Below are 118,628 nucleotides of genomic sequence, written 5' to 3'. Positions count from 1 at the left end.
ACATGCATATATATGTACATATATATATATATATATATATATATATATATATATATATATATATATATATATATATATATATATATATATATATATATATATATATATATATATATATCAGCTGTTTATTTGGCTATGTTATTGACACTTACAGATAATATGCTTCATAAACACGTCTTTATGTACGCCAACAATGAAAGAAATCGGACAAAAAAAAAATACAAATAAAAAATATGCATATCTGGCCTCCCCTTAAGAGTATTAACGCAATAACAGTTCATTTGGTCACAATATGGGTGTGAAACATGGGTGGTAAATGTTGCAACAAGGAGAAGGCTGGAGGCAGTGGAGATGTCATGGCTGAGAGCAATGTGTGGTGTGAATATAATGCAGAGAATCCGTAATTGGAGATTAGGAGGAGGTGCAGGATTACCAAAACTATTATCCAGAGGGCTGAGGAGGGGTTACTGAGATGGTTCGGACATGTAGAAAGGATGGAACAAAATAGAATGACTTCGAAAGTGTATAAATCTGTAGTGAAGGGAAGGCGGAGTAGAGGTCAGCCTAGGAAAGGTTGGAGGGAAGGGGTAAGAGGTTTTGTGTGCGAGGGGCTTAGACTTCCAGCAAGCATGCGTGAGCATGTTAGATAGGAGCGAATGGAGACAAATGGTTTTTAGGACTTGACGTGCTGTTGGAGTGCGAGCAGGGTAACACTGATGAAGGGATCCAAGGAAACCGGCAGGTTAGACTTGATTCCTGGAGATGAGAAGTACAGTGTTTGCACTCTGAAGGAGGGATGTTAATGTTACAGTTTTATAACTGTTTTGTAAACGCGCCTCTGGCAAGACAGTGATGGAGTGAATGATGAGAGTTTCTCTTTTTCGGGCCACCCTGCCTTGGTGGGAAACGGCCGATGTGTTAATTAAAAAAAATGGTTATTAGATGAGTTACAATGAATACAATCATTAACTGGTGTTAAGATGCTCTCCCTCTAATACTTCCTCACCTTCCTGAAAACCTTTAAGGAAAGAGTCTTGGTGTAGGTGAAGGACTGCATACATTATTATTATAATCAAAAAGATGGACTGCATACAGAAACTAGTGCTGCCCTTCATTTTCTCGGATTAAACCTAATTACCTCTCATTTCAAAGACACTGTATGATCCTTATAAGTTTAGTGTGTGATGTCACTCTAGTTGTAACATGCTTTTACTGGAAAATAATTTCTCTCTCCTACATATCTTAACCTGAGACTTGCTCTCAGCATATAAATTCCTCTGCTTTTAGTAACCTACTGCCTATTATGTGCATACGCAGCATCTGCTACATTGCTCTCCTATCCACTTTATCATGCACATTTTCAAAAATCACAAATGCAACATAAAGTTCCATATCTTTATCTAAGTGCTGTTCACTAATATGTTTCAGTGTAAACATTTGGTCTATACATCACCTACATTTCATAAAGCAGTCGTACTTACCATTTTAGCCGAAAGTCTTTCAGCAATAACTACCTTACTGTGAGGGTGTGTGTGTGGGTGTGTGTGTGGGTGTGTGTGTGGGTGTGTGTGAGGGTGTGTGTGTGTGTGTGTGTGTGGGTGTGTGTGTGGGTGTGTGTGTGTGTGTGGGTGTGTGTGAGGGTGTGTGTGTGTGTGTGTGTGTGTGGGTGTGTGTGAGGGTGTGTGTGTGGGTATGTGTGAGGGTGTGTGTGTGGGTGTGTGTGTGTGTGTGTGTGGGTGTGTGTGTGGGTGTGTGTGTGTGTGTGTGTGTGGGTGTGTGTGAGGGTGTGTGTGTGTGTGTGTGTGGGTGTGTGTGAGGGTGTGTGTGTGGGTATGTGTGAGGGTGTGGTGTGTGGGTGTGTGTGTGGGGGTGTGGTGTGTGTGTGGGTGTGTGTGAGGGTGTGTACTCACCTATTTGTACTCACCTATTTGTGGTTGCAGGGGTCGAGTCCTAGCTCCTGGCCCCGCCTCTTCACCGGTGTGTGTGTGTGTGTGGGTGTGTGTGAGGGTGTGTGTGTGTGGGTGTGTGTGAGGGTGTGTGTGTGTGGGTGTGTGTGTGGGTGTGTGTGAGGGTGTGTGTGGGTATGTGTGAGGGTGTGTGTGAGGGTGTGTGTGTGGGTGTGTGTGTGGGTGTGTGTGTGGGTGTGTGTGAGAGTGGTGTGAGGGTGTGTGTGTGGGTGTGTGTGTGGGTGTGTGTGAGCGTGTGTGTGAGGGTGTGTGTGAGGGTGTGTGTGTGGGTGTGTGTGTGTGGGTATGTGTGAGGGTGTGTGTGTGGGTGTGTGTGTGGGTGTGTGTGTGGGTGTGTGTGAGGGTATGTGTGAGGGTGTGTGTGAGGGTGTGCGTGTGGGTGTGTGTGTGTGGGTATGTGTGAGGGTGTGTGTGAGGGTGTGTGTGTGGGTATGTGTGAGGGTGTGTGTGTGGGTGTGTGTGAGGGTGTGTGTGTGGGTGTGTGTGTGGGTGTGTGTGTGGGTGTGTGTGAGGGTGTGTGTGTGTGTGTGTGTGTGGGTGTGTGTGAGGGTGTGTGTGTGGGTATGTGTGTGGGTATGTGTGAGGGTGTACTCACCTAGTTGTACTCACCTAGTTGAGGTTGCGGGGGTCGAGTCCGAGCTCCTGGCCCCGCCTCTTCACTGATCGCTACTAGGTCACTCTCCCTGAGCCGTGAGCTTTATCATACCTCTGCTTAAAGCTATGTATGGATCCTGCCTCCACTACATCGCTTCCCAAACTATTCCACTTACTGACTACTCTGTGGCTGAAGAAATACTTCCTAACATCCCTGTGATTCATCTGTGTCTTCAGCTTCCAACTGTGTCCCCTTGTTACTGTGTCCAATCTCTGGAACATCCTGTCTTTGTCCACCTTGTCAATTCCTCTCAGTATTTTGTATGTCCTTATCATGTCCCCCCTATCTCTCCTGTCCTCCAGTGTCGTCAGGTTGATTTCCCTTAACCTCTCCTCGTAGGACATACCTCTTAGCTCTGGGACTAGTCTTGTTGCAAACCTTTGCACTTTCTCTAGTTTCTTCACGTGCTTGGCTAGGTGTGGGTTCCAAACTGGTGCCGCATACTCCAATATGGGCCTAACATACACGGTGTACAGGGTCCTGAATGATTCCTTATTAAGATGTCGGAATGCTGTTCTGAGGTTTGCTAGGCGCCCATATGCTGCAGCAGTTATTTGGTTGATGTGCGCTTCAGGAGATGTGCCTGGTGTTATACTCACCCCAAGATCTTTTTCCTTGAGTGAGGTTTGTAGTCTCTGACCCCCTAGACTGTACTCCGTCTGCGGCCTTCTTTGCCCTTCCCCAATCTTCATGACTTTGCACTTGGTGGGATTGAACTCCAGGAGCCAATTGCTGGACCAGGTCTGCAGCCTGTCCAGATCCCTTTGTAGTTCTGCCTGGTCTTCGATCGAGTGTATTCTTCTCATCAACTTCACGTCATCTGCAAACAGGGACACCTCAGAGTCTATTCCTTCCGTCATGTCGTTCACAAATACCAGAAACAGCACTGGTCCTAGGACTGACCCCTGCGGGACCCCGCTGGTCACAGGTGCCCACTCTGACACCTCGCCACGTACCATGACTCGCTGCTGTCTTCCTGACAAGTATTCCCTGATCCATTGTAGTGCCTTCCCTGTTATCCCTGCTTGGTCCTCCAGTTTTTGCACCAATCTCTTGTGTGGAACTGTGTCAAACGCCTTCTTGCAGTCCAAGAAAATGCAATCCACCCACCCCTCTCTCTCTTGTCTTACTGCTGTCACCATGTCATAGAACTCCAGTAGGTTTGTGACACAGGATTTCCCGTCCCTGTGTGTGTGTGTGTGTGTGTGTGTGGGTGTGTGTGAGGGTGTGTGTGTGTGGGTGTGTGTGTGGGTGTGTGTGAGGGTGTGTGTGTGGGTGTGTGTGTGGGTGTGTGTGTGGGTGTGTGTGAGGGTGTGTGTGTGTGTGTTTGTGTGGGTGTGTGTGAGGGTGTGTGTGTGTGGGTGTGTGTGTGGGTGTGTGTGAGGGTGTGTGTGTGGGTATGTGTGAGGGTGTGTGAGGGTGTGTGTGTGGGTGTGTGTGTGGGTGTGTGTGAGGGTGTGTGTGAGGGTGTGTGTGAGGGTGTGCGTGTGGGTGTGTGTGTGTGGGTATGTGTGAGGGTGTGTGTGAGGGTGTGTGTGTGGGTATGTGTGAGGGTGTGTGTGAGGGTGTGTGTGTGGGTGTGTGTACTCACCTATTTGTACTCACCTATTTGTGGTTGCAGGGGTCGAGTCCTAGCTCCTGGCCCCGCCTCTTCACCGGTTGCTACTAGGCCCTCTCTCTCCCCGCTCCATGAGCTTTATCAAACCTCGTCTTAAAACTGTGTGTGTGGGTATGTGTGAGGGTGTGTGTGTGAGGGTGTGTGTGTGGGTATGTGTGAGGGTGTGTGTGTGGGTATGTGTGAGGGTGTGTGTGAGGGTGTGTGTGGGTGTGTGTGAGGGTGCGTGTGTGGGTGTTGGTGTGTGTGTGTGTGTGGGTGTGTGTGTGTGGGTGTGCGTCCTTGTGTGTATGCATATATTTGTACGCTCGTGTGCACATGTCCGTGCGTGCGCCCTTGTGTGTGTATGTGCGCGCGCGCGCTAGTGTGGGTGTATGATCCACTTAATATTTGTATTTATAACTCATTACAATTGTGACCAGGTGTGGACGTATCAGTGGTTCATTACTTTGTAATTTGCTCATGACTGTAACCGTGTATAGGAGTGAAGCTGATTCATTACCTCTGTAACTTGCCATGACTGTGACCAGATCTACCTGGAGTTCATTACCTTTGTAACTAGTTCAGCTATCATAACTTTGGGGTCCAGTCACTGGACCCATTATGTACATTTGTAATCTTTTGACTACCGCCCACAGGATGGGTATGGGGTGCATAATAAAGATATTAAACTAAAGTGTGTGTGTGTGTACTCACCTATTTGTACTCACCTATTTGTGGTTGCAGGGGTCGAGTCTTAGCTCCTGGCCCCGCCTCTTCACCGGTTGCTACTGGGCCCTCTCTCTCCCCGCTCCATGAGCTTTATCAAACCTCGTCTTAAAACTGTGTATGGTTCCTGCCTCCACTACGTCATTTTCTAGGCTATTCCACTGCCTTACAACTCTATGACTGAAGAAATACTTCCTAATGTCTCTCTGACTCATTTGTGTCTTCAACTTCCAATTGTGGCCTCTTGTTTCTGTGTCCCCTCCCTGGAACATCCTGTCTTTGTCCACCTTGTCTATTCCACGCAGTATTTTATATGTCGTTATCATGTCTCCCCTGACCCTCCTGTCCTCCAGTGTCGTCAGGCCGATTTCCCTTAATCTTTCTTCATAGGACATTCCCCTTAGCTCTGGAACTAACCTTGTGGCAAACCTTTGTACTTTCTCTAGTTTCTTGACGTGCTTTATCAAGTGCGGGTTCCAAACAGGTGCTGCATACTCCAGTATGGGCCTGACATACACGGTGTACAGTGTCTTGAACGATTCCTTACTAAGGTATCGGAATGCTGTTCTCAGGTTTGCCAGGCGCCCATATGCTGCAGCAGTTATCTGATTGACGTGTGCTTCCGGAGACATGCTCGGTGTTATACTCACCCCAAGATCTTTCTCCTTGAGTGAGGTTTGCAGTCTTTGGCCACCTAGCCTATACTCTGTCTGTGGTCTTCTGTGCCCTTCCGTGTGTGTGTGTGTGTGTGTGTGTGTGTGTGTGTGTGTGTGTGTGTGTGTGTGTGTGTGTGTGTGTGTGTGTGTGTGTGTGTGTGTGTGTGTGTGTGTGTGTGTGTATGTATGTGACTCAACAATCAATATTTGCACCAATAACTCATTACAGTTGTGACCGGGTGTGGAAGTGTGAATTGCTCATTACTCTATAATTTGTTCATGATTGTAGCCATGTATAAACGTAAGTAACCATTCTTACAGTATTCATTACCTTTGTAACTTGTGAGCTCATTACCTTTGTACCTAGTTCAGCTATCAAAACTTTGGAGGCCCAGTCCCTGGACCCATTACGTACCTCTGTAATCTGTAAATACCTTTGTAACTTGTCATGATTGTGACCAGACCTACCTGGAGTTCATTACCTTTGTAAATTGTGAGTTCATTACCTTTGTAAATTGTGAGTTCATTACCTTTGTAAATTGTGAGTTCATTACCTCTGTAACTTGCTCAGCTATCAAAACTTTGGAGTCCAGTCCCTGGACCAATTATGTACCTCTGTAATCTTTTGACTACCGCCCACAGGATGGGTATGGGGTGCATAATAAACATATTAAACTAAAACACTTTACGCGGTAATCTCAATAGGTATATTGCCTTATAATTCTTACAATCACTCTTGTCCCTTCTTCCTTATACAAAGGAACTATTCATGCTCTTTGCTAAGCTCAAGGTACTTCCCCCTCTTCCATGCATATATTAAACACATACACCAACCACTCCAAAACTATTTTCCCACCTGCCTTTAGCATTTCTTTCTGAATCTCGTTTATCCTAGCGGCTTTGACCCCCTTTTATCCGCTCACTGTTTTATGCAGTGATTTCAATGAATGAAATAAAATGAATGAATGAAATCACTGCCTCTCTTTCTTCATCAATATTTAACAACCCGGAAAGTTCCCTTCTTCAAAAATTTAAACAATGTACATAATATTCATTCATACTACTGTGCATACTATATATACAAGACAATCAATTTTAATATAAATCCAGCTCTGAAACTCTTCCTTGGTCAGTCAGTTCATTTCCACATAATACATCGTTTGTACAAAATTCGATTACACGAAATCTCTCACATGGAAAGTCTATGCCCAGCATTTTCAAGCTTAAACTTAACTTAGGTCTATAAAAACCATTGTATTTTACATATGTGTATACAAGACAATAATGATTTTCACAGTAAAATAGATTACATGAATATTAAACAAATGTATATGAAACAGAAAAAAACATAACGAGTTACATGGGAATAAGAACACTTACATTATACTATATTGCTAGAATTACGGCGGATGATGTGGGCAATTGTTCTCATCACTACTACATGCATACTTGTGCCCTCTCACACGTTGCTTCAAGTTTTTAGATGTTTCTCATATTCACTTAAGACTCAGTGAATATGACAGTTTTCTTTTTGGTAAAGTCTTTAATTGCAGTGAAAGTTGTGGTGGCTACGTTAATGCTTGTAAGCCAGGCTGGTAAAAGGATTAGATTAGATTTTGCCACCGAAGTGGCTAGTTTATTGTGCACCCCATATCCATCCTGTGGACGGTAGCACAAGAGCATATGGATACACAAAAGACCTAGGAACTAGGCCCCAAGAGTTAACAGGTGTACATATGGATTTATATCTACATATCTATAGTTCACTTATCTGGTATCTTATTTTCACTAATAAGATATCTTGACATGTCACATAGGTTATTATACTATCTCTGTAGTCCTCAATAAGTGGACAATTAAGCACATAATGCTCAAGACAATGACTGTATGCCTGATCACATAATTTACATTTAGTTTGATCATCATCTGTGTGTCTCCCAAACTGCCAGAAGTACTTGTAACCAAGCCTAAGCCTGGCTACTACATCAGTCAGTCTATTCACAGTGCAAGTTGCTCCATAAACACACTTATCTACGTTCAGGTTATTATAGTGGGTTATAGATCTACTCAGACTTCTAACTGCATTCCTATAACAATCATTTTCATTATTTACTTCTCTCCTAATATTATTCCTAATGCTAGACACAGATATACCAAAGTTATATTCTACATTCTCCTTCTGGGTACTCTTCTTGGTTAACATATCAACTTTATCATGAAGGAGTAATCCAATGTGTGATGGAACCCATAGAAATTGTACATTAATTCCTTTGTCCCGGAGTTTTGAGTATCTCTACCTGGCTTCTCCAAGGAACATGTTGTTGGAGTTATTATGAGTCAAGAGCCTTCAATGATGACTTAGAATCAGTAATGATGATAGAGTCAAGCTGAGTGTCGTGAAGTTTTTATTGGTACAACGTTTCATTCAAGGCTGGGTTTATTAAGAACGCAGCAATAAGGAAGACATATATGACATATGTAGCCAGTAGTCAAGTGTACACATGATGAAGAATTAGACACACGCAACAGCTGAGTATCTTTATTTGTAGACGTTTCACCATCCAGTGGTTTTATCAGTACAATACAAGGACATAATGTGAAGAATGTAGAACTATACAAAAGATGAGGTAATTAGTCCCTCAGTCTTGGAGTTGGTGAAAAGCACCGTTCAAGACTACGGTGTTCTTCACTATCTCCAAGGCTGAGGGACTGATTACCTCATTTTTGTATATAGTTCTACATTTTTCACATGATGTCCTTGTATTGTACTGATAAAGACACTGGATGGCGAAACGTCTGCAAATAAAGATACTCAGATGTTGCACATGTGTCTAATTCTTCATCTTGTCAGTATTATATACCAGTCATGTATAACAGTTGTACACATGCCACAAGTCTACTCATGGCTGAAAATATGTACCAGTCAAGACTATACTGCACTATCTTTTTACCACTTGCCGATGTTACGCCTTCGCTGAGTGTTAGCCAGGTTACTGGCCACTTCTCCAATTGGTTGAGCAATAAATCACAGCAGAGCGCTCCTGCTTGGTTGTGTGAATGATCCGTAGTGCTTTCCTTCTACAGTCATTTATGGAATGTGAAGGAAACTGGAACTGTGTGAATATTTGACTTTTCGAAGAAAACAGGACTTGATATTCTGTACGCTTTAGCACCAATAACTCATTACAGATGTGACCGGGTGTGGAGGTGTGAATGGCTCGTTACTTTGTCATTTTTTCATGATTGTAACCATGTATAGATGGTTCATTACCTTTGTAACTTGTTCATGATTGTGACCAGATCTACCTGGAGTTCATTACCTTCGTAACTTGTTCAGCTAACAAAACTTTGGGTCCCAGTCCCTGGACCCATTTTGTACCTCTAATCTTTTGACTACCACCCACAGGATGGGTATGGGGTGCATGATAAAGATATTAAACTAGCACTTTAGAAACCCATGATCACCCCTCTTCTGGTTATTGTATGATGGTGTAATGAATAACACAACAAACTGACCTTTCTTAAAGGTTTTCTGTAAACCTTGAATGACAACTAAGTTCATTCCTTCAGAAACGGTAGTACACTAAGGAAGGGAACATTCCTATATTAAATTCTTGTATTAAATTATTAACAGTCAGCTGAATTTATTGTCTCTGGGAAAACATTCGCTAATAATTACATCACCAGTATCCTCGTCATCATCATCGGTATTGTCATTATTAACAATAACAGAACACTCAACCTATGGACTGCTTGCAGAGGCAAAGGCAATGTTCGCGGCTTTCACTGAGACCCACATAAAGGATCACTTGGACAACGAAATATGGATCCCAGGTTACAACCTATACAGATGTGACAGAGTGAACAGGCAAAAGGGGGGGGGGGGGGTTGGCCTGTACATTGCAGAGTCACTTGTTTGCACAGAACTGCTTAATGCCTCAAATGATGTAGTGGAAGTTTTAGCAGTAAAGGTCGAGAACCAAAACCTAGTCATTGTGGTAGTCTACAAGCCTCCGGATGCAACATCCCAGCAATTCCAGGAACAGCTGTTAAAAATTGACCACTGTCTGGAAAATCTTCCAGCTCCTGCACCCAACATCTTGCTCCTGGGGGACTTCAACTTAAGGCACCTAAAATGGAGGAATATAGCAAATAATATTGTTGCAGTAATAACACCAGGAGGCAGCTCTGATGAAAACTCACACTCACACGAGCTTTTAAATCTCTGCACAAAATTCAATTTAAACCAGCAAATAATAGAGCCTACTAGACTGGAGAATACACTAGACCTCATCTTCACTAACAATGATGATCTGATAAGAAATGTCACCATATCAAAAACAATATACTCAGATCACAACATAATTGAGGTTCAGACATGTATGCGTGGAGCCCCAGACCGACAAAATGAGACTAGTCACGAGGGAGCATTCACCAAATTCAACTTCAATAACAAAAACATAAAGTGGGACCAAGTAAACCAAGTCCTAACCGATACAAGCTGGGAAGATATACTAAGCAACACAGACCCAAACTCATGCCTAGAACAGATTAACTCGGTGGCACTCGATGTATGCACAAGGCTTATTCCTCTAAGAAAAAGGAGGAGTAGATGTAAAATAGAAAGAGACAGGCGCTCCCTTTACAGGCGACGGAAAAGAATAACAGAGCGGCTAAAAGAGGTCAATATATCTGAAATGCGCAGGGAGACACTGGTCAGAGAAATAGCAAGCATCGAACTTAAGCTAAAAGAATCCTTTAGGAGTCAGGAATCGCGGGAAGAACTAAAAGCCATAAATGAAATCGAAAGAAACCCAAAGTATTTCTTCTCCTATGCCAAATCAAAATCGAGAACAACGTCCAGTATTGGGCCCCTACTTAAACAAGATGGGTCCTACACAGATGACAGCAAGGAAATGAGTGAGCTACTCAAGTCCCAATATGACTCAGTTTTTAGCAAGCCGCTAACCAGACTGAGAGTCGAAGATCAAAATGAATTTTTTATGAGAGAGCCACAAAATTTGATTAACACAAGCCTATCCGATGTTATCCTGACGCCAAATGACTTCGAACAGGCGATAAATGACATGCCCATGCACTCTGCCCCAGGGCCAGACTCATGGAACTCTGTGTTCATCAAGAACTGCAAGAAGCCCCTATCACGAGCCTTTTCCATCCTATGGAGAGGGAGCATGGACACGGGGGTCGTCCCTCAGTTACTAAAAACAACAGACATAGCCCCACTCCACAAAGGGGGCAGTAAAGCAACAGCAAAGAACTACAGACCAATAGCACTAACATCCCATATCATAAAAATCTTTGAAAGGGTCCTAAGAAGCAAGATCACCACCCATCTAGAAACCCATCAGTTACACAACCCAGGGCAACATGGATTTAGAACAGGTCGCTCCTGTCTGTCTCAACTACTGGATCACTACGACAAGGTCCTAAATGCACTAGAAGACAAAAAGAATGCAGATGTAATATATACAGACTTTGCAAAAGCCTTCGACAAGTGTGACCATGGCGTAATAGCGCACAAAATGCGCGCTAAAGGAATAACAGGAAAAGTCGGTCGATGGATCTATAATTTCCTCACTAACAGAACACAGAGAGTAGTCGTCAACAGAGTAAAGTCCGAGGCAGCTACGGTGAAAAGCTCTGTTCCACAAGGCACAGTACTAGCTCCCATCTTGTTCCTCATCCTCATATCCGACATAGACAAGGATGTCAGCCACAGCACCGTGTCTTCCTTTGCAGATGACACCCGAATCTGCATGACAGTGTCTTCCATTGCAAACACTGCAAGGCTCCAGGCGGACATCAACCAAATCTTTCAGTGGGCTGCAGAAAACAATATGAAGTTCAACGATGAGAAATTTCAATTACTCAGATATGGTAAACATGAGGAAATTAAATCTTCATCAGAGTACAAAACAAATTCTGGCCACAAAATAGAGCGAAACACCAACGTCAAAGACCTGGGAGTGATTATGTCGGAGGATCTCACCTTCAAGGACCATAACATTGTATCAATCGCATCTGCTAGAAAAATGACAGGATGGATAATGAGAACCTTCAAAACTAGGGAGGCCAAGCCCATGATGACACTCTTCAGGTCACTTGTTCTATCTAGGCTGGAATATTGCTGCACTCTAACAGCACCTTTCAAGGCAGGTGAAATTGCCGACCTAGAAAATGTACAGAGAACTTTCACGGCGCGCATAACTGAGATAAAACACCTCAATTACTGGGAGCGCTTGAGGTTTCTAAACCTGTATTCCCTGGAACGCAGGAGGGAGAGATACATGATTATATACACCTGGAAAATCCTAGAGGGACTAGTACCGAACTTGCACACGAAAATCACTCACTACGAAAGCAAAAGACTTGGCAGACGATGCACCATCCCCCCAATGAAAAGCAGGGGTGTCACTAGCACGTTAAGAGACCATACAATAAGTGTCAGGGGCCCGAGACTGTTCAACTGCCTCCCAGCACACATAAGAGGGATTACCAACAGACCCCTGGCAGTCTTCAAGCTGGCACTGGACAAGCACCTAAAGTCAGTTCCTGATCAGCCGGGCTGTGGCTCGTACGTTGGTTTGCGTGCAGCCAGCAGCAACAGCCTGGTTGATCAGGCGCTGATCCACCAGGAGGCCTGGTCACAGACCGGGCCGCGGGGGCGTTGACCCCCGAAACTCTCTCCAGGTAAACTCCAGGTATGCACATACACTGATGACTTCTTCCACTAACCCGTCGAAAGAGATTCTTTGATGCTGATGAAAAGCTCCTGATCTAAGGAACTGGACTCGACTTTTCCAAATTTGGATAGAACCTGATTGCCTCCCATTTCCCTGGGCGCTCTATGACCCCTACGGTTTTAGCGTTCCCCTTTCCTTCGTGAATATAATATTAATTCGTCCTTCAAGACGTCAGTGCCTGGCAGTGCTGTCACCGTGGAACTCAGTGATGGCTCCTAACTAGAGATTGTGGTTCTCATAAATAATTGGGATTCCATCCTTCAAACTGAATTGTTTACAATACCCCTTGCACCTGTATGTGTTCATGCCTCTAATCTTGGCAACTTAGTTATGACTATACAATACAATACAATACAATACAATACTTTATTTGGACATGATACGTAGTTGCACAAGGAATTATAGTTGGGTGTATATGCCAAAAGCCCCTTGTATGCAGAGCATTATGGGTAGCTTAAAATTAACTTAAGATTAACTAAGCAATGATATATTCAGTGGTAAAAATTACAGTAAACAAAACACAACGTGAAGTACAAATGAGTATTTTAAGCAATGAAATTTGAACCTTACAATTAAGAGGCATTATAATTGTACAAATTTGTAGCATAACAATGTATAATATAACAAAATGATCAATATACTATATCAATATACTATTTGTAGTGCAGAAACAGGTCACATGGTCATTAAATGAGTTACTGTGCATTCAAGAGAATGGATTATTCTATTAGGTAATGTAATTAAAAAAAACATAGTTTGATAGGGTCACAGGTTACACTTTTATGAAATACAGTTATTCAATATTTATATAGTTGTAGTGAAATTATAAACACGAAATCAGAATTCAATTTCTGTTGAATCCTTTCAAATGTTTGATAGAAATGCTTAGTTGACAAGAGAATATGTCCTGGAGGACGGAGGCAATTATAAATTTTGATTGCTTACTAGTAGTACGAGGACAATGGTACGGAAATGACCCCATCTAAACATCATAGACCTAAGACAGGCCGATATTGACACCAGCCAATCCACTGATTATGATTCCGACGTGCAAGAAGAATCAAATATTTATGGAGATTTCAACAAAATAAGCTGAATCTAAGATGCAATTATCGGCCAGCTGCGACAGGGCTACAAATACCACTAGTTTAAAACACCTGATATGTAAATCTAACCAAATACAAAAGTTGTCAGCACAACTATTTTTATATCCTACATCACAAAGTGCTTATATACAAGAAGATCACGGAATTTAGAGATAATTTCCTCATTTATGCTCAAGAAATGTGTAAATATTAAATATCTAATAACATTACCAGCAAGGGACTGTAACTTTGCCTACTGTAAATATTTCTTCTGCAACTTGTTCAACAGCTGACCAACTACTTTCGCCTAAGTGTCAGGGGCCCGAGACTGTTCAACTGCCTCCCAGCACACATAAGGGGGATTACCAACAGACCCCTGGCAGTCTTCAAGCTGGCACTGGACAAGCACCTAAAGTCAGTTCCTGATCAGCCGGGCTGTGGCTCGTACGTTGGTTTGCGTGCAGCCAGCAGCAACAGCCTGGTTGATCAGGCGCTGATCCACCAGGAGGCCTGGTCACAGACCGGGCCGCGGGGGCGTTGACCCCCGAAACTCTCTCCAGGTAAACTCCAGGTAATCCCCTGTGTCAGTGACACCAACCGTCAGCGTGCCTCGTTGTGCTCCCGGCTTTCTGGTGTTTTCACGGTCGCTCTTACGTGCTAGAACTTTAATTTGTGTCATCAATCCTATACGATACATCCCTCTAGCGCCTGGAACCAATCTTGGGCGGAAAACATTATATACTGAGTCAAAAAAGGAGAATTAGTGTGCATTACCTAGCAGAGTTTACTGCCAGAGGGGAATCATAGGCCTGTTTCCCGTGTGAAAAAAATAATAATAATTGAACGTTGTGTCAGAGGAAAGAAAGTCTCCCTGAAAGCATTGAGTATACATAGTGTATAGTGTATACTACAGTGGCTCCCTAGTATATTGATGATAAAGGCTAAAGTGTCATTTGAAAACAGGTGAATTTGTAAATGAAGTGATAAGCCTATAGAGGCAGGTGCCAGAAGTCGCCAGAAACTTACCACAGGTCAGCTGTTTTTAATAATCTTCCTGGCCTGCTAGTGTACTCGCATATAATCTAGTGATACCAGTGAATAGCAGAATACAGTGTTGTAGTAGCAACTAACCAGTATTATAATGGTACTTAGTGGAGTGGAGTGACTTTCATTAGTTTCATTTTCTTGAAATACGAGACGTTACTGTGAATTTCATATAACCTGTAGTTACCAGCGGTCGCAATATACACAACGAGAAGCAATTATTACTACAGAAAAAGCGTCCTTCCTCCAAAATTTGCACCAGTCAACTATAGTGATAATATAGCATTTATTGTGGTGGAGACGGAAAAACAAAAATAGAAAAGCCAGATACAGCGATTGATAAACAAAGAGGTCGACTGTACGTCATTGTAGGAGCTGCCAGATATCACCGGCTCTTCAACACGCAAGTTATACTTTTGTATCAGTCAAATCACATATTACTCGGGTAGATAATTTCCAGTAGATCCTTCATGTGTTAGCTCAAATCACCGACCAGTATGTTTTAAATAAGTGACCCACTGATCAGAGCAGATCGACTGGTCCGAACCCTTGACTGGTCCGAACCCTTGACTGGTCCGAACCCGGGACTGGTTTCAAACAGTTTCGTTGGACAATAAAGCAGACTGTAAACGGATGGGTTTGTAGGCGCCCTTATAAACACAAACATTAAAAATCAGGAACGTGACGGTAAGCTGTCCAATATACAAAAAGAGTTAGAAACAGAAATACAAATAGCTAGAGCTTCATTTAAGGTTATTAATATAATATTCAAGAGGTTGCTAGTAGACTTGCAGTAAATCAACCATTCAAATCATTATGAAGCTGTGTGTAGTCTGTGGTCAGTCAAACAAACGGGCTACCACATGGATAAATTGTCATTTTTGTGGAAATTGGTGTCACGCTCCTTGTGCAGATATCCCAGAACTAGCTACAAGCAGTATTAAAACAGAGAAGTGTTTTTGGGTATGCCCAAATGAGGAAAATCTGTGGACTAAAATCACAAGGGTATTAAAAGAGGATAACATCAAAGCTGCTTTCATAGAAAACCTGGAAGCTTTCTACAACAGATGGGAACATAAAAAGTCCGGGCTGAATGGTACTGCCCTTGATACTGGCCATGTAGTCACAAACTGTAAGGCTGGAGGTGATGTCCTGGTAGTCAGTAAATGTGGGGCTGATAGTGCTGTCCTGGGAGACAGTAATGGTGAAGCTGGAGGTGCTGTCCTGGGAGACAGAAATGGTGAAGCTGGAGATACTGTCCTGGTAGACAGTAATGGTGAAGCTGGAGATTTTGTCCAGGTAGTCGGGAATTATACGCAGGAAGGAATACATATAAATGACCTCATAGAGGACAGGAGCCATAGTAGGGAAACAAGTGTAGTCAAAGATAAGATAAAACCAATATTGCAAACCAGAAATACCGCAGGAAATAGCAAACAAGAGGACTCCAATAGCAATAGTGAGGATAAATTACCAAAAACAACTGGTGGGAGCTCCATTGTTGGTGCTAAGGAGGATAGGAATAAGACAGGGAAACATGCACCAACAGGGAATACAGTCACAGAAACCCAAGGCAAACGGAAACCAAGCCTGTGCACATACTATGCACTTGGTATCTGCTGGCATGGGAAATCTGGAAAAACAGATGGGACATGCAACTATGACCACCCTAGAAAATGTCATGCCCATATGACAACAGGAAAATGCAAACTCCCTTCCTGTAAGCTTTTTCACCCTGAAATGTGTACCTCTTCAGTACAGGAAAGACTGTGCTATAACTTAAATTGCCAGGCATACCATCTAAAGGGGACAAAAAGATACAAAACATCCAGGCCATGGGAAAACCTGGGTAGCCACAGCCACTCAAGAGGGAGAGGTTTTTTAGTGCCAGGAAGGAAAAAAAACTGGCAGGAAATGGCAGAAATCGTACACCAAATCCAGTCATTCCTGGAGTGGAACCACAGTCGATGGCCTCCACTCCAAACCAACAGATACAGATACTAATGCCGGAAAAAAAATCCCCCCCCAGTACCAACAATACCACCAGTCCGATAACATTCTTCTTTGCAAATATACAGGGTCTAAAGCCAGCAATAAACAACAAAATACCTTTCATCCGTGGACTGCTTGCAGAGGCAAAGGCAATGTTCGCGGCTTTCACTGAGACCCACATAAAGGATCACTTGGACAACGAAATATGGATCCCAGGTTACAACCTATACAGATGTGACAGAGTGAACAGGCAAAAGGGGGGGGGTTGGCCTGTACATTGCAGAGTCACTTGTTTGCACAGAACTGCTTAATGCCTCAAATGACGTAGTGGAAGTTTTAGCAGTAAAGGTCGAGAACCAAAACCTAGTCATTGTGGTAGTCTACAAGCCTCCGGATGCAACATCCCAGCAATTCCAGGAACAGCTGTTAAAAATTGACCACTGTCTGGAAAATCTTCCAGCTCCTGCACCCAACATCTTGCTCCTGGGGGATTTCAACTTAAGGCACCTAAAATGGAGGAATATAGCAAATAATATTGTTGCAGTAATAACACCAGGAGGCAGCTCTGATGAAAACTCACACTCACACGAGCTTTTAAATCTCTGCACAAAATTCAATTTAAACCAGCAAATAATAGAGCCTACTAGACTGGAGAATACACTAGACCTCATCTTCACTAACAATGATGATCTGATAAGAAATGTCACCATATCAAAAACAATATACTCAGATCACAACATAATTGAGGTTCAGACATGTATGCGTGGAGCCCCAGACCGACAAAATGAGACTAGTCACGAGGGAGCATTCACCAAATTCAACTTCAATAACAAAAACATAAAGTGGGACCAAGTAAACCAAGTCCTAACCGATATAAGCTGGGAAGATATACTAAGCAACACAGACCCAAACTTATGCCTAGAACAGATTAACTCGGTGGCACTCGATGTATGCACAAGGCTTATTCCTCTAAGAAAAAGGAGGAGTAGATGTAAAATAGAAAGAGACAGGCGCTCCCTTTACAGGCGACGGAAAAGAATAACAGAGCGGCTAAAAGAGGTCAATATATCAGAAATGCGCAGGGAGACACTGGTCAGAGAAATAGCAAGCATCGAACTTAAGCTAAAAGAATCCTTTAGGAGTCAGGAATCGCGGGAAGAACTAAAAGCCATAAATGAAATCGAAAGAAACCCAAAGTATTTCTTCTCCTATGCCAAATCAAAATCGAGAACAACGTCCAGTATTGGGCCCCTACTTAAACAAGATGGGTCCTACACAGATGACAGCAAGGAAATGAGTGAGCTACTCAAGTCCCAATATGACTCAGTTTTTAGCAAGCCGCTAACCAGACTGAGAGTCGAAGATCAAAATGAATTTTTTATGAGAGAGCCACAAAATTTGATTAACACAAGCCTATCCGATGTTATCCTGACGCCAAATGACTTCGAACAGGCGATAAATGACATGCCCATGCACTCTGCCCCAGGGCCAGACTCATGGAACTCTGTGTTCATCAAGAACTGCAAGAAGCCCCTATCCCTATGGAGAGGGAGCATGGACACGGGGGTCGTCCCTCAGTTACTAAAAACAACAGACATAGCCCCACTCCACAAAGGGGGCAGTAAAGCAACAGCAAAGAACTACAGACCAATAGCACTAACATCCCATATCATAAAAATCTTTGAAAGGGTCCTAAGAAGCAAGATCACGGGCCAGGCCGTCTGGAGGATCTCGCCTTCATCGACCATAATCATTAGATCATCGTATTCTGCTGAGGTCGACAGGATGGAGACGTAACCTTCTCAGTCCAGGGTTGGTTTCCGCTAGATTACCTTTCAGCCTGTAGGTCCCAGGGCTGGAATTATTGCCGTACCTTCTAACAGTTAGTCTAGGCAGGTGATTGCCGACCCAGTAAATGCGCCAGAAGAATTCACGGCGCAAGAGCATCTGAGATCGGAAACACCTAACTAGCCGGGAGCGCTGAGGTCTTGCTACCTGCATTCCCCTCGGTCGCAGGAGGAGAGATATTGACCTCGGTATCCCAGAGGATAGTATCATTCACGAAAATCGACCCTGACTAACAGCAAGATCACTATTTGATTGCACCATTCTCAATGAGCAGGATATCCCCGTGGTAACATTAGTACGCCAAGAGCACCATCAGGGGATCGAGTGTCTGACTGCTTCTCAGCAAGGGGATTTTCACCAACAGACCCCTTGGTTAGGGTTCAAGGCACTTGGACAAGCACCCTAGGCAGTTTCTGATTGGCTGGGCTGTGGCTCCGTGTTAGGTTTATCAGGTGCAGTCTTAGCAATCAGGCCTGGCTTGAATAGGCGGATTGAGCCCCAGGAGGCCTGGTCCACAGAGTGCCAGGGCCGTTGGACCCCCTGACCCCTGTCTTACTCTCCAGGTAAATACTCCAGGTACCTCCGTCTACAGAACTGAATTTACATCATTGCTAAGTTAATATGACTGCATTTACTGCGTAACCAGCTCATTACTACTGTACCTAATTGCTTAGATACCAGACCTCGGGGGCTCAGTCCCCAAAAGCATTGTGCCGGTAAAACCACTAATATTATAATACTTGTTTTTTGAATTATTATTAATATGTGAAGTATTAACCTGTCGTTTGAGGGGCTTTCATAGGGTATTACCCTGAAATTATTGCAGGCAAAGTACGTGAGTGAGATGCGGTCGACTAAGTTCACAGTCCCTCGATGCCCACTTCACCACTCACACGAAAACTAGACCTGGGAGTTTACTCTGAGAGAGTTCCGGGGTGGAATCGCTCCCCGCGGCCCTGGTCCTGTGAATCAGGCCTCCCTGGTGGATCAAAGCCTGATCAACCAGGCTTGTTACTGCTGGCCTGCACGCGGAATCGAAATGCGTGCGAGCCATTCGTTCGGGCCTGGTCAGGTACCGACTTTAGGTGCCTTGTCCAGTGCCCTGCTTGACAGTCCAGGGGGTCCCTATTGGTAATCCCCCTTGTGTATGCTGGGAGGTGCAGCTTGAACAGTCTCGGGCCCCTGACACTTCTTGTATTGTCTCTTAACGTGCCTAGTGACACCCCTCTGCTTTTCATTGGGGGGCATGTTAAAATTGCCCTGGCCTGAGTTTCCTTTTGCTTTTGCTTGTGGATTTCAGGTGCGAAAGTTCGGGTGCTAGTCCCCTCTAGGATTTTCCAGGTGTATAATCATGTATCTTCCTCCCAAGGGCCTATGTTTCAGGGAGTACAGGTTCAGGAACTCTAAGCGCTCCCAGTAATTGAGGTGTTTTATCTCCGTTATGCGCACCGTATTGTTCTTCTTGTACATTTTCTAGGTCAGCAACTTTCACCTTGCCTTGGAAAGGTGCTGGTTGAGGTGTGGCGGCAATTATTCCAGCCTAGATAGAATAAGGCGACCTGAAGAGGTGATCATCATGGGCCTTAAGGTAATCCCTTAGTTTTGAAGGCTTGGCCCCCTGGCATTATCCATCCCTGGGTCATTTTTTCTAGCAGATGCGATTGATAAGCAATGTTATGGTCCTTGAAGGTGAGATCCTCCGATATGATCACCCCTTGGTGGTCTCTTTGACGTTGGTTTTTCGCCCCATTTTGTGGCTCGAATTTGTTTTTGTACTCTGATGAAGTTTTAATTTCCCCATATTTACCTCATATCTGAGTAATTGAAATTTCTCATCGTTGAACTTCATTGTTTTGTGCAGCCCTATTGAAATATTTGGCTTGATGTCCTCCTGGGAGCCTTGCATTGTCTGGGTAATGGTAAATATACTCGTCATGCAGATCGGTGTCATTCTGCAAAAGGAAGACACTTTATGCTGGTGGCTGACATCCTTGTGCTATGTCTGGGATATGAGGATGAGAAACAAGATGGGAGCTAGTACTGTGCCTTGTGGAACAGAGCTTTTCACCGTAGCTGCCTCAGACTTTACTCTGTTGACTACTACTCTTTTTGTTCTGTTTGTTAGGAAATTATAGATCCATCTACCAACTTTTTCTGTTATTCCTTTAGCACGCATTTTGTGCGCTATTACGCCATGGTCACACTTGTCGACGGCTTTTGCAAAGCCTATATATATTACATCTGCATTCTTTTTGTCTTCTAGTGCATCTAGGACCTTGTCGTAGTGATCCAGTAGTTTGGACAGACAGGAGCGACCTGCTCTAAACTCATGTTGCCCTGGGTTGTGTAATTGATGGGTATCTAGATTAAAGCCGGCTACTCTAGTAAATTAAAGTTGTGTGGACTGTATGATTAGGCTTGCTGGGTACACAGAATATAATTATTGGACATAAATTACAAGTGTTATTTGAAAGGAAATTCGTATTAGCACTTATCCTTTAATTATTGTAGATGGATCACACCACAACACCTGCCTGACACCTAGATCCTACACTGGCCAGTTAGAGATGTAAATTAAAGGACTAATGGTGCACTTCCCTGTGGCTGATGGTCCTCCACCATCCAAACGAAATTCTTGAGGCCCCTCAAATTTACTGTCCCAGTTCTTCAGCAGGGGATATTAACACGGGTTCCTATTAGAAATTCAGGCCGAAAACCCAATTTGGCCACGAAAACGCCGAATTCTTAGCTGAATTTTAAACGACAACCAGTGCCCACAAATTACAAATAGCATATCTCTTTTTGTAAGAGTTTTTCACACTATTTATCCCAATTCTTCAGCAGGAACATATCAGCAATTTCTGAATTACGGATTGAGGCCGGTATACGATATTCGAGAACGCCTGATTACATTGCACAATTCAGTCCAGTGTTCACACAATAAATTCATTATGGCGCCCTCCCTGCAGCGTCCCTCAGTGGCTGTTCTACCCTCCCTTCACTGAAATCCCTCAAAGGGTCAAATCAAGCCAGTCATCAGTTTATTATGCATAATTATTGCATTTGATTCAAATTTTTATACATGCCGGGAATTTGTGGTAGGTATTAAAAATTTTCCCTGTTAAATTGTTTTTCATCCATTAATTTTGTGACAAACCATTACTTTTTAGACAGTTCATTGGGTTGTGATGAATATGAAAAATCCGATTAAGCTGAAGATTGAGACACTTATGCAGCATATGGAAATCTTTATCAGGGAAATGCTCTGCTGTGGTACCATCATGGGATCTTGTTACAAAGAATTCTTCAACACTTGTTCAACCTTTGGACGAAGACCTACTTCGACTAGTGGATGGTACCACTATGACCCCGCCTCCATCTGCTTCACGTCACCTCACTACAGTATATAAGCCACGTCTACGGCCCTATGCTGTACATTCTACAAGATTGATGGACTGAACACATCGACTCCAGGTTGAGGGACTGATTACCTCATTCTCCTCCTCTCCTTACGCCTTCCTCTTTGTATTGGACTGATGAAGCCACTGTGTGGCGAAACGTTTCCTGAATAAAGATTTCCATATGCTGCATAAGTGTCTCAATCTTCAACTTGTCGGTTTTTCAAACCATTCATCACAACTGTCAGACACTGCAGCATCATGGGATCTTGTTACAAAGAATTCTTCAACACTTGTTCAACCTTTGGACGAAGACCTACTTCGACTAGTGGATGGTACCACTATGACCCCGCCTCCATCTGCTTCACGTCACCTCACTACAGTATATAAGCCACGTCTACGGCCCTATGCTGTACATTCTACAAGATTGATGGACTGAACACATCGACTCCAGGTTGAGGGACTGATTACCTCATTCTCCTCCTCTCCTTACGCCTTCCTCTTTGTATTGGACTGATGAAGCCACTGTGTGGCGAAACGTTTCCTGAATAAAGATTTCCATATGCTGCATAAGTGTCTCAATCTTCAACTTGTCGGTTTTTCAAACCATTCATCACAACTGTCAGACACTGCAGCATCATGGGATCTTGTTACAAAGAATTCTTCAACACTTGTTCAACCTTTGGACGAAGACCTACTTCGACTAGTGGATGGTACCACTATGACCCCGCCTCCATCTGCTTCACGTCACCTCACTACAGTATATAAGCCACGTCTACGGCCCTATGCTGTACATTCTACAAGATTGATGGACTGAACACATCGACTCCAGGTTGAGGGACTGATTACCTCATTCTCCTCCTCTCCTTACGCCTTCCTCTTTGTATTGGACTGATGAAGCCACTGTGTGGCGAAACGTTTCCTGAATAAAGATTTCCATATGCTGCATAAGTGTCTCAATCTTCAACTTGTCGGTTTTTCAAACCATTCATCACAACTGTCAGACACTGCAGCATCATGGGATCTTGTTACAAAGAATTCTTCAACACTTGTTCAACCTTTGGACGAAGACCTACTTCGACTAGTGGATGGTACCACTATGACCCCGCCTCCATCTGCTTCACGTCACCTCACTACAGTATATAAGCCACGTCTACGGCCCTATGCTGTACATTCTACAAGATTGATGGACTGAACACATCGACTCCAGGTTGAGGGACTGATTACCTCATTCTCCTCCTCTCCTTACGCCTTCCTCTTTGTATTGGACTGATGAAGCCACTGTGTGGCGAAACGTTTCCTGAATAAAGATTTCCATATGCTGCATAAGTGTCTCAATCTTCAACCAGTTCATTAGTTATTATTGTAACAAAACTAATAATATTGAGCCCTGCTCCCTAGACTTATTATATGCCTCTAATGTTTAGAACACCGCCAGCAAAATGGGAACTAACTAAATAGGGAGGATATTATGTCATGATTTTCCAGACGGGTTTAGCGATAAAATACAAAACTAAATTTTAACAAAATTTCTTCCTAAGGCTAAATAGGACTATATATCCTAAACGTGTAGAGGCAGATGGGTAAGTCATCTCCTTCATGGGGTGGTACCTTAATGCTGGCTCTTGATCAAGGAACTGGGGCTACCCTCCCCTTCCTTGGATCAAACATGGTTATCTCTCACTCCTTTGTAGCTATATGACCCCTATGAACTTAGCAGCTCCCCACGAATGCAATAATAGTTTTAGCTTACGTAAGTAAGTAAGTTTATTGAGGTATACACAAATACACTTACACAAATTATCATACATAGCAGCATATCTGTAAGAAACCTGGGATAACCCAAAAATGTCAGACAGAGTGATATATTTGCACTGGGGCCCTTTTAATACCTTATTATTATACTATAAAGGAGATATACTACGAATGAGGTAAAATGAGTTAATTATATTTACATGTGCGTTAGCAATAAAAATAAAATAAAAAATCATTCTCCTCCCTTTCTGTCACTACATTCATCAGACACCTTTTGGCACTCTTCTTGAACTGGTTCATGCTATGACTGGCTTTGACATGTGCAGGCAGTCTGTTCCATTCCTTTATTGCTGTACAAAAAAAAGGTGATAAATTAGACAGATGTGCAACACTTGGGTATCTTTATTGAGGAAACGTTTCGCCACACAGTGGGTTCATCAGTCCATAGAAAGGAGAATGGTGAAGAACAGGAGGAGTTTGAGGTAATCAGTCCCTCAGCCTTGAGTCGATATAGTCAGTCCATCAATCTTGAAAAGAATACAGCATATTTGCGAAGAAGTGGCTTATATGCTGTAGGCAGGAGAGGTGCAGCAGTCGTAGGTGGTGTCACATTTGACCAATGTGGAAGTAGGTCGTGCCCAATTGTTAGGCAAGTGAAGAATTCCCTGTATTAAGATCCCAAGATGTTGCTGTGTTCTCTGAGCCATTCATCTACGATAAAAGGCGTTTGAAGCCTGGCCACTGACTGTGAGTACTACAAAGTTATGTTCTCTCTCCCTAGTTCTACGATTGCTTTGGTTCCCAACCTTGACAGAATTAACCATACCACGGGTGGGATTAGAACCCGCGATCAGAGACTCTCTGATCGCGGGTTCTAACCCCACCCGTGGTATGGTTTGTTTGCAATCGTGAAATTACGATTTCGTGAGTCATCTTGACAGAATTGGCAGCAAGATATTCTAGACATTATTTGTGAGCAATTTTATTGACTTGATTTAACTTCAGTTGTTTTACTCTGTCTTCAACATTCAGCATGTCCAGTTGTTGTAATTCATCCTGGCCTACATGTTCTCTTGGACCAGGTCCAGGATGAATCTTACCGTTTTGTTTTTGGTGATTTGCAGTCTATCTTTCAGTGTTTTTGTCAAGACAGAGTACCATTAAGAACAAGCGTAGTCCATATGACATTGTATAAGGGCTAGACATGGGTTCCTGGGAGTCTCAGTTGGTAGACACTCTGCTTGTCTGTATAGGAACTTCAGTCTGGCATTCGCTCTCTTAACTACGCTGTTCCTTATCAATTCTCCTGACAAGCATGGGTCAAAGGGGATTCCCAGATATTTTACTGAGGAAACTGAAGTGATGGGTTCCCCATTACACCGGACATTAAAATTACTTGCTCTTCTCAGTTTATGTTTCGTGCCGAAGAGTATGGCTTTCGTTTTCCCGAGGTGTAACGATAGTTTGTTGTCTACTAACTATTTGCTGCAGGACTCCAGTTCTAGTGTTATTACATTAGTTTCATCTTGTGGGGTCTATACCTGACACTAGCAGAGCACTGTTATCCGCATACAGTAAGAATTTGCATTTGACACTGATGGGCATGTCGTTTACATAACATAGGAATAATAAGGGACCCAGAATACTACCCTGGAGAACTTCACATGTTTTCGGCAGGGGTTCTGATTCTGTTTTGTTGATTTTGACAATTTGTTTCCTGTTGTTAAGATAGGATTTAAACCGGTCTACGGAACCTATGCCGATAGCCTGAAGTTTCTTAAATAATATATTGTGGTTGACAGTACCGAAGGCCTTTTGCATGTCTAAGGTTACCATTCCTATGAGGTTCCCTATTGACATTTCAGTTCTCATGTAATCCATCAGATTAATTAAGGAAGTGTCGGTTGAATAAGATCTCCTAAAACCTGATTGGTAACTATAAAGAATGCTGTTGTCATTAAGATACTTAAGAACTTGACAGTACATCGCCCTCTCTTGAATTTTGGATATTATAAGGAGTATACTAACAGGCCTATAGTTGCTAACATTAGACCTACTATTTTTCTTGAAGACAGGAAACAGGTATCGATGAAAGTTAGTCGGATGTTGGGAGTTGCATCCAAGGAAAGAAGGTCTCAAAAGAAATAAGCAACACTGATTTTCTTGATGCTTATTTCTTATCTTATTGCCTTCCTAATCTTAAGTTAATAATAAAGTTTGCCCGAAATGCTCCGCATACAAAGGGGCTTTTGGAATGTACACCCAACTATTATATTCCTCTGTACAATGGCCTGGTGGCTAAAGCTCCCGCTTCACACACGGAGGGCCCGGGTTCGATTCCCGGCGGGTGGAAACATTTCGACACGTTTCCTTACACCTGTTGTCCTGTTCACCTAGCAGCAAATAGGTACCTGGGTGTTAGTCGACTGGTGTGGGTCGCATCCTGGGGGACAAGATTGAGGACCCCAATGGAAATAAGTTAGACAGTCCTCGATGACGCACTGACTTTCTTGGGTTATCCTGGGTGGCTAACCCTCCGGGGTTAAAAATCCGAACGAAATCTTATCTTATCTTATCTTAAAATAAACATCTTAATCTTAACCTTTCCAAAGAAAGTTAGCCTTGACAAAATAAAAAGAAAATGGAGCATAACCAAAGAAAATGGTGATTGGAAATCTAATGGATGACTCATGTTTGAATGCTCTGAGAGACTGTATATATAAATGAGTACGATAACTACAACTTTCTCGTATTATAATTGTTTGCGATTAAGCTGGGCATGACAAAACTTTGTTTATCCCTCTTTAAGTTGTATGTCATATTTGCCCGAGGCTGAATAAAAATTGCTTATATAAGGGGATTTATTTAAGAAGCAGACAGTCCATCAGAATATTCTGTTAGAGTTAGTTTAGCATGTTTATTATGCACCCACCATACCCATCCTGTGGGTATATTGTTAGATAATGTAGATTTTAACAATTAGATTAAGGGGTACTCATCTATTTGTTTTACCCATTTGTTTGTTCTTAATTTCTTGTCAACGTATTATTTACGTATTTTGAAAATTTATTATTCAGCTGGCAGCAATATAGACGTCGTTGCCAAGAAAGCCTGAAAGATGCGATATAAATACATATAAATTCACATTTTTAGAGGAAAACGGTGAATATAATATTAATGGAACTCGATGTGGAAGTTGCTCTAAGGTCAGTAAGGTACGATGACAGGCTAGTAAGGTATATTCACTCCCGACGGATACTTTATTATTATATAGAAGTACATGCATCTGGTACAGTACATGAGATGTTCTACTCAGTGAGTAGAAGAAATAACTGGGTCTGTATGTCCAGTGTGGACTTTATTGCTCAGTTTGGTGTTTAAATTATCTAGTACCTGGAAGCTGCTTGCACGGAGTCACGTGTGCATTATGTGGCATCCTAAGCTACGTCATTCGACCAATGGCTAGGAGTTGCGTCATGCAGCTTTGCAACTATTGGCTCATAATGATGAAATCCTAGGCAGTTCTCTTGAACCTTCTACACTGTTGCATTTCGAAAATATATCACTTAATTTTATAAAAAAAAACACTATAGTAATAACTAACGAACTGATTTTTCGTAATTAGCCACTACTTGCAAAGTAAATTCAGTAGAAGTTAGCAAGGATATTGGAGGAAGACCTAAAATGGTATTGATCTGCGCAAGGCGTGCTGCGGTATTGACTCTATAAGACCAGAGGTGGGTGCAGAGGCGGCATTTACAACCACGTGGTAGCTGTGAGCACACGCGCTGTGATCGAGTTCTTCTCGAGCGCACTTTGCACGTGCCCTTCTGGGGGACTTCACCTCATCCAGCTTTTGGCAATGGTCAAGAAAGTGCCGGCGAAACTAGTGAAGAAGTCCAAGAGACATGGTATTCCTCGCGACGAGCTGGTGAGTACGATGGGTGTGGGCGGGCGGCGGTAGGTGGTCAGTGTCCTGGGAGTAGACTAGTAGAGACTAGGCTGGGGGAATGTGCTCTGTAATGACGCGGCGTCCCGTCCCAGGTCACCGTCAAGTCCGACCTCATTTTGTTGGCGCCAGAGTTCGAGGACATCGAGGAAAAGAGGCTGGAAGGACCCGCATGGACGCGGCGGGGCCAGCGTGACCCGGAGGACTCGCTTAAAGGTCAGTTGTGATATTAGACATGGCTCTGTAGGGGTCGTGACCTGCTCAGTGGTCTTGCTTGCTCGGTGAGAGAGCATGACCCGCTCACTGAGAAGTCTTTACCTGCTTAGGAAGGTAGGCTGAGTGATGTCAGAGGGAAATCCAAGTAATTGAGGCAAGGTAGGTTATGATATGGTAAGGAGAGGGTAGGTATAAGTTAAGAGTTAGGACATAACCTGCAGAGGTAAGGTAGGTTAAGAGGTTTTTCAGGAGGGTGGATACGTGCTAAGTGCTTGGACCATGGCCAGCTGAGGTAAGGTAGGTTGAGAGGTGCTGCTCCCAAACTTCACATGCTTTACAGGTTTGTACTTGGTGATGTGAGCAGCATTATCTCTACCTCCTTCCTTGCTACCAGTCGGTATGTGTGAAAGACGTACAGCATATGTGCAAGTGGTATGATGATCTCAAAAAATGTGGAAAAGGATACTTGTGTACTGATTAAAGCTGAGGAAACCACTCGTGGCGAAACGTTTCTTTTAACATGTGTTTTGAAGTGCGCAAGTCTCAATTTCCATATACGTATACTGGTGGACACCTGTCACACCTGCTGTGTAAACATCTGTCATACCCACTGATGCGTAGATATCTGTCACACCTGGTACGTGGATACCTGTTGGTGAGTAGACACCTGTCTCACTGGTGTGCTTAGGCATCTGTCTCGCCCACTGGTGCATAGACACCTCTTACACATGCTGGTGCGTAGACATTTGTACCACCTGCTAGTGCTCAGACCTGTCACACCTGCTGGTGCATAGATTCTGACCCACATGCCGGTGCACAAACACCTGTCCCACCTGCTGGTTCATAGACACCTGTCACACATGCTGGATCATAGACACTTGTCATACATGCTGGTTCATACACTTGTCACGCCTGCTGGTTCACACACTTATTACACCTGTTGGTTCACAGATACTTGTCACACCTGCTAGTTCATACACTTGTCACACATGATGGTTCATAGATACTTATCATACTTGCTGGTTCATAGACACTTGTCACATCTGCTGGTTCATACACTTGTCACACCTGATGGTTCATACACTTGTCACACCTGATGGTTCATAAACACTTGACACACCTGCTGGTTCATACATTTGTCACACCTGCTGGTGCACAGACACCTGTCACACGTGCTGGTTCATAGACATCTGTCACATTGCTGGTTCATAGACACCTGTCACACCAGCCAGTTCATAGACACCTGTCACACATGCAGGTTCATAGACACCTGTCACACCTGCTGGTTTATAGACACCTGTCACACCTGCTTGTGCACAGACACCTGTCACACTTGCTGGTTCATAGACATCTGTCACACTTGCTGGTTCATAGACACCTGTCACATTGCTGGTTCACAGACACCTGTCACACCTGCTAGTTCATAGACGCCTGTCACACCTGCTGGTTCATAGACACCTGTCACACCTGGTTTATAGACACCTGTCACACCTGCTGGTTTATAGACACCTGTCACACCTGGTTTATAGACACCTGTCACACCTGCTGGTTCATAGACACCTGTCACAGATGTTGGTTCATATACCCTTGTCACACCTGCTGTTGCATAAACCCATGTCACACCTGCTTGTACACAGACAATTGTCACACCTGCTGGTGCACATACACCTGTCACACCTGCTGTTCATATACCCTTGTTACACCTGCTGCTGCTGCATAAACCCTTGTTACAATTGCTGGTTCACAGACACCTGTCACAGCTGCTGGTGCACAGACACCTGTCACAGCTGCTGGTGCACAGACACCTGTCACACCTGCTGCTGCACAGACACCTGTCACACCTGCTGCTGCATAAACCCATGTCACACCTGCTTGTACACAGACAATTGTCACACCTGCTGGTGCACATACACCTGTCACATCTGCTGTTCATATACCCTTGTCACACCTGCTGCTGCTGCATAAACCCTTGTTACAATTGCTGGTTCACAGACACCTGTCACAGCTGCTGGTGCATAGACACCTGTCACACCTGGTGCACAGACACCTGTCACACCTGCTGGTGCACAGACACCTGTCACACCTGCTGATGCACAGACACCTGTCACACCTGCTGGTGCACAGACACCTGTCACACCTACTGGTGCACAGACACCTGTCACACCTGCTGGTGCACAGACACCTGTTACACCTACTGGTGCACAGACACCTGTCACACCTGCTGGTGCACAGACACCTGTCACACCTGCTGGTGCACAGACACCTGTCACACCTGCTGGTGCACAGACACCTGTCACACCTGCTGGTGCACAGACACCTGTCACACCTGCTGGTGCACACACCTGTCACACCTGCTGGTGCACAGACACCTGTCACACCTGCTGGTGCACAGACACCTGTCACACCTGCTGGTGCACACACCTGTCACACCTGCTGGTGCACAGACACCTGTCACACCTACTGGTGCACAGACACCTGTCACACCTGCTGGTGCACAGACACCTGTCACACCTGCTGGTGCACAGACACCTGTCACACCTGCTGGTGCGCAGACACCTGTCACACCTGCTGGTGCACAGACACCTGTCACACCTGCTGCTGCACAGACACCTGTCACACCTGCTGCTGCATAAACCCATGTCACACCTGCTTGTACACAGACAATTGTCACACCTGCTGGTGCACATACACCTGTCACACCTGCTGTTCATATACCCTTGTCACACCTGCTGCTGCTGCATAAACCCTTGTTACAATTGCTGGTTCACAGACACCTGTCACAGCTGCTGGTGCATAGACACCTGTCACACCTGGTGCACAGACACCTGTCACACCTGCTGGTGCACAGACACCTGTCACACCTGCTGATGCACAGACACCTGTCACACCTGCTGGTGCACAGACACCTGTCACACCTACTGGTGCACAGACACCTGTCACACCTGCTGGTGCACAGACACCTGTCACACCTGCTGGTGCACAGACACCTGTCACACCTGCTGGTGCACAGACACCTGTCACACCTGCTGGTGCACACACCTGCTGGTGCACAGACACCTGTCACACCTGCTGGTGCACAGACACCTGTCACACCTTCTGGTGCACAGACACCTGTCACACCTGCTGGTGCACGGACACCTGTCACACCTACTGGTGCACAGACACCTGTCACACCTGCTGGTGCACAGACACCTGTCACACCTGCTGGTGCACAGACACCTGTCACACCTGCTGGTGCACAGACACCTGTCACACCTGCTGGTGCACAGACACCTGTCACACCTGCTGGTGCACAGACACCTGTCACACCTGCTGGTGCACAGACACCTGTCACACCTGCTGGTGCACAGACACCTGTCACACCTGCTGGTACATAAAATAATTTCGCCATTCCCTTGTGACTGGATTTATACATTAATTATTCACACGTTCATTTAATCTTACATTATTCAGTCTGATCCATGATGACCAAAATAAGAAAAGTCAAATAAACTTGAAAGATCATGGCAGATATCGTCTGTGTTGTCTGTTATCTTAAAAACTAGATGTGATTATCGTACTGCCGACGATTATGAAGAAAAGACAGAATATGTTTTTACTGGGACAATGTTTCGCTCCGTTAAATAAAGCTCTGCACAAGGCGAAACGTTGTCTCAATAAAAGCTTATCCTGGAACATATGTTGCAGGAACGAAATTCTTTCGTATCAGAAATCGACAATGAACTGAGTGATGGATTGGTTGTTGCGTGTGCAAACTTAGTTACTGGAGCATTGTTGGTCACGGGTGGGACTTACTGTATTAAGTCTGTATTACTGGACACGACAAGGTAGCCAAGGTTGCTACCACAACTGTGATGAAATAGTTACCAGCAGGGGAGGCTTTGTATGTATGATTATACGTATGTATATATATATATATATATATATATATATATATATATATATATATATATATATATATATATATATATATATATATATATATATATATATATATATATGTATATATTGTATATCGAGTCCTTGGACTGGGTTTCAATATTTTGTTAGCTAGGCAAGTCACAGTAGTGTCATTACATTAATGATATACAGTACGGACACGTGGATGGATAAGGCACGTGCAAAATTTGGTATCTTTATTGACGAGACGTTTCGCCCTCGGCATACTTCTCCAGTTGAAATACAGAGGTGACATAAATACTAGAGACAATATAAGCAGTATAAAGGTAGATACGAGGTAGTCAATTACTCAGCCTTGGTAAGTATTTAGCTCCTTAGCTTCGATCACAGCTTCCTAACTGAACCCTTACAAAGGCTGAGGGACTGATCACCATATATCTACCCTACTATTTTTAACACAACGGCAGTTATCACCGACGTAGGGTGACCCAGAGAGAGGAAACACCGTCACCGTTATTCATTTAATTACTTGCAAGACGCTCCCCAACATTTCAGTTCAGATGTCCCTCTGGTGTCCCCAGTATTTATGTCTTCTCTGTATTTCAGTTGAACAAGCCTAGTGACCAGACGAAATGTCTCGTCAGTAAAGATACTAAACTGTTATACATGTATCTTACTCAAGTTACAATAATAATTAAATGTGTACAATGACGGGTTGAGTTACAAAAGTACTGACTTGGTAACACAATGACTTCATTGAGATGGACATTACCATGAAGCATATTCAGTAGGTTACAGAGAGACACTCGGGTGTTTTTAATGTCCACATTCATTCATACATAGCAGATCACTATTAAAAAAAAAAAGACATGGCGTCAGTGTCATTGTCCCACATTACGTAACTGGTCCAGTTTTTGTTAAATTATTATATGGGGTTTTGTACCCCATGTTTGTGTGCATACTTGTGCGCATACAAAAAAATGTCCGATATAATTTGTGGATATTTGTAATGTTTAACACCTACGGGTTTAGCATTTCCATAATAATAATAATAATAATAATAATAATAATAATAATAATAATAATAATAATAATAATAATAATAATATTAAAAAGAAGAAGAAGAAGAAGAAGAAGAATGTTGGTTCGCTGCTAATCGTTCTGATGAGTACCTATGAATACATTTTGTTAGCACTTCATATAAATATCCGAGGCTCATGATATTTTTGATGTGAGACTTAGCTTCTTTATAAGCAGCAGGATAGGCATGGAGTGCATTTTTATAAGTAGCAAACATCCTGAAACATGGTAAAAAAAAATGCTGCTACGTTTAACGTAAACTCTGGCAGTGATCAGTGACGAGGGTCGCAGTGATTGTAGTAACAATATCAGTGATTAAGTTTACTTAACTCAGGGTTTCAGCGGTTACAGTGTCAAGGTCACTAAGTAACGTCAAGGTCACAATAACTTAAAGTTCAGTCTCGGTCACTAGACAAGCTCAGTCAGTGACTATGATTAAGATCTTAGTACTATACTATGTACATAATAAATTTACATGTTATACAGACAACCGAGGTTTAAATTCCTGGAGTGTATGCACTCGGTATTTGGTTTTTATAGTCTATATGGATCTAAAACATCTCGGTGTATATACACGGACAGTTCATCAGTTTACTAGTCAAAATATTCTTGACCGGTAGTGAACAGGGTACATGTAGCTTGAAGGTCCATTGCATAAGCGATAACCTTAAAGTCTAATAAGCCTAGGTATACACTGGTAAATATTTTGAAGACTTAACCCACGAAATCAAAATGATATTGTGCATTTCCACCTGGTGTTAGTGACTGTGGTCAGGGCGTCACCAGTCATTATGGGTATCAGTAACTGGTCAGGCATTAAGGTACCAGGGACTCCGGCTGGTCAGGTACTCAGAATGATCAGGGTGATCAGGGACTCAGAATGATCAAGGTGATTAGGGGTTTAAAGTGATCAAGGTAATCAGGGATTCAAAATAATACGTTGAGTCTGGGACTCGGGTACCATGGACTCAAGGTGATCAAGGACACAGAATTGTCAGGGGACTCAGGATGATCAATCTCAGAATGGTTAAGATGGTTAGGGACTCGAATAGTCAGTGACTCAAAATGGCCGAAGATTAGGATGGTGAGGGACTCACGAGTGGTCAAGGTGGTCAGGGACTCAGCTAGGCGCCAGCTGGAGTTAGATATCGACTCCGCTGGAGACGAACCGGCTCACCCAGATCTAGTTTGTGCTGGTTGATGGTGAAGCTGGTACCCAGGACGCCGCTCCCATCGCCCCCCCCCCCCCGCCACTGAGATCCCCCCGCCGGCAGTGGTGGGGGCAGTGATATATATATATATATATATATATATATATATATATATATACATATATACAAACACTGATCTCTGGCTGAAGGAGACTCGAACCTACGAGTCTCCTTCAGCCAGAGATCAGTGTTTGTGTATATTTCGCCTGCTCTCGCGAATTAAACGTGCAATTACATTAAGTTTTATAACCTGCATGAACTGTATCACTGTAGGCAACAAGAGCATTTCACCCCTCCGTGGAAGATATGTTCATTTAATATCACATACCTGCAAGTCCCTCCCAAGAAGCTTATTGCTAGTAATCCCTTCCTTAATCTATTGTTAGAGGAACTGCTCAAGAAGAAATTTCTCACCTAGCTGGTAGTAATAAGTTATCACAAGTTATATACACTGATGGATCTAAACAGGAGTCTTCTGGCAGGGCTGCATCTGCTCTTGTTGCCACCTCCCTAGTTAAGAACGTTAATAAATTTGTTGAGTTAGGCATAAGAATTAACAGCTGGGCGTCTACACTGCAAACTGAATTGTTTGCAATCCTAATGGCGCTAAAGCTAACCTATGACACTGAGCTTGACTCTATCATCATTACTGATTCTATGTCACCATTGAAGGTTCTTGACTCATATAATAACTCCAACAACATGCTCGTTGGAGAAGCCAGGTATAGATACTCAAAAATTAGGGACAAAGGAATTAATGTACAATTGCTATGGATCCCATCACACATTGGATTACTCCTTCATGATAAAGTTAATATGTTAGCCAAGAAGAGTACCCAGAATGAGAATGTAGAATATAACTTTGGTATAACTGTGTCTAGCATTAGGAATAATATTAGGAGAGAAGTAAATAATGAAAATGATTGTTATAAGAATGCAGTTAGAAGCCTGAGTAGATCTATAACCCACTATGATAACATGAACGTAGATAAGTATGTTTATGGAGCAACTTGCAATGTGAACAGACTGACTGATGTTGTAGTGGCCAGGCTTAGACTTGGTTACAAGTACTTCTGGCAGTTTGGGAGACACACAGATGATGATCAAACTAAATGTAAATTATGTGATCAGGCATATGGTCACTCTCTTGAACACTATGTGCTTAATTGTCCACTTATTGAGGAATACAGAGACAGACAGTATAATAACCTATGTGACATGTCAAGATATCTTATTAATGAAAATAAGATACCAGATATACTAAGCAAATTTCCTAAATTTGCTTGTAACAGATAAGTGAACTATAGATATGTAGATATAAATCCATATGTATTCCTGTTAACCCTTTGGGGCCTAGTTCCTAGGCCTTTTGTGTATCCATATGCTCTCGCGCTACCGTCCACAGGATGGATATGGGGTGCACAATAAACTAGCCACTTCGGTGGCAAAATCTAATCCCGCGAATTCCTTGCATATATATATATATATATATATATATATATATATATATATATATATATATATATATATATATATATATATATATATATGTATGTATGTATATATATATATATATATTATATATGTATATATATATATATATATATATACATATATATATATATATTTATATATATATATATATATATATATATATATACATATATATATATATATGTATATATATATATATATATATATATATATATATATATATATATATATATATATATATATATATATATATATATATATATATATATATATATGCAAGGAATTCGCGGGAGTTAAAAGATAAAGAATCACACACAAAGTGGGAGTTGTCACAGCTGCTCTTTGCCGATGACACTGTGCTCTTGGGAGATTCTGAAGAGAAGTTGCAGAGATTGGTGGATGAATTTGGTAGGGTGTGCAAAAGAAGAAAATTAAAGGTGAATACAGGAAAGAGTAAGGTTATGAGGATAACAAAAAGATTAGGTGATGAAAGATTGAATATCAGATTGGAGGGAGAGAGTATGGAGGAGGTGAACGTATTCAGATATTTGGGAGTGGACGTGTCAGCGGATGGGTCTATGAAAGATGAGGTGAATCATAGAATTGATGAGGGAAAAAGAGTGAGTGGTGCACTTAGGAGTCTGTGGAGACAAAGAACTTTGTCCTTGGAGGCAAAGAGGGGAATGTATGAGAGTATAGTTTTACCAACGCTCTTATATGGGTGTGAAGCGTGGGTGATGAATGTTGCAGCGAGGAGAAGGCTGGAGGCAGTGGAGATGTCATGTCTGAGGGCAATGTGTGGTGTGAATATAATGCAGAGAATTCGTAGTTTGGAAGTTAGGAGGAGGTGCGGGATTACCAAAACTGTTGTCCAGAGGGCTGAGGAAGGGTTGTTGAGGTGGTTCGGACATGTAGAGAGAATGGAGCGAAACAGAATGACTTCAAGAGTGTATCAGTCTGTAGTGGAAGGAAGGCGGGGTAGGGGTCGGCCTAGGAAGGGTTGGAGGGAGGGGGTAAAGGAGGTTTTGTGTGCGAGGGGCTTGGACTTCCAGCAGGCATGCGTGAGCGTGTTTGATAGGAGTGAATGGAGACAAATGGTTTTTAATACTTGACGTGCTGTTGGAGTGTGAGCAAAGTAACATTTATGAAGGGATTCAGGGAAACCGGCAGGCCGGACTTGAGTCCTGGAGATGGGAAGTACAGTGCCTGCACTCTGAAGGAGGGGTGTTAATGTTGCAGTTTAAAAACTGTAGTGTAAAGCACCCTTCTGGCAAGACAGTGATGGAGTGAATGATGGTGAAAGTTTTTCTTTTTCGGGCCACCCTGCCTTGGTGGGAATCGGCCGGTGTGATAATAAAAAAAAAAAAAATATATATATATATATATATATATATATATGTATATATATATATATCACATATATATCACAGCATATTATATATATATATATATATATATATATATATATATATATATATATATATATATATATATATATATATATATATATATATATCACAGCCCTCTGACTAATACTAAATGTATTAGTCAGAGGGCTGAAGAGGGATTGTTGAGGTAGTTTAGTCATTTAGCGAGGAAGGAACAAAGTAGAATGACTTGGAGACCATATAAATCTCTAGAGGAAGGAAGGCGGGGTAGGGGGTCGTTTTAGGAAAGGATTGAGGAAGGGTTTAAAGAAGGTTTTGTGGGCGAGGGGCTTGGACTTCCAGCAAGCGTGCGTGAGCGTGGGACCTGAAGAACTGATGGAGTGGAGTAGGGTAATATTTTGTGAAGGGATTCAGAGAAACCGGTTAGCCAGACTTGAGTCCTGGAGGTGGGAAGTACAATGCTTGCACTTTCAAGGAGAGGGTTGGGATATTGGCTGTTTGGAGGGAAATCTTAATTATCGTATCTGAGTGCCTCTGCAAAGACAGTGATGGTGAAAGTATTGAACGATGATGAAAGTTTTTTTTTTTTTTCTTTCTTTTTGGGTTACCCTGCCTCGGTGGGATACGGCTGGTACGTTGAAAGAAAGAAATATACATCTAGGTTTTTCTCCTTTTTCTAAATAGCTCTTGTTTTTTTTTATTTCTTCTATTGTCCATGGGGAAGTGGAAAAGAATCTTTCCTCCGTAAGCCATGCGTGTCGTATGAGGCGACTAAAATGCCGGGAGCAATGGGCTAGTAACCCCTTCTCCTGTATACAATTACTAAAAAAGAGAAGAAGAAAAACTTTATAAAACTGGGTTGCTTAAATGTGCGTGGATGTAGTGCGGATGTTTAATACTTGACGTGCTGTTGGAGTGTGAGCAAAGTAACATTTATGAAGGGATTCAGGGAAACCGGCAGGCCGGACTTGAGTCCTGGAGATGGGAAGTACAGTGCCTGCACTCTGAAGGAGGGGTGTTAATGTTGCAGTTTAAAAACTGTAGTGTAAAGCACCCTTCTGGCAAGACAGTGATGGAGTGAATGATGGTGAAAGTTTTTCTTTTTCGGGCCACCCTGCCTTGGTGGGAATCGGCCGGTGTGATAATAATATAAAAATAATATATATATATATATATATATATATATATATATATATATATATATATATATATATATATATATATATATATATCTGTGTGTGTGTGTGTGTGTGTGTACTCACCTATTTGTGGTTGCAGGGGTCGAGTCTTAGCTCCTGGCCCCGTGTGTGTGTGTGTGTGTGTATTAAATGTATACACAATAAAATTGATCCAGTGAGTATATAATATCTGAAGCAGTAACTTATCCTCATTTTACTGCGTTAATTTTCATACACTGTTTCCAGTGGCAACTTCTTAATTAACGTTCCCTGTAAATTTATAAATTTCCCTTTCTTTGTTTTGATTAAGGTACGTTATATACGCATGTAAAAACACATACAAATACAAACGGCCACGATACATGGGGGACACTGTAAGCAGCAGCAACATGTGTGCGAGGATGGGTTGCATACATGGAGGTTGCGTGTATCCTAGACGGTTAAATTTATACACACTTTCTAATTACCTAAATTTATATTTGTATCCAAAGACAAAACTGTAATAAACATTGCTATCCCACCTTCATGTGTAATCAATGGTACAGGTTGCTGCTACATGTACTCTACCAGTTTATCAAGGTAGTTTGACTACCAAATGGTATCCATCTTCATTCTTTGTGTATTGTTGAGGTTACATCACGTATTGTTTGTTGATCCACCTATATTTATTAATTATACTTAAAGTTTTATTAATTTTGGTTGCTGACACTGTTGATGTGTGTATTCAGAGATCATTTACGGTGTGTGTTGAAACCTTCAAATTAATTATTTTATCTGGTCTGTCAGCCTAGTAATTCAACATAAGATAGGTTGACCTTCAGTTTCTAAAATCACAGCCAAAGGCCATCAACTTGCCGATGTTTTACTGTACATTCATATTTTGGTTTATAAATGAATTGATGATGTCACTTAAATATTCATCAAAGTTAACTGACATTTAGAAAAAAATAATTTCTGACAATAGCGTAATGAAGCCTAAGAAGTAGGTATCAAACTTTGCCGTTTAATTAAAAAATGGAAGTACCGTTTTGAAATGCCTCTTGAATCTAATTAGCTTCTCTCATATCCAGATAAAACCTTAAAACACTTGCTAAACATGAAGCTTTCAGTAAATCTTTAACATAAATTTCCATAGTGGTCATTAAGACAGCAGAACGTGTATAAGATCCCACAGTGACTACACCACGAGTTTGTTTCATTAACTTTATAATTATTTATTTTTAGTTACAAGACTAACTTTGTGCTCGTGGTGTCCCGTCTTCAGTAATTTTTATTTTCGTGTGAGTTTCTAAACTTTTCCGATACATTTAACACATGCTATATCTTCTCTGATGTCATATCAACTGTGAGTCAGTTAGGTTAGGTAAGATTCGTCAGGAAATAGGTCATGTGTTTCCTGACGCAGGTCTTAGTCAGATGATGACCCGCCGTTGGAGCTTTTGGTCATCTGACTGAGGCCTTCAGCTGGCTTACCGGTCCACCCTTTTAAAAATTATGGTCATAGTTATAACCATTTAGTAATGGTAAGGGTTATGAGTCAATGGTTGCAACACATACCATCACCTCCTGTATTTCATTATAATATTCTTCCTGTCTGTGAACAAAAACTTTCTAATTCCTCATCCTTTAGCTTCAACACTTCAGCGATGATAACCTGACAATGCAACATCGGACAGACTTCAAACTTAATATCCTGATGTATTGTTGGATATTGGTTTCTGATATAAAAAAAATATATATGTTTAGTCTTTTAGCGCCACTTTTAAAAAGTGTCAGTTTATTAAAGCTGTGACCGCTTTTTCTCCACATTGTGTTTAGAAACTATTATTTTCTCCTACAATACATGTGGTTGTTTACCATATATATTTTTCTTATTAGTCAGTGAGGAAATTTTCAGTATTTCCCTGCTCTGTAATTCATATATTTTTTTTAAATTCTTGAAGTCGTTATGTAGATAAATTAGACACATGTGCAACACTTGGGTATCTTAATGAGGAAACGTTTCAACACACAGTGACTTCATCAGTCCATACAAAGGAGAATGGTGAAGAGCAGGAGGAGTTTGAGGTAATCAATCTCTCAGCCTTGAGTCGATGTAGTCATTCCATCAATCTTGATGGACTGACTTGATGTATGGTGATGCCATTCATATTACACCTACAAGTAGTAATTTTGGTCAAAGATACACTATATTATTATTATTTGGTGGAATTTCAACATTAACATATCATCATATTATATTCAGGTTTGTCATCCGAGCATATGACAGCATCAATGCTGCGGTTGTGATCTCTTAGTGACCATCTCTTGTGCATCATTACTCACAAATACATTCCCCTGTCCTATATTTTCCATATGTATAAGTTAGCATCTTGTGAGCAAGATGACAGCTATCTGCTATCACTCTTACTCTTCTGCTTAACACTATGCTACGAGACAACAGCTATATACTGTCACTTTTACTTAACAGTGTCACCAGAATAACATCCATCAATCGAACAACCACTGCAGCAAATGCGAGACTGACAGATATAAGTAGTTTTCACGAGCCTCAGTAAGGAGGCATTCACGATCCTATACACGTCACATGTTAGGTTCATCTTGGATCATGCAGCGCCAGTGTGCAACCTACATATGATTAAGCATGTAAAACTGGGAAAAGTGCAGAGGTTTGCAACTAATCTAGTCCCAAAGCTGAGGGCTATGACCTATGAGAGGCAAAAGGAGTTAAATCTAACAACATTGGAGGGAGAAGATTTAAATGTAATATGATTGAAACGTACAAAATACTGAGAGGAACTGGCATAGTGGGCAGGAAAAGTCTGTTTGAGTGACTGGTTTTAGATACATTAGCTGGAAGTTAAAATCACGTAGCGTAGCTGGAAGTTAAAATCACATACGAGTCTTACGGATGTTAGGAAATACTTCTTTAGCCTTAATGGTCAGGAAGTGGAACGACCTAGACAGCCAAGTGGTATTAGCAGGATCTATAAATAGCAAACTCTTCTAGCTCACATAGCCAGGAGAGTGCAACGGGTACTGGACAACAGAGGCGAGTACAATTAGGTAAATACACACTATTCTACTTAACACCGTGACACCAAGATGGCAGTCATCTGCTGCCATTCACTATTCTACTTAACATTGTCTACACTTTACACTCCATTTTATTTTTAACTTACTAAAAAAAATATTAATTTTTCCTGTGGACTGTTTTCTCTGCCTTCTATTTCCAGTAACTGGTCACTCAGCAATATTAATTTTTTCGTTCATTTGTGCCTGTACTTAGTGACTAAATCTTCTTGTAGTCTTAACAGTTATTATGATTCTTTATGCTGCGTGAGTTTTGTGTTATTCACAAACACATTTTTATGGTTTACTGTGTGTGTGTGTGTGTGTGTGTGTGTGTGTGTGTGTGTACTCACCTATTTGTGGTTGTAAAGCTCTAGTGATAGCTCCTGGCCCCGCCTCTTTGCTAGTCGCTACTAGGTTCACTCTCTCCCTGCTCTCTTACCTCCTTAAAGCTGTGTATGCATGTGTGTGTGTGTGAGTGTATGCATGTGTGAGTGTGTGTGCACGTGTGTGAGTGGGCGTGCATGTGTTTGTGGGTGTGTGTGTGTGTGTGTGAGGGTGTGTGAGGGTGTGTGAGGGTGTGTGAGGGTGTGTGAGGGTGTGTGAGGGTGTGTGAGGGTGTGTGAGGGTGTGTGAGGGTGTGTGTGTGTGTGTGAGGGTGTGTGAGGGTGTGTGAGGGTGTGTGAGGGTGTGTGAGGGTGTGTGTGTGTGTGTGAGGGTGTGTGAGGGTGTGTGAGGGTGTGTGAGGGTGTGTGAGGGTGTGTGTGTGTGTGAGGGTGTGTGAGGGTGTGTGAGGGTGTGTGTGGGTGTGTGTGTGTGTGTGTGTGTGTGTGAGGGTGTGTGAGGGTGTGTGAGGGTGTGTGAGGGTGTGTGAGGGTGTGTGAGGGTGTGTGAGGGTGTGTGAGGGTGTGTGTGTGTGTGTGAGGGTGTGTGAGGGTGTGTGAGGGTGTGTGAGGGTGTGTGAGGGTGTGTGAGGGTGTTGATGTTTGTTATTTTTTATGCACTTTTTTGTTTATTTTTGTCAAGGAAATTATTTTTGCTCGACTTAGTATATTAAATTTCTCAAATTTATAATAATTTCCAGCGAGACATCTCAGTAACCTAAAAGTAATTTACTCAATAAAGTTTTAAACCTGACACTATTTCCGCCTTGCTGACGTCAGTCCTGACGTTGCTGTTATATTGATCAATTATGTTGTTGGTGTCGCGTTATTCGTAAGGAAAAACACATGACGAGGGTGAGGGGTGTGTGAGGACTCAGGTGACTGGGTGTGTGAGGACTCAGGTGACTGGGTGTGTGAGGACTCAGGTGACTGGGTGTGTGAGGACTCAGGTGACTGGGCGTGTGAGGACTCAGGTGACTGGGTGTGTGAGGACTCAGGTGACTGGGTGTGTGAGGACTCAGGTGACTGGGTGTGTGAGGACTCAGGTGACTGGGTGTGTGAGGACTCAGGTGACTGGGCGTGTGAGGACTCAGGTGACTGGGTGTGTGAGGACTCAGGTGACTGGGTGTGTGAGGACTCAGGTGACTGGGTGTGTGAGGACTCAGGTGACTGGGTGTGTGAGGACTCAGGTGACTGGGTGTGTGAGGACTCAGGTGACTGGGTGTGTGAGGACTCAGGTGACTGGGTGTGCGAGGACTCAGTTGACTGGGCGTGTGAGGACTCAGGTGACTGGGTGTGTGAGGACTCAGGTGACTGGGTGTGCGAGGACTCAGGTGACTGGGCGTGTGAGGACTCAGGTGACTGGGTGTGTGAGGACTCAGGTGACTGGGTGTGCGAGGACTCAGGTGACTGGGCGTGTAAGGACTCAGGTGACTGGGCGTGTGAGGACTCAGGTGACTGGGTGTGTGAGGACTCAGGTGACTGGGTGTGTGAGGACTCAGGTGACTGGGTGTGTGAGGACTCAGGTGACTGGGTGTGTGAGGACTCAGGTGACTGGGTGTGTGAGGACTCAGGTGACTGGGCGTGTGAGGACTCATGTGACTGGGTGTGTGAGGACTCAGGTGACTGGGTGTGTGAGGACTCAGGTGACTGGGCGTGTGAGGACTCAGGTGACTGGGCGTGTGAGGACTCAGGTGACTGGGTGTGTGAGGACTCAGGTGACTGGGTGTGTGAGGACTCAGGTGACTGGGTGTGTGAGGACTCAGGTGACTGGGCGTGTGAGGACTCATGTGACTGGGTCTGTGAGGACTCAGGTGACTGGGTGTGTGAGGACTCAGGTGACTGGGTGTGTGAGGACTCAGGTGACTGGGTGTGTGAGGACTCAGGTGACTGGGTGTGTGAGGACTCAGGTGACTGGGTGTGTGAGGACTCAGGTGACTGGGTGTGCGAGGACTCAGGTGACTGGGTGTGTGAGGATGCAGATGAGGGGTATTGAGGACGCGGGTGAGGGGTATTGAGGACGCGGGTGAGGGGTATTGAGGACGCGGGTGAGGGGTATTGAGGACGCGGGTGAGGGGTATTGAGGACGCCGGTGAGGGGTATTGAGGACGCGGGTGAGGGGTGTGTAAGGATGAAGGTGAGGGGTGTTTGAGGATACTTGAAAGTGAGGGTAGCAGATACCACTGTGGCAGCCCAGAACATCAGCCACCACTAGCTTGCCTCTAATATCCTGCAGTCTGAGTAATCTGACCGTGCTGACACATTTTATGTACGATTGACGACAACACGAAATAAAAAATACCACTGCAGATGAAAATTGAAGCGACAGGTATATACAGTGACTGATATATATATATATATATATATATATATATATATATATATATATATATATATATATATATATATATATATATATATACACACTGGTGGTGTACAGGCATTAACATCTTCATTGACCCACGTGAGATGGATAGGTTTTAAACTTAACAAAGTTGACGGAAGTCACAGTACAAAATACATTAAGCACTTTAATAATATAATAAGTTGAGTGTGCTACATAGTAATACATAAATGCTACAAATGTTGAGAGAGATCGTATGTGTTAGACCAGCAGCAGGAGGGATACAACTAATGCTGTGTTTCTTTGAAATGAAGCAGTCTTGGCAGTCGAGACCACACGGGACCTGGTCGTCGAGACCATACGGGACCTGGTCGTCGAGACCACACGGGACCTGGTCGTCGAGACCATACGGGACCTGGTCGTCGAGACCATACGGGACCTGGTCGTCGAGACCACAGGGACCTGGTCTTCGAGATCACATCAGACCTGGTTAAGACCACACAAGACCTAGTTGTCAAGCTCACATGGGACCTGGCCGTTAAGACCAAAACAGTCCTAGTTAAGACCACGCCAAACCTGGTTAAGACCTAACTAGCCTGGTCGTCAAAACCGTACCAGACATGGTCATCAAGACCACAGAAGACCTGGTCCTCTGAACCACACCAGACTTGGTCGTCTAGACCAGAGGAGACCTGGTCACCGCCACAACAGGTTTAGCTGTGAAGACCACAGCAGATCTGGCTATCATCATCACAATAGACAAAAACCACAGGAGGCCTGGTGAAGACTTCAACAGACCTGATCAAGAAGACCACGGCAAGCCTGGTCAGGACTACAGCAGAATTGGTCACAACTACTATAGGTTTAGCTGTCAAGACCACAATAGGCCTGATAACATCACAGCAGGCCTTGTCAAGAATACAACAGAACTGGTAAAGACCACAGCAGGCCTGGTAAAGGCTACTGCAGACCTAGTCATGACCGCAGCAGACCTAGTCGTCTAGACCACACTGGCTGGCCAGTGAAGGACTGAGGGTTCACACAGTTTACGGTGCTCCAGAACCCCCAAAAATCGATATAGTGTGGACGGGCTGAGGAAGAGGAAACAGGTCGCTCACTACCAGCAATTCCACTGCTCACCCACTTTTGTTTCTCTCCTGTTCTCCCCTAATGTCGCTTCTTTAAAAGCGCTTCTTTCACCCACGTCTTCTTCTACTCCCCACCCACAGTAGAAAAAAAATGAAGGGTTGGTTGTGTCCTAAATACTTTAATCCAGTTTTTTGATAGGATGAAATGGCAATACAACTTTTTTCGGGAGATGTGTTCACGATAAGGATTTTTAAAAAAAAATACGATTTATGTCCATAAAATATAATTTACACTGTGGAGCTTTTCTGATTTGTTGATATAACCCGCTTTGAAGTCCAGGTGCTTTTAGAAGAATCTACAGACAGATGATGATGATGATAATAATAAAATGTACCGTGGGATTCTGGGTAGGAGAATAGTAGCGAAGGAAACACTTACCTGGAGTTTACCTGGAGAGAGTTTCGGGGGTCAACGCCCCCGCGGCCCGGTCTGTGACCAGGCCTCCTGGTGGATCAGCGCCTGATCAACCAGGCTGTTGCTGCTGGCTGCACGCAAACCAACGTACGAGCCACAGCCCGGCTGATCAGGAACTGACTTTAGTTGCTTGTCCAGTGCCAGCTTGAAGACTGCCAGGGGTCTGTTGGTAATCCCCCTTATGTGTGCTGGGAGGCAGTTGAACAGTCTCGGGCCCCTGACACTTATTGTATGGTCTCTTAACGTGCTAGTGACACCCCTGCTTTTCATTGGGGGGATGGTGCATCGTCTGCCAAGTCTTTTGCTTTCGTAGTGAGTGATTTTCGTGTGCAAGTTTGGTACTAGTCCCTCTAGGATTTTCCAGGTGTATATAATCATGTATCTCTCCCTCCTGCGTTCCAGGGAATACAGGTTTAGAAACCTCAAGCGCTCCCAGTAATTGAGGTGTTTTATCTCCGTTATGCGCGCCGTGAAAGTTCTCTGTACATTTTCTAGGTCGGCAATTTCACCTGCCTTGAAAGGTGCTGTTAGAGTGCAGCAATATTCCAGCCTAGATAGAACAAGTGACCTGAAGAGTGTCATCATGGGCTTGGCCTCCCTAGTTTTGAAGGTTCTCATTATCCATCCTGTCATTTTTCTAGCAGATGCGATTGATACAATGTTATGGTCCTTGAAGGTGAGATCCTCCGACATAATCACTCCTAGGTCTTTGACGTTGGTGTTTCGCTCTATTTTGTGGCCAGAATTTGTTTTGTACTCTGATGAAGATTTAATTTCCTCATGTTTACCATATCTGAGTAATTGAAATTTCTCATCGTTGAACTTCATATTGTTTTCTGCAGCCCACTGAAAGATTTGGTTGATGTCCGCCTGGAGCCTTTCAGTGTCTGCAATGGAAGACACTGTCATGCAGATTCGGGTGTCATCTGCAAAGGAAGACACGGTGCTGTGGCTGACATCCTTGTCTATGTCGGATATGAGGATGAGGAACAAGATGGGAGCTAGTACTGTGCCTTGTGGGACAGAGCTTTTCACCGTAGCTGCCTCGGACTTTACTCTGTTGACGACTACTCTCTGTGTTCTGTTAGTGAGGAAATTATAGATCCATCGACCGACTTTTCCTGTTATTCCTTTAGCGCGCATTTTGTGCGCTATTACGCCATGGTCACACTTGTCGAAGGCTTTTGCAAAGTCTGTATATATTACATCTGCATTCTTTTTGTCTTCTAGTGCATTTAGGACCTTGTCGTAGTGATCCAGTAGTTGAGACAGACAGGAGCGACCTGTTCTAAACCCATGTTGCCCTGGGTTGTGTAACTGATGGGTTTCTAGATGGGTGGTGATCTTGCTTCTTAGGACCCTTTCAAAGATTTTTATGATATGGGATGTTAGTGCTATTGGTCTGTAGTTCTTTGCTGTTGCTTTACTGCCCCCTTTGTGGAGTGGGGCTATGTCTGTTGTTTTTAGTAACTGAGGGACGACCCCCGTGTCCATGCTCCCTCTCCATAGGATGGAAAAGGCTCGTGATAGGGGCTTCTTGCAGTTCTTGATGAACACAGAGTTCCATGAGTCTGGCCCTGGGGCAGAGTGCATGGGCATGTCATTTATCGCCTGTTCGAAGTCATTTGGCGTCAGGATAACATCGGATAGGCTTGTGTTAGTCAAATTTTGTGGCTCTCTCATAAAAAATTCATTTTGGTCTTCGACTCTCAGTCTGGTTAGCGGCTTGCTAAAAACTGAGTCATATTGGGACTTGAGTAGCTCACTCATTTCCTTGCTGTCATCTGTGTAGGACCCATCTTGTTTAAGTAGGGGCCCAATACTGGACGTTGTTCTCGATTTTGATTTGGCATAGGAGAAGAAATACTTTGGGTTTCTTTCGATTTCATTTATGGCTTTTAGTTCTTCCCGCGATTCCTGACTCCTAAAGGATTCTTTTAGCTTAAGTTCGATGCTTGCTATTTCTCTGACCAGTGTCTCCCTGCGCATTTCAGATATATTGACCTCTTTTAGCCGCTCTGTTATTCTTTTCCGTCGCCTGTAAAGGGAGCGCCTGTCTCTTTCTATTTTACATCTACTCCTCCTTTTTCTTAGAGGAATAAGCCTTGTGCATACATCGAGTGCCACCGAGTTAATCTGTTCTAGGCATAAGTTTGGGTCTGTGTTGCTTAGTATATCTTCCCAGCTTATATCGGTTAGGACTTGGTTTACTTGGTCCCACTTTATGTTTTTGTTATTGAAGTTGAATTTGGTGAATGCTCCCTCGTGACTAGTCTCATTTTGTCGGTCTGGGGCTCCATGCATACATGTCTGAACCTCAATTATGTTGTGATCTGAGTATATTGTTTTTGATATGGTGACATTTCTTATCAGATCATCATTGTTAGTGAAGATGAGGTCTAGTGTATTCTCCAGTCTTGTAGGCTCTATTATTTGCTGGTTTAAATTGAATTTTGTGCAGAGATTTAAAAGCTCGTGTGAGTGTGAGTTTTCATCAGAGCTGCCTCCTGGTGTTATTACTGCAACAATATTATTTGCTATATTCCTCCATTTTAGGTGCCTTAAGTTGAAATCCCCCAGGAGCAAGATGTTGGGTGCAGGAGCTGGAAGATTTTCCAGACAGTGGTCAATTTTTAACAGCTGTTCCTGGAATTGCTGGGATGTTGCATCCGGAGGCTTGTAGACTACCACAATGACTAGGTTTTGGTTCTCGACCTTTACTGCTAAAACTTCCACTACGTCATTTGAGGCATTAAGCAGTTCTGTGCAAACAAGTGACTCTGCAATGTACAGGCCAACCCCCCCCTTTTGCCTGTTCACTCTGTCACATCTGTATAGGTTGTAACCTGGGATCCATACTTCGTTGTCCAAGTGATCCTTTATGTGGGTCTCAGTGAAAGCCGCGAACATTGCCTTTGCCTCTGCAAGCAGTCCACGGATGAAAGGTATTTTGTTGTTTGTAGCTGGCTTTAGACCCTGTATATTTGCAAAGAAGAATGTTATCGGACTGGTGGTATTGTTGGTACTGGGGGGGGATTTTTTTTCCGGCATTAGTATCTGTATCTGTTGGTTTGGAGTGGAGGCCATCGACTGTGGTTCCACTCCAGGAATGACTGGATTTGGTGTACGATTTCTGCCATTTCCTGCCAGTTTTTTTTCCTTCCTGGCACTAAAAAACCTCTCCCTCTTGAGTGGCTGTGGCTACCCAGGTTTTCCCATGGCCTGGATGTTTTGTATCTTTTTGTCCCCTTTAGATGGTATGCCTGGCAATTTAAGTTATAGCACAGTCTTTCCTGTACTGAAGAGGTACACATTTCAGGGTGAAAAAGCTTACAGGAAGGGAGTTTGCATTTTCCTGTTTTCATATGGGCATGGCATTTTCTAGGGTGGTCATAGTTGCATGTCCCATCTGTTTTTCCAGATTTCCCATGCCAGCAGATACCAAGTGCATAGTATGTGCACAGGCTTGGTTTCCGCTTGCCTTGGGTTTCTGTGACTGTATTCCCTGTTGGTGCATGTTTCCCTGTCTTACTTCTATCCTCCCTAGCACCAACAATGGAGCTCCCACCAGTTGTTTTTGGTAATTTATCCTCACTATTGCTATTGGAGTCCTCTTGTTTGCTATTTCCTGCGGTATTTCTAGTTTGCAATATTGGTTTTATCTTATCTTTGACTACACTTGTTTCCCTACTATGGCTCCTGTCCCCTATGAGATCATTTATATGTATTCCTTCCTGCGTATAATTCCCGACTACCTGGACAATATCTCCAGCTTCACCATTTCTGTCTCCCAGGACAGTATCTCCAGCTTCACCATTTCTGTCTCCCAGGACAGCACCTCCAGCTTCACCATTACTGTCTCCCAGGACAGTATCTCCAGCTTCACCATTTCTGTCTCCCAGGACAGCACCTCCAGCTTCACCATTTCTGTCTCCCAGGACAGTATCTCCAGCTTCACCATTTCTGTCTCCCAGGACAGCACCTCCAGCTTCACCATTACTGTCTCCCAGGACAGCACCTCCAGCTTCACCATTACTGTCTCCCAGGACAGCACCTCCAGCTTCACCATTACTGTCTCCCAGGACAGCACTATCAGCCCCACATTTACTGACTACCAGGACATCACCTCCAGCCTTACAGTTTATGACTACATGGCCAGTATCAAGGGCAGTACCATTCAGCCCAGACATTTTATGTTCCCATCTGTTGTAGAAAGCTTCCAGGTTTTCTATGAAAGCAGCTTTGATGTTGTCCTCTTTTAATACCCTTGTGATTTTAGTCCACAGATTTTCCTCATTTGAGCATACCCAAAAACACTTCTCTGTTTTAATACTGCTTGTAGCTAGTTCTGGGATATCTGCACAAGGGGCGTGACACCAATTTCCACAAAAATGACAATTTATCCATGTGGAAGCCCGTTTGTTTGACTGACCACAGACTACACAGGGCTTCATAATGATTTGAATGGTTGATTTACTGCAAATTCTACTAGCAACCTCTTGAAAATTCTATTAATAACCTTAAATGAAGCTCTAGCTATTTGTATTTCTGTTTCTAACTCTTTTTGTATATTGGACAGCTTACCGTCACGTTCCTGATTTTTAATGTTTGTGTTTATAGGGCGCCTACAACCCCATCCGTTTACAGTCTGCTTTATTGTCCAACGAAACTGTTTGAAACCAGTCCCGGGTTCGGACCAGTCAAGGGTTCGGACCAGGCAAGGGTTCGGGCCAGACGATCTGCTCTGATCAGTGGGTCACTTATTTAAAACATACTGGTCGGTGATTTGAGCTAACACATGAAGGATCTACTGGAAATTATCTACCCGAGTAATATGTGATTTGACTGATACAAAAGTATAACTTGCGTGTTGAAGAGCCGGTGATATCTGGCAGCTCCTACAATGACGAACGGTCACCTCCTTGTTTATCAATCGCTGTATCTGGCTTTTCTCTTTTTTTTTTTTTTTTTCTTTTTTCCGTCTCCACCACAATAAATGCTATATTATCACTATAGTTGACTGGTGCAAATTTTGGAGGAAGGACGCTTTTTCTGTAGTAATAATTGCTTCTCGTTGTGTATATTGCGACTGCTGGTAACTACAGGTTATATGAAATTCACAGTAACGTCTCGTATTTCAAGAAAAAGAAACTAATGAAAGTCACTCCACTCCACTAAGTACCATTATAATACTGGTTAGTTGCTACTACAACACTGTATTCTGCTAATCACTGGTATCACTAGTTATATGCGAGTACACTGGCAAGCCAGGAAGATTATTAAAAACAGCTGACCTGTGGTAAGTTCTGGCGACTTCTGGCACCTGCCTCTATAGGCTTATCACTTCATTTACAAATTCACCTGTTTTCAAATGACACTTTAGCCTTTATCATCAATATACTAGGGAGCCCCTGTAGTATACACTATACACTATGTATACTCAATGTTATCAGGGAGACTTTCTTTCCTCTGACATGAAAAGTTCAATTATTATTTTTTTCCACACGGGACAGGCCTATGATTCCCCTCTGGGACTGTTATATGGAAGCGTTATTATTGGTATTACCTGGAGAGCCCAGCCTGACCACGTCCTCCAGTCTCTAGATCCATCAAGAAGTGAGGAAGATCTCTATCGGCGCATGCGCAGGACGCAGCGAGGTTGACAAGAAACATGAATATAATTACTGTGTATAATAATATAATAATAATTCTTTTCATAACATATACAAGGTATACAGGTCTTGCTTGACATCAGTGATATACTGCTAGAAAGACAGCTTATTGTTATGCACAGCATTTCAAGCAAATTAGGTCGGTTTTGTCCCAGGATGCGACCCACGCCAGGTGACTAACACTCATGTATCTATTTTACTGCTAGGTGAGCAGGACAGCAGGTGTCTTAAAAAAACACGTCCTAATGTTTCAACCCGTACCGGGGATCGACCCTGGGACTTCAGTGTGCAAGCTGAGTGTGCTAGCAGTGTATTACACTGTTAACAAATGAACTTGGGAAACAAACCATACCACGGGCGGGGTTAGAACCCGCGATCAGAGAATCTCAAAACTCCAGACCGTCGCGTTTTGAGACTCTGATCGCGGGTTCTAACCCCGTCCGTGGTATGGTTCGTTTGTAATCGTGTCATTACGATTTCATGAGTCATGAACCTGGGATTTTGCTATTTTTGAGCGCTTGATCTTTCAAGAAATTCCGAAGCACTAGCACAGCAATGCAACAACAATGACGAAGAAAAAATACTGAAGTGTATATTCAAGAGTGACAATAAGTGAAGTTAAAGTGAAGTAAAATGGCGGTGGAGAAAACAAGGGAAAAGAAAGTAAGAGTGTGGGTGACTTATGAGGGTAATTTGAAAGGTAAGGGAAGAAAAGGGACGGGTAGGGTAAAGGGGAAGTAAAAAACTTGAACAAGATGAAACAATTTTGATGAATGGTTTGAAAAACCGACAAGTTGAAGATTGAGACACTTATGCAGCATATGGGAATCTTTATTCAGGAAACGTTTCGCCACACAGTGGCTTCATCAGTCCAATACAAAGAGGAAGGCGTAAGGAGAGGAGGAGAATGAGGTAATCAGTCCCTCAGCCTGGAGTCGATGTGTTCAGTCCATCAATCTTGTAGAATGTACAGCATAGGGCCGTAGACGTGGCTTATATACTGTAGTGAGGTGAGGTGAAGCAGGCGGAGGCGGGGTCATAGTGGTACCATCCACTAGTCGAAGTAGGTCTTCGTCCAAAGGTTGAACAAGTGTTGAAGAATTCTTTGTAACAAGATCCCATGATGCTGAATAAAGATTCCCATATGCTGCATAAGTGTCTCAATCTTCAACTTGTCGGTTTTTCAAACCATTCATCACAACTGTCAGACACTGCAGCATCATGGGATCTTGTTACAAAGAATAGACAATAGGTTGAATCACTTCAAATAGTGTTCATTGTTTTCGTATTGTTATGGAGCGGGGAATACAATGTCCGGTATCCCCCCCTCCTCTACCCCTTCCTCTTAAAGGCAACCCGAGTGTATATTGCAGAGGGAAGGTGACTTCCCTGGCCAGGTGTGGGTGCATACCACTGATATTCACTACTGACAAGATGAAGAATAAGACACTTGTGCAACATATGGGTATTTATACTTGTACATATATACAACAGACAGCTGTATATATTTCTACAATTTTTATATTATCTCCTTGTATATAATGACAAAGTCACTGGATGGCGAAACGTCTGCAAGATACCCAGGTGTCGCACAAGAGTCTTATACTTCAACAAGGTGTGGGTGGTTATAATACTTGAGAAGAAGCTTCATGTGTGGGGGGTGAGATAAGCAGAATATACAGGTGGGTGTAATAATATCTGGAGGTCTAATTTAGTGATATTAAGGAACAAAATAAATGTTGTGATAAGTGGCTCGAAACCGACAAGTTGAAGATTAGAGACACTTGTGCATCATATGGGATCTTTATTGAAGAAACGTTTCGCCACACAGTGGCTTCATCAGTCCGATACAAAGTAGAAAGGTGTAAGGAGAGGAGGAGTTTGAGGTAATCAGTCCCTCAGCCTGGAGTCGATGTGTTCAGTCCATCAATCTTGTAGAAAGTACAGCATAGGGCCGTACAACTTTCTGCTTTGTATTGGACTGATGAAGCCACTGTGTGGCGAAACGTCTTGTCAATAAAGATTCCCATATGTTGTATATCTCAATCTTCAAAATAAATGTTGCATAACCAGGGTGTGTGGCCACACCAACCCACTCTACCCATCTTTCTACAGTGCATCACAAAAATGGACGTATTCCAAACCTTCTCAAAAATTGTTTTATTTTCAGAAAACAATAATAGGCTCAAATAATTTAATGATTTCGAAATCCTAACCCATAACAGCTGTACAATTTAGGTTGAGATTCCAACTTTGACACTATAGTGAAGACGCAGCTGGTATGTGTGTTTTCCTGTGTAGTGGTGACACTGGAGTTGGGTGTAGGGGGTGACTCTGGACATGGATGTAGTGGTGACACTGGAGATGAATGTAGTGTGTAGTGGTAACACTGGAGATGGGTGTAGTGGTGACACTGGACATGTGTGTAGTGGTGACACTGGAGATGGGGGTAGTGGTGACACTGGAGATGGGGGTAGTGGTGACACTGGACATGGGTGCAGTGGTGACACTGGAGATGGATGTTGTGTGTAGTGGCGACACTGGACATGGATGTAGTGGTGACAGTGGACATGGGTGTAGTGGTGACACTGGAGATGGGTGTAGTGGTGACACTGGAGATGGATGTAATGTGTAGTGGTGACATTGGAGATGGGTGTAGTGGTGACACTGGAGATGGGTGTAGTGGTGACAGTGGACATGGGTGTAGTGGTGACACTAGACATGGGTGTAGTGGTGACACTGGACATGGGTGTAGTGGTGACACTAGACATGGGTGTAGTGGTGACACTGGACATGGGTGTAGTGGTGGCATTGGACATGGGTGTAGTGGTTACACTGGACATGGGTGTAGTGGTGACACTGGACATGGGTGTAGTGGTGACACTGGACATGGGTATAGTGGTGACACTGGACATGGGTGTAGTGGTGACACTGGACATGGGTATAGTGGTGACACTGGACATGGGTGTAGTGGTGACACTGGACATGGGTGTAGTGGTGACACTGGACATGGGTGTAGTGTTGACACTGGACATGGGTGTAGTGGTGACACTGGACATGGGTGTAGTGGTGACACTGGACATGGGTGTAGTGGTGACACTGGACATGGGTGTAGTGGTGACACTGGACATGGGTGTAGTGGTGACACTGGACATGGGTGTAGTGGTGACACTGGACATGGGTGTAGTGGTGACACTGGACATGGGTGTAGTGGTGACACTGGACATGGGTGTAGTGGTGACACTGGACATGGGTGTAGTGGTGACAAAACTGAACGCAAGTGTAGCGTTTAGTGGCGGGAAAATGGTGTAGAAATATCAATACCGACTCAAGGTCAGGTCGATACCAGCCCCCCCTCCCCTCCACCCACATCCTCTCCCATCCCCCCGTCCCTCCCATGTCCCTCCACCCCGTCCTTTCCCCGTCTCTCCTCCTGTCCCTCCCCCGTCTCTCCCCCGTCCCTCCCCCCGTCCCTCCCCGTCCCTCCCCCGTCCCTCCCTCGTCCCTCCCCCGTCCCTCCCCTGTCCTTCCCCCGTCCCTCCCCCGTCCCTTCCCCGGTTCCTCCCCCGTCCCTCCCCCGTCCCTCCCCGTCCTTCCCCCGTCCCTCCCCCGTCCCTCCCCCGTGTGTAAATTTGGGACTAGTCCCTCCGGGATTTTCCAAGTGTATATTATCATATATCTTCCTCGCCTGCGTTCCAGGGAATACAAATCAAAGGACTTCAACCGTTCCCAGAGGTTTAGGTGCTTTATCGTATTCTCCAGATCTGCGGTTTCGCCTACTTTAACAGGGGCCGTTAGTGTACAACAATATTCCAGCCTAGAGAGACCAAGCGATTTGAAGAGAACCGTTATGGGCTTGGCATCCCTAGTTTTGAAGGTTCTCATTATCCATCCCATCACTTTCTTAGCAGATGTGATAGAAACATTGTCATTACCTCGTCTTTTGTATATAGTTCTACTGTCCTCCGGTTATGTCATTGAATTTGTATTGATAGCCACTGGATGGCGAAACGTCTACAATAAAGATACCCAGATGTGACATATGTGTCTAATTCTTCAGCTCCTGGATCTCTTGAGAGGGTTGAGCTATAGCTCCTAGGGTTCTTCGTGAAGTTTAGATACACTTTCTCTGTCTCTTGAAGTTATGGAGGTTCAAGCACGCCTTTCACGTGGGTTGAGGTACAAGGGTGGAGATGTAGGGGGAGGGAACGATGATCGCGCAGCTACCTAAATAAATATATTGTAGTTTACTGTGCAACAGATAGCCGTCTTGTTGATGGTAGCAGGTACTGTGTACTGTGTACTGTGTACTGTACTGTGTACTGTACTGTGCACTGTACTGTGTACTGTACTGTGTACTGTACTGTGTACTGTACTGTGTACTGTACTGTGCACTGTACTGTGTACTGTACTGTGCACTGTACTGTGTACTGTACTGTGTACTGTACTGTGTACTGTGTACTGTGTACTGTACTGTGCACTGTACTGTGTACTGTACTGTGTACTGTACTGTGTACTGTGTACTGTGTACTGTACTGTGTACTGTACTGTGTACTGTGTACTGTACTGTGCACTGTACTGTGTACTGTACTGTGTACTGTACTGTGTACTGTGTACTGTGTACTGTACTGTGTACTGTACTGTGTACTGTACTGTGTACTGTACTGTGTACTGTACTGTGTACTGTGTACTGTGCACTGTACTGTGTACTGTACTGTGTACTGTACTGTGTACTGTACTGTGCACTGTACTGTGTACTGTACTGTGTACTGTACTGTGCACTGTACTGTGTACTGTACTGTGTACTGTACTGTGTACTGTGTACTGTGTACTGTACTGTGTACTGTACTGTGCACTGTACTGTGTACTGTACTGTGCACTGTACTGTGTACTGTACTGTGTACTGTACTGTGTACTGTACTGTGCACTGTACTGTGTACTGTGTACTGTGTACTGTACTGTGTACTGTACTGTGCACTGTACTGTGTACTGTACTGTGTACTCTACTGTGTACTGTACTGTGTACTGTACTGTGTACTGTACTGTGCACTGTACTGTGTACTGTACTGTGTACTGTACTGTGTACTGTACTGTGTACTGTACTGTGCACTGTACTGTGTACTGTACTGTGCACTGTACTGTGCACTGTACTGTGTACTGTACTGTGTACTGTACTGTGTACTGTACTGTGTACTGTACTGTGTACTGTACTGTGTACTGTACTGTGTACTGTACTGTGTACTGTACTGTGTACTGTACTGTGCACTGTACTGTGTACTGTACTGTGCACTGTACTGTGTACTGTACTGTGTACTGTACTGTGTACTGTACTGTGCACTGTACTGTGTACTGTGTACTGTGTACTGTACTGTGTACTGTACTGTGCACTGTACTGTGTACTGTACTGTGTACTGTACTGTGTACTGTACTGTGTACTGTACTGTGTACTGTACTGTGCACTGTACTGTGTACTGTACTGTGTACTGTACTGTGTACTGTACTGTGTACTGTACTGTGTACTGTACTGTGTACTGTACTGTGCACTGTACTGTGCACTGTACTGTGTACTGTACTGTGTACTGTACTGTGTACTGTACTGTGCACTGTACTGTGCACTGTACTGTGTACTGTACTGTGTACTGTACTGTGTACTGTACTGTGTACTGTACTGTGTACTGTACTGTGTACTGTACTGTGCACTGTACTGTGTACTGTACTGTGTACTGTACTGTGTACTGTACTGTGTACTGTACTGTGTACTGTACTGTGTACTGTACTGTGTACTGTACTGTGCACTGTACTGTGCACTGTACTGTGTACTGTACTGTGTACTGTACTGTGTACTGTACTGTGTACTGTACTGTGTACTGTACTGTGCACTGTACTGTGTACTGTACTGTGTACTGTACTGTGTACTGTACTGTGTACTGTACTGTGTACTGTACTGTGTACTGTACTGTGCACTGTACTGTGTACTGTACTGTGTACTGTACTGTGCACTGTACTGTGTACTGTACTGTGTACTGTACTGTGCACTGTACTGTGTACTGTACTGTGTACTGTACTGTGTACTGTACTGTGTACTGTACTGTGCACTGTACTGTGTACTGTACTGTGCACTGTACTGTGTACTGTACTGTGTACTGTACTGTGTACTGTACTGTGTACTGTACTGTGCACTGTACTGTGTACTGTACTGTGTACTGTACTGTGCACTGTACTGTGTACTGTACTGTGTACTGTACTGTGTACTGTACTGTGTACTGTACTGTGTACTGTACTGTGCACTGTACTGTGTACTGTACTGTGTACTGTACTGTGTACTGTACTGTGTACTGTACTGTGTACTGTACTGTGTACTGTACTGTGCACTGTACTGTGCACTGTACTGTGCACTGTACTGTGTACTGTACTGTGTACTGTACTGTGTACTGTACTGTGCACTGTACTGTGTACTGTACTGTGTACTGTACTGTGTACTGTACTGTGTACTGTACTGTGCACTGTACTGTGCACTGTACTGTGTACTGTACTGTGTACTGTACTGTGCACTGTACTGTGTACTGTACTGTGTACTGTACTGTGTACTGTACTGTGTACTGTACTGTGTACTGTACTGTGTACTGTACTGTGCACTGTACTGTGTACTGTACTGTGTACTGTACTGTGTACTGTACTGTGTACTGTACTGTGCACTGTACTGTGCACTGTACTGTGTACTGTACTGTGTACTGTACTGTGTGCTGTGCTGTGTACTGTACTATGTACAGTACTGTGTACTGTACTGTGTACTGTACTGTGCACTGTACTATGTACAGTACTGTGTACTGTACTGTGTACTGTACTGTGTGCTGTGCTGTGTACTGTACTGTGTGCTGTGCTGTGTACTGTGCTTTGTACTGTACTGTGCACTGTACTGTGTACTGTACTGTGTACTGTACTGTGTACTGTACTGTGTACTGTACTGTGCACTGTACTGTGTACTGTACTGTGTACTGTACTGTGTACTCTACTGTGTACTGTACTGTGTACTGTACTGTGCACTGTACTGTGTACTGTACTGTGTACTGTACTGTGTACTGTACTGTGTACTGTACTGTGTACTGTACTGTGCACTGTACTGTGTACTGTACTGTGTACTGTACTGTGTACTGTACTGTGCACTGTACTGTGTACTGTACTGTGTACTGTACTGTGTACTGTACTCTGTACTGTACTGTGTACTGTACTGTGCACTGTATTGTGTACTGTACTGTGTACTGTACTGTGTACTGTACTGTGCACTGTACTGTGTACTGTACTGTGTACTGTACTGTGTACTGTACTGTGTAATGTACTGTGTACTGTACTGTGCACTGTACTGTGTACTGTACTGTGTACTGTACTGTGCACTTTACTGTGTACTGTACTGTGTAATGTACTGTGTACTGTACTGTGCACTGTACTGTGTACTGTACTGTGTACTGTACTGTGTACTGTACTGTGTACTGTACTGTGTACTGTACTGTGTACTGTACTGTGTACTGTACTGTGTACTGTACTGTGTACTGTACTGTGTACTGTACTGTGTACTGTACTGTGTACTGTACTGTGTACTGTACTGTGCACTGTACTGTGTACTGTACTGTGTACTGTACTGTGTACTGTACTGTGCACTGTACTGTGTACTGTACTGTGCACTGTACTGTGCACTGTACTGTGTACTGTACTGTGTACTGTACTGTGTACTGTACTGTGTACTGTACTGTGTACTGTACTGTGTACTGTACTGTGTACTGTACTGTGCACTGTACTGTGTACTGTACTGTGTACTGTACTGTGTACTGTACTGTGTAATGTACTGTGTACTGTACTGTGCACTGTACTGTGTACTGTACTGTGTACTGTACTGTGTACTGTACTGTGTACTGTACTGTGTACTGTACTGTGTAATGTACTGTGTACTGTACTGTGTACTGTACTGTGTACTGTACTGTGTACTGTACTGTGTACTGTACTGTGCACTGTACTGTGTACTGTACTGTGTACTGTACTGTGTACTGTACTGTGTACTGTACTGTGTACTGTACTGTGTACTGTACTGTGCACTGTACTGTGTACTGTACTGTGTACTGTACTGTGTACTGTACTGTGTACTGTACTGTGTACTGTACTGTGTAATGTACTGTGTACTGTACTGTGTACTGTACTGTGTACTGTACTGTGTACTGTACTGTGTACTGTGTACTGTACTGTGTACTGTACTGTGTACTGTGTACTGTACTGTGTACTGTACTGTGTACTGTACTGTGTAATGTACTGTGTAATGTACTGTGTACTGTACTGTGTACTGTACTGTGTACTGTCCTGTTTACTGTACTGTGTACTGTACTGTGCACTGTACTGTGTACTGTACTGTGTACTGTACTGTGTACTGTACTGTGTACTGTACTGTGTACTGTACTGTGTACTGTACTGTGTACTGTACTGTGCACTCAGTATGTAGTTCGTGGACGACAGCACAAGAGCATGTAGATGAATGAAGTCCTACGAACAAGGTCCTAGAAGAGGTATATGAAGCAGCTACTGTTTATAGTATAACATTAAGCAGTCCCGTGGCTTGGTTGACAGCGCACTCAGCTCACACACTGAGTGTCCGTGGTTCGATCCCCGGCATGGATGAAAACGTTGGGCATGTTTCCTTACATCTATTGCCACTGTTTACGTAGCAGTAAGTAGGTAACTGGGTGTTAGTAGCCTGGTGTGGGTCGCATCCTGGGGAGGATAGATTAAAGGACTAACACTCCGGGTTAAAAACTCAAACAAATCCTAATCTTAACAACTAATGTAGTATTGTTTAAATGAAACGTGAGATGTATTATCCATAGACTTTACATAAATTTGAATAAGTTAGAATAAAGCCTATTGAACTACACGAGGGTAATTATTTCACCTATACTCTACCAACAACAGTTTCAATACGTAAGACTGTGATTAAAGATATATACACCAGTATGCTTAACAATTCGCAAACTGGAGCAATTATTTACAAACATTATCTATCAGTCCACAGCAGGACTGATATATAATATCAAAGATAGATAATATCAAAGATAGATAATATCAAAGATAGATATTATCAAAGTACGTAGTACTTACGCCACTCGAGTAAACAGGTGATTTCAGAATATGTAAAACAACCACTGTGAAAGAACAGTGAAATTTCAAGGTATTTCGTGACTTCTCACATTATCAAGGAACTATATAGTTCCTTGATAATGTGAGAAGTCACGAAATACCTTGAAATTTCTCTGTTCTTTCACAGTGGTTGTTTTGCATATATATATATATATATATATATATATATATATATATATATATATATATATATATATATCTTTGCTGATGACACTGTGCTTTTGGGAGATTCTGAAGAGAAGTTGCAGAGATTGGTGGATGAATTTGGTAGGGTGTGCAAAAGAAGAAAATTAAAGGTGAATACAGGAAAGAGTAAGGTTATGAGGATAACAAAAAGATTAGGTGATGAAAGATTGGATATCAGATTGGAGGGAGAGAGTATGGAGGAGGTGAACGTATTCAGATATTTGGGAGTGGACGTGTCAGCGGATGGGTCTATGAAAGATGAGGTGAATCATAGAATTGATGAGGGAAAAAGAGTGAGTGGTGCACTTAGGAGTCTGTGGAGACAAAGAACTTTGTCCTTGGAGGCAAAGAGGGGAATGTATGAGAGTATAGTTTTACCAACGCTCTTATATGGGTGTGAAGCGTGGGTGATGAATGTTGCAGCGAGGAGAAGGCAGGAGGCAGTGGAGATGTCATGTCTGAGGGCAATGTGTGGTGTGAATATAATGCAGAGAATTCGTAGTTTGGAAGTTAGGAGGAGGTGCGGGATTACCAAAACTGTTGTCCAGAGGGCTGAGGAAGGGTTGTTGAGGTGGTTCGGATATGTAGAGAGAATGGAGCGAAACAGAATGACTTCAAGAGTGTATCAGTCTGTAGTGGAAGGAAGGCGGGGTAGGGGTCGGCCTAGGAAAGGTTGGAGGGAGGGGGTAAAGGAGGTTTTGTGTGCGAGGGGCTTGGACTTCCAGCAGGCATGCGTGAGCGTGTTTGATAGGAGTGAATGGAGACAAATGGTTTTTAATACTTGACGTGCTGTTGGAGTGTGAGCAAAGTAACATTTATGAAGGGATTCAGGGAAACCGGCAGGCCGGACTTGAGTCCTGGAGATGGGAAGTACAGTGCCTGCACTCTGAAGGAGGGGTGTTAATGTTGCAGTTTAAAAACTGTAGTGTAAAGCACCCTTCTGGCAAGACAGTGATGGAGTGAATGATGGTGAAAGTTTTTCTTTTTCGGGCCACCCTGCCTTGGTGGGAATCGGCCAGTGTGATAATAAATATATATATATATATATATATATATATATATATATATATATATATATATATATATATATATATATATATATATATATATATATATATATATATATATATATATATATATATATATATATATATATATATTATAAATATCTTGTACAATAAGATACATAGAATTCTGCGTACATGTTTATCCATTATGAAAGTCATGTGAATAAGCTAGAGGATTATAAACATCTAGTGTGTATGTCTCTCAGTGTATATGTACCGAGTTTATTAATCTCTTATCATAGGGATTAAATTTTAATTATAGAATGAAATCTTAATGTCCCTCCAGTATTCTGCAGAGCTTAAACTTAACCAAACTTAATTAACATCACCTAACTTAATCTAACTTGACAATATCCTCTTCATCCCTAATACAATATAATGTTAAATGTTATTAATGTTCATGTAGTGCCTAAATGTTCATATATAGTGTATCACTCTGCTGTTTGTGAGGAATGTTACTGTTACTTTAACACTACCGTTAATGAGGAACTCAACCGTTAGTGTGTCTCACTACCGTTAGTGAGGAACTCAACCGTTAGTGTGTCTCACTACCGTTAGTGAGGAACTCAACCGTTAGTGTGTCTCACTACCGTTAGTAAGAAACTCAACCGTTCGCGTGTCTCACTACCGTTAGTGAGGAACTCAACCGTTAGTGTGTCTCACTACCGTTAGTAAGAAACTCAACCGTTCGCGTGTCTCACTACCGTTAGTGAGGAACTCAACCGTTAGTGTGTCTCACTACCGTTAGTAAGAAACTCAACCGTTCGCGTGTCTCACTACCGTTAGTGAGGAACTCAACCGTTAGTGTGTCTCACTACCGTTAGTAAGAAACTCAACCGTTCGCGTGTCTCACTACCGTTAGTGAGGAACTCAACCGTTAGTGTGTCTCACTACCGTTAGTAAGAAACTCAACCGTTCGCGTGTCTCACTACCGTTAGTGAGGAACTCAACCGTTAGTGTGTCTCACTACCGTTAGTAAGAAACTCAACCGTTCGCGTGTCTCACTACCGTTAGTGAGAAACTCAACCGTTAGTGTGTCTCACTACCGTTAGTAAGAAACTCAACCGTTCGCGTGTCTCACTACCGTTAGTGAGGAACTCAACCGTTAGTGTGTCTCACTACCGTTACTAAGAAACTCAACCGTTCGCGTGTCTCACTACCGTTAGTGAGGAACTCAACCGTTAGTGTGTCTCACTACCGTTAGTGAGGAACTCAACCGTTAGTGTGTCTCACTACCGTTAGTGAGGAACTCAACCGTTAGTGTGTCTCACTACCGTTAGTGAGGAACTCAACCGTTAGTGTGTCTCACTACCGTTAGTGAGGAACTCAACCGTTAGTGTGTCTCACTACCGTTAGTGAGGAACTCAACCGTTAGCGTGTCTCACTACCGTTAGTGAGGAACTCAACCGTTACTGTGTTACACTACCGTTGGTGAGGAACTGCCAGTGGTCACACTATATTGTTAGTGAGGAACACTAATTTTAGAGTGTCACTATAATTAGTGAGGACTCTACTGTGAGGAACACTGCCCTCAGATACAATACCAGTTACAGATCCTGCCGTTAGTGTGACAATATCCCGGTACAGATCCTGCTGCTAGTGTGGCAGTACCATTAGTAAGATATACAACCTTTAATGTGACACATTACTGTTACCTAGAGACCTTACTGCCAGTGTAACACATTACTGCTACATAGGTACCCTGCTGTTAGTGTAACACATTACTGCTAAATAGGTACCCTGCTGTTAGTGTGACACTATAGGTAATCAAAGACCCTGCCGTTTTGACACTACCGTTAATCAAAGTCCCAACCGTTAGTGTGATTGCCGTCATTCAAGAGACCCTCCCGTTAGCGTGTCACATGTGAATCAGGAACCATTAATAAGGAACTCTACTGTTAGTGTCACTACCGTGAGGAATTCCACCATGACATACTACCGGTAGAAGGGAAACTCCAATGTTAGTGTGACATTACCGTTAATAACAAACTCCACCACTAGTGTGACACTACCGTTAGTAACAAACTGCACAGCTAGTGTGACACTACCGTTAGTAACAAGCTCAACCACTAGTGTGACACTACCGTTAGTAACAAACTCCACCGCTAGTGTGACACTACCGTTAGTAACACACTTCACCGTTAGTGTGACACTACCGTTAGTAACAAACTCCACCGCTAGTGTGACACTACCGTTAGTAACAAACTCCACCGCTAGTGTGACACTACCGTTAGTAACAAACTCCACCAATAGTGTGACAATAACGTTAGTAGGGAACTTCCCGTTAGTATGTTACACTACCATTAGTTAGGTACCGTGCCGTTATGAACTCCAGCTCAGGAACTAGCACCTACCAGTTTCTGCTATGCAGCAGCAGCAGCGCCGGGCTGGCTGAACCACTCAAGGTCATGACAACCTCCAGCAGCGCCGGGCTGGCTGAACCACTCAAGGTCATGACAACCTCCAGCAGCGCCGGGCTGGCTGAACCACTCAAGGTCATGACAACCTCCAGCAGCGCCGGGCTGGCTGAACCACTCAAGGTCATGACAACCTCCAGCAGCGCCGGGCTGGCTGAACCACTCAAGGTCATGACAACCTCCAGCAGCGCCGGGCTGGCTGAACCACTCAAGGTCATGACAACCTCCAGCAGCGCCGGGCTGGCTGAACCACTCAAGGTCATGACAACCTCCAGTAGCGCCGGGCTGGCTGAACCACTCAAGGTCATGACAACCTCCAGTAGCGCCGGGCTGGCTGAACCACTCAAGGTCATGACAACCTCCAGCAGCGCCGGGCTGGCTGAACCACTCAAGGTCATGACAACCTCCAGCAGCGCCGGGCTGGCTGAACCACTCAAGGTCATGACAACCTCCAGCAGCGCCGGGCTGGCTGAACCACTCAAGGTCATGACAACCTCCAGCAGCGCCGGGCTGGCTGAACCACTCAAGGTCATGACAACCTCCAGTAGCGCCGGGCTGGCTGAACCACTCAAGGTCATGACAACCTCCAGTAGCGCCGGGCTGGCTGAACCACTCAAGGTCATGACAACCTCCAGCAGCGCCGGGCTGGGTGAACCACTCAAGGTCATGACAACCTCCAGCAGCGCCGGACTGGCTGAACCACTCAAGGTCATGACAACCTCCAGTAGCGCCGGGCTGGCTGAACCACTCAAGGTCATGACAACCTCCAGTAGCGCCGGGCTGGCTGAACCACTCAAGGTCATGACAACCTCCAGCAGCGCCGGGCTGGCTGAACCACTCAAGGTCATGACAACCTCCAGTAGCGCCGGGCTGGCTGAACCACTCAAGGTCATGACAACCTCCAGTAGCGCCGGACTGGCTGAACCACTCAAGGTCATGACAACCTCCAGTAGCGCCGGGCTGGCTGAACCACTCAAGGTCATGACAACCTCCAGCAGCGCCGGACTGGCTGAACCACTCAAGGTCATGACAACCTCCAGTAGCGCCGGGCTGGCTGAACCACTCAAGGTCATGACAACCTCCAGTAGCGCCGGGCTGGCTGAACCACTCAAGGTCATGACAACCTCCAGTAGCGCCGGGCTGGCTGAACCACTCAAGGTCATGACAACCTCCAGTAGCGCCGGGCTGGCTGAACCACTCAAGGTCATGACAACCTCCAGTAGCGCCGGGCTGGCTGAACCACTCAAGGTCATGACAACCTCCAGCAGCGCCGGACTGGCTGAACCACTCAAGGTCATGACAACCTCCAGTAGCGCCGGGCTGGCTGAACCACTCAAGGTCATGACAACCTCCAGCAGCGCCGGGCTGGCTGAACCACTCAAGGTCATGACAACCTCCAGTAGCGCCGGGCTGGCTGAACCACTCAAGGTCATGACAACCTCCAGTAGCGCCGGGCTGGCTGAACCACTCAAGGTCATGACAACCTCCAGTAGCGCCGGGCTGGCTGAACCACTCAAGGTCATGACAACCTCCAGTAGCGCCGGGCTGGCTGAACCACTCAAGGTCATGACAACCTCCAGTAGCGCCGGGCTGGATGAACCACTCAAGGTCATCACTACCTTCACATTTTAAGCATATAACAAAATTAATAATATTAATAATAATTGTAAGAACAAATACAAATAATAATAATAATAATAATAATAACACTTATAATAACTATTATAACTATTATAAGACATTGTTTCAGAGAGAGAGAGAGAGAGAGAGATTTTAAAGATAGCGTGTGACTGTGTTACGGTTGATAGCGTGTTACTGTGTTACGGTTGATAGTGTGTGACTGTGTTACGGTTGATAGCGTGTGACTGTGTTACGGTTGATAGCTTGTGGCTGTGTTACGGTTGATAGCGTGTGACTGTGTTACGGTTGATAGTGTGTGACTGTGTTACTGTTGATAGCGTGTGACTGTGTTACGGTCTATAGCTTGTGGCTGTGTTACGGCTGATAGCGTGTGACTGTGTTACGGTTGATAGCGTGTGACTGTGTTACGGTTGATAGCGTGTGACTGTGTTACGGTTGATAGCGTGTGACTGTTACGGTTGATAGCGTGTGACTGTGTTACGGTTGATAGCGCGTGACTGTGTTACGGTTAATAGCGTGTGACTGTGTTACGGTTGATAGCGTGTGACTGTGTTACGGTTGATAGTGTGTGACTGTGTTACGGTTGATAGCGTGTGACTGTGTTACGGTTGATAGCTTGTGACTGTGTTACGGTTGATAGCGTGTGACTGTGTTACGGTTGATAGCGTGTGACTGTGTTACGGTTGATAGCTTGTTAATGTGTTACGGTTGATAGCGTGTGAATGTGTTACGGTTGATAGCGTGTGACTGTGTTACGGTTGATAGCGTGTGGCTGTGTTACGGTTGATAGCGTGTGACTGTGTTACGGTTGATAGCGTGTGACTGTGTTACGGTTGATAGCGTGTGGTTAGGTTACATTTGATAGCGTACTGTTGTTATGGCTGATAGCGTGTGGATGTGTAATGGCAGATAGCGTGTGGCTGTGTTATGACTGATAGCGTGTGGATGTGTAATGGCAGATAGCGTGTGACTGTGTTATGACTGATAGCGTGTGGATGTGTAATGGCAGATAGCGAGTGGCTGTGTTATGACTGATAGCGTGTGGATGTGTAATGGCAGATAGCGTGTGACTGTGTTATGGTTAATAACGTGTGGCTGTGTTAAGGCTGATAGCGTGTGGCCGTGCTATGGTTGATAGCGTGTGACTGTTGTGGTTGATAGCGTGTGGCTTTGTAATGGCAGATAGCGTGTGGCTGTGTTATGGCTGATAGCGTGTGGCTGTGTTATGGTTAATAGCGTGTGGCTGTGTTATGGCTGATAGCGTGTGGATGTATTATGCCTGATAGCTTGTGGATGTGTAATGACAGATAGCGTGTGGCTGTGTTAAGGCTGATAGCGTGTGGCTGTGTTATGGTTAATAGCGTGTGGCTGTGTTATGGCTGATAGCGTGTGGATGTATTATGGCTGATAGCGTGTGGATGTATTATGGCTGATAGCGTGTGGCTGTGTTAAGGCTGATAGCGTGTGGCTGTTATGGTTGATAGCGTGTGGCTGTGTTATGGCTGATAGCGTGTGGATGTATTATGGCTGATAGCGTGTGGCTATGTAATGGCAGATAGCATGTGGCTGTGTTATGGCTGAGAACGTGTGGCTGTGTTGTGGCTGATAGCGTGTGGCCGTCTTATGGTTGATAGCGTGTGGCTGTGTTATGGTTGATAGCGTGTGGCTGTCTTATGGTTGATAGCGTGTGGCTGTGTTATGGCTGATAGCGTGTTGCTGTGTTATTGTTGATAGCGTGTGACTGTGTAATGGCAGATAGCATGTGGCTGTGTTATGGCTGATAGCGTGTGGCTGTGTTATGGCAGACAGCATGTGGCTGTGTTATGGCTGAGAGCGTGTGGCTGAGTAATGGCAGACAACATGTGGCTGTGTTATGGCTGAGAGCGTATGGCTGTTATGGATGATAGCGTGTGGCTGTGTTATGGCTGAGAGCGTGTGGCTGTGTAATGGCAGACAGCATGTGGCTGTGTTATGGCTGAGAGAGTGTGGCTGTGTTATGGTTGATAGCATGTGACTGTCTTATGGTTGATAGGGTGCGGCTATGTTATGGCTGATAGCGTGTGGCTGTGTTATGGTTGATAGCGTGTGGCTGTGTAATGGCAGATAGCATGTGGCTGTGTTATGGCTGAGAGCGTGTGGCTGTATTACGGCTGATAGCGTGTGGTTGTGTTATGGCTGATAGCGTGTGGCTGTGTTATGGCTGAGAGCGTGTGACTGTGTTACGGCTGATAGCGTGTGGCTGTGTTATGGCTGATAGCGTATGACTGTGTTATGGCTGAGAGCGTGTGGCTGTGTTATGGCTGATAGCGTATGGCTGTGTTATGGCTGAGAGCGTATGACTGTGTTATGGCTGATAGCGTGTGGCTGTGTTATGGCTGACAGCGTATGGCTGTGTTATGGCTGAGAGCGTGTGGCTGTGTTATCGCTGATAGCGTATGGCTGTGTTATGGCTGAGAGCGTGTGACTGTGCTATGGCTGAGAGCGTGTGGCTGTTATGGCTGAGAGCGTGTGACTGTGTTATAGCTGATAGCGTGCGGCTGTTGTGGCTGAGAGCGTATGACTGTGTTATGGCTGATAGCGTGTGGCTGTATTATGGCTGATAGCGTGTGGCTGTGTTATGACAGTTACATCATAGACTATCTGCAACTAAGCTTCCCCTTGATGACAGGCGCAGCAGAAACACACGTTGGTCTAACCTGACTTATCACAAGTATCCTACTTATTTTTTTCCACTTATTTAACATTTTATGTATTTGTTAACATTTATTTTTATTTATAGCTTAACATTTATTTTTAATTCAAATCTAATAACATTTACATTGCTATTTATTTATAGTTGTACATTAGTATCTTCTGCAGGACAGGAAGCTGCCAAGAATGTATATATATATATATATATATATATATATATATATATATATATATATATATATATATATATATATATATATATATATATATATATATATATATATATATATATATATATATATATATATATATTATATATAGAATTTGGGACACCTAGGTCGCAAAAATGTCCCCCTTCGATACCTACCTCTGTCATATCCACAAGTTGCTCTGGACCTATTAATTAAATGAAATATACATACACCAAGAATGCTGGTAAATATATAAATTTGTGGACTGTATATTAAATTAAAAAATGATTATATATAGATACACATATACATAACAGAAGGAAAATATATCTTAATATCACTCACCAATTTGACTGGATATTAAGTTGTATCATACTCAGAAAAACCTCACTAACTAAATCTATGAAAATAATGCTGGCCAGAATTACACACAAATCTAGAGAGCTTATCTGAGGTTCCTGGAGCTGTCTTGTCCAGTCGTCTGATATCTCAAGTTATGCAGGAATGTACATCCAACAATTTCGCCTCCTATTTGAGAGGTGTCAATCCAATTTTAACCTCTAGAGCACGAAAAATTCTTCCCATTACAACGTTTCTAATACAAATTCAAAACCCAAGATGGCGAGTCCCCTTCTACGCAGATGCAGGCTTTCCGTTTACTATGACATAAATATTATTAAATACAGTATGGCCATCTATTTATATATAAATACTGAATTTCTGGAAAATATATACAGTATTTTCCATATATATATATATATATATATATATATATATATATATATATATATATATATATATATATATATATATATATATATATATATATATATATATATACATATATAGATATGTATGTATGTATGTCTGGTGGGGGTTTCGGGGTCAATGCCCCCCCTGTTCGTGACAGGGATAATACAAAGTATATATATCGAGAAGTGTATATATACTGAGTTTGCTTTAATTCCTGCTATAGGGAATAAATTATTCTTGACTTTGTAACGAACAGGTTACACTGCAACTCGTGTAGTCGATAGTCTTTTAACTCATTTTACCCAAAAATTAGAAGCTTGTAGCTTCGATTAATTTTTGTGAAGAATACTTTAACTTGGACTCATTCTTCAGAATTATCAATGATGTAAGGATTAACACCACCGAATTCTCCGCCACTCAAAACAAACTCGACTACACAGAACAGCCACTGTGAAAAGAATACTGAAGCTCCAAGAGCTATCGTGATTTTTCACATTATTAAGGAACTGTAAAAATAAAAGATCGACAGAAAGGCATATGAGGACGAGATTACACCTCAATATAATTCCATCTTCATATGCCTTTCTTTTGATCTTTTATTCTTACAGTTCCTTGATAATGTGAGAAATGACGAAAGTTCTTGGAAATTCACTATTCTTTTGACAGTGGCTGTTCTGCATACTTTGATATCACCTGTTTACTGTGATCTTATTGCAAATTCAATCTGCATCAGGAACTGGGGTACATTATCTCGGCTGAGAAAACGAAGATACTTGCTAAGCTTCGTTCCCGCAGGTTGGAGGCAGCCTGCGGGATCCAGGTACATAGTGTGTCTTTGTTCGAATGTATAACCAAACATCGATATCTCTGATTTGAGGTCCATCTGTTTGAGCCTGTTGTAACCAGATTTTGTAGCCAAAACGGAGAGGCTGACAACAATTAGAGCTGTGGCAGGATTTCATCCCCGGATATGGTGCATAGTTACTTGCTGAGTCGCTTTCCTACATTCTCTTGTGTCAGACAAAAAACTTTGAGGACTTCAAATGTTGCAAAACGAAGAGATGATTATCCATGTACGACGAAAATATTAAACAAGCGACTGAATTTGATATGTCAAGTATCAGAGATCAAGTCACAGAAACTAATGCCCGCTTCGGTGTTAATGTATTCCTCCACATAGTTCTTGAAAACTGAGACTAATCTCAGAAAGAATCAGATACACGCTCAAGTAAGGTGACAGGGATACTTACTTTCCTGCGCCACGAGAAATTACCTCTTTCCAAATCACTATCCATCATTTACCCCAGAAAACCTCGTTAGATCACAGTGAAAGTTTCGCCTGATACCTAAAGTTGTATTTATGCTTTGGTCATACAGCGCTCTCCTTCACGAATTATGTTATTTGAAGGCTCTGTCCATTAACCCGTTGGTGCGTCCGGTGGTGCTATTGTTTTTCGGGACGATGGCTACTTTAGAAATTGGGGGACCCGTCAACTCTTAAGATTCCATCCCGAACACTGAACTGTATTGATATTGCAAGTAATTCGCTATCATCCATAAATAGTCTTAGCTCCATTAGTGTCAGTTGAATATGCATATATCAGAAGCCAGAAACAGGTCGCCTAGGATTGTAGATGGAGTACATTTAGATTCTTTCTTACGTCATCTTTCAGTAATAAGAAAAAACTGAAACCGAACTTCAATAACTTGAAACAGAGAAAGACTGGTGGCAGTCAATCCATCTATCATGCAAGAGAAGCCACGTGTTTATGAAGTACCCAGCAAGATAAGCAGACTTATGGATGTAACTACTGTCCAGCTTGGGCTGAGCTGCAGGTACTTTCCGGCTTGGGCTGGGCTGCAGGTACTTTCCGGCTTGGGCTGGGCTGCAGGTACTTTCCGGCTTGGGCTGAGCTGCAGGTACTTTCCGGCTTGGGCTGGGCTGCAGGTACTTTCCGGCTTGGGCTGGGCTGCAGGTACTTTCCGGCTTGGGCTGGGCTACAAGTACTTTCCTGCGAGACTGCAACACCAGCTGATGAAGACATAACCAAATATAAATTTTGCCAAAGAAACTACTGGCCCTCCTTGTGTCATTATGTGTTGGAATGGGAAACATAATTACGAATTCAGAGAAACCTCATTCACAAATGTTCAGTGTTCAAGAAATGCCAAAATATTGTATCCACAATGGCATATTATCAACCATTTTAAACCAATATCCTGATTTTGCCCATTCTAAATAACTCATAACTATCTTAACTTTCCTGAATTTACCCATGTCTTGCTAAATATTTAATATTGTAAATAACTCATAATCACTTATAACTGCATTATAATATTTTTGTAACTGAATTCATGACTATAAACTCATTACTATTGTTCGGAAGTAATAAATTTGTGAATAGGTCATTACCATTGTAACTTGCTTAGCTTACACAAATGTTGGGGTCCAGTTCCTGGATCTATTTTGCAATCATTTGATTACCGCCCACAGGATGGGTTTTGGATGAATATTGCCAACAGGATGGGTAACGGGCACAGGATTGGCATGGTGTGTGCATAATAAAAATATCAAACAAATTAATTACTAGTCTAATACAGTTCAGACTCATACATCCCACCCAACCATTACCACTCGTGTATCTTCACTACTCTTTCTTAAAACTTTCCATAGATACCTACATAATTCTTCTTGACAGCTTGTAAACAAATACACATGTTATAAGAATACAATATTGCGCTGTCACCTCCGTTTAATACGTAATATTAACAATTAATATTAATTGAGGATATGAAGCAGCTTTTGACTGAATTTAAAAATTGATACTTCGTTCCTGTCACTGTATTTATTCCATTTACGGTAACATTACAAGTTTGAACGGGTCAGTACTGCCTTGTCTAAGTTAGATGTACTAACATTTTACACATGACTTCCTAAAATGGGAAGCAAGAATACCTGAGACGTGTTAATAAAAAGAGACCAGGATACAGCACTGAATATTAAGTGCTCAGTAATAGGATTGCAGTGAACATTTTTAATAAGCAACTTAATCTTAACACAAAAGAAAGTGATGCAGCATTGGATCTTTTGCCACAAATTCCAACACGGAGTGCAGCTGTCACCTTATTATTAATGCATGTAGAGACAAAGGCCAACGACAGGAGACATCATCATCATCATTATTATTATATTCGAATGCAAGCGTCGAATGATCAGTGTGAGTCATTGAACGCCTCAGAATACAGGTCATACACCGATAGGTGTATATCTCTGTCTATATACTGAGATTACACTTCGGTCCCAGTTTCATTAAAGTATTCTTAGTGTTAGTGTAAAGGTGAATAGCAGCTTTACTGACCTACTTCTGATGGATAGATAGGCTTTAACACTAACCAAGTGAGGTGAGTTGGTTGTATGTGGTCGATGTGTTACACAGATCACAGTAGGTGTATGAGGACTGTGGAAAGGTCTCAGTATCCGGACACTACTGGTGGTGCCAGGCTCATGACTCTTATAGCACAACAAGCACGTCTTACTACTAATAATTTCTTACTAGTACAGACCAAGTGTGTTTAATTATAAAGTTCTTAATTTAGACTCATTGTTAACAAAGATTTATTTGTATCTACAAATTAGTTTGTTTTATTTGTAAAGTGAAGAGCGCCAGATAGGTTGTCACTGCCGTCTTTTAGCGACCCTAGAATGGTCATGGACCAGAAAAATGGTGGCATATAATTATTTCGGTCCATGATATATTAAACTCATACTGTTTGAGGGAATATAAGAGTAAAATACAGCTGGTTTTTGTTCCTATTAAGTAGCTGTCGTATACGTGTACAGACCATGCTAACATACTATATAGAAAGCACCTTGTTATGTAGAGCATTTCAGGCAAATTAGGTCAATTATGTCGCCAGGATGTGACCCACACCAGTCCAATAACACCCAGGTACCGGTTTACTAACTATACATCACTACAAATCACTACTACGCTACCATACACGTCACAATGTCACCATACGGCACTACCATACAAAACTACAATACACGTCACCATATAACACTACTATACAGTTCACCATACATCACTACCATTCACGTCACCATATAAATTACCATACATCACTACCATACACGTCACCATACAATACTACCATACACGTCATCATACATCGCCACCATACACGTCACCATACAACTACCATACACGTCACCATACATCACTACCATACACGTCACCAAACAGCACTACCAAACACGTCACCATACAATACTACCATACACATCACCATACATTACTACCATACGCATCACCATAAAACACTACCATACACGTCATTATTTCTAAAGCACTTAAGCTGCACTATTCACACAGTCAAACTCCAATATATAATTATTATTACTATCACCTCAACTAAAATCAGTCCTTTCACTTAAAAAAATAATAATATTACCTTCTTTAAAACTTAAAAAAATAAACTTTTTAATTCGTGAAAATATCCTCATATACTTGGTGGTCTTCTTCAGTGGATGTAGTTGTTGTTTGATCACTACGAGTGATGGCGTCCCTGAAGGTCCTGAACGATTGGTTCAGTGAAGGAGAGCTTCTAGGTCGATATTATACTCTGTTTCCTAGTCCAAGATATCCTGTACAGACTCTGGCTTTGTCTCCAAGTAGGCAGATGGAGTAGTTTCTTGATGGCTTGATAACTCAAGGTAGAATCTTGATCCTGGGTTTCATAACTCAAGGTAGAATCTTGATCCTGGGTTTGACAACTCATCATTCTCTGATGTTTTTGTCTTGCATGATAAACCCACGAATTTCTTTTAGACGACTTTTATCTTCTTTAATTTTCATCTTGTAAAGTTTGGGTTTTAATGTTCTATCTACGGCGAGGCCGAGGTCAATAAGATGTGCTACGTAATCTTGACCTTGTTTTCTAATCATTATATTTGATTCTGTTATGTCGTTATGGGCAAAACCGGTCTGGTGAAAATCCATTAATGCTCTTATAGCAGCTTTATATGCCTTAAAGCAATCTTCAGCGGAATTTTTTCCTATAAATTTTGCGAAAGTTACCCCGGGGCAGCGGGACATGACAATAGCTAAAGGATCGTAAATCATGCCATAAAGTTTGGGAGCTCCACCGGCGCCATCAACCTTGAGAAGAGCTCTGGCTTCCTTAACAGCTTCTTTCAGATAAACGTCGTCGAAGAGCCTCTTGACGACGACCTTGGTAGCGGAGCCATCATCTTGTTTTAAGAGAGCTGCCCATGCCTCTCCATATGCCCCTCTACCAAGTTTTGTCTTCATGTCAAGGCTGCTCCAGGATAACACGGGGATAACAGTATCGCTAGAGGTGTCTCCACCTGTTTTTGCTTCACTGTCTGGGGGACAGCATTTCTTCCATGGTTCGGTACTCTTCTCCTGGAGGACATTCTCATCCAATTTTGGCTTTTTGGAAGGTGGAGTGAGAGGAGGAGTTGTGGAGCGAGGTCTCTTCAGGCCACCAGAGAGTTCTTGTCCATTGGCAGCCATAGCAAAGTGATCGAAGTCTTCTTTAAGTCCTTCCACTTTTGTCATCGAGAAAACCTTTTCTTTCTTCTAGAAAAATACGCTTAAGGTACTAGGAAAAAGCCGCGAGATTGTTAATATAGTTACTCTGACGAGACTCGTACCTTAAATTTGTAGACGGTACGACCAGTATTATAGTTAAGTTAAAGGATACCAATAATATACTTAATATACGGGATACCAGTACTTAATATACGGGTTGAACAATAATATAGTTAAGTTACAGAATACCAATAATATACTTAATAGACGGGTAGATCAATAATATAGTTAATTTACGGAATTCCAGTAATATTCTTAATATGTGGGTTGACCAATAATATAGTTAAGTTACAAGATGACCAGTAATATAGATAAGTTACAAGATGATCAGTAATATAGTTAATTTACAGGAAAAAGACTCGGCAGACGATGCAACATCCCCCCAATGAAAAGCAGGGGTGTCACTAGCACGTTAGAGACAGTACAGTAAGTGTCAGGGGCCCGAGACTGTTCAACTGCCTCCCAGTATACATAAGGGGGATTACCAATAGACCCCTGGCAGTCTTCAAGCTGGCACTGGGCAAGCACCTAAAGTTGGTACCTGACCAGCCGGGCTGTAGCTCGTACGTTGGATTGCGTGCAGCCAGCAGTAACAGCCTGGTTGATCAGGCTCTGATCCACCAGGAGACCTGGTCACAGACCGGACTGCGGGGGCGTTGACCCCCGGAACTCTCTCCAGGTAAACTCCAGGTAACCTAGGGGTACCTGCACACTGTTGATGTACATAATTATGTAAAAATACTTATTGACATTATGACGTACATGTGACTGTGATAACATGGGACTATACTAAAATTAGTGTTTTTCAATTGACGACATTGGAAAAATACTTACTAGTATATTAGGCGGCACCATTACGTGCTGTACTGCCAGAGTAGAGGGGAGATGACGTCGCAGGGTGACCTCCGGCTAGCCTACCGGAACGATGCATATCACTGACTGCACTTCCAACTATGTAGCTGTTTCCAACTATGGCCCCTCAAGGAAGGTTCCTTGATGTTGGTGAGGGGCTGTTGATTTAGGGAATTGGATCTGTTTACCTGGAGTTTACCTGGAGAGAGTTCCGGGGGTCAACGCCCCCGCGGCCCGGTCTGTGACCAGGCCTGGTGGATCAGAGCCTGATCAACCAGGCTGTTACTGCTGGCTGCACGCAAACCAACGTACGAGCCACAGCCCGGCTGGTCAGGAACCGACTTTAGGTGCTTGTCCAGTGCCAGCTTGAAGACTGCCAGGGGTCTGTTGGTAATCCCCCTTATGTATGCTGGGAGGCAGTTGAACAGTCTCGGGCCCCTGACACTTATTGTATGGTCTCTTAACGTGCTAGTGACACCCCTGCTTTTCATTTGGGGGATGTTGCATCGTCTGCCAAGTCTTTTGCTTTCGTAGTGAGTGATTTTCGTGTGCAAGTTCGGTACTAGTCCCTCTAGGATTTTCCAGGTGTATATAATCATGTATCTCTCCCGCCTGCGTTCCAGGGAATACAGGTTTAGGAACCTCAAGAGCTCCCAGTAATTGAGGTGTTTTATCTCCGTTATGCGAGGGAAGGGGTGTGGTGGTGAGGGGTTGCCCGGAGGGTAGGGCCCAGGGGAGGGGGTGAACAGAGTGCTACTTCTCACTGGGACTCGTAGAGAATAAGTAAGTTTATTTAGGTACAGGTACACATAAGTACAATTCTCATATATAGTTTAATATGCTTTAATTACCTAGAATAACCCCCAAAACTACCAGGTAAATGAACCTTACCTTACATTACCTAGTTTAAAACAACTAATTTAATTCTGGTCTTAGATCGTTCAGAAGCAGAGACAATTACATACGTTTGAAAATAAATGTATTTGTAGGAGGGATGAGGTTGGCTCCCAGCTTCCTCATCCGGAAAACACTGGAAAGATTTGTTAATAACGTGTTAGATGCGGCGGACATCCGGTGGTCACTAGTGAATATTAACTTGTATCATTAAGTTTATATTTAGAATAATCTACAAATGGTTTTACACATTTTAAATCTTATAGTTGTTGTAAGTGCACATAGATGTTATAAGAATGTATACACATACAATACATTATGTAGATATAACCTAGGATATCCTAAATTATAAAGTCAAACAATGTGACTTTTTCCAACGGGATTCTTAAATAACAAAAGACAGCTGGGATAATTGCTGTCCTATTTGCACTGTATTATTTCAAAAAGAATGTAAGTTACTGTAATTATTAAGTTCGTTGGTGAAGGAACTGATACATTAACATGTAGACAATCATGTCCACCTTAATGTGACAATTATGGATGAGCAAGACACATGTGCAGTAGTTTGATAACTTTATTGGCGAGATTGCTCGCCTGCTCAACAGGTTTCTTCAGTCGAAATACAGAGATGTGAGGTGATCAGTCCCTCGGCCTCCATAAAGAAGTAGGTTTGAGGTGGTCAATCCCTCAACCTTGGTATGTGTTCAGCTCCATATTGAGAAACGCTTAATCAGTAGGGGTCATAGCGCCTGGAGAATGGGGGGGGAGGGGGGGAGGTAATTAACTTCGATCCAAGAAAGGGTAAGGTATCTCCACTTCCTTGGATCAAGAACCCTTCACCAGCATTAATATACTCCCCTCTTACCCCCTGAAGGACGCTTAGTGGGAGTTGTTTTCTTGTGTGTAAGAGCGGATGTGTTTACATTCTCTTATGTCTTTATACAATGCATGTTAGCAAAGTTTTTATTTAGGATTTGGGTACAAAAGACAAAAAACAAAAATTGCAATAGTCTTGAGGGTACGAATGTTTTAAGCGCATAAAAATTGCATTATATAGTTTTGACTTAGGATAGCCCAATAGTCAAACAATGTGACTTATTTCCACTGGGTCTCTCAATATGAATATCTGACTATTCTGTCCACACTGTAACAACAAGCTCAGTGTCAGATCTTAATCAAGCTGGATCAATCAATAACCGCTAATCTCGCTATGTACTGTCCACTAGCAGCATCAGCAGCAACAGCAGCTGCAGCAGCAGCAGGGGAAGATGGAGGAGTGTGTGGGCGAGGCACTGGGGTGAGGGCAGCTGTGGTGTGCCTCAAACTAGCCGTCCTAGTGGGTCTCCTCTACCTCTTCGTGTGTTCCCTCAAGCTGCTAGCCAGCTCCTTCAGGCTCCTGGGCGGCAGGACAGCTAGTGAGTACTACCTACCCTTCTCGTGTTTAGTTGTTCTTCCTTTAAGGACTAACGTCACGCAGTCATGTAGTATATCAGCTCCAAGTTTAAATGCCTCTCGGTATATCACTTTTACTCAACTGACTATCAGTATACCACTCTCGTTATTAAACGGTCTCATAGTATACCACTTTTAGATTTAACTATTTCTTTATATCAACTCTGGTGTTCAGTTCTCAGTTCCCTCGGTAGATCAACCCTGGCATTCAATTACCTTATTATATCATCTCTTTTATTAAGTTACCTCAGTATATCAAATCTGGTATTCCATTATCTCAGTATATCAGTTTTGATGATCAATTTCCTCAGTATATCTACTCGGGTATTAAATTTCCTGGGTATATCAACCTCGGTAATCAGTTTCCTCTGTATGTAAACTCTGGTATTCGGTTCTTTAAGTAAATCAGTTGTTATTCAAATTACCCCAGTGTATAAATTTTAATATTATATTTCCTCACTATAGCAATTCTGGTATTTATTTCTCTCAGTATATAAACTCTAGAAGAAAAATCAATACCGTGGCTGAAACCATTCACAACTAACCCACAAACTGACAAAGAAAAAAACGAACAGGGTTTCGATCCATCCTGGACCAATATTGAGAAACTTGATAACAGTCCAGGGTGGACCGAAACCTCGTCCAGTTTTTATTTCACATGTGAGTTTAGTTATAAATCACCTTGATATTCAACTTTCTCCCAGAATATCAATTCATATTAAATTGTCACTAACACCAAATTAATACAGCATTATGCAGGCTACAACCACTGTTTACTAACGGCACATTAAAGATTTATCTATCAGAATCTCAGTTCATTTCGTGTATGTCAGTGTATCGACACAAGTGACCACTACACTGATTGTGTGTGTGTGTGTGTGTGTGTGTGTGTGTGTGTACTCACCTGATTGTGGTCGCAGGAGTCGATTCACAGCTCCTGGCCCCGTCTCTTCACTGATCGCTACTAGGCCCTCTCTCTTCCTTTTCCATGAACTTTATTATACCTCATCTTAAAACTATGTATGGATCCTGCCTCAACTACGTCACTTTCTAGACTGTTCCACTTCCTGACAACTCTATGACTGAAGAAATATTTCCTAACATCCCTATGAGTCATCTGAGTCTTCAGCTTCCAATTGTGACCCCTTGTTGTTGTGTCCCATCTCTGGAGCACCATGTCTTTGTCCACCTGGTCAATTCCTTGCAGTATTTTATATGTCGTTATCATATCAACCCTAACCCTCCTATCCTCCAGTGTCGTCAGGTCGATTTCGCTTAACTTTTCTTCATAGGATATTCCCCTTAGCTCCAGGACTAGTCTTGTTGCAAACCTTTGCACTTTCTCTAATTTCTTGACGTACTTGGCCAGGTGTGGGTTCCAAACTGGTGTTGCATACTCCAATATGGGCCTGACGTAAACGGTGTACAGAGTCTTGAACGATTCTTTACCGAGGTGTCCTAAAGCTATTCTTAGGCCTGCCAGGCACCCATATGCTGCAGCAGTTATCTGGTTGATGTGTGCCTCAGGAGATGTGCTCAGTATTATACTCACCCCAGGATCCCTTTCCTTGAGTGAGGTTCGCAGTCTTTGGCCCCCTAGCCTGTACTCTGTCTGTGGTCTTTTTTGCTCTTCCCTGATTTTCATGACTTTGCATTTGGCTGGGTTAAATTCCAGGAGCCAGTTGCTGGACCAGGCTTGCAGCCTGTCCAGGTCCCTTTGTAGTCCTGCCTGATCCTCATCCGATTTAATTTTTCCTCATTGACTTCACATCATCTGCAAAGAGGGACACTTCTGAGTCTATCCCTTCCGTCGTGTCATTCACATATACCAGAAACGGCACCGGCCCTAGGACTGACCCCTGTGGAACCCCGCTCGTCACTGGCGTCCACTCTCACACCTTGTCACGTACATGACTTGTTTTCTTCCTGTCAGGTATTCTCTGAGCCACTGCAGTGCCTTTCCTGTTATGCGTGCCTGATCCTCTAGCTTTTGCACTAGTCTCTTGTGAGGAACTGTGTCGAATTCCTTCTCACAATCCAAGAAAATGCAGTCTACCCATTCCTCTCTCTCCTACCGTACTTCTGCCACCTTGTGGTAAAACCTTAGGTTTGTGACAGGATTTCCTCTCCCTGAAATTGTGCTGGTTATTGTGTACAAGCTCATTCCTTTTTAGGTGCTTCATCAGTCTTCTCCTGATAAGCTGCTCCATGACTTTGCATACTATACACGTCAGTGACACTGGTTTGTAGTTTAATGCTGCCTCTGTCTTCCTAAAGATGGGGACTACATTTACTGTCTTCCACACCTCAGGTAGTTGCCCTGTTTCGATAGTTGTGCTGTAGATTGTTGTTAGTGACAATCAGGACCCACGGAGAGAAGTTGTCCGGTCTCACTGCCTTTGAGGTATCTAGTTCATTTAGCAGCCTCTTCACCCTCTACTCAGTTGTATAGTGTGTACACACAACACTTCCATCCAGGTTTGCTAAAGTCCTTTTTATGTCCACTGAAAATACTTCTTTAAATTTCGTGTTATGATCTTCCCTTCTTCCTTCTTCAGTCTAATAACTGATCTTTAACTTTTGTTTTTCCCCTGAGGTGGCTGTGCAACAGCTTTGGGTCAGATTTGGCTTTTGTTGCTACGTCATTCTCATACTCCCGCAGGGCCTCCCTCCTTCTCCATGCATATTCGTTTCTGGCTCTTCGGGTAATCTCCTTATTTTCCTGGTTTCTTTGTTTTCTATACTTTTTTCATTCTCTGGTACACTTAGTTTTGACCTCTCTGCACCTTTGGGTGAACCAAGGGCTCGTTTTGCTCTTCCCATTGTTTCTGTTGCCCTTGGGTACAAACCTTTCCTCTGCCTCCTTGCATTTTGTGGTCACGTATTCCATCATTTCATTTACTTCTCCCACCAGTTCTCTTTCCCACTATACCTCATGCAGGAAATTCCTCATGCCTGTGTAGTCCCCTCTTTTGATGAAAATTAGACACATATACAACATCTGGGTATCTTTATTGTAGACATTTCACCATCCAGTTGTTCTATCCATACAAATTCAATGACATAATTTGAAGACAGTAGAGCTATATATAAAAGAGTTTGTGTGAAGAGCACCATAATCGTGAAGAATTTGGAGCACAGGCAAAGTTAGGTAAGGTTCGTCAGGAAACAGGATAAGTGTTTCCTGACACGGGTTTGGTCAGATAATAACCCGCCGTTGGAGCTTTTGGCCATCTGGCCGAGGCTTTCGCTGGTTTACCGGCCCACACATTTAAAAAATTACCGTCAGAATTATAACCATTGTTGTGTTTAGCACAGGCAAAAAGGCTGGTGCTTATATATTGGCATCAAGTCGTAAGGGCCGGGTAGCAGACTAAGACATTGTCATTGATAGGCAGGATTTCTCAGTGGAAGTTGGTCATACCCAAGGGACAGGTTAGTAATAGTGAAGAAGGTTATGGAGATGTCCTTTGAACCATGACTCCATGAAGTTGCAGTGTGTGACAGGTTGTGCTGCTTCACTCTCCACTTTTAATTCTACAATGTATTCTAAGCTCAGGACCACGTGATCGCTAGCTCCAAGGGGCCTTTCATATGTGGTGTCCTCAATGTCTGAACTACTCAGGATGAATATGAGATCCAACTTTGCTGGTTCATCCTCTCCTCTTTCTCTGGTAGTGTCCTTAACATGTTGATGCATGAGGGTTTTCCAGTACCACCTCAATCATCTTAGCCCTCCCCATTTTTGTTCTCTCATGTGGCTCTAGGTTTTCCAAATCAATCCTTGTGATTGAAATAACCTACAACGAGTAAATTTGCCCTACTCATGTGGGTATTTCTGGCCACCTCAGCTAGTGTGTCCACCATTGCTCTGTTTCTCTCGTCATACTCGTTTTGGCCTCCTGTTATTCTGTGGCGGGTTGTGCATCACTGCAATCGCCACCATGGGAACCCCAGTTTGAGGTATCCAGGGCCGGATTACCGCATAGGCAAACTAGGCATTTGCATAGGGCCCCGTGCATTTGGGGGCCCCACAGTCCAAGGGGTTCAGGGGCTCATCCAAGACTGCGCACATGGTGCAAGTGCAAAGGGGTCCCTACCTAAAAAGTTCAAGTGTTTGGAGAGTAAAATTTATTTTTAAAAATTAATCAAAACAAAAATAAATAATGAAATAAAATAAAATAAAAATAAATAAACCTAACCATAGATGGCAACACTCAACACGCCTTTGTTTACATCAGAACAGCTGTGTTTTCCCGCTAATGGGTGAGTATGGGAGATTCCTCTCCAATTTTCTGTAGTAATTACGCGTTATCTAGACTTGTACTGTGACAAATTAACTGAAGAAATGTAAGACAGCTACATACTTCGTCATTCTGGATTCACTGATTACAGAATTGGTGAAAAGAAAAGAAATCTACCAGAATCTCAATGACAAATTTGGATTTCTGTTCAAAATTACTACTATGCCAGATGCAGAATTGAGAGAAGCTGCATTAAAGTTGCAACAACACCTTTCAGCAGATGTTCAGGACACATTTGTTGAAGAAATAGTTCATTTTTCTGGGTATATGAATCAGATTAAAGCTCCACCTGAAAAATGTGCGCCCTCAGCTGCTTTGAAACATTTAAGAAATGCAGGTATCTCAGAAACCTTCCCTAATGTTGACATAGTGTATCGCCTTTACCTAACACTTCCAGCTACTAACTGTGAAGGAGAACGTTCATTTTCTGTTTTGAAAAGAGTGAAAAACCAGCTCCGTTCAACAATGAGCCAAGACAAATTGTGTAACCTAGCCTTGTTGACCATTGAGTCTGATATGGGATCATCTTTATCATCTATCCTTTGTACATTTTTCCAGGAAATTTTATATCCATTTCTATGTGGTATTAAAGCATGCAGCATAATCTAAATGAGGCCTAACCAAGGATGTATAGAGTTGAAGAACAACCTGAGGACTCCTATTATTTATGCTTCTTGATATGAAGCCAAGGATTCTATTAGCTTTATTGCGAACACTTATGCACTGTTGTCTTGGTTTCAGATTACTGCTAACCAGAACTCCTAAATCTTTTTCGCAATCCGTAATATTAAGATCTACATTATTTAGTTTATATGTGGCATGGTTATTGTCCTGTCCAACATTTAGAACTTTGCATTTGTCTATATTAAACTGCATCTGCCACTTCTCCGACCACTGCATCAGTCTATTCAAATCTTCCTGGAGTGCTCGAATGTCCTCGTCAGAATGAATTCGACGGCCTATTTTGGTGTCATCGGCAAACTTGCCGATGTCGCTCTTTATGCCCTCATCTATGTCGTTTATGTAGATTGTGAACAGCAGGGGGCCCAACACTGACCCCTGTGGAACACCGCTCGTGACGCTTCCCCACTCTGATTTCTCCCCATTTATGCAAACTCTCTGCTGCCTATTTGTCAACCATGCCTCTATCCAGGAAAAAATTTCTCCTCCTATTCCATGTGCTTTAATTTTCCTCAATAGTCTCTGATGTGGGACCCTGTCAAAAGCCTTACTGAAGTCCATATACACAATATCATATTCATTACCATCATCTACCTCCTCAAATACCTTAGTGAAAAAAGTTAATAAATTCGTAAGGCAGGAACGCCCCTTTGTAAAACCATGCTGAGATTCGTTGATTAATTTATGATTTTCAAGGTGGCTACGAACTGCCTCGGCAATTATTGATTCCATAAATTTTCCCACTATGGAGGTTAGGCTTATTGGTCTATAGTTCGAAGCTAAGGACCTGTCACCTGTTTTGAAAATAGGTATCACATTTGCCATTTTCCACTTATCTGGCACCATGCCAGTTTGTAGTGATATGTTGAAAAGATTAGCCAAAGGTGTGCTAAGCTCCTCTTTACATTCCTTTAGAACCCTTGCATACAGTTCATCAGGGCCTGGGGATTTGTTAGGTTTTAATTTATCTATTTGCCTAAGGACCATGTCACTTGTGACCCTAATAGTGCACAGTTTATTATCGTCCTGTTCTACATAATTTATCATTACTGGAATATCGCTGGTATCCTCCTGTGTAAAAACTGAGAGGAAGTATGTGTTAAAAATTCTACACATTTCCTTATCACTGTCAGTGAGCTGACCCGAGGAACTTTTGAGTGGGCCTATCTTGTCCCTGATCTTACTTCTGTATACCTGAAAGAATCCTTTTGGGTTAGTCTGCGATTCTCTTGCAACTTTAACCTCATAATCTCTTTTTGCTTTTCTAATTCCCTTTTTTATTTCTCTCTTTAACTGAATATATCGATTTCTTAATTGCCCCTCTCCTCTTTTGATTTGCCTATATATGCCTCTCTTTTGACCAATCAGATATTTTAATCTATTGTTCATCCATTTAGGATCATTTTTGTTTGATCTGATTTCCCTATTTGGAACATAATTTGACTGAGCAGCTAGAACTATGCCCTGGAAAGCATCATATCGGCAACCATCACCACCTACCTGACCCTTAGTCAGGTCATTCCAGTTCAGCCCACCTAAGTAATTTTTCAGTCCTATGAAATCAGCCAAGCGAAAGTCAGGGACGGAGACTTGATTGCCATTATTAGGGGAATTCCATGATATGTTAAAACTGAGTGATTTGTGATCACTCTCCCCAAGCTCATCATTAACCTCAAGATTATTAATTAGTGTTTCCCTACTGGCAAGAACCAAGTCAAGGAGGTTATTTCCCCTAGTTGGCTCTGTCACAAACTGTTTTAAAAAACAATCCTGGATCGTATCAAGAAAGTCACCCGACTCTAAATTTCCTGTCAAATTGCTCCAGTCAATCTGTCTATAGTTGAAATCTCCCATTAGCACAACATTTTCGTGTGTAGATGCCTTACGAATTTCGTCCCATAGAAGTTTACTGCACTCCCTATCAAGATTTGGGGCCCTGTAAATCACACCCAAAATTAGTTTTTCTCGGCCCTCGAGAAGCTGTAACCAAACAGATTCAGTGGCTGACGCTTCTAATTTAATATCTTGTCTAACACAACAATTTAAATTGTCTCTGACATACATCGCTACTCCACCACCTTTCCTGTTGACCCTGTCAGTGTGGAATAATTTATAGCCTTGTATGTGACATTCAGAGGGCATCTCTCTATCTTTCAGATTGAGCCATGTCTCTGTTATAGCAATAATATCTATGTTTCCTGCACTTGCAATTAATCTTAGCTCATCTATCTTATTTCTAACACTCCTGCTATTAGTATAGTAAACCTTAAGGGAGCTAGTCCCTTGCTGCCCTCTGCTGTCCCCCTTTGTTTGCTGACCTGTTCTATTGTCTTTATTTATAACTTCATGCTGAATGCCTTTTATACATTTACTGTTTCCAACCCTAGTGTTGCAACCTGCTTGTTTCCCACACACACCCATACCTCTATCTTCCATCAGTTTAAAATCATAGGCATTTCACCAATGGCCTTCTCAATCGAGTCTGCAAGTGCTACCACCAGAGAAGCTGCATTAAAGTTGCAACAACACCTTTCAGCAGATGTTCAGGACACATTTGTTGAAGAAATAGTTCATTTTTCTGGGTATATGAATCAGATTAAAGCTCCACCTGAAAAATGTGCGCCCTCAGCTGCTTTGAAACATTTAAGAAATGCAGGTATCTCAGAAACCTTCCCTAATGTTGACATAGTGTATCGCCTTTACCTAACACTTCCAGCTACTAACTGTGAAGGAGAACGTTCATTTTCTGTTTTGAAAAGAGTGAAAAACCAGCTCCGTTCAACAATGAGCCAAGACAAATTGTGTAACCTAGCCTTGTTGACCATTGAGTCTGATCTAACAAGAAATATTGATTTTCAGAATATAATTGATGATTTTGCCAATATGAAATCCAGAAAAAAGTTATTTAAGAAGTGCCTGTGAATATAAACAATTCTTTACTTTCTTGAGTTTATATAATTTGATAGTCTTATGCATGATGCAATGATAACAATAATGGTCAGTGATTTATAAAGGGAATAATAGTGCTGTAGTGATTATGCTGAATATAATAGGTACATGATGTCACTACTTTAATAGCCTAATCTAGTAATACTATTCTGTCTTGAGTTTATTCTCTTTAAAATGCATGATTTAGCAAGATAGTTATAATGGCTGTTGGTAAATGGTTTTGGTTGTCATGATGTACTTTCCCTATTAAATTTAATCTAAATAGCCAGAATGTATTTAATTAGATCTTAAACAGGCTCACACCGACCCCCCCCCCCCACCCCCAAGCTGGAATGGGTCGCTTCGCTTACCCGTAACTCAAAGGGGCCCCGCCAATCTGAATAGCCTAGGGCCCGGAGACTTCTTAATCCGGCCCTGGGTATTCCTACTATGTAGTCCCTTGTTTCCCTTCTGTCCATTCCTTCTATCTCCTCAAATCTTCACTGGTTTTTGATGAGTAGTGCAACTTCTCCCCCACCCTTCTGTTTCCTCTACCTTTCCTCAGGATCTGATATCCGAATGGAAAGATAGCATCTGTTACTCCCATGAGCTTTGTTTCAGTGTTGTGTGTGTGTGTGTGTGTGTGCGCGCGCGCGCGTGTGCGTGTACTCACCTAATTGTACTCACCTAATTGTGGTTGCAGGGGTCGAGACACAGCTCCTGGTCCCGCCTCTTCACTGATCGCTACTAGGTCCTCTCTCTCTCTGCTTCCAGAGCTTTGTCATACCTCGTCTTAAAGCTATGTATGGTTCCTGCCTCCACTTCATCACTTGTTAGGCTATTCCACTTGTGTGTGTGTGTGTGTGTGTGTGTGTGTACTCACCTATTTGTGGTTGCAGGGGTCGAGTCATAGCTCCTGGCCCCGCCTCTTCGCTGATTGCTACTAGATCCTCTCTTTCCCTGCCCCATGAGCTTTATCATACCTCGCCTTTAAACTATGTATGGTTCCCGCCTCCACTACGTCACTTTCTAGGCTATTCCACGGCCTGACTACTCTATGACTGAAGAAATACTTCCTAACATCCCTTTGATTTATCTGAGTCTTCAACTTCCAATTGTGACCTCTTGTGTCTGTGTCCCTTCTCTGGAACATCCCGTCTTTGTCCACCTTGTCTATTCCGCGCAGTATTTTATATGTCGTTATCATGTCTCCCCTGACCCTCCTGTCCTCCGGTGTCGTCAGGCCGATTTCCCTCAACCTTTCTTCGTAGGACAATCCCCGTAGCTCTGGGACTAGTCTTGTTGCAAACTTTTGCACTTTCTTTAATTTCTTGACGTGCTTGACTAGGTGTGGATTCCAAACTGGTGCTGCATACTCCAGCATGGGCCTGACGTAAATGGTATGCAGAGTCTTGAACGAATCCTTACTGAGGTATCGGAACGCTATCCGTAAGTGTGTGTGTGTGTACTCACCTAATACTCACCTAATTGTGGTTGCAGGGGTTGAGTAATAGCTCCTGGCGTGTATGTGTGTGTGTACAATAAATTAATATTATCAGTATTTTAGAGAAGATTCATGTTTCTCAGTATTTTATATAAGCCTCACTTATGTATTTGTGATGTTAATGCACTGGAGAATTGCAGCCTTAATGACCCACGTGCAGTCGATAGGCTTTAAACCAAACGCATTAAACTATTGCTGCTGCTTCTACTGCTACTGCTGCTATTATTACTACTACTAGGACCCTATCTCTCCACATTACAAACCCAGACGTTGTGTTGCAGGTACGGTGTTCCAGCAGTCACAGGTGTTGAGTAACCCCGTGGTGGGGCTCATGATGGGAGTGTTGGTGACTGTGTTGGTGCAATCTTCCTCCACCTCCACCTCCATCATTGTCTCCATGGTCGCTGCTAATTGTGAGTACCTCCCCCCTATTTCATAGACGCTACTAATTGTGAGTACCTCTTCCCTATTTCATAGACGCTGCTAATTGTGAGTACCGCTCCCCTATTTCATGGTCGCTGCTAATTGTGAGTACCTCTCCCCTATTTCATAGACGCTACTAATTGTGAGTACCTCTCCCCTATTTCATAGACGCTGCTAATTGTGAGTACCGCTCCCCTATTTCATGGTAGCTGCTAATTGTTAGTACCTTTCCCCTATTTCATGGTTGCTGCTAATTGTTAGTACCTCTCCCCTATTTCATAGTCGTTGCTAATTGTTAGCACCGTTCCCCTATTTCGTGGTTGCTGCTAATTGTTAGCACCGCTCCCCTATTTCATGATTGCTGCTAATTGTTAATACCTTTCCCCTATTTCATGGTCGCTGCTAATTGTTAGTACCTTTCCTCTATTTCATGGTTACTACTAATTGGGAATACCTCTTCCCTGTTTCGCGGTCGCTGCTAATTGTGAGCACCTGCCGCGTATTTTCATTCATCCTTGTCAGCGTTAAATTTACTATGATTATATATTATTATAATTATGGGAAACTATAAACCCATGTGGGTCATGAGTGGTGGAGGTTCGATCCTCCATCCAGGAATTGTTTATCATCACACCAGCAATAGATTTTTGTATTCCCTCTTAATATCTGGCGTTCGTCGCCGACCTATGCTCAATTCTTGATGTTGATAGGTTCTTCATTCTAGTAATTAAAACTACACTTCCCTTCCTCACATCATACCTGAAGACCTTCCATTTATTCGCCAATTTATTATTATTCTCTAAAATTATTATTTTCACTTAGATGGTATTTTTCCTCAGCACGTTGTTAACATGGCTTCACTCACTTTTCTTAATATTCTACTTTGATGTACTCATTTCATTGTACTCGCCTAAGTGTGGTTGCAGGGGTTGAGTCTCAGCTCCTGAGCTCTGCTGGCCTCTTGGCTGCGTGAGCCTATGAGACCTATTCTTAAAGTTATGTATGGATTCTGCCTTTACCACTTCGCTGTGTAAGTCGTTCTTCTTACTGACTACTCTAGGGCTAAAGAAGTATTTCCTAACATCCCCGAGACTCATCTGTGCTTTTAATTTCCAGCCTCTCAAACAGTAAACACTACAGGTCCTCCACCGGCCGGTCCTGTGTGGTCACTCCTCAAGCCTTAACATGAAGTATTAGTTACTTCCCTGATCCAATTGACAGATTCCTTCTTTAGGCCAGAATATGATTAATTCCTCTGGTAGTACTTGTTCCTCCCACCAAAAATCTCTGAGCTCGGCAAGCTCTCTAGTAAGTCACTGGCATTTCCTCAGGGGTACCTCTTTGATTAATAATAATAATATTAGTAGGTTGGTAGACAGCAACCACCCAGGGAAGTACTACCGTCCTGCCAGATGACTATGAAACAGAAACCTGGAACTGTTTTGCATGATGGTAGGATTGCTGGTGTCTTTTTCTGTCTCATAAACATGCTAGATAACAGGGATATCTTGCTACTCCTACTTACACTTTGGTCACACTTCACAGACACGCACATGCATATATATATACATACATCTAGGTTTTTCTCCTTTTTCTAAATGCCGGGAGCGATGGGCTAGTAACCCCTTCTCCTGTATATAACCAGTTTGTTTGGTGTTCTGGTAGCGGGAAGTAAATGATACGTCTTCGGACGCTTCTTACTTTATTTGTAATGTAGTGGTGTGTTGTGCCCATGGCCAGGGAGGGGCCATGCCCACGAGGGAGAGAGGAGTGGACACTTCTTATCTGAGTGAAGGGTGTCGCCAGAGTGAGACAGAGGCAAGTCTGGGCATACTGAAGTGGCAAGACCTATAGGTGGCAGCACCAGCATGGTGCGAAATATGAACTAAGCTGGCAGACAGCATAGGCTGTCTATGCAGACAGTACAGGCTGTCTACATACACTCGGCCACCTACCACATGGTCGACCCGACCATGTCTGGCGGTAAAACAAACTCGGTTTCTCTCTCGTAGGAACAGGGCACATAACACAAAATAAAAAACATATATATACATATGGACATGGAAAAAAAACTTCCTACAGGGAGGGAAGAAAAAACATGTGGGGTGTGCTAAACATCGTGGTCATAGGCAGTGAACGTCGAAGGGCATCACTGCACGCCTTCCTGCGTCTGGACAGATACTGCAACACAGGAGACATTGCTGCGGCTGAGCTGTGACGTAACAGGTTACGGTCTCCTCTGGAATGGTGAAGCAGACATCGTAGGAGTCGCTGCAAGTTTTCACTCAACCTGGGGCACAACATGCTGGTGCCCTCGAGTGAGGCGTCGTCAAAACTCGGCAACTGAGCAGGACTTCTTCTGGCAAGTGACTCAGGAGGACACTTCTCGACTGGTACTGTCGCTGGGCTGTCACTGCTGGCGAGCATGGAGCGAGTTGTGGCAGAGACGACTGGGCAAAACATCTGGGAGTCATAACTTCATACACCAGACTGCAGTGAGAGAGCTAGCAGTCAAAGTGATATCTTCTTTGTGCAGGCTGCTCACTAAAGCTTGTGACACGAGGCTGACACAGCGCCTGCTGACAGGGCTAACTGCGGCTTGATGAGTGTCATTCTCTCGGCAGTTGGAGTTATAGCAGAGGTCAGTCTAAGCATCCTCAGACTTGTTTCTCTACATATAACTGCACTCTGAAGGTCTGGAGGTGAAGTGAAACAAATCTCGATGGGAATCGTAGCAGGTACGATTCTGCAGAACATCTATGAGCGACGAGCATAAGAGCTTTCTGTACGAGGGGGCTCATACGCTCAGGGGCTGACTGATAACAGCTGTCAAATGCACTGGTCACATTGGGTGACTTAGCACAGTGGTGCTACTCAGGTCTGGCTCAGACCTCACTGGACACACGGAAACTACACACACCCGCGGTACATGTGGTACACTAACATGTGAGAACACTGACTGAGAGGAATTAATTAACACACGACATATATCTTCTCTCAATCTTCTCGACAATACTGAAATAATTACTAGAACACTCGATGTGATATCATGTGATGTCGCGAGGTGACGTCAGCAGACATCTCGAGGTGACGTCAGGCAGGCATCGTGACGTCATGAAGTCGGGAAGCATCGTCGGTGACGTCAATGTGATGCGGGCAGCAGACCACAGCATGTGGCCTGGGACATCTGGCTCAGTGACTCATGTGGCTCGTAGATCCACGTGACATCGCCCACACCCCACGTGACGTCATGATCCATGTGGTGTGATCTACGTGGCATGCTGATCCCCGTAGCTTCGAGTGACCTCGGGCACTTGGATACACAGCTCTGGCAATGAATCACACGAAAAAACAGCAGAGGAAGTGGGCAGTGGTGAGTGTATGGTAGACGGGTGAGCATGAGTAGGGCGAGCATGGGCAAGGTGAGGAATGGCCACTTCCTCCTCCTCCTCCTCCCCCACCCACAAACACGCGGAGAAGCTCACACTGGACGCAGAAATCACCACAAAACTCACCTCTGGCTTGCTGAAACAGCTGTGCTGAGCTGAACAACAACAGCAACATACAAGTGACGCTGAACACGTGACTTGAGAAACAGCATGGGACGCTGTAGTGCGGGGTCACTGGGACGCCACTTACAATTCTCGAAGAAATTCAGCAAATTTCGGCTGGATCCTGCTTGTACCTGTGTCTGGATGCTCAAACGTGCAGACACGACATCAGGATAACTCGTTGAGAGACGGATGCTTCTTACATGGGGTGATGAAGTGAAGATGACTTCATTCCTTCCTTCCTCTCTCCGGGCAAACACAACTGCTGCGACCACCGCTGCTACCAATGTTTAATGAGTTTATTTGGTAGAGCTGAAAGCAGGTGGTTAAATGATAAATCTTCAGAGGCTTCTTACTTTATTTGTAATGTAGTGGTGGGTACACAGGCTTGTGTGTTGTGCCCATGGCCCGGGAGGGGCCATGCCCACGAGGGAGAGAGGAGTGGACACTTCTTATCTGAGTGAAGGGTGTCGCCAGAGTGAGACAGAGGCAAGTCTGGGCATACTGAAGTGGCAAGACCTATAGGTGGCAGCACCAGCATGGCACGAAATATGAACTAAGCTGGCAGACAGCATAAGCTGTCTATGCAGACAGTACAGGCTGTCTACATGTAGACATTTACTGAAAAAGAGAAGAAGAAAAACTTTATAAAACTGGGATGCTTGAATGTGCGTGGATGTAGTGCAGATGGCAAGAAACAGATGATTGCAGATGTTATGAATGAAAAGAAGTTGGATGTCCAGGCCCTAAGCGAAACAAAGCTGAAGGGGGTAGGGGAGTTTCGGTGGGGGAAAATAAAGGGGATTAAATCTAGAGTATCTGAGAGAGTTAGAGCTAAGGAAGGGGTAGCAGTAATGTTGAAATATCAGTTATGGAAGGAGAAAAGAGAATATGAATGTGTAAATTCAAGGATTATGTGGATTAAAGTAAAGGTTGGATGCGAAAACTGGGTCATAATAAACATGTATGCACCTGGAGAAGAGAGGAATGTAGAGGAGAGAGAGAGAGAGAGATTTTGGGAGATGTTAAGTGAATGTATAAGAACCTTTGAACCAAGTGAGAGAGGGATTGTGGTAGGGGACCTGAATGCTAAAGTAGGAGAAACTTTTAGAGAGGGTGTGGTAGGTAAGTTTGGGGTGCCAGGTGTAAATGATAATGGGATCCCTTTGATTGAACTTTGTATAGAAAGGGGTTTAGTTATAGGTAACACATATTTTAAGAAAAAGGGGATAAATAAGTATACAAGATATGATGTAGGGCGAAATGACAGTAGTTTGTTGGATTATGTATTGGTAGATAAAAGACTGTTGAATAGACTTCAGGATGTACATGTTTATGTTTATAGAGGGGCCACAGATATATCAGATCACTTTTTAGTTGTAGCTACACTGAGAGTAAAAGGTAGATGGGATACAAGGAGAATAGAAGCATCAGGGAAGAGAGAGGTGAAGGTTTATAAACTAAAAGAGGAGGCAGTTAGGGTAAGATATAAACAGCTATTGGAGGATAGATGGGCTAATGAGAGCATAGGCAATGGGGTCGAAGAGGTATGGGGTAGGTTTAAAAATGTAGTGTTAGAGTGTTCAGCAGAAATTTGTGGTTATGGAAAGTGGGTGTGGGAGGGAAGAGGAGCGATTGGTGGAATGATGATGTAAAGAGAGTAGTAAGGGAGAAAAAGTTAGCATATGAGAAGTTTTTACAAAGTAGAAGTGATGCATGGAGGGAAGAGTATATGGAGAAAAAGAGAGAGGTTAAGAGAGTGGTGAAGCAATGTAAAAAGAGAGCAAATGAGAGAGTGGGTGAGATGTTATCAACAAATTTTGTTGAAAATAAGAAAAAGTTTTGGAGTGAGATTAACAAGTTAAGGAAGTCTAGAGAACAAATGGATTTGTCAGTTAAAAATAGGAGAGGAGAGTTATTAAATGGAGAGTTAGAAGTATTGAGATGGAAGGAATATTTTGAGGAATTGTTAAATGTTGATGAAGATAGGGAAGCTGTGATTTCATGTATAGGGCAAGGAGGAATAACATCTTGTGAGTGTGGGGGAAGTTCGTGAGGCTGTAGGTAAAATGAAAGGGGGGTAAGGCAGCCGGGATTGATGGGATAAAGATAGAAATGTTAAAAGCAGGTGGGGATATAGTTTTGGAGTGGTTGGTGCAATTATTTAATAAATGTATGGAAGAGGGTAAGGTACCTAGGGATTGGCAGAGAGTCTGTTGAGACAAAGAACTTTGTCCTTAGAGGCAAAGAGGGGAATGTATGAGAGTATAGTTTTACCAATGCTCTTATATGGGTGTGAAGCATGGGTGATGAATGTTGCAGCGAGGAGAAGGCTGGAGGCAGTGGAGATATCATGTCTGAGGGCAATGTGTGGTGTGAATATAATGCAGAGAATTCGTAGTTTGGAAGTTTGGAGGAGGTGCGGGATTACCAAAACTGTTGTCCAGAGGGCTGAGGAAGGGTTGTTGAGGTGGTTCGGACATGTAGAGAGAATGGGGCGAAACAGAATGACTTCAAGAGTGTATCAGTCTGTAGTGGAAGGAAGGCGGGGTAGGGGTCGGCCTAGGAAAGGTTGGAGGGAGAAGGTAAAGGAGGTTTTGTGTGCGAGGGGCTTGGACTTCCAGCAGGCATGCGTGAGCGTGTTTGATAGGAGTGAATGGAGACAAATGATTTTTAATACTTGACGTGCTGTTGGAGTGTGAGCAAAGTAACATTTATGAAGGGATTCAGGGAAACCGGCAGACCGGACTTGAGTCCTGGAGATGGGAAGTACAGTGTCTGCACTCTGAAGGAGGGGTGTTAATGTTGCAGTTTAAGAACTGTAGTGTAAAGCACCCTTCTGGCAAGACAGTGATGGAGTGAATGATGGTGAAAGTTTTTCTTTTTCGGGCCACCCTGCCTTGGTGGGAATCGGCCGGTGTGTTAATAAAAAAAATAAAAATATTAACGACTATTTCTGAAGTTTTCCTGATACGTCTTATACATGGTTAAGGAAGTTTTAGATATTAGATAATCTGGACACACCACGTTTTACACAGCTACTCGAGTCAAAGCCAGTCATAGCATGAGCCAGTTCAAGAAGAGAGCCGAAAGGTACCTAATAAATGTAGCGACAGAAAGGGAGGAGAATGATTTTATTTTATTTTATTTTATTTAGCTAGCACACATGTAAATTCAAATAACTCTTTTTACCTTATTCCTAGTATATCTCCTTTATAGTATAATAATAAAATATTATCTCCTTCATAACATAATAATAAGGTATTAAAAGGACCCTAATGGAAATAAGTCACTTTGTCTGACTTTTTTAGGTTATCCCAGGTTCTCTACACATATGCTACTATGTATGATAATCTATGTAACTGTATTTGTGTATACCTGAATAAACTTACTGGGTTCACAATTCGTGCCAGCAAAATTCCTTCCTTTGAAATTTATTTTACACCAAATTTCCATAAAATTTAGATTGACAGTTATAAGCTAAATTAACTGTAGAAAGAATGTAATGATTTATACAAAATTATATGCACTAAGAGATGTACATATATCTTTCAGTGTATATACACTGAGTTTAATTTAATCCCTAGTTTAAAGATTAAAATATCCTTGACGTGTAGTCGATAGGCTTTAATTCTAATAAACCATGACCGAACTATTGTTAGACTGTGGCACTTAGTTTTGACTTGTTACTGCCACAGTATTATGACTTATTTTCTTCTGGCAGTTTTGGACGTGGCAACAGCTATTCCTATCATCATGGGCGCCAACATTGGTACCTCCGTCACCAATACTTTGGTCAGCATCGGCCAGGTAAGTCTTCAAGTTCTCCCACTCGTTACCCTTCAATTTTGTATACATTACATTGTTTACATTCTCTATACAGTAAGAGAAATTAGAAGGCAAAATAGTAAAATATGACTTAAAATGTCACATTTGGTTGCTCATCAGTCCTATAGCTCAGTATTCCAATATTTGGCTTATAAGGGTAAAAAGATTTGGGTTCGATACCACAATAGTCGACTAACCTCAGTCGAGGTTAGTCAACTATTGTGGTATCGCATCCAATTAGAATGCCCAAGTAGCTATAAACCATACTACTTTGCTTTATTAGGTTATCGTGGATAAAGTGTTAAATGACCCTAAAGATGTTACTATATTCGACTTGCTCATCACTTTCAGATGGGTGACCGGGAACAGTTTGAGCTTGCCTTCGCTGGTGCTGTGGTTCATGATATGTTCAACTGGCTGTGTGTAGGGGTGCTGCTGCCCCTTGAGGTGGCTACTGGCTACCTTGACGTGCTCACCAAGGCCATCCTCTCCGGTGTCACTCTCGAGCATAATGACATGCAGGTCGAGCTCCTCTCGAGCATCACTAAACCTTTCACCAATAAGATAGTTACTGTAAGTTTACTACACATATTTGTACATCTTAAATAATACTTACTGATACAGACGAACCCAGATGGAGACAATTAAACACAAGAAAACGGGAGTACTGCAAATTTCGGCATCGCACTAAAGCCCTCTTCAGTAAATAGTTTAAGCTCGAAATGTACAGTACTTATCTGACTGATTATCTATGTGTGTTCGTTTGTTCCATTGTCAAGTGTTTATTTGTGTATTTATACATGCTATTTAGGTGTTTTGGAGTGTAGATCAATTTCCATGTCTTGAGTGTTTGATTTCCCCTGTCTTGGCTGCTATAGCATTTCTTCCCTTTTAGTATTTATCATTATGATTATATTAAGAATGATTTCCAACGTCCTGTTTGGTCAGAAACCGGACTGTGATCACCAGACTGAGCATCGAGCCTCCACCACTCCTTGCACACGAAAGTGATCTTATTGAAATTTGTGTTGCAACTGAGCTAAGAATTATTATTGTTATTATTATTATTATTATTATTATTATTATTATTATTATTATTATTATTATTATTATTATTATTATTATTTTTATTACTGTTATGCTAAAAAGTTCTAAACCCGTACGGGTTATTCAGCTTAGGAAATAATTTAAGAAATGTTCTGGAGCATTAAGGTGTTAGTGAGATGTACGTGTGTTACAGCTGAACAAGGCTGTGTTGACTGGTTGGACCATGAAGGATCCTGCTTATGAGAACGCCACACTCCTGCGACGCCTCTGTCCACACCCCCACAACGAAACACAACTCATCACATGTAAGATCACATGCACAACTTACGCACAAGTTCGAAATGAAAACTGTACAAAGAAGTAGACACCGAAGCGTCGTTCAGTTTTCATTTCTGATTTGTGGGTAAATTTTGAAATGTTTCAGCCATAGTATTGTGGCTTCCATTAGACGCTATCGCCCTGACTCACTTCACTCTGTCCAGTGCTACTTTCTCCTTTCTGATTATCTTTGTCCATACCTTTTACATCTGCTCCCTTTTCGTTATATGCTCGTATTCTCATTATCTTCACTTTTCCTGTTTGTTTCTGATTATATTCTGACTCTCAGCCTCCATCATCACGCACATATCACATTCATGTCACTCACATCTCAACTCATCTCCGCACATATAAATTACTTCTCTTGTTGACTTAAAATGTTAAATAAATATTTTCTTCAGTAAAAGTATATTCGCTGAGAAACACGATGGCATAATTATATATATATATTTAGATACAGTTTTTTGCATAATTAAAAATCGCCATAACATTTATATTTCTTTGTACAAATAAATATATTCAAAGCACAATAGTCAGTACGTGACTGCCTGTTAAGATCAACACAGAGTAAAGAGCAACATTTTCAAGAATATTGAATTCCATTGAACCAGTGTCTACATTTGATGACCTTATATTAGTTTAAGGTTAGTTTAATATCTATTATGCACCACAAAAACTTTCTCGCCATACTGATAAGACCTACACGGTCGAGAATAAACTTAAAAAATACCCCTTTCAACAATATTTACTCTTAGAAAGACAACCTGGCAACCTGGAATGCAATACTTGCATTTCAGGGGACGTAGTCAAAAGATTACATCGGCATATTTGTGCAGACGTGAATTAAGTCACAAAAATTTTGCATTGTATCTTATATGTAGTTCTGAATTAGTTTTATATTACCTTATACAGTTTAGCAAGTTATGGTTAAATTTAAACAAGCTTTAAGTGGTTATGAGTTATTTACAATAGGCAAAGTCATTTTACCGCATTCCAGCACATAATAACGCAAGTTGTGATTTAGAAGGCATATAAGCAAGCACTGGTTTGTATAGAGCTGTAGATAAGTAGAACTGTCAAGCACCTGTAGTGTCATTGCTGGTAAGATTGGGTGTGAGTTGAACCTGTCTAGTATAGGCCATTTGGCCTACCCATAGATCAGTTGAACCTAGGGCGGGAAGGGACGTATGCCTAGGTTTCCTAGCACCTGTTAATCGTTCCCTAGCAGTCAATGGATAACTGAGAGTCATATTCCGGAAAATGATCTGAGGACACAAACGGAAATAAGTCACGTTACTTGACTTTCTTGGAACATCCTGCGTTACTAATCCGAACAAAATCTTCCGATTTTATGATCTTAATGTGTTTATGTATATGTGACAGGCAGCACCTTGGCAGCGCATCTACCTCTGAGTGATACTGGCGTCGGTCTGGTGCTGCTGGCTGCTTCACTCATCCTCCTCACACTCTGCCTCATCTCCATTGTCAAGACACTCAGCTCTATGCTCAAGGGTAAGTCTTAGCGCCCTTCATGCCTCACAACGCTACATGTCAGTGCATTGTAGTGTTGGTGAAAAAAATTACAATGGTGGGTTTTTTCTAGGAATATTTAAATCCCATTTGATTTACAAGCTTGAACCAGCTTTATTTCTAGGTTTCCCGATGTTCATTCATGCCTAAATTTACAGGCATAACCTGATTTTTCTTTGCTAGAGCTATTAATGTACACTTACGCCAAAGTTTACCCTTTTTGGTTATAAAATAAGAAAATTGCACATCCCACTTCGTGTTTACCAAGTTGAGTTTTTGGGAACCGGAAATTTGATCCGACGAAACGGAGGGTAGCTCTAGTTCCTAGAATCAAGAACTTTCCACCAGCATCAAAGTAGTTCTCCCTTCTTGAAAGGGTCCTCAATGATTTCTTGTTGTTCACTAGTATGTGTGTCAGTTTTTGTATTTAAGAGTGTGCTATATGTGTGTCTTGAGATAGGTTGGGCGTGAGGTTTACTCCTGGGACCTTGGTCTTCTTTGATTCTCAGAGTTGCTCTTCCCATGTGATGCTTTTCCTCTGTTCTCTTTGCTCCTCCAATTTTGATTACTTTGAATATTTATGGGATATTCCTGTCTGTGATTTCCTATTTGTGATTACCTCTTATTCTCTATTTATGATTCCCTCTTTATTCCCTATTTGTGATTACCTCTTTGTTATTCCCAATTTATAATCCCCTCTTTATTATATCCTATTTGTGATCCCCTTTGTTATTCCTTGTTTGTGGTTACGTCTTTTTGTTTTTCCTTATTTTTTAACTCCTGTCTGTGATTACCGAACTGTAGTTACTCGAGATTATCTATGTTTATGGTATTCCTCTTGTGGCCTGGTGGCTCATGGCCTGGTGGCCCGTGGCCTGGTGGCCCGTGGCCTGGTGGCCCGTGGCCTGGTGGCCCGTGACCTGGTGGCCCGTGGCCTGGTGGCCCGTGGCCTGGTGGTCCGTGGCCTGGTGGCCCGTGGCCTGGTGGCCCGTGGCCTGGTGGTCCGTGGCCTGGTGGCCCGTGACCTGGTGGCCCGTGGCCTGGTGGCCCGTGGCCTGGTGGTTCATGGCCTGGTGGTCCGTGGCCTGGTGGCCCGTGGCCTGGTGGCCCGTGGCCTGGTGGCCCGTGACCTGGTGGCCCGTGGCCTGGTGGCCCGTGGCCTGGTGGCCCGTGGCCTGGTGGCCCGTGGCCTGGTGGCCCGTGGCCTGGTGGCCCGTGGCCTGGTGGCCCGTGGCCTGGTGGCCCGTGGCCTGGTGGCTCGTGGCCTGGTGGCCCGTGGCCTGGTGGCCCGTGGCCTGTGGCCTGGTGGTGGCCCATGTCCTGGTGGCCCGTGGTGGTGGTCCTATGGCCTGGTGGCCCATGGCCTGGTGGTGGCCCGTGGCCTGGTGGCCCGTGGTCCGTGGTGGTGGCCTGTGGCCTGTGACCTGGTGGGCTGGTGGCGTGGTGGCTCTGGCCTGGTGGCCCGTGGCCTGGTGGCCCGTGGCCTGGTGGCCCGTGGCCTGGTGGCTCGTGGCCTGGTGGCCCGGGGCCTGGTGGCCCGTGGCATGGTGGCTCGTGGCCTGGTGGCTCGTGGCCTGGTGGCCTGTGGGCTGGTGGCCCATGGCCTGGTGGCCCATGGCCTGGTGGCCCGTGGCCTGGTGGACCGTGGCCTGGTGGCCTGGTGGCTCGTGGCCTGGTGGCCCGTGGCCTGGTGGCTCGTGGCCTGGTGGCCCGTGGCCTGGTGGCCTGTGGCCTGGTGGCTCGTGGCCTGGTGGCCCGTGGCCTGGTGGCCCGTGGCCTGGTGGCCCGTGGCATGGTGGCCCGTGGCCTGGTGGCTCGTGGCCTGGTGGCCCGTGGCCTGGTGGCCTGTGGCATGGTGGCTCGTAGCCTGGTGGCTCGTGGCCTGGTGGCCTGTGAGCTGGTGACCCATGGCCTGGTGGCCCGTGGCCTGGTGGCCCATGGCCTGGTGGCCCGTGGCCTGTGGCCTGGTGGCTCATGGCCTGGTGGCCCGTGACCTGATGGCTCGTGACCTGGTGGCCCGTGGCCTGGTGGCTCGTGGCCTGGTGGCCCGTGGGCTGGTGGCCTGTGAGCTGGTGGCCCATGGCCTGTGGCCTGGTGACCCGTGGCCTGGTGGCCCGTGGCCTGATGGCCCGTGGCCTGGTGGCCTGTAGCCTGGTGGCCTGTAGCCTGGTGGCTCATGGCCTGGTGGTTCGTGACCTGATGGCTCGTGACCTGGTGGCCCGTGGCCTGGTGGCTCGTGGCCTGGTGGCCCGTGGACTGGTGGCTCGTGGCCTGGTGGCCCGTGGCCTAGTGGCTCGTGGCCTAGTGGCTCGTGGTCTGGTGGAACGTGGCCTAGTGGCCCGTGGCCTGGTGGCTCGTGGCCTAGTGGCTCGTGACCTGGTTGTCCGTGGCCTGGTGGCCTGTGGCCTGGTGGCTCATGGCCTGGTGGCCCGTGACCTGATGGCTCGTGACCTGGTGGCCCGTGGCCTGGTGGCTCGTGGCCTGGTGGCCCGTGGGCTGGTGGCCCGTGACCTGATGGCTCGTGACCTGGTGGCCCGTGGCGTGGTGGCTCGTGGCCTGGTGGCTCGTGGCCTGGTGGCTCGTGGCCTAGTGGCTCGTGGTCTGATGGAACGTGGCCTAGTGGCCCGTGGCCTGGTGGCTCGTGGCCTAGTGGCTCGTGACCTGGTTGTCCGTGGCCTGGTGGCCCGTGGCCTGGTGGCCCGTGGCCTGGTGGCCCGTGGCCTGGTGGCTCATGGCCAGGTGACTCGTGGCCTGGTGGCTCATGGCCTGATGGCCCGTGGCCTGGTAGCTTGTGGCCTGGTAGGCAACGCTCTCGCATCACACAGTGTCCGTGGTTCGATCCCCAGCAAGGGTAGAAATATTGGGCGTGTTTCCTTACACCTGCTGTCCCGTTCACCTAGCATGCAAGTAGGTACCTGGATGTTAGTCGACTGGTGTGGGTAGTATCCTGGGGGACAAGATTGAGGACCACCATGAAAATAAGACAGTTCCTCGATGACTCACTGACTGTCATGGGTTATTCTGGGTGGCTAACCCTCCTGGGTTAAAAGTCCGAACAAAATCTTATCCCGTCTTCGGTATTCTTCCACTTGAGTTGTAAATAATATCTTTTTTAATGGGCTTATTCATTGTTTTTCTTCTATTTTGCACTTTATATTACTTATCCCTGGGAGCCATTTTGTAATGTATTTATTTTTTTCTGTTTTATTCTGATGATGTTTTGTGTACGGCTGCCTCAACACCACATTATATTCTAATTTTTGGCATAACAAATATATTTTCCAAGATGACAGTTGTATAAGAGAGAATAAACAACATTGGTTGTGTTACACATGGATAAGCTGATTACAATGCATTTCCAGCAGACATAAGATGATATATACCTTTAAATTATTTTACAGGTTAGTTAAAGTAGGTTGATGCAAGTGCTCATTGTAACATAACTAAGTTATATGAGCACGGAATAATTAAGTAAAATGATCATTCTAAATAATGAACTCTGATTATTAGAACAGCCATGTCAGTATGATGGGACAGTAAAGATATACAATTTCTGAGTGTAGCAAGACAGTGGAGAGAGGAAGTGCCTGGGTAGGAATGACGGGCGGACACCTGATAGGCTGCCTGCAAAAGATGTCCTTCAGATTTGTTCTCGAGTATGATAAATCACATTAAATTCAGGAGGTGTTTTTTTTAACATTTTTTCCATAACAGAAGTAGATTGCGTTGCAGGTGTTGTCTTACAATGTATGTGTTGCAGATGTTGTCTTACAGTATATGTGTTGCAGGTGTTGTCTTACAATATGTGTGTTGCAGGGTCAGTGGCAGGTGTGGTGCAGCGGGTGCTCAACGCAGACTTGCCCCGGGTGCCATGGCTGACGGGTTACTTGGCCATCCTCGCCGGTGCTATCATGACCTTCATCCTACAGTCTTCCTCCATCTTCACCTCCACACTGACCCCACTGGTGGGGTTGGGCATGATCAGCGTGGAGCGTGTTTACCCCCTCACACTGGGCTCCAATCTGGGCACTACTACCACGGCCCTCCTGGCTGCCCTCGCCTCAGACGCTTCTAGCCTCCGTCCTGCCATTCAGATTGCCCTTGTGCACCTCTTTTTCAACGTGACGGGCCTGCTTCTATTCTATCCCATACCTTTCCTGCGACTTCCCGTGCGTATGGCTCTTGTTCTGGGTAAGATCACTGCCAAATACCGCTGGTTCGCCGTCCTCTATATGGTGATGACGTTCGCCATTGTACCACTCTTCGTGTTCTCCGTGTCCCTGGGCGGACCCGTCGTCATGTACAGTGTCTTCATTCCAATTGCCATATTTGTATTTATTGTCATATTCATCAATATATCTCAGGTACGCTTCCCCAAATGTCTGCCCCCAGTGCTGCGCACATGGCACTGGCTGCCTTTGCCACTGCGCTCTCTACAACCCTACGATGACCTCATCACTCGCATAATGTGCTGCGCCCGCCGTCCGGGGCACCAGTATTCTCACGTACCCGCCGTATCCATGCAACCCCCGCTGGGTGCAGTCGAAGATATTGTCGTGGTTGCTGTAGACAACAAGGGACTAGAGCGGGAAATCGGCGGAGATAGCGCAAGCATGCAGGCGGAGGTGCAGATCCATAGTGCCAGTGCTATTTCCCGTGCTGTCTTCGTTCAGCACGAGACGTCTACTTAAGACGGCACAACCCTACAGCGTCGGTGCCACCTCCCGTGCCGTTTCCGTGCAGCATATAAGATGTCTGCTTAAGATGGCACTATCTCCACAGTATCCACAGTGCTATTGCCACCTCTCATGGCATCTTTAATACTAGACATCTGCCTAAGGTGGCACGGACTCCACAGCGCCAGTGCCACATTTCTTGCCCCCTTCGTCCCACGCACAGTGTGTACATAAGGTGGCAATGCCTCTACGGGATTCACAGTGCTAGTGCCACCTCTCGTGCCGTCTTCATCCTGCGTACGACGTATACATAAAGAGGCACTTCCTCCAGGGTTCACCAGCCGGGGGCGTCCATGGTGTTCGAGAGTTGATAAACGGGAACTGTCGTCGTAAGAGGCACTAATTCTCACTTGTAAGAATTCGTAAATAAATGAATATTATATATTCAAAAGATCTTTGCTAGTAAGCATATGCTCAAATAGGTTTTTAATTTCTTTAAAATTTATATGCACAGATTTTTAATCACAAAATTCCTACTATTTTATGATAAAAGGTGAAACAATGCATATATTTTTCCATGGATACTGAAACACTGAAAAATTATTACAATTCATCTATATCAGAGAGGTTGTGATATGAGTAAGAAACAGAGGAGACTGAGATCTGCTGGCTCTTTGACATATTACAATAATATCATCCTTACATATACTCATTGTCAATAATTTATAGCACCGTCTTCAAAACCATATATAGTAATGTGTATAGCTGGTGCCAGTGTTCAATAGCAACGAATATAGCTAATATATAAGTGATAATTTATATATAGGGGATATAGCTAGTTAATGAATATCTATATTCCCTCAAGGGAAGGTCCTTGATGCTAGTGAGGGGTTTTTGATCTAAGGAATTAAAACTCCTTTCCATGGATCGAATCTGATTGCCTCTCATTCCCTAGGCGCCGTATGACCCCTACGGGTTTAGCGTTTTCCACCCCTAAATATAACAATATAGTGTGACTTGATAATACAACTTAAGTCAAGATATAGTATTTCAAGCTTGTCTGCTTTAGGCAGTCCTGGCAATATGTTGTGGCTTCCTGGCACTGTCCAGCCAGTAGTCCATCTTTGTCTTGTACTTTCAATGGAAGTCATAACCTCGTCTCTTACACCTTAAGGTACCACTCAAGATGATAAAATTTTAATAGAGGAATCACAAACTGCATAGAAAGATCAAATTTCCACCATTTAACTTATATTAATTAAGTACTCGACAACTACACTTAAAAATGATTGAAATGTATAATTCTATTTATATTTTTGTTAAAAGCATCTTTGTACGAATGGAAGTGATCTCTTTTTTGACTCTGTGATCTGATACAGCAGGTTTCTTACATTTACACATAACAGAGTGCTCAAGGATAATCAACACATCGAGCTACCTAATTATAATGCCAAGTTCCATTACTTGACGGAAGACAATGTTAACCACTGACTGACCAAGACACAACGTTAACCATTAACTGATGATAGAACAATGTTAACCACTAACTGATGAAAACAATGTTAATCACTAACTGATGAAGACAATGTTAACCACTAACCGATGAAGACAATGTTAACCACTAACTGATGAAGACAATGTTAACCACTAACTGATGAAGACAATGTTAACCACTAACTGATGAAGACAATGTTAACCACTAACTGATGAAGACAATGTTAACCACTAACTGATGAAGACAATGTTAACCACTAACTGATGAAGACAATGTTAACCACTAACTGATGAAGACAGTGTTAACCAGTAATTGACGAAGAGTGTCATCTACTGATAGACAAGACCAAAGGCGATGTCATCGGCTACTCAAAATAGCTGTGATAATTACAGTGTTACTTGTTTTGAGATTTATGTATATCGCAAACCAAAATTCACTAGTACTGACTTCTTGTCTTTTGTTCCAGGCTTGCTTGAATTTAATGCCATTAAGACTTTGATTCATCGTGGATTTTTCTGAATCGAGGAATTTGAGAATGTACTCGGGCAGTTGACAAAAATTCCCAAACCGCCCGGTTTCGGACTAGCATTTTCCCGTGATACAACTCGTTCCGGTATATTTATAAGGAAGGATTCCCTATCTGGTGTGGAGAAACACCAGAAATAAAAAACTAAACCTCAAGCAATGGCGAAAACAAAGATATTAACCACTGACGAAGACCATGACATCAGCTACTGAGAGACCAAAACATCAGCCATTGAGGAAGACCATGACATCAGCTACTGAGAGACCAAAACATCAGCCATTGAGGAAGACCATGACATCAGCTACTGAGAGACCAAAACATCAGCCACTGAGGAAGACCATGACATCAGCTACTGAGAGACCAAAACATCAGCCACTGAGGAAGACCATGACATCAGCTACTGAGAGACCAAAACATCAGCCACTGAGGAAGACCATGACATAAACCACTGAGGAAGACCATGACATAAACCACTGAGGAAGACCATGACAAAAAAGTGAGGAAGACCATGACATAAACCACTGAGGAAGACCATGACAAATAACTGAGGAAGACCATGACATAAACCACTGAGAAAGACCATGACATAAACCATTGAGGAAGACCATGACATAAACCACTGAGGAAGACCATGACATGAACCACTGAGGAAGACCATGACATAAACCACTGAGGAAGACCATAACATGAACCACTGAGAAAGACCATGACCTAAACCACTGAAGAAGACCATAACATAAACTACTGACGGAGACCATGACATAAACCACTGAGGAAGACCATGACATAAACCACTGAGGAAGACCATGACAGGAACCACCGAGGAAGACCATGACATAAACCACTGTGGAAGACCATGGCATAAACCACTGAGGAAGACCATGACATAAACCACTGAGGAAGACCATGACAAACCACTGTGGAAGACCATGACATAAACCACTGTGGGAGACCATGAGATAAACCAGAGGAAGACCATGACATAAACCACTGAGGAAGACCATGACATAAACCACTTAGGAAGACCATGACAGGAACCACCGAGGAAGACCATGACAGGAACCACTGAGGAAGACCATGACATAAACCACTGAGGAAGACCATGGCATAAATCACTGAGGAAAACCATGACACAGACCACTGAGGAAGACCATGACATAAACCACTGAGGAAGACCATGACATAAACCACTGAAGAAAACCATGACATAAACCACTGAGGAAGACTACGGAATACCACTCTCTCACCCACTGATCCACGAGGAACTAATAGGCTTACCATTTGTATCTTGCTGGAGGCGTAGCTGTCTCCGAGAGGACAACACCCCCATCTGCAGCCACCTGGTGGGTCTTCAGAAGTGACAGTGCTCCCTTAGGGTGGTCCCCTGCCTCCCAGGGTGCTCTCCTTCTTCCCCTGGGTGTAACCCTGCCTCCCAGGATGTTACCCTACCAATGGCTGATAATAAATCTCTTAAATGCTCCTTCTCCCTCCCCCGCAGCGGCCATTGTTATAAAGACTGCCACAACCTTGTAACTTACACGCAATAATGTAAACAATCATATTTATATTGTTGTAAATGAGTGTAAATGCATATGTGAGTGGTATGTTTTATTCACGGGGAAGCGCAAAACCCGTAAGGGTCATATAGTACCCTGGGTTTGATCCGAGGAAGGGGACGGCAGCGCCAATTCCTTGTGTCAAGAGCCCTTGACCAGTATGAAGGCGCCTACCGTCCCGCATGCAAGGTCGGGGTGACATGTCCTTGTCTTAGTGAAATATTACCTCGTGACACGCGAGTCTGTACATGAATTTTTTATATTCTTAGAATCTATTTACTTACAAAAAGAATAACCGAGTTGGGTGAATTAGAAATATATTTTATGCCTTTAAATACAAGACTGTTAAAGAACTTATCACTGAGTAATAAATTGTACTTCTCTAGCTATCCTATCAAAATAGTACGGACAAAATCAGTTTAAATTTACTTCGGAACCCTATTATTTTTTTTTCACGAGGAGACTAGCGACGATGAATTCATCATTGCTTACCAAAAATGTATTTAATTATATTATTTGTAATTAACCAGAAAATAGAGCAAGTTGTGATTTAGATACTGGTTTTGGTAGTCGTATAGGAAAAATGGAACCCGTCATGTTGAAGTAGATATATTTAATACGAGGTTATTAAGTCAACCTGCACATCTTATTTTTCTAGAGGTTCAAAGTTTCCTATTTCTAGTTTGGCCATCAAGAGTAGCAGTTGTCATGAGATTTATCCATACTGCTCTCTACCCGGGCATCGAGTCTAGCACCGTTTGGTTGTGAGCCGAATGCTGTCACTGAGCTGCGCTTTTATACATTAAAACATGAAATATTAATTGCCTAAAATTTAAATTTATGTTCTGGTAGAGCGAGATGTGAAGAGTATATTAAGGTCAGGTCTGGATAGGCCAGGTCTAACTAGGTCAAGTCTGGCTAGGTCAGGTCTAAGTAGGTCAAGTCTGGCTAGGTCAGGTCTAACTAGGTCAAGTCTGGCTAGTTCAGTTCGGACTAGGTTAAGTCTGACTAGGTTAGGTCTAACTAGGTCAAGTCTAGCTTGGTCAGGTCTAACTAAATCAAGTCTGGCTAGGTCAGGTCTAACTTTGTCAAGTCTGACTAGGTCAGGTCTAAGTCAAGTCTGGCTAGGTTAAGTCAGACCGCTGCGCCATCTGTTGTCCTTAATGCTGTACTTGCACCCTTTTGGGAAGGTTCTATGATTCAAAGAATTGGATCTGACTTCCCCTTCCTTGGATCGAACCTGATTGCCTACCAATCCTCCAGGCGCTGTTTTGACCCCTATGGGTTTATAGCTTCTCCCAAGAATGTAATACTACTAATAATTTACTAACACCTTGGTGATTGTACAGGTTTTGTTGAATATTTTGGTCAAGTTGAACGACCGAGTATGTAGATAAGAGTATTATATATTTTTATAATAAATATGTGACAGTGGAAAAGGTATTTTTATTTTAATCCTATGAAGAATATTATTTGTGGGTTTGTAATGAAATGAATCCCATATATGTGGGTGTGAAGGATCACAAGAACATTAATCCCATGTTTATATTGGTGTGAAGGATCACAAGAACATTAACCCCATGTTTATATGGGTGTGAAGGATCACATGACGGATTTTGCATACAAATGAAAATAATAAGCGAAGAATTTATGATATTCTTGTATCACATAAAAATATAAAAAAAATCCAAACAAAAATCAATGCGAGAACTGTGTTAAGATTTTCACTGATTGACTCAGTATGAATTATTTATATATAATCCTTATAAAAACTAATTTGTGTCACATGATTTATATATACATACACACGGGTTTGACGCTCTCCAATTTACTAACTTTTTTCACTAAGGTATTTGAGGAGGTAGATCACAGTATTGAATATGATATAGTGTATATGGACTTCAGTAAGCCTTTCGATAGAGTTCCACATCAGAGGCTACTGGGGAAACTTAAGGCACACGGGATAGGAGAAAAATTTTCCTGGGTAGAGGTATGGTTGACAAATAGGCAGCAGAGAGTTTGTATAAATGGGGAGAAATCAGAATGGGGGCACGTCACAAGCGGTGTTCCTCAGGGGTCACTGTTGGGCCCACTGTTGTTCACAATTTACGTAAACGACATAGATGAAGGAATAAATAGCGACATTAGCAAATCTGCTGACGACACCAAAATAGGCCGTCCAATTCATTCTAATGAGGACACTAGAGCACTCCAGGATGATTTGAATAGACTGATGCAATGGTCGGAGAAGTGGCAGATGCAGTTTAATATAGACAAATGCAAAGTTCTAAATGTTGGACAGGAAAATAACCATGCCACATATAAACTAAATAATGTAGATCTTAATATTACGGATTGCAAAAAGGATTTAGGAGTTCTGGTTAGCAGTAACCTGAAACCAAGACAACAGTGCATAAGTGTTCGCAATAAAGCTAACAGAATCCTTGGCTTCATAGCAAGAAGTATAAATAAAAGAAGTCCTGGGGTTGTTCTTCAACTCTATATATCCTTGGTCAGGCCTCATTTAGACTATGCTGCTCAGTTCTGGTCACCGTATTACAGAATGGATATAAATGCACTGGAAAACGTACATAGGAGGATGACAAAGTTGATCCCATGTATCAAAAATCTTTCCTATGAGAATAGACTGAGGGCCCTGAATCTGCACTCTTTAGTTAGTTCCAGATCTTCAGTTAGTTCCAGATTTTGGAACAGAACTTCTCCAGGCTGAGGGACTGACAACCTCAAATCTACGACTTCGAGGGTGATGGACTGATTACATACTCTTTAGAAAGGCGTAGAATTAGGGGGGATATGATTGAGGTGTATAAATGGAAAACAGGAATTAATAAAGGTGATGTAAATAGCGTGCTAAAAATATCTAACATAGAGAGAACTCACAGCAATGGTTTTTAGATTGAAAAAATTCAAATTCAGGAAGGATATCAAGAAGTGTAAGCAACAGAAGTTCAGAGGTTATATTACAGTTTTATACATCATTAGTAAGGCCTCACCTAGATTATGCAGCTCAGTTCTGGTCTCCATATTACAGAATGGACATAAATTCATTAGAAAACATTCAGCGTAGAATGACTAAATTAATACATAGCATTAGAAACCTTCCTTATTAAGAAAGATTGAAGACCCTTAAATTACATTCACTTGTTAGACGAAGAATGAGGGGAGACATGATCGAAGTGTATAAGTGGAAGATGGGTATCAATAAAGGGGATTTAAATAAGGCCTTGAGGATATCCCTCCAAGAGAGAATCCGCAGTAATGGATTTAAATTAGACAAGTCTAGATTTAGAAAGGATACAGGAAAGTATTGGTTTGGAAATAGGGTAGCTGACGAGTGGAACAGTCTGCCTAGTAGGGTTATCGAGGCTAAAGATACCCAAGAGTTGCACATGTGTCTAATTTATCAAAACCTGGGGTAGTTTCAAATTTAGGTTGGATAGATACTTGAGTGAGAGGTGTTGGATTTGAGTGAGACTTGCACATGGGTAAATAGAATTATCAAAGTTTATTTCTTGAGTAGCATTGTAAATTGGGTTGGGCAAATATTTTGTTAGTGGGATGGATTGTGAAGGACCTGCCTAGTATGCTGCAGTGTTCCTCCTTTCTTATGTTCTTATATAGGAAAGCACTGGTTTGGTAACAGAGTTGTGGATGAGTGGAACAAACTCCCGAGTATCGTCAAAGAAGCCAAGACGTTGTGTTGTTTTAAAAATAGGTTGGATAAATACATGAGTGGGTGTAAGTTGGACCTAACTAGTTTGTGCTACTAGGTCTGATGCCGTGCTCCTCCCTTAAGTGACGTGTCTGACCTCACTAAGTCAGTGAGGTCAGACGGTCAGTGAGCTTAATAAGGTCACTAGGTCAGTGGTGACGTGTACTTAGCTCAGTGGTGACGTGTACTTAGCTCAGTGGTGACGTGTACTTAGCTCAGTGGTGACGTGTACTTAGCTCTGTGAAGACCTGTTTGTGTGCTCTCTGTGAATCTGTACCAGGATGCCCTCTCTTGAGCAACTTTACCAGCAGCTGAGAGAAGAGCTCAGAGTTGCTAAGATGGAGATACGGCGATTAACGGAGGAGAACAAGAGGATTCGTAGTAATCCTTCTGTTGTGAGTCCCCAGGTTAAGAGGGGAGCTTGGTCAGTGGCCGGGTAACATGGAACCAAGCTGAAGATCAAGAAAACGGTTGGAGAGGCAGAAACAACGAGAAACCAGAAGACTACCGTGGAAACTTCCAACTCATTCTCGGTGCTACCTGACGAATGTGAGTGTTCTACTGGGAATGCCACAACGAGCACCAAAGAAGCATTGGCAGACGTGAGTAAGACATCCCTAGAAACCCCAACGAAGACCATCGAGAACGTCTTGACGAATTCTACAAGTGGTGTAATGCTACCTGGCGAATGTGAGTCGACTACTCGGAGCATCACGTTGGACGACCCCAAGGAAGGTAAAAACATTGTTGTTGTTGGGGATAGCCAGATTAGGTACATGGATAGGGCATTCTGCTTGAAGGATAGGAGTAGGAGGCAGAGTGTGTTTTCCTGGGGCTGGGATGAAGGATATTGTTAGCCGTCTGGATGACATCATGAGAGGTAATGGGAGCAATCCTATTATCTGTCTCAGTGCTGGAGGCAACGATGTTGGCAGACGTAGGAGTGAGGACCTGATTAGCAGGTATAGGTCAGCAATAGAGATAATTAGGAGGAAGGTGGGAAACCTGTCATATGTGGCATTTTGCCAAGGAGAGGAGTTGGAAATGAATGGTTGTCCAGAGCAATTGGTGTCAATTGCTGGCTGGACAAATACTGTAAGGAAAATGCGGTAACATTCATTGACAACTGGGACCTCTTCTATGGCAGAAATGACATGTATGCCAGGGATGGGGTTCACTTATCTAGGTGTGGGGTGGGAGCACTGGCCAACGCAGTGGAGGGAGCTGTTAGGTCTTTAAACTAGGAATAGTTAGTGGTATGGGTTTTGGCGGGAAAACTGTGAAGTCGCAGTGTAGTAATATGAGTACTAGGAGAACTAGTAATAGGCAAAATGAGGTGGATATTGGAAAGCCAGTGGCACTAATTGACAAGGACAGTAATAGGTTTAGTGGAATAACAGAAAGGAGCAGGAAGGGTAAAGAGAGAGGAGGGTCATTAAATATTTATTACACAAATAGTCGCAGTGCTAGGAATAAGATGGACGAGTTGAGACTAGTTGCTAGTGCAGGTAACATAGATGTATTTGCCATTACTGAGACGTGGTTTAATTCAAAAAGTCGGGACATGCCTGCAGAATGTCACATTCAGGGTTTTAAATTGTTCCAAGTAGATAGAAGTATCGGGAAGGGGGGTGGGGTGGCATTGTATGTCCGAGATCGATTGAACTGTTGCATAAAAACGGGTATTAAGTCTGAAGTAACACATACAGAGTCTGTTTGGATAGAATTTTCAGAGGGGCATGAAAAATTAATTTTAGGTGTGATATACCGTCCCCCAAATTTAGATAGGGACCAGGGGAGACTACTATGGGAGGAAATTGTTAGGGCCACAAGGCACGATAATGTAGTAATTCTAGGAGACTTTAACTTTAGTCATATTGATTGGAATTTCTTGACTGGGAATTTAGAATCATACGATTTCTTAGAAGTAGTTCAGGATTGTTTTTTGAAGCAGTTTGTGACAGAACCTACAAGGGGTAATAACCTGCTTGACTTAGTTCTGGCAAACAATGAATCCCTTGTTAATAATTTAGAAGTTTCAGAGGAACTGGGTGCTAGCGACCACAAATCAATTACATTTAGAATTGAATGGAAATATGATAGTAGGGATAACTCAGTAATAGTCCCAGATTTTCGCTTAGCAGATTACGATGGGCTTAGAGAACACTTATCATCTGTTGACTGGGGTAACGAAGAGAGCTATCAATATGACAGTTTTCTGAACACAATAAATGCTGCTCAAAGAACGTTTATCCCTTATAAGGAAATTAGATCAAATAGAAATGACCCAAAATGGATGAATAATAGGCTGAAATATCTACTAGGGCATAAGAAAGGAATTTATAGGCGTATCAAAAGAGGCGAGGGTCATCTTATGAATCAGTATATTGACATTAAGAGAGACATTAAAAAGGGGATAAGAAAAGCTAAAAGGTACTATGAAATTAAAGTTGCTAGGGATTCTAAAACTAACCCAAAAAGTTTTTTCCAGGTCTATAGAACAAAAGTCAGAGATAAGATAGGTCCCCTTAAAAATAACTATGGGCATCTTACTGACAAAGAGAATGAAATGTGCTCGATTTTAAATAATTATTTTCTCTCGGTTTTTACACAGGAAGACACTAATAATATTCCGGTAATTAATTTTTATAGTGGATCAGAAGAAGATAAATTATGTAACATCACAGTCACTAGTGAAATGGTTGTGAAGCAGATAGACCGACTGAAGCAAAATAAGTCACCGGGTCCTGATGAGGTTTTTTCAAGGGTTCTTAAGGAATGCAAAATGGAAGTCTGTGAACCATTAAATAATATTTTTAATTTATCTCTTCAAACAGGTGTAGTGTCTGATATGTGGAAGATGGCTAATGTAATTCCTATTTTTAAAACAGGGGACAAGTCGTTACCGTCAAATTACCGCCCAATAAGCCTGACCTCAATTGTAGGCAAATTACTAGAGTCAATTATAGCTGAGATTATAAGAAGCCATCTTGATAAGCATAGCTTGATTAAGGATATTCAGCATGGATTCACAAGAGGCCGGTCTTGTCTAACTAATTTATTAACTTTCTTCAGTAAAGCTTTTGAGGCTGTTGACCACGATAAAGAATTTGATATTGTTTACTTAGATTTTAGTAAGGCATTTGATAGAGTTCCGCACCAAAGACTGTTGAAGAAAGTAGCAGCTCATGGCATTGGGGGAAGGGTGCTCTCGTGGATCGAATCATGGCTCACAGACAGGAAGCAGAGAGTGTCCATAAATGGGGTTAAATCCGAGTGGGGATCAGTAACAAGTGGCGTTCCACAGGGATCAGTCTTGGGCCCGTTGTTGTTTATAATATATATCAATGATCTTGACGAAGGAATTACTAGTGATATGAGCAAATTCGCCGATGACACGAAGATAGGTAGGATAATTGATTCAAACGTAGATGTTAGGGAACTTCAGGAGGATTTAGACAAACTCTACTCTTGGTCAGAAAAGTGGCAGATGCAGTTCAATGTAGATAAATGCAAGGTTCTGAAGCTCGGGAGTGTCCATAACCCTAGCACTTATAAGTTAAATAATGTAGAACTTAGCCATACAGATTGCGAAAAGGACTTGGGGGTTATGGTAAGCAGCAACCTTAAACCAAGACAGCAATGCCTAAGCGTACGTAATAAGGCAAATAGATTACTGGGATTTATATCAAGAAGTGTAAGCAACAGAAGTCCAGAGGTCATACTGCAGCTTTATACATCATTAGTAAGGCCTCACCTAGATTATGCAGCTCAATTCTGGTCTCCATATTACAGAATGGACATAAATTCGTTAGAAAACATTCAGCGTAGGATGACTAAATTAATACATAGCATTAGAAATCTTCCTTATGAAGAAAGATTGAAGACTCTTAAGTTACATTCACTTGTTAGACGAAGAATGAGGGGAGACCTGATCGAAGTGTATAAGTGGAAGATAGGTATTAATAAAGGGGATATTAACAAGGTCTTGAGGATATCTCTCCAAGAGAGAACCCGCAGTAATGGATTTAAATTAGATAAGTTTAGATTTAGAAAGGACATAGGAAAGTATTGGTTTGGAAATAGGGTAGTTGATGAGTGGAACAGTCTACCTAGTTGGGTTATTGAGGCTAGGACTTTGGGTAGTTTCAAATTTAGGTTGGATAAGTACATGAGTGGGAGGTGTTGGATTTGAGAGGGACTTGCACATCGGAGCTTGTTTCTTGGGTGGCATTGAAAATTGGGTTGGTCAAATTTTTGTTAGTGGGATGAATTGTAAAGGACTTGCCTAGTATGGGCCAACAGGCCTGCTGCAGTGTTCCTCCTTTCTTATGTTCTTATGTGAGACACAGTGTAAAAGACCAACAATCCTAACAAAATATACCTGGATCCATAGACATGTATTAACGTGAACATTTTGCTATAATATTTATAACGAATAACAACAATATTTGTATATTAAATTCTGACATATTGATGTATACAATGCATATGAATATTTATCAGAGGCTAACTACCGCATGACATTGAGAAAATCATTTATCGTAGCCTAGGTAAGGCCTACGATATATTGATATTCTTGAAGTGTAATATTAGGCTTTGTCAACAGGTGCAGACAATTTATATTATGTATTATAGAGAGAACAGCTAAGGTTTATAAATACAACGTTGATCTGTGACAGTTTCATTCTCACTCTCATTATTACATTTCGCTTCATAATAAAAAATGTCTAAATTAATATAAGGCTACACTCGGCAAAATATTGTGTTACAATGAGCACCTGTTTATATGGTGTTGTATCTTCCTGTTGATGGTTCAGTAAGCCTGTAGTTTACCTGTACATACAGTAAATTGAAGAATTATTTAATTATTAACACGGAGTGAGGTAAACTCAGTGTGCACACACTAAGAAAAATACACCTCTTAGTGTATATGTACATATATACACTTCTTGGTATACACATTCCCTGTATGTAGTTAGTGTATGTAGTATTAGGACGGGTCCTGCGGGGATAGAGCGCAACACAAGCAACATTCATGTTATTGGTCCACCTGTCTACATGTTTCACTATAAAACAATTTGTTGCGTTGACCCGTTATTTTACGCTGTATTGAATATAGTTATATGTTTGTTTATAATGGTTACATGTAGAGAGAGTTTACTCGTTGTTGTGTTGACTGTAATAAGGGTTAGTTAAGCTGGGTGTCCATCCTCTTTAATACTACAGTCTGCAGCTTTCACAGTGCTGGTAAAAATGAAACACCACTTATTTTTAACAGCCTTTTTTTTTTTTTTTTTTTTTTTTTTTTTTTTTTTTTTTTTTTTTTTTTTTTTTTTTTTTTTTTTTGCAAAGCTAACATGACCTTCCCATACTTATGAAGTGATTTAACCAATGTACAACTATTCTCATACCAATGTTTTACTATATAATCTGACGGTAGTTGAAGATGAGCGGAATATAGTGCCAAGTAGCATCGTTGAAGCAAACACTTAATGTAAATTTAAAACTAGATAAGGCAACAAGAGACAAGTGTGTCGACGTGAACACAATCTTCCTAACAAGGGACAGTAGGCCTGCTACAGTAGTCTTTGTTGTTGTTGTTTTACATGTAGACAACGTATTTACTTAGGTGTGTGTCGGTGGTAATTGTCTTTGTGCGTTTATTACAAGAATGAAACTGATATGCCCTTAGTGTCCTGTCTTCTGTTATATATTGTACATACTTTTAAAATCATAAATGGTTTTGGATCATAATTCCTAATTTATTTCTCTACAGTCATTAACTGCTCTGTAAAGGAATATTTTCCACTAGACCTTCTGCACTGCTTCTTGCGTAGTTTGACGTCATTCTTTTGAGCCCTATCGTTAGCTCAAAAGGAAAAATACCCATTATCTGCTTTTAACATCCTTTATTTAAATCAGTCTTTCAACTGTATCCTTCGTCACTGTTAGTGCTGTATTCCATGCTCTTCCACCTTTCTCCCTCTTCCCATTCTTCTATTTAATTTCCTCTCCCTCCTGTATGTTTATCTTTCTACCGTCCATTTACCCATTATATTGTAATACGAGTCGATTGTTTATCAGACAAAGCTTATCTCTTATAACTGTTGTTGACAGTCTAGGCAAAGCTTAGACGGTATTGGTTGTATCCAACTGAAGGTTGTGATTACTGCCAAGATATGTTCATGTAAGGTTGTAGGAAACACCAGAGATGTGAGGTGTTGGTGACTAGCAAATAACATAACTCTTGCAACTAGTGTTGTAGGATAAATTATGTCTTGCAGGGGCAGTGACTGGTCCTTGTAACCTACGAGAACATGATTTCCATTTTATAACTCTTCCTCATTTCATTCCTTCATTTTTCTTTACCTATTTCCTCCTCCTCATACTTCACCTCACTCGTCTCGTATCTAGTTCCTGCTTTCTCCTCAACCTCTTTCATTCCTCTTTCCTTATCATTCTCATCTCGCCTCAATTTCTCTCCTTCCACTGTTCTCACGATTTGTATTTGAGAGGTCGAGTCTCTGTTCCCGGCCCCGTCTATCTTATATACTGATTCACTCCGAGAGATTCTTTATACATAACCAAAACTGATTGAAAGATGGAAAATCCTATCTTACGAATTTGCTTGAGTTCTATGACAGGATCACAGATATATAACAAGAAAGATGGGGTTGGATAGATTGAATCTTCTTGGCCTGCAGGAAATCAGCAGAGATTAGTTCAGAAACTGGATGAACAGTTAGGTTAAAGGGTCGAGTGCACCAGTGTAAACCTGAATAACAGAAAGCAGAGTAACAATAAAGGATGAGACATTATAATGGGGGAGAGAGTAACAAGTGAGGTTCTGCAAAGATTGTGTTAAGACCCCTACTGTCCCTAATATACATGGACGAGTATTGTCAGAAATACATATAAACCGTATAACGTTAGCAGCATAAGCAAGATTAGCTTAGCTCAGAGCAGCATTCAGGAGCTCTAACAAAGATTCCTTCAGAACGTTTTATACGATGCATATTAGGCCAATCATTGAGTATGCTGCCCAAGCATGGAGCCACACCTGGTCAAACACTTGCAGAAAGTCAAAAGTTCCAAAGGTTTGCAACTAAATTAGTATCAGAACTGAGAGGTTGAAGGAACCCAACTTGACGACCTTGGCGAAGAGGACAAGTATGGACATCATTCCGATATACAAAAATACTAAGAGGAATTAACAGGGCAGATAGAAACAAATTGCTTGAATTAAGAGGATCAGGATCAAGTGGACATGAGTAGAAGCGCAAGACAGAAAAGTCATAGGAGATGTACAGAAGTATTTGTGGAGTCTTAGGATGATTGAGAAGTGACATGACTTAAATGAGGGAGTACAAGGGATGAGATAATACCAGCATTTTTGTCCATACTAATACTCAATTTTAAGCATATAATTATACCTTCAAAGTTAGCCAATACTCAGACACCGATAATACATTTTTGACCGATGCCGCTGCAGTTAAAATTAGCGGATACCCACCACTACCGATACTTTGGTACACCCCCGTATTACGAGGGGGTTGTAGAAAATGTGTATAAAACAACGCTCCATTAATAATGTCAGTGGACGGGATTTGTTCTGAAAACAGACGTGTATTAGTCCTGAACAGTGACAGGACAGGACAAGAGAGGTGTGTAGTTAGTACCAGGATAAATAACAAAAAGGCACAATACCGTGACTGGAACAATACACAAATAGCCCGCGCATGGGAGGGGGAAGCTTGCGACGGCGATTCGGTCCGACTTGGACCATTTACAAAGTCACACTGGCAGAGTCGGGGACTAAGAGGGAGGAGCGCTGCAGGGGAGCTGGGGGCCCACGGGGGGTGGGAACAGGAACACGGAGGGGGGGAACATAATAATGAGAGATGGGGTAAGATAAGATAAGATTTCGTTAGGATTTTTAACCCCGGAGGGTTAGCCACCCAGGATAACCCAAGAAAGTCAGTGCGTCATCGAGGACTGTCTAACTTATTTCCATTGGGGTCCTTAATCTTGTCCCCCAGGATGTGACCCACACCAGTCGACTAACACCCAGGTACCTATTTGCTGCTAGGTGAACAGGACAACAGGTGTAAGGAAACGTGTCGAATGTTTCCACCCGCCGGGAATCGAACCCGGGCCCTCCGTGTGTGAAGCGGGAGCTTTAGCCACCAGGCCACCGGGCCACAAGCCACCAGGCCACCGGGCCCAGGGCAGAAGAAAGAAAACCCAAAGGATAAAGAGGAAAGGGGAAGAGGGAGAAGGGGGAAACAAGAATTAGGTTAAGTCACAGGTGACTTAACCTCTTTCTCATTTGCTTTTTTTTTCTTCTACCTTGGGTGTTTGGTCCATCATTATTATTTCCCCCTCTGTCTTCGTGTTCTTACCCTTTGTTGGCCCCTGGCTCCCTTGCGGTGCTCCTCTTTCTTAGTTTTTGACTCTGTGGGTGTGGCTTTGTAAGTGGTCCAAGTCGGACCGAGGCGCCCTCGTGGGCTTCTCTCTCCTTTGAGCGGGTTATTTGTTTATAGTACCAGGATAACCAACACACACACACACACACACACACACACACACACACACACACACCAACACACACACACACACACACCAACACACACACACCAACACACACAC

At 43.1% G+C, this 118,628-nt stretch overlaps 1 protein-coding gene across 3 annotated transcripts; it reads left to right on the top strand.

Annotated features, from left to right (window-relative positions):
• Positions 1 to 27,213: 27,213 nt before the first annotated feature.
• On the top strand, positions 27,214 to 107,682 carry LOC128698172 (sodium-dependent phosphate transport protein 2A). 3 transcript variants are annotated; one of them, XM_053790274.2, is made up of 9 exons: positions 27,215 to 27,418; positions 27,532 to 27,652; positions 77,651 to 77,839; positions 87,575 to 87,706; positions 94,992 to 95,077; positions 95,447 to 95,668; positions 96,336 to 96,447; positions 97,844 to 97,972; positions 101,807 to 107,682. In XM_053790274.2, exons 1-9 carry the CDS (start codon positions 27,350 to 27,352, stop codon positions 102,679 to 102,681), a joined length of 1,935 nt encoding a protein of 644 aa, XP_053646249.2. In that variant the 5' UTR covers positions 27,215 to 27,349; the 3' UTR covers positions 102,682 to 107,682. The 3 variants fall into 3 exon arrangements, with proteins under 3 accessions (XP_053646251.2, XP_053646249.2, XP_053646250.2); XM_053790275.2 differs by having other exon boundaries at positions 27,216 to 27,418; positions 77,654 to 77,839; XM_053790276.2 differs by lacking the exon at positions 77,651 to 77,839 and having other exon boundaries at positions 27,214 to 27,418.
• Positions 107,683 to 118,628: the final 10,946 nt, after the last annotated feature.

The sequence above is a fragment of the Cherax quadricarinatus genome, chromosome 63, assembly GCF_038502225.1.
Source record: "Cherax quadricarinatus isolate ZL_2023a chromosome 63, ASM3850222v1, whole genome shotgun sequence".
NCBI classification, from domain to species: domain Eukaryota; kingdom Metazoa; phylum Arthropoda; class Malacostraca; order Decapoda; family Parastacidae; genus Cherax; species Cherax quadricarinatus.
This window is presented reverse-complemented; position numbering and strand designations above follow the sequence as displayed.

What these genes read in the sequence shown, in the direction of transcription:
- LOC128698172 (XM_053790274.2), top strand. Translation starts at nt 27,350, where the DNA reads ATGGTCAAGAAAGTGCCGGCGAAACTAGTGAAGAAGTCCAAGAGACAT. An exon ending in CCCGGAGGACTCGCTTAAAG is followed by an intron (nt 27,653 to 77,650) that starts GTCAGTTGTGAT and finishes ACTGTCCACTAG; the next exon opens with CAGCATCAGCAGCAACAGCA. An exon ending in CTCCATGGTCGCTGCTAATT is followed by an intron (nt 87,707 to 94,991) that starts GTGAGTACCTCC and finishes TTCTTCTGGCAG; the next exon opens with TTTTGGACGTGGCAACAGCT.